Source organism: Panthera leo, chromosome C1 (assembly GCF_018350215.1).
Source record: "Panthera leo isolate Ple1 chromosome C1, P.leo_Ple1_pat1.1, whole genome shotgun sequence".
In the NCBI taxonomy this organism is placed as follows: domain Eukaryota; kingdom Metazoa; phylum Chordata; class Mammalia; order Carnivora; family Felidae; genus Panthera; species Panthera leo.
In genome coordinates this window covers 116,570,297-116,712,301 of record NC_056686.1, presented here as the reverse complement: position 1 = coordinate 116,712,301, position 142,005 = coordinate 116,570,297, and the positions used below count along the sequence as shown (strand labels likewise).

General features: G+C 52.6%; 1 protein-coding gene across 1 annotated transcript; it reads left to right on the top strand.

Annotated features, from left to right (window-relative positions):
- The first annotated feature begins 44,499 nt into the window (after positions 1-44,499).
- Positions 44,500-108,134, top strand: GLI2 (GLI family zinc finger 2). The gene is made up of 12 exons (XM_042954176.1): positions 44,500-44,661; positions 68,984-69,186; positions 72,794-72,979; positions 83,291-83,492; positions 85,067-85,280; positions 86,513-86,635; positions 90,275-90,409; positions 93,954-94,103; positions 99,008-99,172; positions 100,411-100,692; positions 102,280-102,616; positions 103,883-108,134. The coding sequence occupies exons 1-12, from the start codon at positions 44,603-44,605 to the stop codon at positions 106,300-106,302; spliced, it is 4,476 nt and encodes a 1,491-aa protein (XP_042810110.1). The 5' UTR covers positions 44,500-44,602; the 3' UTR covers positions 106,303-108,134.
- Positions 108,135-142,005: the final 33,871 nt, after the last annotated feature.

Sequence of the window (142,005 nt, the reverse complement as noted above, 5' to 3'; positions counted from 1 at the left end):
GAGACCGGAGGGGCTGTGTACCCATCCTGGGAGCATGACCTTGGCCGTGAATGGGTGTGGTCAGGTTTGCATAGTAGAATTCTTGAGCTGGTGGGGACGGAGAGAGAAGCCCGTTAAGACCCTGTTGCAGGCTCTGTCCAGGTGGGAGATCCCCGGGGATCCTGGGAGAGCATGGTTCCAAACCAGTGGTGTGGGGCGGGGGGGAGCTGGCATCAGTAGGCTGGCAGGAGGAGGTCTGTGTAGACCAGGGACGGCACCCCAGGCAGGCCGCTCTCTTAGGACGCACGCATCCACTAGCTGGCCTCTTGCTGCCGTCCTGCTGCTGGCTAGACCTCTAGAAGATTATCAGGCTGCAGTCTCTTAACAGCCCGGGGCTGTCACCCTACAGTAACCCATAATTACTATTTAGGAGTTTGTGGACGAAAACCAGTAGATTCCGATTCAGTGTGTTAAACTCTGTTTGCACGCGCCCGCGCTAATGAGGAGCTTTTAACCCACCAGAGCCACCCGGCCACGGGAGGGGGACCCTTCAGCCAGCAGAGCAAAGCAATCATTTTGTTCAGCATCTAGCTGAGCTTCCACAGCCCGCTGTATTTCAGCATTTAGGATCTTAAAAACCGGCTAAAATGCCCATATGGAGAAATGTGTGTGCATTTTCATATGTCGGCAGATCGTGCTGGAGATGGGGGATAGGAATAAATTAGCACATCCAGAGATCCTGCTCCAGCTCCCTGCACCCCCCTCTGCGTGCACAGTATTGCGCAGGCTGAACAGGCGGGATGAGCCTGACTTTTCGACCTTCATGCCGACCTTCACGTCTTGGGGGCTCTTGAGGGGAAGGGGAAGGGGTTTGCTTTAAGGATGCTGAGTGGGAGGGGTGAGAAAGCAGAATATGTTTCTGTCTGCGAACAGGCAGCGCTGAGTGGACACCACTTCTGAGTCCACTGCCCGCACACTTATTACCATCACTGTGTTTTACGTGAATCTCCAAGAGCCCGGCCGTGGGGGCTTTGCTAGTTGAGAATTTTAGTTAGAGACTTGGACAAACTTAATTACTTTCCATGCAGATTTAAAGCAAGAGGCCTCTTTCTTGGAGCACCTGGGTGGCTCAGTCGGTGAAGCATCCGACTTCGGCTCAGGTCGTGATCTCATGGTTTGTGAGTTTGAGCTCCGCATCAGGCTCTGTGCTAACAGCACAGAGCCTGGAACTCCTTCGGATTCTGTCTCCCTCTCTCTCTCTGCCCCTCCCTTGCTCACCCTCTGTCTCTCTCTCTCTTTCTCTCTCTCTCTCTCAAAAATAAATAAGCATTAAAAAAAATTAAAGGGGCTCCTGGATGGCTCAGTCAGTTAAGTATCCAACTTCAGCTTGGGTCATGATCTCATGGTCTGTGAGTTCAAGCCCCGCGTCGGGCTCTGTGCTGACAGCTCAGAGCCTAGAGCCTGCTTTGGATTCTGTGTCCCCCCCTGTCTCTGCCCTTCCCCCACTCATGCTCGCTCTCTCTCTCTCTCGCTCTCATAAATAAATAAACTTAAAAAAAAAAAAAAAAGCAAAGGGTCTCTTTTTTCTCCCATCTTTTCCAGCCTGTGACTAGCCTCACATCCCTTCTTACCACCTGGCATCCTCTGCCCCTCCTTACTGCCCCTCCTACACTCAAGCCCTCTTTTCTCCTCTGCCCTGGACCCCCCAGTTCTGCCCTCAGGAGGGGAAACCAGGTCATATATGTGGTTAGTCACAAACAAACACAAACCTTGTTTTGCCCCACTACAAGGCAAAGCCTTTGGTTTTTCTCTCCATGCCGTGGAACACCTCAGACAGCAGGAATAAGCCAGGAAAAAAGCAGGTAGGACCTGGGTTGGGACAACTAAGATATCTGCAGATGAGCGAAATTGTAAATGGCTAAGTTATGTCTTTCTCAAGCTGAAATTGATTTGTACTGATTTCAAAAAGTAAAATTTTGGTACTTGAAGTGAAGTTGAACCTAATTTGGTGTTAAATCTCTGTTTTTAGCTGTCACGGTTGCACAAAACGCTTCCAGTTGGCTATATGGACTGAAATATAGATATTTCTTACTCCAAGGAGCAAAATATGAGATTGGCCTTTTTTTTTTTTAGCCATCCTTAAAAGGCAACACCTGATAATGGAAAAAACTACTTGTGTTACCACAATAACACGATCTCTCTGAGCCTCAGTTTCTGCATCTGTAAAGTGGGGCTGAGGCACTGACTGTGCAGGATATTTAGTAGGATTATCTGAGCAAGTGCACGCATTGGGTGTCCTGGTATGGTCACTGCCTCACTCAGAAGACCTTGAATGTGGTGCTCTCAGGGAAGGCAGCCCAGATTCAGAGCTTCTGGGCCCTACTACCTAGTGCCCTGTCAGAGTTACCCAGGCCTCACCCAGAAGGCTGGGACTGTGTCTCGCTTGGGGAAGTCCCACCCCACCCTGGGTGTGAGAGGGCAGGGGGGAGGAGGGGAGAGGGTGGAGAGAGGGCAGATGTAGCTGGCGGCAGGGCAATGTGTAGTCTCCAGGGAGAGCACGGAGCTCCCAATGACCTAGCATCCAAAGACAGTTTGCTCAAATGCTCTGTTTCTTCCTGCTTCAGTTCTGGGAGATTATATGTTTCTAGGATCTTACCCATTTCTTTTTTTTTTTTTTTTTTTTTTCACGTTTATTTTTTTGAGACAGAGAGAGACAGAGCATGAACAGGGGAGGGTCAGAGAGAAAGGGAGACACAGAACCCGAAACAGGCTCCAGGCTCTGAGCTGTCAGCACAGAGCCCGATGTGGGGCTCGAACTCACAGACTGCAAGATCACGACCTGAGCCGGAGTTGGACGCTCAACCGACTGAGCCACCCAGGCGCCCCTGGTCTTATCCATTTCTTCTAGGTTGTCCGATTTGTTGGCATGGAGTTTATCATAATGTTCTTACAACTGCTTATATTTCTGTAGTGTTGGTCATTTCTCCTCTTTCATTAGTGATTTTGTTTGAGACCTTTCTCCTTTTATTTATTTTATTTTATTTTATTTTATTTTATTTTATTTATTTATTTATTTGAGTTTGGCTAGAGGTTTATCGACACTGTTGATATTTTCAGAGAACCAGCTCCTGGTTTCATTGATCTGTTCTATTGGTTTTTTTAGTTTCTATGTCTTTCATTTCTGTCCTAATCTTGATTATTTCCTTTTTTCTGTTGGTACGGGATTTTGTTCTTTCTTTTTATTTATTTATTTTGAGACAGAGACAGAGTGCAAGCAGGGGAGGGGCAGGGAGAGAGGGAGACAGAGAATCCCAAGCAGGCTTCATACTGTCAGCACACGCCCCGACTCAGGGCTCGAACTCATGAACCATGAGATCATGACCTAAGCTGAAATCAGAAGTTGGATGCTTCACCGACTGAGCCACCCAGGCACCCCTGTTCTTCTTCTAGCTCCTTTAGATATATGGTTAGATAGTTTAAGATTTTTCTTGCTTCTTGAGATAGGCCTGTATTGCTCCCTCTTAGAATCACTTTTGCTGCCTCCCAAAGGTTTTTGGTCTGTTGTGTTCTCATTTTTGTTTGCTTCCATGTATTTTTTTTTTTTAAGTAGGCACCATACCCGACATAGGGCTTGAACTCATGACCCTGAGATTAAGAGTTTCATGCTCTACAAACTGAACCAGCCAGGTACCCCTATTTCCGTGTACTTTTTGATTTCTTCTTTGATTTCTTGGTTGACCCATTCATTGTTTATTATTATGTTACTTAACCTCCATTTATTTGACTCTTTCCAGATTTTCTCTTGTGGTTGACTTCTAGAAGCCCAAGTGTCTAGATGAATGGATAAAGAAGGTGTGACACACACACACACACACACACACACACACACACACGAATATTATTCAGCTATAAAAGAGAATGAAATGTTGCCCTTTGCAACAATGTGGCTGGAACTAGAGAATATTATGCTAAGTAAAATAAGTCAGAAAACCACAAATACCGTATAATTTCACATATGTGGAATTTAAGAAACAAAGCAAAGGAAAAAAGAGAGAGAGAGAGCGTGCCAAACCAAGAAACAGACTCTTACCTATAGAAAACAAACTGATAGTTACCAGAAGGGAGGTCAGTGGAGGGATTGGCGAAAGAGGTGTTGAAGATTAAGGAGGCCACTTGTTGTGATAAGCAGTGGGTGACATAGGGAAGCGCTGAATCACTGTATCGTCCCCCTGAAACTAAGATAACGCTTATGTTAGCTATACTGGAACCACAATGAAATGAAACAAAAAATAAAAAAGCTTGCAGGGGGTCAGGTCCTTGGGGATAGAAGGTAATAAGGGACCAGGAGAGCCCTACAGGTTGATTCCAGAATACACTACTGTTCATATACAGAGTGGGAGAGATATAGCTTGGAAATAAAATAATTCAGCTTATTTCAGGGGTTCCACTGGACCGTGAGTTTAGAGCCAGTCTCTGGCTGGATGTGGCTGCCCACAGTGAGTTTGACCCTGGGGACCACTCACCTCTGGAAGAAGGAAGGTGGGGCAGCCCCAGATTTCATTTCAGGAGTCACACCCTTCGAGCCCAGGGCTGGGGTGCGGGGAGGGTGAGCAGGGCCAGGCCTAAAAGGATGGGAGCCCCCAGTAGGCCTCAAGACACCTCCCCCACGGAGAAGGGGTGCAGGCAGCAAAGGAGGAAGCAAGGAGAAGGGTGTTCAGGTGGAAGGCACCTGGCTGGGGATGGGGTGGGGCCCGGGTTCCCCTCCAGTCTCACCTGTGAATGACAGGTGTCTCTGAGAGTCCTTTGGGTGCTCTGTGAACCTGTGACATGCAGCTGGAGGGAAGAAAAGAAAAGAAAGCCCCAGAGAGGGGCCAGGGGCTTCAGTCACAGTGCAGAGCCCCTTCCCCCTAGGAGAGGCCTAGCCCCTCCTGCCTGTCTGTCACCTCCTTTGGGCTTCCAGTCCCTTCGGGAAGATCGGGATCCTACCACCTTTTGAGACATTCCCTTGTGGGTCCTACCGACACGGTCTGCTTCACCCTAGACCCTCTTTCTCACCTCCTGGACCGAGACACCTGGTCTGGCCTCACACCTGGGCTCACATCTGGCCCTAACTGCCTCTTTATTCCTTCTACCTTTTTAAAAGTCAAGGTTATTAAGGTATAATTTATGTATATGAAATTCACCCTTTTGAGTTTATACGGTTCCATACATGTACTCAGTTGTGTGGCCACCACTATCAGTATCTAAAACAGTTCCCTTTCCCCAAAATGTTTGAAGTTTTTTTTAATGTTTATTTATTTTTGAGACAGAGAGAGACAGAGCATGAGTGGGGGAGGGTCAGAGAGAGGGAAACACAGAATCTGAAACAGGCTTCAGGCTCCGAGCTCTCAGCACAGAGCCTGACGCGGGGCTCGAACTCACGGACCGCGAGATCATGACCTGAGCCGAAGTCGGACACGTAACCGACTGAACCCCCCAGGGACCCCTTCCCCAAATGTTTATCCCCTACCTTTGCATTCTGTCTCCCACCTCTTACCCACAGCCCCCCACAACCTCTGTTGTGTCTTCTGTCCCTGAAATTGTGCCTTTTCTAGGATATTATGCCTACAAAGTTTGTTGCTTCATAAAGTTTGTTGAGTCGGGGCTTCTGAGGGAGAAAGAACAGGGTCGCTTCAATCCCTGCGAGGGTTTAGCCTTCTGCTGTCTGCACCTGCTGTCATGACAGGGGTCACAATCTTGAACTAGAAGAAGATAAGCTTGAACGTCAGCCTGTAAAGGAAGTTGTGACGTTTGCAGATAACTGTTGAGCATTTGCTACATTTACTCCTGAAATCCCCACAATGGTGATAAGAGGATAGGTATCATTATGATCCCATGTAACAGATCTGGGACACAGCGGCCCAGAGAGGTTCAGTAACTCACTAAGGTTGCACAGCTGAGATTTGAGCCCTGATCTGTCACCTTCACTGTTTGTGTGGTTCTTGAGCCATGTCTTGGACAGATGTTACTTACTAGTGACAGGTCAGGCTCTGGCACCTGGTGGATGGTGGGGGTAGAAGGAGGCTCTCCAGTCCCTTTCTCTCGGCGGTAGTGGGTTGGGGTTGGGGGGGCGGTGTTGCTTCCAGGTAAAATAGTCAGTGCCTCAGGCCCTCCGTAGGAGACGGACGTGCTTCTGTAGGCCACCCTGTGTTCCGTGTTGCACATTTGCAAGGCCCGCCACCTGAGGTCTGGAGTTGGGGGCACTCCAGGGAACATGGGTAGCTCACAGCAGGCAGCCAGCACTGGCTCACAGCCACACAGCATGGGTTTTTCTGACTTGGACCACACTCCCCCTCTGTCCCCAGCCCAGGCCCAGCCAAGTCCCACTGCTCCAAGGAAAGAGGCAGGGGCCGGGGCTTTGGGAGGAGCGAGGCCGTCCACACAGATGGTGGAGCGGACAGAGAGGCCAGCAGGGCGGAATGCCACACATCCTGGCCAAGGGGAAGGCTCAGGTAAAGGACAATATCGCAGTCCTGGGCCCAAGTGCCACTAAACCTTATGGGTAATGGTCTTTTCATCCCCTGGGTAATAGGAGACACCAAAAAATGAGGACATTACTTAGTGAGTCCCTCACCTCCCTGGCCCCATTCAGCAGACTCGGAGGAAGGACATTGCCCAGCATCGAGCCGTGTGTGGATTTAATGGGGTTTCCAGCTAAACCTTCCATCAAATTTACGGCTGTGCCTGTCTCCTGACCTTCCCCCTCTCGCACATTCTTTTCGGAAATGAAGCTGTGTGCAGGCTGTGAGGTGTCACTTCCCCCACGTTGGAGATATACAGCTATGGGCTGGGTTGAGGTGGTGGATTTAATCAGGCCAGGTCCCTGCCGTTCACCTGCCCCGAAGCCGAGTGACATGAGAATAGCCATCCGGGTCCATCTGGAGTGCACAGCACAGAGTCAGTAGGTCCGTATCCCTCCAGCCCCACGCCCATGACCTCGCCTGTCCCACCACCCTGTTGGGGCGAGGCCCAATGTCTGCTCACCCCGCCGGGCCAGAAAGAGGAGTTACTGACCCCCTTCTTTCCATCTTCCTCCGCCGCCCTGTTGCTGCCGACAGCCCAGGCTCACTTCACTTTTCTCAGGCTTCCCTGCTGCTCCTCGCTCCCTCTCTGCCCATTTCTGGCTCTCCTCCTTGGAGGAAAACCTCTTCGCCTAAATATCCCTTCCCAACTCTGCGCATCCACATCCAACTGCCCTTCAAGGTGCAGCTTAAACACCACCGCCTCCAGGGAGCCTTCCCGGATTCCCCTCCCCCTAGCAGGAAAGATCTTCCTGGGTACGGTGAGGGCACCAGAGGTAAAAGCCACAGGTGCTGCCCCCGTGGAGCCTGTTGCCTGTTAGAGACTGTGGCCCCGAGCGGACTGTGGGCCTCAAGGGCAAGCCTGTGTCTGCTTATCCAGTTGCGGCTGGGCCTGGTCCACAGAAGGTACCCGTTATTGTGGACCATGCCATTGTTGTTGCCATAGTGCCGTGTTGTCAGACCCCTGCCCCAAACGCTGCCTGTCCCACTGGGCTTTGCGAATGCCCCCCATTGCAAAGGGGGCGGGCTCGAGCCTCACGGACAGCCCCTCCTCACAGCCGGTAAGCCAGTGCCGGCCTCGGCATGTCTGGGTTCTGGAATAAGTGCCCAGCAGGCAACACCCCCTACGCTGGCCGCCCCGGCCTCGGAACCCCGCCCAGACCTTCCGACCGCTCCTCTCGGCTCTCTCCGGTGTAGCATGTGTTTTCCTGGCCCCCGCCCCTGTTCTGACCTCGTGTTTGTCTGACTGGCTGCTCAGAGGGCTGCGGTGAAGGCCGTAGCGACAGGCAGCATATGCAGTGCCCGCCTGAACAAACAGAGCACGCGAGGTGGGTGCTGGCACAGGAAGGCGTCTAGCAGGTGGGCAGAGTGACTCAGGCTTGAGGCCTCGGGGGAAGATTAAAAATAACATCGTCTCCGCTCCCTGGAAGCCAAGGGCCTCTGCTTTCCACTGGAGGAGGAGCCTGGTGGCACCGAACTCCATTGGTCATGTCAGGGAGGGAGGGGGGCTTCGAACGAGGGCCACTGTCATTAGTGTTCAGGTCGTCGCTATCGTCACATAGGACTTTGAGCTGAAACTGTACTGTTCTCACTCTGTGACTCTAAGACGATGAAAATGGGAACCGCTTCTGTTTATGGAGCACCTGTTATACAACAGATCTTTTCTTTTCTTTTTTTTTTTTAATTTTTTTTTAATGTTTATTTATTTCTGAGACAGAGAGAGACAGAGCATGAGTGGGGGAGGGACAGAGAGAGAGGGAGACACGGAATCAGAAGCAGACTCCAGGCTCCGAGCTGTCGGCACAGAGCCCGACGTGGGGCTCGAACTCACAAACCGCGAGATCATGACCTGAGCCGAAGTCGGATGCTTAACCGACCGAGCCACCCAGGCACCCCACGACAGATCTTTTCAATACCCATCAGTATGTCCTCCTCAAACCGACCCCGTGAGGCAAGAATTCCTCATCCCATCTTGTCAGAGTTTATGAAGGGGAGGGACGCGGTCACAGCTGAAGTTCAGAGCGCTCCCGCTGGCCTTCCTGAGGGGATCGGAAGGGCGGGGACGGATGCGGCGGGGCAAAGACACTGCTCAGGAGGCAGCTGGGTCTTAGACAAGAGATTCGGAGGCCAGAGCCTCGTCTGCTGTGTGTACTTGAGGCTGGGGAGGAATCCGGGAGGACCCCAGCTGAGTGGACAGTGGTGCCTTCCCCGACGTGGGGGGTCTTGCAAAAGAAGGAGTGTGAGGAGGAAATGCCGAGCTCTGTGTCTGTTGGACGTGTCTCCTCCCAGAGGCTTGGGGCTTGAACGGCGCTCAGAAGAGAGGGCGGGGCCAAAACACAGCTCCAGAAACCTAGAGAAATATGTGCGCCGACACACCCGTGTTTTTTTGTCTGTAGGCACCAGTGACACTCTAGGAAGAGGTCTGGCTCCTCAAACAAACCTCAGAAGCTGGCCCTAATGGATTCCTGCGGTCACTGAAAACAGGTGGCTGGATCCCGTCTGAAAACTCCCGCGTCGCGAACGGTAGACAGTGCGAGCCACAGAGACCTGACGCTCCCTGAGCGTGAGGGGACATTCCGTTCTGTGACTGTACAGCTCCAGGGCGACCCAGGACCGCTCCCCAACAGTGACCCTGAACTGGTGCTCACCAGATTCCAGCCGGAGCATTTAGCCTGTGATCATCACCCTCTCGGAGTGCTCTTTTCCCCGCCGGGCTGGGTGTGGGATTTCCAAAAGGCTTGTAATCAGCAGCAGCAGGAGCCGTGCGTAGCCAGCTCTCCGCGCTGACGAAACCCCGGGAAGGCCGCTGTTTGAGGTTAGCCTTGAGTCAACTTGTGCCATGTACTTGGGAGCCTTTCAAAGGAGGCGGGTGCACACACAAATCATTACGAGCCTAATCAGAAGTTTGGGTATTTAGCGGGCTGTGTACACAGCCATCATTGTTGCAAGGGCCCTTCTCCCACAGAGGCCATTATTCCGGAGCGGGGTGCTGTTTGCCTGGTTTTGTCTGGGCCACAATTTGCATTCACTTGATGGATTGTCAGGGTCGGGGGTCTCCTCCTTGGGAAGCAGTGGAGTGGCTGCTGAGCAGACCCTTCAGAGGAAGAAGAGTGCTAATACCAGCGTTTGCCCAGGTCCTTGAGAGGGCCGGGATCTTAGCGCGGTGCTAGATCAGTATGACAGGCGGCTAAGAAGCTTTGGATATGCATTCACAGACCCCTTTTATTGCTCACTCAGACGGGGACCCGGGAGGTCCGCTCCAAGGCGGGGAGAAGCCCGGTGGCGGCGGCAGCTTAGACACCGTTAGGAGGACCTGGCCCGCAGGCTCTTGGTTTTTTGCCAGCTACCGTGGCCTGCCCTCTGTTCAAGTTTGCCAAAGTGATTTGGAGTGGCCTTCCTCCGGTCCCGCCCCGCACAGGCTCCCTTAAGCCCCTGCCCTGGCACCTGCCTTCGTTCTGGCTGGCTGGATGCTGAGGAGAACATCCAAAGGAAGAGAGTAGAGCGAGGGGGGCAGGGAGGAGGGTGTCCGTTCACTGCAGGGAAAGGCCCCCCCACCCGTCGCCGGGGTAAACACTTGGAGCTGCCAGAGTGCCCTGCGATCCGGTGCTGTTGCTGTCTTTTTTGGCAAGGCCGGAGATGTTTTTGGTTTTATCTTTGGTGTTTTTCTGGGACATCGGTAGTGCCTGGTGACTGCATTTGCTCTCTTAATGGGATGTCATTACCGAGCCCTCAGAACTAGACCCAAGGCTCTGAATTCTCTGTTTGGAACAGCGTTGCCATCACTTTTCTCTTCATATTTTCCATTGCTTTTTTCCTCTTCGGACACAGACGACCCTGTGCTGTGTTTCAAAGGAGGGTGGGGTGGCAGTTAGAGACACACAGACCACGGAGCTGTGCTCCCCTAAGAAGCCCACTGGTCAGTGTAGACATGAGCCTGCAGTTGGGGTTTGGTTTGGGTGCAGAGGGGGGTGCGATTTTTTTAAATTAAAGTCTGTATTCCAAACCCTCAGGGATTTCCTTTTGTTACCGTCAGAACCATGGCGTACGGGTTGACGACCATCAGTGATACCCGTTTTTCGCAGGTGGGCCTCCGTTCAGAATTGCCGCCTGGAAGAGTCTAGTACAGGGCCAGGTGTCCCACATGGCCTCCACTGAGACGTGCTTGAGGTGACCCAGACCAGCCAGCGTTGGCTGAGACCGCAGCAGCAAATCCTTTTCTCGACGAGAACCCAACAGTTCACAGGCTTGTCGGTTAGCAAGTGACTTAACATTCCTCCTTCTCTCTATTCACAGTTAAAATGGACGTAAAGGATGCCAGCCCGGCACCAGATGGGTACCAAGGCTCCCTTCTCCCCGGGTTGGGGAAGGTACAGTGAAGAGGGTCCATGCTAGGTGCCTGGGAAGACTTGGTCCCAAAAGGGGACGCTTCCTGGATGAAGTCGGTAGGTCAGTTGCCGTGGGACCTCAGGGGAACAGAACCTCCATTTCATACCTGGTCCTCAGGGAGCAGGAAAGCAGAGGCCGTGGAGAAAACGTATCTTTTCCTTTAGTGATTTTCTAGTCCTGTTCATCAAAAAAGGCTGCTGAGAAAAGGTCGGAAGACCTGTGAGGCTAGTTTAGCATATTCATATGTTCTAAGGAAGCTTAAATAGCTGTCTTTTCATTGTAAGCCACCTGGAACCAGTCTTTGCGAGGGGGAGGCCGTCTGGAGTTGCACACCTGGGCAGGCAAAGCTGGAGAAGGAATGCCTCTCCCTCAGAGAGCGCAAGCTCCTTCACCCTAGGAAGGAAGGAGAAATCACAACACGATGTGACGTAAAACATAAAAGGACAAAACTTTTAGAAAGTAAACAGTCTCCGCGATCCAGGGCCAGGCACAGGATCCTGACACCAAAGAAAAAAGAAAAAGGAAAAATAAACCCTTGTTATTAAGAGGCTGAAGCGAGAAACGACAGGCTGGGAGAAAACGTTTGCAAACCGCATATCTGACAAAGGACGAGCACCGAGAATACAGAGAGCTCTCGACACGTAACAGTAAAAAAACAGAATCAGTCCAGTTAGAAAGTGAGCAACAGACAAGGAAAGAATGTCATCCAAGAGAAGGTGTCCAGATGGCAGACAAGCACGTGAAAAGATGTCCAACTTCCCGGCCATTCCGGGAACGCAGGCCAAGACCTCGGAGAGATGCCGCTACACGGTTAAAATACAACGTTAGCAACAACACCAAATGCTGGGGTGGATGGGGGGCCGCTGGGTTACTCACATGGCTGGCGGGAGCAGAAAATGGTGTGGCCACTTTAGAATAGTCTGGCCGTTCCTTATCAAATGAAACATGCAAATACCATATATATGATCCAATAGGTGTTCTCCTGGGCATTGGTCCCAGAGAAGTGAAAAATTTAGGTTCACGCAGAAACCTGTATGGGGAGGTGTATATTTGTAATAACCGCAAACCAGAAACAATGCAAATGTCCTTCAGTGGGTGAATGGTTAAGCAGACTGTGGCCCGTCCTCACCATGGAATACTAGTCGGCAATAAAAAGGAACAGACTCTTCGTATATGCCCCCTTGGCTGAATCTCGAGGAAGTTAGGCTGAGTTAAAAAGCCAGTCCCGGGGCGCCTGGGTGGCGCAGTCGGTTAAGCGTCCGACTTCAGCCAGGTCACGATCTCACGGTCCGTGAGTTCGAGCCCCGCATCGGGCTCTGGGCTGATGGCTCGGAGCCTGGAGCCTGTTTCTGATTCTGTGTCTCCCTCTCTCTCTGTCCCTCCCCCGTTCATGCTCTGTCTCTCTCTGTCCCAAAAATAAAATAAACGTTGAAAAAAAAAAAATTAAAAAAAAAAAAAAAAAAAAAAGCCAGTCCCGAAGGTTACAAACTGCCGGATTCCACTTGGGTACAATTTTTGAAATGACAGACTTTTAGAAACAGAGAACAAATGATTGGTTGGCAAAGGCAAAGGCAGTGAGGGGAGGGGCAGGAGGGAGGCAAATATGGTTACCAAAGGGCACACCAAGGATCCTTGTCCTCGGTGCCCTCACTGAGGTAGAGCGGAAAAATCAGACCAAGGTGGAGGGGTTGTAGCAATGTCAGTATCTTGGTTTGATGCTGCATTATAGTTTTGCAAGACCCCACTGGGGAAATCTGGCAGAAGGGTACCCAAATCGGTATAATTTCTTGGAGCTGCATTTGAATCTAAAATTTATCTCCAGGGGCGTCCAGGTGGCTCAGTCAGCTGAGCGTCCCAACTCTTGATTGCGGCTCAGGTCATGATCCCAGGGTTGTGGGATCAAGCCCTGCATCGGACTCTGAGCTGAGTGTGGAGCCTGCTTGGGATTCTTTCTCTCTTCATTCTCTCTCTCTCCCTCTGCCCCTCTCCTATTTGCACTCTCTCTCTCAAGAAAATAAACACAATTTTTTAATTAAAAAATAAAATGAGACTGTCTCCAAATAGCAAATTTAGTTCACTTGCAATGTGGATTAAGTCGTGTGTCTTCAGTAGCTCCTCCCCAAGTCAGCTAGCGGTGCGTTGCATGACGGGTCAGGCCTCTCTTGGGTCATCTTGCACATCTGGGAGTCCGGTGAGCTCTAGAGCTGGAGCCAGAAGTCCCCAGAGACTTGGTTGCCTCAAGCTGGCGGCCAGGGAGTGGGTGAAGCAAGGTCTGGCCACTTTCACCCCGTGGTGTTTGCTCGTTGACGGGTGGCTTTCTTCTACTCTTTTCTCAGGATTGTGTCCATTTGTTCATTCACTGAGTAATCCATTTGTCAGCAGAGATTTCTGGAAGGCCCACTGGACATCAGGCAGCTGATGGGGTGGCGGAGGAGTGGGTGGGAGGTGCTCTGAGATGAACAGGTGGCCCCAAGTGGGAGCCGGTGCGGGAGCGAGGTCCAGATGAGAAGGAGGAAACAAGGAAAGGTCCTTCTAGAGGGGGCGACGCTTGAGCTGCCGTTGGAAGAACTCGTGGGCCGCAGGCAGAGAAGGAGCTCCCGGAGAGGTGTAACCTCATGCTTCCGGAGTTGGCTCTCTGGGTTCGAATTGGGACTCCTTTAACTGCTCTTCTTCTGGTTATTTTTCTCTGGAACAAGGACGTATGGGGATCGTTCTGAGGATCGCGTGAATTGCCTTTTGTAAATGCCTGGTCTCCAGCAAGGGCTGTGTAAGTGTTTGATAAGTAACGGAGAGCAGGAGGTGAAGAGACCTGTGGCATGCCCTTGAAGCCCATGCCAGGGGGCGGGGCAAATCAGGACTGCCCAGGAGAGAGCAGGTCCCTCCCGATGGCATGGCTTTGCGGCGAGGGGCAGAGCTCAGCTGCCGCCCAATGGGGAGCTGGCTCGAATCCCTGGAGTTCAGGGCCACACCTGCTGTCCTGACCAGGAGAGCACTGCTCCTTTCTCTCTCCTTGTGACCGGCCCCTCCCCCGTGCACCCCGACTCCACTTGGAAGGTAGCAGAAAGCAGCTTTCCCCATGAGGCTGTCCGCACGTGCTGAGGATGGAGACCTGGGGCATTTGGGGGAAACTGGACTGTCAAGTGTCCTGGAATAGAGAGCCCTCTTTCCACCGCACCCCTGCCCCCCATGTGTGACCAGCAGCAGCCCCTACGGAAGCATGGTGGGTGAAGCCCCCTCCCCTCCTGACCCTGCATTAGTGTTTGCTGTGTCACCTCCTTGGGCTACTTAACAGAACACTGAATCAATGTTCACTTAAAGTCGTGTCCTGTTAGGGCGCCTGGGTGGCTCAGTCAGTGAAGCGTCTGATTTGGCTCAGGTCGTGATCTCACAGTGCTTGCGCTCAAGCCCCGCATCAGGCTCTCTGCTGTCAGCGCAGAGCCCCCTTTGGATCCTCTGTCTCCTTCTCTTTCTGTGCCTCCCCTGCTCTCGCTCTCTCTCTCTCTCTGTCTCAAAAAAAAAAAATGGATAAAAGTATTGTCCTGTTGTCCCCTTCCCACCCCCACCCCCATGTGAGAGTTAAAAGAAAGGGAGGGAAGGGAAGATTTGGTCTCTTTGCTCAAGTCACAAGGGTGCCTTTTCCTTGTTTTGACCTTCTTCCTGGGTCACCAGGGAGAAGTTTATTTCAGGAGACGTTTCTGAAGATGGTGGGCTAGAGCCACCACCCACCCACCCCCTCGCCGGGTCTGGAAGGGCTGAGGTCTGGGCTGTGGAACCACATGGTCCATTCAGCATTGGTTTTGCTGGGCAGGGGAATCCGGAAAGCCTTGGGGGACTGTAGGCAGAGTACAGGCCTCTATTTGCCCCTCAGGAATGTGGGTGCATAAAGCTTGGTCTATGCCACACAATTAGAAAGGGGCCCTAGCAAGGGGAGAGTTCTGGTGCTGGTCTGCCAGCTAGGTGCCATCAGTGTTTGCTGCAGAAGACCATGTGCCCTGTGCCCACTGCCACCTCCCGACCACCTCAGTGGGTCCTGGCACCCTCATGTCTGTGCATGAGGCCTTTCTTTTGCTGTTGCCCCGGCGGCAGGCCAGGGTCCCAGGAAGTTAACACCCCAAATTGACAACCCTGCTTAACAAATGGCTATTGCAGAATTGGTGTATTAATATCCCAGCTCCCTCGCCCCTCGGTTGGGTGTGCAGTGGCTCCCAGAGTGTCCCTGCAGTGTTAAGCCCACTTACCCAAAGTGGTAGGGAGTGTGCTGATGGCCCTGGCTAGCCTCCTTCCCTTGCTTGTCCCTGGTGCCCTACAGGTGGCCTGTCACCTCCAAAATAACCCCCTTGCACTCACATCCTTGTCTCCCAGTCTGCTTCTGGAACACCCAGACCAGTGGGGGTTGATGCCACTTCCCTGGCAGAAACCATGAACTTGAAGTCAGATGAGATAGACCACCACTGACAGTGGAGCAGACCTACCTCCCGTGCCTCAGTCTCCTCATGTGCAAAGTGAGGACAATGACCCCCTGCCTAGCCAAGACGCTGCCCCCCAACACACGTAGTCACTAGTTTTCTAACAAAGATGTCTTGGAGTGGTAATTTGAGAGATTTCGGTAGCCCAGGCTCTCCCTGAGTTGTTTGGAGGAAGGCTGAGTGGCTCTAGCTGGTGGGGGCTTCTATTTCCTGGTTCTTTTCTAGTTTCTGTTCTTGCTAATGGACAGGAAGAGGGGGGCAAGGGTGGGCTCCAGGTGAGTAACCAAACCCAGCTCCCCAAGAGAGGGGGAGTTGTTTTCAAAATCCAGGAGGCCCTGCCCCTTGGCTCCCCTCCCCCACCTGGGGCATGTGTGTGGCGCTGGGACAATTAGGATTCTTGCTGGGCGCCCACAGCCCACCCCACCCCCGCCTCCAAGCCTGTCTTGAAGGATCTTCTGAGAACTGGTTCCTTTCTGGGAGCGTTTATAAGAGATTTCTCATGGCTCAGTTCCCCTATAGAAAAGTGGGAATTGTAAGTCTTACGTAGCTTAAGAAAGTAAAGGGAGTGAGTCAGAGCCAGACAAGAATAAGTTAACAGTATTCATGGCAGTGTCTTGGGAGGAATTGCCAAAACAGAAAGAAAAGCTAAACACAAAACCAACCAAACAGAAAAAAAGGAAAGCTTGAAGCAGACTAAGAAAAGACGGACAGGAGACAGCCAAACTCCCTGGCCGGGCCGTTGAACAAGGAGGCAGACGGTTTTCTGGGTCTGTGGGTGCATTCTGCCTCCTTAGCCCGGGCCTTTGTGGGACCCGTCTGGGGGAATATTTAGCAAAGCTGTTTATTTTGCATAAACCCGAGTAATGGCCGAGCCTGAGGGAAGAGGAATTGTGTGGGCTGACAGCAGTGTGATTTAACGATGAGCCACCTGACCCCCTGCACCTCTCAGCCTCCCCTGCCGAATACATTCACATTCCTCTGCAGCCCGCTGCATGTTAATCACCCGGGAAGGCTGAGGCCCGAAGGAGGCCCATTGTGGGGACAGAAGTCTTGAAAGCCGTGGCTGGGGTCCTCCCCAGGCTTTGTGGTGGCTTGCGTTGAGTTTGGGGTACTCATTCGTGTTTCCTTTCTTTTTATACCACTCATCTGAAAACCCAACTTGCTGGAAAAGGCGTGAGTTTTATGCTCGAGCCTTCCTGATTTTTCCCAAGCATTTGCCTGTCTCCCAAATCTGGGCCCCTTTCGAATGCAAAATTCACTGGTTTTATTTTTTACTGCAGTATTGGTGGCAGGTGCCGGCCCCCTTTCGAAAGGAGAGTTTCCAGGGGCCCTCATGACTGCCGCGTTGACACAGAGGCTGGGTTTTAACTGTGCCCTGCAGGACTCCAACCTCTAGCTCTCAGAAGCTCCTACTCTGTTCCCTCTCGTGCATTCTGATCCCTTCTGGTGCCTCAACGGGCACTGCCCTGAGGACGTGGCCGACAGTGAGGGAAGGGGCTCCCTAGCTTCAGCTTTGGCCATAAGCCCATGAACTCCCACCCCCACCCCATGCTGGCCTGAGCTCCCTCTGCTGTGATGCTCACAGTTCTTAACCCCTGGGAAACAAGGGGAAAAAAACCAACAAAGACCAAAAACAAAAAAACAAAAAAACAAAAAAACCCAACAACAACAACAACAACAAAACAAACAAACAAAAAACAGAAAAAGAAAATTGCAGACTTGGTTGTAAATGTGGAGCAGAGAAGTTTTTGCTTGGACTGGGCTCTGAATGAATATATGCAAGGAACAGTGCAGTGTTAGGAGGGATAATGGGGAGATTAAGCATTTTCTTTTCAGAATTGGGGTGAGCACATGACCAATAAGAATACGAAGCCCCCCAAGTTCCATGAGAGAGGACGGGCCTCATGGAAGCGGGTGGGTCTGGGAGATGGGGACCTGCTTCTACCAGGAATCTTCCCCAGTCACCCCTTCCTTTCCTCTTTTTAAAGGGAGGGTCAGGGGGCGGCACCTGACTAGCTCAGTTGGAAGATCATGTGACTCGGTCTCAGGGTTCAAGCCCCATGTTGGATGTAGAGATTTCTTAAAAATAAAATCTTTCCATAAATAGATAAAATGAGAGATTTGCTCCCCCGCTGGCTGCTTACGTTTTCTGACTCTGACTCTCAATATTGGCAAAGGGCTCTGAAATCCTTATCACTCATTCTCTCTTGTCACCTCCCCGTGGGACAGATGCCACTCTTCTGTCCCTTTGTACAGATGAGGAGGCAGCGATCAGGGAGTGCACACAAGCGAATGCCAGGAGGGTGAACTGTGTGCAGCTTTCAGGGGTGTGGTTCCTAGCAAGCTAAGAGTGACGGTGTTTAATTTTTCCTGTCCCCATCTCTCCTTCCCCAAGTCTAGATGAAGTGGTTCTTGCCTGCCTCGTTGGTCAGTGCACCTCTCAGCACTGGGTGTGGCTAAGATTTCTCCCTCCCTGGCTGCCTTCCTCCTCCCCACCCTCCCTTTCTGTCCCCTGCTGAGGACTGCCTGGAGGCAGCCTCCACCGCCATGCCAGATGCAGTCCTAGACCTCAGGGAGCTGAGGTTCATGGGGAGAGTCTATAGGAAGCCACAGGGCCATGGCGTCAGAGGCTGTCGGGGTCCAGAGGGAACCCAGAGGGGGCATGCCTTCCCTACCTGAGATGGGTTAGGTCCGGCAGGGCACAGGGAGAGGAGGAGAGTCTTGACACGTAAACGTTAGCCACGCAAACGGTAGCCAGGGCAACCACAATGTATATTTAGAGAGACACAAGGGCGGTGGCCTTTCTTCCAAAGACCAAGAGTAAAACTCTAAAGGCAGGTGATGCCAGTGCCGTGGTTTCAGCAGTCCAAGTTTGCAGGGAAAAACTGTACCACCAACAATTGGCATTCTGTTGTACAGATGGCAGTGTTAACGGGTTTCTGCTTCCTTTGAGATTCATAACGGCACACCTCCTTTGAAGCCTCGTTCCTCTTTCTCTCTTTCTTAAGGAGTCTCCAGCTTGGGTATCAATGACTCAAGAGTCACCAAGAATGAACCCTTGGTGAGGTTTCTTTATTCATTTTTATCCTATGTGGTTCTAGAGGCAGGCTCCAAAAATGCATGCAGTTTAATAGGAGATCAGAGTAAAATAAAAGGGGATCATAACATAAAAATTAACAAGTCAAAGTGGGGGGCAGTGTTTGTAGGGGGCAGGGGCTGGGGAGGAAGGTGCACGGCCTTCTGTCCCAGGAGCCTGTGTGAGTGATTGAGGGGAGGGGGGACAGGAGGTGGGAGAGAGCTTCCTATGGGCAGAGGCCCCAGAAATGCTCTGGGAGAATAGGACTCTCCCCTTTAGGTTACCCCAAATATGGGTGCTCTCCCCACGAACCCCTCTCCCATTGATACACCCCACTGTGTGTCAATACAATGCAAATACCTCCAGACTTCCTGACCTTGTCTATGCCAGCCTCAGAGGGGGAAACTCCCTGAGTTTATTCCCTGGGAGGGGAAATAGGGCTTCACCTTTTGGGTCCAGAATCTGTTTCTCTGTCCAGAAGTGGTGTGGGCTCTGTGCCTTTGAAGATTCTGTCCAGGTTCCTCATGGGTTTAGGGGACCACGTCTTCTCTCAGCTTTGCCTTCTCCATGCTGAGAAACCCGAATGCTTCCACGTTTCCTCATAAGAGGTAACAGTACCGTTTAAAAATATAATAACGTTGGGGCACCTGGGTGGCTCAGTCGGTTAAGCATCTGACTTCGGCTCAGGTCATGATCTCGTGGTTTGTGAGTTTGAGCCTGCGTCGGGCTCTGTGCTGACAGCTCAGAGCCTGGAGCCTGCTTTAGGTTTTGTTTCTCTCTCTATGCCCCTCCCTTGCTCACGCTCTGTCTTTCTGTCTCTCTCAAAAGTAAATAAACATTAAACATTTTTTAAATAAAAATAAAAGTATAATAAAGCCAGTCAAAATACTATTTTTGTTAGGAGGCATCCAAACTGTGGGCACAGGATTTCAGGAGGGAGAGTTTCTGTTGGGTTTCCAGTCTTCTTGTAGAAGACACCCGCTTGGGATTTTGTGAGCCTTTCTTGATCAAAAGGTGCTGGCTTCCCTTGTCTGCGGAAAGTCTTCCCTGGCCTAAAATCCTAAGGACTCTGTATATCACCTGTTCAGACACTCAAACGTTGCATAACTCTCTCCATGTGGGAAAAAACAAACAAAACAAAGAACAAGGGGGAATTTGCTATCTTAGGCTTTGCCATTAACAGCTGTGATCTCAGTTAGGCAGATGGCATCTGGGAGCCTCAGTACTCAGCCCCCGTGCTGACAGGGGTCAGTACCATGAGTGGGTTTGACTGATAATCTTTTGGGTTGAACTGTTAATATCTTTGTTCCTATACATATATAACTCGGTCATCTCTTTAGGGTCTAAAATTGAGACTTTTTTCACTTTTTTCATTTCATGAAATCATCCAACAATTTCCACCCCAATTTCAGCTGGCAGTAGGGGCGGCATTTTGTTTTGCGATTGGCTTCATGGTCATGTCCAGTGGGACTGGTTTCGGTCCTAGGCTTTGGGAAATTCCCCTTTGCAGCTTCCACCATTCAGAGGAGTAAATGCACTATTGTTTTCCCAGGGAGGATCCCTTTACCTGCTGTCTTGTCTTACTGTTGTTGTGTGATGTGGTTCCCGTCCACGCTCCCCCCTTTCCAAATTACAGTAAAACGCAGTGCCATTATGCACCGCTATGGTAGATTTAAACAAACAAAATGGGGGCGCCTGAGTGGCTCGGTTGGTTAAGCGTCCGACTTCGGCTCAGGTCATGATCTCACGGTCCGTGAGTTCGAGCCCTGCGTCGGGCTCTGTGCTGACAGCTCGGAGCCTGGAGCCTGTTTCAGATTCTGTGTCTCCCTCTCTCTCTGCTCCTCCCCTGTGCATGCTCTGTCTCTCTCTGTCTCAAAAATAAATAAACGTTAAAAAAAAAAATTTAAACAAACAAAATGATTGTCATAAAAAAAAAATCATTCCAGCCCTGTGAGTTTGGGATTCTGTTTTCCCCAGACATTTGCTGTGTGTGCAGAGAAAAATAAATATCTCTGTAAACATATGTTGCATTTACAGTGAAAAATAAATATCTAAATAAATATCAAGCTTTGAAAATTGGAGCACTCGCAGAAGTCAATGCAAATGGTGTGAGCAAGGGCTGCCCTAACTCGGGGGTGTACATTCGCCTATTTGCTCTTAACTGTGCTGTGTTTGTCTTTCTCTCCCCAGCGTGGAGCCCAGAGCCCGGCTTTAGGGAAGGGAAATGAACATTTATGGGGCATCCACTATGGGCTCCACACTTTACATAGAGAGCTTCGTTTTATCACCACCCACCCCTGGCCTGGGTGATAGGAATTGTTCCTACCAGTTTTAGGTGAGGAAACTGAGGCTCAGAGAGGTAAAGTCATTTGGGTCAGACGACACAGCTACCGGTTCCCATAGCTGGGTCTTTCCCTAGCCTGCGATGAAGGAGGAAGCCAGCGGGCCAATGCACGCAGGTATGCCCGTGCGGCGTTTTTTTAAACCCAGAGCCAGACCGTCGTCAGCTCCTGGCGCCTCCAGACACAGGATGAACTGAAGGGTCTGCGTGAGAAGGTCCAGGGCTGCTCTCTTCCCTCCCGCAGGCACAGGATGCCTGGCCGCTCTCACATTTACACCTCTCCGCCAAACCCAGGGGCCTTAGCTGGGACCCCTTCCAGACGGCAGGCCTCCTGCACCCTGCCAGGACAGCTCCCTTCTTGGGCTCACGGGGAGCAGGACTGCAGCTGGGCCTCATTTGTGCATTGGAGTTTTACAAGCCGGCGTCTCGGTGGGAGATGGGTTTTGCAGATCCCTGTAATATAGAAGCAAACCCCGTAGGAGAGGAGGGAGAACACGCTTCTCACTTTAGGCCTTTGCTCCTGAGGGTTTCCTTTTTTGGACATGTGTTCTGTGTCTGTGTGTGTGTGTCTCACACACACACACACACACACACACACATCTCACCAGGCTGCAGCTGTGGAAGGACAGCCCCCCGAGCGTGCCTCTGGCTGGGCCAGCGCGGGATCATCTCCCCTGCCCGGGGCCTGGAAGGCCTGGAAGGCCTCACTGGCTGTGGGAACCTCTTGCTGTTGAACTGAGAGCGATTGTGTGAGCTGGGCGGCTGGGTGCTTGCAGCCCGAGGACTCGCTTAATGCTCAGGCCGGGCCTAGACCCATCAGGCCTCCCATCTGGCCTCTCTCTTGTGGCTGCTGGGAGGGTTACATGAGGTACTGGATGAAAATATGCTTTAGAGACGAGGTCTGCACAGTGAGTACAAATGAAGGCTGTTTTTCTTACTGGTGTCCAGCCCAGGTGTGGGCCTGCAGTAAATTGTAAGTGGCTCTGTGAGGGGACAGTGGCCCTTTGTGGGAGCGTGTGCCGTGGCTCTCCAGCACCTTAGCGTCTGTCACTGGGAAGCCTGTTCTCATTCCTTCTTTAACAGAATATATCCCTTCAACTAGGGCTTCTCAAACTAATCGCCCCAGGATCTGGCTTAAATCCAGCTTCTGAATCTATAAGTTGGAGCGGGCCCAGGACGCTTCGTTCTAAACACGCACCAGGTGATGCCAAGGCCGCTGGTGCTTGGGCAGCCCTTTGAGTAGCAAAACCCAGGACAGGCAATCTCCAGATCTGAAAGTCACTTCTGTTTGGTGAACCTAGTTGTCATGTTCTCATGAACTCTAAAAGCAACTTACCAACTACCTGGGTGACCTTGGGCTCAGGAACTGAGCACTCGCTGCCTCAGTTTCCCCTCTGTGCAGTAAGAACAATAAACCTGGCCCCATGAGGGTTGCGTGGCTTAAACAAGATGGGGGACAAAGCCTGTTTCCTTCGAGGCTCTGGATAAACATTATTTGCTGTCCTTCCTCCGACTGCCTTTTACTCTCACAGCCCCCCAGGGGCGAAATAGCCAAGGGACATGTGTGACAACAGTTGCTGTTTCAAAAACGTGGAAGTCGGCCCCATGGGGCGGTTTGCTCAGGCTGGTGGAGGAGGTCCCCACGTCTGCTGCTCCCCAGTTCAGGTTCAGCATCGTGCCTTCCCTCAGTGGGATAAGGAAAGACGCAGCAGCCTTTGGACTTTTCACAAATTCAAAATTATTTGTATTTTTTTTTTTTTTTTAGGTTAAAAGGGATCACATAGCCTTTTTGCCTGATGGGTACAAACCTTAGCTTTGGGGCTTTGTACCAGCACGATTTCTTTCTCACACACCCACACACTTTTTACCCTCACCCCCCACTCAAATCTGTAAACATTTTTTAAATGTGTATTTTCTTTCAAAATAAAGCCACTTGACGCTTTACCAAAATGAGCTGCTGACATGAAATTCGCATTTGGCAAAGCTCTGTCATCCGTGTTTTACTGAGTGTGGACTATTGTAAATTAAGTGAAGTCAGTGGTTTTTTTTTTCTTTCCCCCAAATGGTTATAGAAGGAGAGCTGCTGCTAAGTAAAAGATAAATTACGGCCGGATGTAAAGAGGCATCATTTAAAAAGTGTCAGGATACAATTGGGTTCTTAAAAACCATGCAGAGCTGCTAAATTCACATGAAAATTGAATGGTGCGGGATTGCCCAGGGTGACAGCGTCCTTGGCATTGATTTATCCCATCTGTTTGGCCAACCCATTATTTCAGGCCTCTGGTGGAGAGGCCGCGTCCACTGGGGAGGGTCCCCACGTCCTCAGTGTCCAGCGAGACCCCAGGTGAGCACGAGGAGAGCAGAGCCTGCACGTAGAAAGACAGTGCGTGTGGGACCCGACCTCAGAAAGGCGGCATCCATAGCGAGCAAGCCCTTTTCTTATCAGTTCTGATAAAATCCTTGCAGTATCCTCTTGAAGGTTGACCTTAGACTTAACATAACCACTTCTCCCTTGTTGAACTTTTAGATTGCCTCTCGTCATTTCTGCCTACAAGTTCTGTTGTGATTACACCTCAGCACCAGTGTTCTTTACCAGTAGGTGTTTACCCTGGAATAGATCAAAAAGTTAGATCACAGAGTCCAAGGGGGATTCGTGAGGTGCATAACCAAATTATCTCTAACAGTTATTTCCAACAGGGTGCCTCGCAATGCCCCTTCTGGCAATGTGTGTTCTCTTGCTAATTTTTTTAGATGGAAAATGGTATAATTTAACTTTCAGGAAATCAAGACTTTTTGTCCTTCCCCCCCCCCCAAAAAAAAAAGAATCCCCATGCTTAAGGAAGCACCGGGGATTGTGGAGGCCCAATCTGGCAGTTTCTGGCCAGAATCTGCTCACTCCAGCTCTTGGGAGCCATTCTCCACATCTCCCAGAGCCAGGTTCAGTGATCGCTCATTGGTAGCTTGAAATCAGCTGCAGTGAGAGCATTTACACCATGGAAATTGGCAAATGCTATAAGCCAGGACTCTGGCCTCCGCCCAAGACTTGGTGGCCAACATTTATCAGCATACCACTGCAGTCTTTTAAACTTGGTTATGGAGCGCTTGCTGAGAAAACACGTGATATATAAGAAAAGCCCACGGTCTGGTTAGGAGTAGCAGTGGTTAATCACAGTTGTCACTGTGTGATCGAGGGCTGTATCTCTGCAGGACTGCCGAGTCCCTAAGTGGGAGAGGACATGGTTCCATCAGGCTTGAGTATTCGAGGAAGGCTTTGAGGAAGAATTAGAGCTTACACCGGCCTTTAGAGGGTATGCAAAATCAGGAAGGAGTGACGGCTAGAAGGCACGATGTGTTTCTTGGGCTGTCAGGAGGCCCTCATTTCTTGTCCCAGGCGATGGCTAGAATGGAAATTCGAGCTGGTGCCATGAACCCGGGCTATGACATTAGCCAGAGCCCCCCACCCCCACGCCCTAGGGTCTGTGCCACCCACCCCCCGTCTCTCTTGGCGAAGGGCAGGGGCGGTGGGATGCTGTGCACTTCCAGTTCCTGGCATCTGGTTCCCACCTCATCGGAGGTTGGAGTTCACCCTCAGCAATCTATGGCACGCATGCATTTCAGAGGAAATGCCTCATTGGTCCCCAGTGCTGGGTGGGCCTTGTTTGTATTTGTGCTTTGTCTTTTTGCCTCTCTCAGGGAGAAATGTGTCTTGTTGTCTGGATGGATGGGGGAAGACAGGTGGAGCTTGTTGAGTATATTTGGAAGCGGCTGAAGTGGTTCATTTCTTTCCTTTTTTTAAAGTCTATTTATTTATTTTGAGAAAAACAGAGAGAGTGAACAGGGGAGGGGCAGAGAGAGAGGGGGATAGGGAGAATCCAAAGGCAGCTCTGAACTGTCAGCACAGAGCCCCATGTGGGGCTCGAACTCGGAAACCGCGGGATCATGACCTGAGCAGAAGTCAGATGCACAACCAACTGAGCCACCCAGGCGCCCCAGAGGTTATTCATTTTGAGACTCTGTGTGTAATGAATGGTTCAAGCTGAGGCATGGGAGGCAATGGCATTCAAAAAAAAATGGGTTCAGAGGAAGGATTTATTGAAGCCCGTTCTTCATGGCAGAATCTGAGGCCAGACAGCCACAGGGGAACTATTCAGGGTTGGGTTGGGTTTAAAAAGGCAATCCAGATAGTTTGTTTCAACTGTTCACCGGGCTCTTGGTAGTGGGTGCTGAGTGCTGGTGACCTGCTCCCTCCGGGCCTCCCTGAGACAGCTGGGACCTCGCTTCTGACACACTGTCCCCAGAGCCTTCCGCCCTAGAACCTGTGACTTTGGCACAACCCAAAAAGACAGGTTGGCTGAGGATATGTGAGAAGAGAAGAATGAAGCCAGCCTCAGGGTCGGACTTGGCCCTTGGTGGTCCTTTGTTTCGTGCCTGGTCTCCTTGACTGCAGCAGGCACTGTAAGGGGTATGACAGAGTCTCTGTCCACACTCGAGGTGCACAGAAACCTGCCCCCCACACTCGGACAGAGCTGGCAGTAATGGCCAAATGAAGATGAGCCTTCCAGGACCCCACGACCCTCAGCACTCCCTGCCTCTGGCTGCTCTGCCCATCGATCCCACGCTTCCTTGTCCCAAAGGACCCAGAGGGCTTATGACAAAAGACTCTGTGAGAGAGGCCTCGTGGGGGATGCTCCTGGGGAAACAGAAGTCTGACTGGGGACTCTCCAGGGGGCCAGGGAAGTCAGGGACCCCCGAGGCAGGTGCGTGTGCAGGGCTGCTGGCAGGTGAGGTTGGGGAGAGCACTGGTGGGGGAAAGCCGCCCTCTTCAGCTCCCCTCGGTCCTAGAGGCAAGTTCATCCTGTGAGGACAGCCGCGGACAGTGGGCTCAGCTCTGCTAGTGGTGCCACAAGTGACCAGGAGGACGGATGGAGGCCCCGCTTGACTTGAGCTCTGGAATGTGCTAGGATCTTCTGGAAAGTGAGCGTTTCAGGGACACCAAACAGCATCCTTGCCTGTAGGACACTGAGGTGGTGGGACGCGTTTCCTGTAGGTAGAAGCCATTTGTTCCTTCGTTCATTTATTCGTTCTTCTTCATCCCTCGAACACTAACCTCTGCCTGCTGCGTGCCAGCCCCGGACCATTCTTCCGTCCAGATGGCCATTCAAACAGGACTCACTCAGATGGAAAGGGCGGGACCTGGGCTCCGAGGGCATGTGGGTTCCTGGCCCTGTGTGGGTCCTCATGACTTCTGGGTTGGGTTCTTTGACCATCCAATAGACGCACGTCTGCCTGGGTCCTCCTGGGTGCAGGACCTGGTGTCTGTGGGAGCGTGCGCGAGCAGTGGGGTGGCTGCCGAGGGAAGATTGGGCTGTGACCCAGGACCCGTCTTCCCGGAGGAAGTGCAGCTGTTATCCACACCCCCTTCCCAGTGGAACCCCCGGGAGGGGGGGGCTTTTAAAAACGCTAATGTCCTGGAGCCCACCTCAGAGATTCTGTCTCCGATGGTCAGAGCTGGGCTGGGCATTGGCCTTTTAATTCCCTGCCGTTTCTAATATGCTTCCGAGGCCTGTGATCCTCTGAGGTTAAGGAACAGGGGGTTTGGGGAGTGGGGGTCATGCACCCCCTGCATCTGGCTTCTGCCCGGACCTCTGGCCCCATGGGGAGAGGAGAGAGGTCAGCTGGCGGCCCGGGGCAGGGAGGTAGAAGGACGGGAGCGTCTGGGCTGCAGACTTTCCCTCAGCCATTAAAGTTTATCGTTGCCATGGACAGTGATTGAAAAAGGCTTTTTGCAGGACAGAAATGTGAGTAATGAAACTTGCCAGCTGATACCGACACAGGGCACTTATCTCATAAAAATATCCCCCGTGTCAAAAGGTTTCAGTAAATGTGCCTGGAAGTATTAGCAGTCGTTTCTGCCAGCCTCGGGCTCCCCCGGGGCCTGCATGAGGGGCTGTAAAAGGGGGCTCTTAGTTCCTGCAGAGGAGGAGGGAGGAGGGAAGGAAAGAAGAAGGGGAGGGGAATCTCAAACCCGGCCTGCTGCCGGTGGGGAAAGTGCGGGTTCTCCCGGCGGCACCCCACCCCCAGTTTAAGCAGTGGGGGCCTGTCCCTTGTGCATCCTCTAGCCGCCAACTTGGAGGGTGGGAGTGCAGCTTACGTGAAGGCAGGGGTGCTGACAGCGAGCCAGGGCACGAAGTTACGTTTGTGTGATCTCACTGGCTGCTCCCATGACCCTATGAGGGAAGGAGGTTACATAGAAGGAAACTGAGGCTCAGAGAGGTTGTCTGACTTCCCCAGGGTCACACGGCTAGTAAGGGGCAGAATCAGGATTAGGAGCCCAGAACTGTCCTCTTTCAGGACACCCAGAGTCTGGAATGAGTTCTCACTCCGGGAGCGGGATCGCTGCCCGAGGTCGAGGCTAATCTGGGCAGGCCTCTGTCTTTCGCACTGTGGCTGCTCGTACACCTGGGCTTGGGTTCAGGCCACAGAAAAGGTTTCCTGCCTGCTTCTGGAAGGCTCTATGGTAGGAACACAGGTTTTCAGGTTAGGCCCAGGCTTCTGTGGCCCCTCTTATTCCACTTGAGACCCAACAGAGAGCTGAACACACTGGATGCTTGTGAATTAGGTGCTGGCTGCCTCACTGAGGTCCCCAGGGACTTGATGAGGGAGGGGGCGGCACCCCTGTACTGGTCCAAGTTTCTACCCAAGTGGTGAGTACCCAGCTCCTCCTGCCCGCTGCCCTCTCCTGGGCTCTGGTCACCTACCGAGCTCACCGTCGGCCTGGACGGGGCCGTATCCAGAGGAGGGCTGCTGCTTCTCTCTGAGAAGGCACCCTGTGCTCACCACGGGCAGAGCTGCCTGCCTGCTCAGCCCCCCGCAGCGGGAGCTAGGTCAGGGCTTTGGGGCTCCCGCTGTTTCTCTTTTTTAATTGAAGTACAGTTGACATACAATATTACATTAGTTTCAGGCATACAACATGGTGATTGGACCATTACATACATCGTGACTCTCCACAGTAAGTGTCGTGTCGCCATACATTGTGACCGTATTATTGACTGTGTCCCCTAGGCTGTACTTTTCGTCCCTGTGACTTATTTATTTTATAACCTTTTGATCCCCTTCACTTAGTTGGCCAATCACCCAATCCTGGTCCCGTCCGGAAACCTATGCATTCCTGGTCCTCCCCTGTTGACCTGTGCGTCTCCTGGTGGCTGAGAGATCCTTGAGACCAGGAACGGGGTATTTTCCTTCCTGCATCTCCAGAGCAGAACCTGGGCCCAGTCCCTGAAGGCATGGGCTCTCCGCTGGAGAAGACAGAACTGGGAGCCTGGTGACCCCTAACACCTCCGAGCAGAAGTGGCCTCTCTTGGGTGGGAGTGCAACTTATGTAGAACCACGGGGAATGGCACTGACTTATGTAGAACCACGGGGAATGTGTTTTCTGCGGCCAGGGACTTCTGGGTCCCACTTTTCCAGCCAGCTACACTGTAATAAGAAAGCAGTCGTCACGGATAGGCAGGCCGGGAAAGCGGTTAAGCCTCAGACTCTAGAATCACAGGCAAGGGTTCAAAGCCTTTCTTGCCAGGTACTCGCTGTGGGATCTTGAACGAGTTGCATACACTTCGAGTGCCAGTTTTCTTATCTGTAGAGTGGTGTAGGGATGGTGTCCCCCACCCCCGACACACACACACACACATATGGTTGATATGAAGAATAAATAAGCATGAATATCAAGTGCACAGAGTTAGGCCTGACATAAGCACTCAAAAAATGCCTGTCATCTTATGTCCGTCCATAGTTACTCTTGGGGCACCTAGGTGGCTCAGTCCGACTCAGTTTCGGCTCAGGTCATGATCCCAGGGTCGTGGGATCGAGGTCCATGTCAGGCTTGCCCCGAGCATGGAGCCTGCATAGGGTTCATTCTCTCTCTCTCTCTCTCTCTCTCTCTCTCTCTCTCTCTCTCTCTCCAGTTCTCCCCCCGGCCCCCTACCTCTAAAATTAAAAAAAAAAAAAAAAAAAGATACTGTTTGAGTTTTTACCACTGGAATGTTGAGCACAGTATTATTACTATGGGAACAATACAGACGTAGAGGTTGGCGCCCTCGTGGGCATTTATTGTTCTTCCTTTGTGCTCTCGGGTTGGGGGCAGCTAGACGGCTGGCTTGGACAGCAAGCTCGTATTCCCATGGGACCCCACACAGGTCATTACATCCGCCCCAATGGCACTGTGAGGTGAGCAGAGGCTGATCATACCGGGACATCGGTCAGCGATGAGGGTGGCCCTTCAGGCTCTGGTCTCGTGGCCTGTTCTCTCGGTTTCTGCTTGGCTTCAGCCTGAGCGGGGCTGGGCATGGGAGCAGGGGTGCCCAGGACCAGCCTGAACACGGAGCACGGACGTGGGTTTCGGGGCGACTCGTCCATGCGCACTTGGGTAGAACAAGGAAGTGATGTTCCAACGTCCTTCCAGTTGGCAGTGCTGTGGGAACACCTTCCAGAGTCCCTGCGTGTCAGGGCCCTTATCTTTGAAGCATTTGGTCTGCTCCATCCTGCATGCGTGTGTTCCGTACGTTGTTCACTGAGGGTCCCTCCCAGAACCTGGAAAAGGGAAAATAAGCCAGGGCCCTGGGTTCAGACTCCACATGTTCCAGAACTGTGGGGCAGGAGGGCCCTGTGGCCCATCTAGAAGGCGAAAGAAGGCACCGTGTCTGCTTTCAGGGAGGGAAGGCTCCCCCACCCAGATCTGGCCCCATACCCCTCCCCACTCACAGGCCATGCTTGGCATCTGCCCTGAAGCCGTGGTTTGGGGGAAACCAATGTTATGGGAACAGCTCCTGGCTCTGGCTAGTGCCACTCCAGCCCGGAGGCAGATTCAGGGTGGGTGGCTTGGTTTGGGAATCTTATTTTGCCCGGAAAGGAAGGGGAATCAGTTACTGGGTAGGGCACTGCGTGGCTTATGGCTGGTGGGACAGACTGTCTGCAGAAGCGAGATGCAGGCAGATGAAAGTTTCAGATGTGTGCCAAAGTTACCCTCCTCCTCTGCCCTTAAGGTGCGTCTCTGGCCCGTTGCAGGAAACGAGGGTGCACTGTTGTCCGTGGCTTGAGCTGAAGGTCTAACCCCCAACCGAGTGGCTGCGAGGGTCCCCCAGCTCTGGTCCCCTGAGTCACCAGAAGCCAGAGGATTGCGGCACGATCGATGTCATTCTTTCTTGGGAATAAATGCACCCTCCACCTTTTGACGGGCTTGGTGATGAGGGTGCCACACGGAGATCCCCTGGGAGGCACCTCCCAGACTCAGGGAGCCCACCTGATGCTCCCAGACTGGCTGGGCCCTACTGGCCCCTTCCCAAATGTGGCCCTAGCAGCCCCTACTTTAAGTTCTGCTCTCCCTCCCCAGCGGCCCTTCCAGTGGTCACTATGCCGGCCAGCCCGCCTCTGTAGGCTCCGTCTGCACAAGGCTCTGTCCGTTTCTGTGAATTGTCTCTTTCAAAGTGCCATGTGGAAGGAAAGAGTATGAAACATTCAAGAGCCCTGGAGAAGGCACATGGATTTCATGGCCCCAAATCTGGGGACCTGATGCTCAGGGGCACACAAATACACACATCCATATGTGGCGGGGCTGCTGTTAGCTTGTGCGCATGGGGATCCCAGCTCGTCCCAGGCCACCGGCTGGTCCCATACCCCCGTGAGCAGCAAAGCTTTATGCAATCGCTCGTGATTTAATGACAGCAACAGCTTCTCCACATGGGGTGTGCACAAGGACCAGTCTAGTCGTACATGGGTCTGTCCATCCCGTTCCCTCAGGGGGGTCCTCGGGATGACCTCTGCAGCTTTCCTGCACTGGGGTTTTTGCATCCAGCTCCCCCGTCCCGACCTCAGCCCCCAAGGGGCATCTGGTCACCCTTGGCCAGGCCTCTCTGCCCCTCCCAGAAGTTTGTCATGCTAACACACAGTTTGGGGTCTCCCGGTGGCCAGAGGCCTGAGGCAGGGTGATTGTAGGACCCTCAGCCACCCCATCCCTTGGCAGGGTTTGCCGAGGTTTGCTGGGGCTTCTCGTCCTAATCAAGGGCTGCGTTTTAATTTATGCAAATGGGGGAGGGATGGTGGCAGGGAGTCACAGACATCCATCACCCCATTTCCCGGCACCAGTCATTCATCAGCGGGGCCTTAAAGATAATACACTTTTTGTTTAAGGCAATTACTTAATCTTGACAAACTCGTGTGTTAAGCAGGGCTATTAGTGGGGCCCGTCATTAATCAGTACAAAACCAGGTGGGTGCTTTTTCTGAACTGCAATCGCTCTTGGGGACCCAGGGTGGGCCCTTTGCCATCGTGACGGCCCTAATTACACCTGCAGCATGCTAACAATGAGCATCCGGCATGTGCTGTGGGGGCGCTGAGCCACGGGCAGGAAAGGGGCCCATTTTTAACGCCAGTCAGCACGTTTTCCAAGCCAGGCAGGATGATCCATGGGGGTTATTAGCAGGCACCAGGAACACAGCTGGGGAAAACAGATAACCCCCCCCCCTCCCGCGGGGCCCTCCCCCACTTGCCTCCAACTTTACGGATCCCCGGGCGGCACTTAAAAGCTGCTGCGTGAAATACCCCTCCTGCCTTGGGGGTTGCATCCGTGTTTGGAAAGGTCGCCAACGAAGTGGAAATACGGCCCTGTGTCTCCCAGAGTTTGTCGGCTCTGGAACTCCTCCTTACCAGGTCCCATGTGCTCGTCCCTCGTCCGTCACACACCTGTGGCTCCGATCTCTCTCTCCAGGCAGGGCGAGCGCCAGTAATGCTCTAGGGCTGCAAGGCCATCCGTCTGACCCAGGGGGGCAATGCGTGGGGCAGGATCAGGAGAGTGTTAGGGCTAGGCTTGGCTTTGCACTCCACTCTGCAGGCTGCGGCGGAGCCTGGGGGCTGCCTGTCAGGCAGTCACATCCCTCCTCTGGGTCCCCGTTGCTGGGATGGCACTGGACACACAGAGCAGGGCCATTGCCCCACAGCACCTTGCATGGGACGAATGAGCCCGCCTTGGGTTTGTGGAAGGGCAGCTCTGGTTTCCCCGTCCCGGAGACACATTGCGTGTGGGAGTTGGCCCCTAGATTTTAAACCCTGTTTATTTTAAAGGAAGTAGACTCCATCTGCTTTTAATTCACACACTTAGCTCATCAAAATATTGTTTTGTAAGAGGGTTTTTTTTTGATGTCCAGGAAGCCTTTGGAGTTTCCCCTCTCTCTCTCTCTCTCTCTCTCCCCCTTGTCTTACATAGTCTTACTCTAGGAAACAAGATTCTGGGTCCTGTCATGAGATCATGTTTTCTGCACCTCAGTTTCTCCACCAGCGAAATAAGGGGAAGCGGATTTTCCCAGGGTTTGTGTGCACTGGCCTCTAGTCCTGCCGGGTGGGTCTCCAGTGTCCCCAGTTCAGGGAACTACTGTTTCCAGCAGAGGCAGTGGGCAGCCATGGGCTGGAGTGTGAGGAGGGGTGGGGGAGGTGGCTTGTGCCGGAACCACTGTTGAGTCAGTTGGGTCCAGAACTGCATGGAGCCAGTGCTGCCCAGGGAGCCAGGCTTCTGGAAGTCTTCTACGGTTGGTCCTGCCCCGCCTGACACCCTGCATGGGCTTTGCTTTCTGGGGGACTCTCTTATTTGTTAGGTCTTGGGAGTCCACACACCCACTGGCTTGTTTGAGAATGCCTGCCCAAGCCTGCAGAGAAGGCATTGGGGTAGCGATCCAGGGCAGAATTCAGCGTGGGCCTGCTGCCCTGCTCTGTTCTGTCCTGATGGGTCAGGGGTGTGGAAGGACAACCCTGGGATCAGTTAAATGGATAGAAGGAAGGAGGGAAGGAGGGTGAAAGGAAGGAAAGGAAGGAAGGAGGGGAAGGAATGAGAAAGGGAAGGAAGGAAGGAAGGAAGGAAGGAAGGAAGGAAGGAAGGAAGGAAAAGAGGAAGGGAAGGAATGAGAAAGGGAAGGAAGGAAGGGAGGAAGGGAGGGAAGGAGGGAGGGAGGGAAAGAGGAAAGGAAGGAAGGGAAGGAACGAGAAAAGGAAGGAAGGAAGGAAGGAAGGAAGGAAGGAAGGAAGGAAAAGAGGAAAGGAAGGAAGGAGGGGAAGGAATGAGAAAGGGAAGGAAGGAAGGAAGGAAGGAAGGAAGGAAGGAAGGAAGGAAAAGAGGAAGGGAAGGAATGAGAAAGGGAAGGAAGGAAGGGAGGAAGGGAGGGAGGGAGGGAGGGAGGGAAAGAGGAAAGGAAGGAAGGGAAGGAACGAGAAAGGGAAGGAAGGAAGGAAGGAAGGAAGGAAGGAAGGAAGGAAGGAAAAGAGGAAGGGAAGGAATGAGAAAGGGAAGGAAGGAAGGGAGGAAGGGAGGGAAGGAGGGAGGGAGGGAAAGAGGAAAGGAAGGAAGGGAAGGAACGAGAAAGGGAAGGAAGGAAGGAAGGAAGGAAGGAAGGAAGGAAGGAAAAGAGGAAAGGAAGGAAGGAGGGGAAGGAATGAGAAAGGGAAGGAAGCAAGGAAGGAAGGGAAGGAGGGAGGAAGGGAGGGAGGGAGGAAGGGAAAGAGGAAAGGAAGGAAGGGAAGGAATGAGAAAGGGAAGGAAGGAAGGAAGGAAGGAAGGAAGGGAGAATAACTGTTAATTGGTTGCTAAGATTCAGAAATGAGGAAGGACTTTTGGAAAGCCACTCTTCACCATATTTTATATATCAGTAAGACTTCTATTTAACCTAGATTAGAATTCTGTATAAACAGAGTTTAACAGTGATAAGGCAGCTGCTATCCACACATGTCAAATGTAGCTGGCTCGAACTGAGATTGCTGTAAATGTAAACCCCACAACCAATTTTGAGGAAGCAGTACAAAATAAAGGAATATCAAACATCCTGTTCATAATTTTCATATTGGTTATATATTGACACGATAACATTTTGGATATACTGAGGTCAATGACGTTGTATTATTAAACGTCATCAACTGTATCTTTTTAGAGTTTTTTTTTTCCACGTGGCTACTATGAAAATTTAAAATAACATACGTGCCCTGCTGCCTATGTCTATTGACCTGAACTGCATTTGAAGGGCACTTAGAGAAGAAACCAGTGGTAAGGATTGTCTTAAAGGAAAGAATCCCTTTGAGTAACAAAGGGGCCATACTGACAGGGGGCTCCCGAGAAGTGGTCCTTAAGAGACCTGCTTCGGGAAGGAACGAAAGCATTTTGTAATTAGCTGTCAAATGCAACAGGAAGGAAGTGTAGAGCCCCAGTTCTCCGAGGTGATTGACCACTCTTCTCAATGCAAATTCTGCCGCCTGGTTTTGAATCTCATTGACTGGCTTTAGCAGGCTCTGCCTGAGAGCACTCAGAAAGGAGTGCCTCAGCCAGCCTGGGAAAGCGCCATGCCAGTGCCCGGTGGAGACTGAGTCAGGGTCCGTTGAGAACCACAGCGGAGTGACCACAGGCTCTGTCGATGCTCCCGGGAGGACCAGAAGCAGCAGCGAAACACTGGGCTGGGGAAATCTTTTGCAAGAGCTCTGCACAAGAGGAACCAGATGGTGGGGAAGGAAGCAAGGTGGCAGGTGACACCTTGGGGACCCCTGGGGATCAGGCAGAGGAGTGGTGCAGACACCCTCCTGGAAGGCTAAATGCCACCCCCACCCCCACCCCCGCCATAACAAGTGGGCTTTTCAGGCAGTGACAGGACAACACAGAAGCTGCCAGCCCATGGTTGCTGGTGCTCGTTGGCAGGTGAGTCTGTGAAGGGTGACAAGACCCAGGGGGATGTCTGTGCAGGTGAACCTGAGAAGCAGCGTTGGGTCCACACTGAAGTGCTGACATCTGTCCTGGGGCACAGGCACCAGCTTGTGGGTCACTCTCTTCCCCAACCCCCCGGGCTGGATCCGAGCTTTCTGGAGGGTCCCTCAGAGGTCTTCAGGGAAGACTTTCTGAGCCATGGTCTCCCGGGCCTCAAATCTAATGTAGATCTTAGGGGGTTGCATACTACTTGCTTTGGAACAGATTCTGTGGCCGGGACAGTTTTCAAACTTGATCAGGCTCAACCTTCTCTGAGGTCTCTTTTGGTTCTGAGAGTCTCTAATGTGGGACCCCACTCGTGTACCTCAACAGGTGGGCGATCCGTCCCAACCCCCGCGATGGCAGGGCTCTTCCCCAGGGACCTCTGGAGCACCCCAACCCCCCACCGCTTACTGAAGGCACAGGAGGTCTGTGGAGATGGCCACGCGGGCACTCCCGGGGACCTGCTGGGTGCCCAGCCCGGCACATACCCTGGACACGTGTTAGCCTGTTTCTGCTTCCCAGCCTTCCTCTGATGTGGGTCCTGTCACTGCCCTCGTTGTACAGATGGGGAAACTGAGGAGGTTAAGTGAATCAAAGGTGGGATCAGGCTTGGCCACGGTGTGGGCTGTGGCCTGTGGCTCAGGTTCTGTCTGCCTCATGTGGCCTGTTCTCTCATTTTGCCGCCACCCTCTGGGGTGTCTCCGTCAGTGCAAGCAGCTCTAACAAGAATGCCAGGGACCTGGGGACTTAAACAACATACCTTTCCTTCTCACAGTTCTGGAGACTTCCCGTGCCCCTCCCCCACTCCCCCACTCCCACGCGCTCACACTCTCTCTCAAAAATAAGTCAACATTGAAAAAAAAAATTAAGGGCACTAATCCCATTCCTGAGGGGTCCACCCTCACGACCTAATCACCTCCCCCAGGCCCCACCTCCAAACCATCAACCTCAGGCGTTAGGATTTCCACATATGAATTTGGGGGTGAGGGGGATAAACATTCAGTCTGTTGCAGGGGGGGCCAGATCCCATGACAGCCCGGGCTCCCGTGCCATGAGGGCCCCATGGCATTTGGTCAAGCACACCTCCAGCCCTTGGAGTGTGCCTCTCCCCTAGCACCTGCCCACCCCGCCCTTGAGAGCGGCCTCCGGGCACTGCCCTGCGTGGGGTGGCCTGGCCTGGCCCTGGCCCAGCACTTTCCCTCTTGCCAGCAGCTATTTTGTCACATTCTGTCAAGCAACACCTTCTTGGAAAGGCCAGCCCGCGGCTCGGGGGTGGGCGGTGTGCACCGGTGGGTCCGGCCTGGGCCCGGATCCTGTCAAGCTCTGTGTGGGGGCAGGTCTGACTGCGTGAGCGGTGGGGCCTCAGCCTGCCGGACACCAGCCAGCTTGTGGTGTTGGAATTTCCTGTCTCATTTTAACTCTTCCCCCCCACCCCTTCCCCCTCAGTGAGACAGAACCGCTTTTTAATTGCATGCTGTGGACTGCCATTCAGGATATTATTATTCTTATTAAGTGCTTCCTGTAGGGTGGTGCCTGGGCATCAGGAGGGGCCCCTGCAAGTAGCCTGTCCCGGCTCTTATTATTGGGAATAACAGCGCCGTTTGCATACGTCCCGGAAGTGGACTTGCCCGGCCGCTGAGAATGAGGCTTCACCCTGGACTCCGCTACGGTTTCAGGCCCCCTACCTCCGCGGCTTTGGCCGCTACCTCGTTCCCGCTGGGAGAGGACTTGGCCATCTGAGTCCACACGTCTGAAGGGTTGGCCTTCGAAACTGTGCAAGTTTCCAAGTGACCTGAGGCCACCCCAAGCGAAGACCGGGATGTACGCGTGCCAGGTCCCGTGGCTCCTCCCAGCCCCCCATGTACCTTCACTGTCTCAGCGTGGAAAAGCAGACGCCGGGCTGCCTCCCTCGTGATGCTTGGGCCCTTTGCAGCCGCTGCTGGTAAATGGGACAGCATGGGGGTCACTGGGGTTTGCCCATCACATGCAGGGCCGTCTCAGTCGTCGGTCATGCTAGGCCTCTGCACATGCGGACGTTCACCAGCTGGTACAATGCATAGCAGGCACGGATACGAGAAATAACTTCTTACTTGCCGGTGCAAGTGGGAACTCTGGAGGTGTAAAAGGTAAACATAGGCCAGTGGTTTTTCAAGCGCGGTCCCCGACGAGCTTTGTGAGCCGCACCTGGGCACTTGTTATAAATGCAGATTCTCCGGCCCTCCCAGCCCCTCTGAGGCCGGAGCTCTGGGGATGAAGCCCCCCCAACGGTATTTGAACAAACCCTACAGGTGATTCTTGGGTCTGAGAAGCACTCATGTTGGTTCCTGGTAGCTCTATAGCGTGCCTCTTGTTCTGTGTAACGCATCATTTAGTCCCCGGGAGGACCTCAGAAAGAGGCGTTCCTAATCCTGTATACACAGGAGAGGTCGCATGGCTTGGCTAAGATTCGCGTTTGGCACAGCTCTGTGCCCTGGTATGATTGAGTCCTCTGGACTCTGTCCACACTGCCTCCGAGCCTGGGAAACCCATCTTCCTCGCCCTTCCTCCCAGCTCCCCCAGTCTTGGCCGCTAGGGCCCAGCTCCAAAACCTCCTCCTCCAGGGAGGCGTCCTGGCTGCTCTGGGTGTCACAGAAATCTCCTGTCCCCGGCTCCGAGGACACACATGGAGCCTGCTGCACCACGTGGGGTCAAGCTCCCAGCTTTGCAGATGGCCCCCACAGAGTACCTTGGGTGCATTCCCTATAGCAGGAATTGTGCTTGTTCTCTGGGGTCTCCGGAACACTCCTGCAGGGTCCTCCTACACTGCCTTTGTGGGGCGGACCTTAGGTGGGCTGGTGGGTCACCAGCGTAACTTTTGTCTCCATCCTCTGGGCTATGTAAGCTCGGGACTGAGAGCCTGCCCTGGGCGGTGGGCAGCTTCCCTAGGGATTCTGGAGAAGGCTGAAGAGCTGCACCTGCTGGGGCTCGAAACCTGTGCAGGTCAAGGCCATATCAGAGGGGTCTGAACAGAGGGGTCTGAACTGCAACCCTAGGCCAAACACACGCCGCTAAGAGAAGGAACATTCCATCTCTTCTCCGGAGTTGGTGCCATCATTTCTGGTATCTTCTGGGAAGACTTTGGCTCCAGCATCCCTGAGAAGTGGGCCTGGGGTCTCCACAGGAGCGGGAGAGAACACAGAGGCCTTGCGATGAGCCCAGCTTCACTGGCTAAAATGTAGATCATACCCGGACAGGCAGCGAGCTAGTGCCCAGCATCTGCTGAAGGGCTGGCCAGTCTTCCGGAGCCATCTGCACAGAAAATAAAGGTGCTGAACACCGTCCCTTCCCCACACAATTTATCTGTTTTCATTTGGTAGAGCGTCTTTCCCATTCCTGTTCGCTGAAGGGTTAAACAATTCAACTGACCAAGATTGGCCTTCAGAGTGGAATCACGAATAGCATCCTCCCTCTATTGCGATGCGAGGGACCTCCCCGAAGGCTCGCTTGTCCAGGCCATCAATGCCCCCCCCACCCCGGCTTCCCAGAGGGGAGAGGTGGGTTTGGTTTACGAAAATTGCATCATCAAAGGGGTCCCGTCCTTGGAAACGCCGCCCTTCAGCACATGGGAGATGTCACCTGCCTGGGACGCAATCACACCATCCTCTGCTTTGGGCTTCCCAGGAGCTGCGTTACCGCTGCCGCACAGGGCGATGCAGCCAAAGGCACATTTCCCAGTGATGTTCGCTGAACGTGTCAGCCCACGTGCAAGTCCCCTCACCTGTTGTTTTGGTTTGGGTTTGGGTTTTCGTTTTGCCAGCACAGGCACAGACACTAGGGACAGCATCGGTGGGGCACAGTGCAGTTTGGAGTAGCCACTGTGAGGCTCGTACAGATGGACCGTGTGGGAATGGGGTGCAGTCAGCAGGGATCCACATGTGGGACGCCTTTCCTGCTCCGAAGTCCATGACCCATCCTTTCTGCCCGGCCCCCCTGCATAACGCAGTGAGTCAGGGAGCACCAAGTTGCCTGAAATGCACGTGGAGCAGTGGATGCCGCTTCTGAGTTCCTGCCTCGTGCATCTCAGTGTCCCTTACAGCAAGGATCGGGGCCCTTGCTCACATCTCCACTGAGACTCACAGTGATGAGGGAGGGCACGGCCGCTTACTGAGTTTTGGCAGTGTGCCAGACTCCGCAGACGTGCTGTGCAACAGCCGGGGTGGGTGCCGTTCCCGCTTTACAGGTGAAGACACTGAGGCCCAGGGTGCCTGTCACTTGCTAGCAAATGACAAAACCGGGCCTCACACCCAAGACCGTCTGGATCTATGGCTCATGTGCCTCTTGCCCTAGTATCCCAAGCTCCTTAGGCCACAGGGACATTTCACCCCACCCCCCCCCACCCCCCCTTGAGACTGTCATTTGACTGACGTGCAGCTCTGGAGCGATCCGGCTTTCAATCTGAGTGTTAAGTGCACTGTGCTGGACTTCAAGCCTGCTCGTCTGCCGATTTCGCTTTCCTCCACATGAGCACCTTCCTGCTCCAAAGACACGGGGTGTCTCTTCCTGCCTGGCTCCTTCTGTTAAGGGGAAAGTGACCTGGTAAATCATCTGCACATTAGTGTGAGTTTGTTTCCGTGACTTTCCCAAGGTCTGTGTGCTTTTAAGAAAAGTAGTGAAACCGTTCCAGTGGGTATTACTCAAGATTCGAGGAATTGTAAGGAGAAGGAACATGATCTGTTAGTCTTTCCCAGGGAATCCCAAGCAGAGTCCCCCATAGGGCAAGAGAAATTTGGAGGCCAGGAAGCCCTTTCTCGGCCCCCTAGAGCCATGCCAAATTGGAATGCTTCCATTTCGGCTTATTAGAGGCCACCTGGGACCCATCAAGTGTCTGTGATGCAGCCACAGCCCTGGCCAGCACGGCGACCTTGGGGCATGGGCCAGCTGCCCAAGCAAGATATGGGGACTCACACCCTGCCTTGGCCCCTGGCCTCCCGCTCAGGGCCCCAGGGACCGCACTGAGATGCATTTCTCCCTCATTGTAACTCAGACCTGCATTGTGCTAGGACCAGGCCTCCTTCCAGAGACACCTGCTGGCTCCTCCCCTCGGTCAGTGCCAGGGCAATGCAGCTCCTCTCACAGAAACCCTTTGCTTCCCTGGTCCCAGGCCCAGGGTAGCCCAGCCCACATTCTCCGAGCTAATTGCCTCCGTGGTCTTAATGGAAATGACCACAGTAAGTGAAGACCGTGCTAATCCCTAGGGAGTGGACAGTCCAGGGAGCTGGGGGCCCCTAACACATCCAATCTGTTCTGGAAGATGGCTGCTTTCTCCTCTCCAGCCCCTCCAGCTCTGGGCCAGCCTCTCTGGCCCTCTCTGAGCTCAGTCCTCAGGGCAGCACCTCCGTGATATAGCAACAGATGACTTCATCCGAGGAGAATTCCTCCAGCTGCTGGTGCAGCTGCCCGGTCATGTTTCGATGACCCAGTTTTCCTGATTCTGTGTCTGAACCCTCTGCTGACCTGCCCCGTCCTCGCTGGCAGAAATGCACCAGAGTCACAACTAATGGGGCTTCAACTAGAGCTGGGCTCGCAGAGGAGGGTCCTCTTTGCCCCCTTGCATTAGACCAAGGACACTGCCGACGCAAGACAACCTTCACCCCCAGGACCACCGGCCAAGCAGCACTTGGCTTTTAGACCTCAGCACAGAAAAATTCTGGGTTTCGGTATAAAAGCCCTCACACCACCGTCGTAGCTTCCCAGATTGGCCATCTTTCCGTGTAGGATCAAAAACAAATGTGCGTTTTCTTCAGACAGGGTGGGGTGAGCCGTAGAAAATTCAATCTTCGAGTTTCTTCCCCAGAAACTTAAAAAGAGAGCCATGTCTTTGAAATGACATATGGTGTGGTGTGTGTGTGTGTGTGTGTGTGTGTGTGTGTGTGTGTGTGTCTCCCCACCGGAAGGACATGGTTTAGTTTGGATTTTTTTTTTTAAGTTAAAAAAAGTGCCCACAATGAAAACAATGTGGAAGGATCTCGTTCAGTATGTCCCTCGGAGGCAGCTCTCACTCTCTGCGTGTGTCTTCGTGTTCCTTGGGTGCTGCTCACGGCCTCTGGCCCGAGTGATTTCTCCTGAGTCCAGAATGGAATTTCTCCTGCAGCCCGGCTGAGGGGCTCTGAGCAAAGCCTTCACTTCTGAATGAGGGGCGCATGGGGACAGTCCATGCCAGTCTGAAAGGGTCCTGAGACCTCAGATGGGCTGGATCAGCGTTCATCCCGTGGGTTGCCTCGTGTGCACAGCTGGCCCCAGAGACAGCTGGCTGGGCCAGTGGTCCTACCCGTGGGCTCAGGTGACTGGACCCGGGGCTGGTGGGCTGAGTGCCTCTCGAAGGGTTACTGGTCCCTAATAGTGAGTTGTATGGATAGGGCCACAGCAATGAAGCAGTGTCTGTACCCCGAGCTCCTTCTGTGTCCTGCTCAGGGATCCCTCCTCAAGCCTCAATGTGTCACTGGTTGGGACAAGCATGGCTCTTACGCTGGGTTCACAAACAGCAGGATTGTCCTGGTAGGAAGGAACTTAACCCATCTAATTCCTACTGTACAAATGGGAACCGTAATGCCCAGAGAGGAGACACGATTTCCCCAATGTCCCATGGCCTGGCCCGCAGTCCCGATTTAAGAGAAAGCCACGTCCCGCCGTAAACCTCCACAGCCTGCACCCCAGTGATCGGGCAGAAAGAGAGCAGCCCCAGCTGCAGCAGAGCTCTGTGTCTTATGTCTCTTCCCAGAAGCCCCAGGGTCCTCCTTCCCATCACACACACACACACACACACACACACACACACACACACACACAGCAGCTGGCTTCAGCCTTGGCCCCACCTCCATTTCATGTTCACCTGGTAAACTACTATGAGCACTTCATTTCTGCAGATTTTATAGCTCTTTAGACCCGGGTGAAGTTGCATTAACCCTGAGCAGAACACTCCTAGATGGTGAGGTGGAGGGGAAGGTCTGGGCTCTGAGAGCATTAGGGGACCGCCTTCTGCTTCTGCAGGTGGCAGGATGAGGGAGGAAAGGAGCACACCCGGGTTTTGCAGGGTGGGGGTGGAGGGGGTGGCCGGTGGGAAGACTGGAGATTCTGGGGTAAATACAGCCTGGGGTACAGTGAAGACCAGGAATTGGTATCTGCAAAGTACTGAGAGCAGGGCCCAGTGCTGCATGAGCATTTGTTAAATATAATATGTACTCAAGGTGGGACCAGGAGAAGCCCCGGGATCACCCTCCCACCCAGCAACTGCCTCTGGCCATTCATTGTGTCTGAGCAGAGGGAAAAGCCCTCGACCAGCTGTCCAGCTGCCTTGGATTCTTTTCCGGGTTCTGTTGTTTACTATCCTTGTGACTTTGAGCGGAAGTGACCCCTTGCCTCCCATTTCCACATCTGTGAAATGGGCATAGCAGCCTATCCTGGCTGCCTCAGGGGGCTTTTGGGTATGCAGGGAAACATTCAGAAACACACAGGAGCAAAGTACTTTTATTTTATTACCAATACTATACTCTGGTCTGCCTGGCCACATTTAAAATAAAGAAACTTACAAAAAGCAAAAGGCCCTTTCCTGAACATCCGGGGAAGCGAACACGGCTTCCGTGTTCCGGGTCCCTGGGGGTTCAGGGAAGGCCGTCTGATCTCCCAGTCTGTAAGCAGGCCGGCACTGACCCCTCCGCCCTCCCCAGGTTTGCGGGGAGCTCTGAGCAACCTGTCCGACGCTGCACAGCTAGTAAAATAGTGTGTTCATAGTGGATCAGGGACTGTGGGGCTCCAAATGTTAGTGAGAATTGTCATCGGCAGTAGTATCATTTATGGAGTGTTTCCTGTATGCACAGGCACAGGGCTAAGCACTGCCCCTGCAGGAACCTTTTATGTTCATAGCAACCATAAAGGAGGTTACTGTTACCCATTCTCAGATGAACAAATGGTGACTCAGAGAAGGAGAGAAGCTCGCTTGATATCACGCAGCTGGTGAGCACCTGGTTTGCGCTCTGGATCTCTGACTCCCAGGGGCTCTGGCATCCTGTTACTGCCACCAGAGTCACACCCGGGGTCCAGCCTCACCTCTCAGGGGACATGGACTGGCCTAAGGGAACAGCATGGTCGCTCCAGCAATCTCCAGCCCCGGAAGTGAGGGCCCGACCCAGAGGGATGGGACCCCACGTCTGGTGTCCTGTCTGATGGCCATGTCCCCTCTGAGGCCAAGATTTGTGGAGTCTGTGTTTGGCAAATTGATTTAATCAGGGTGAGAAGATTTGCTTTCTTTGTTCCCAGTCCCCATGAAAGGTGTCAGGATTGGGGGATGATGAGGATAAATTTGATTATGTAAAAATTCAGGTTAAAATTTCAGGAGAGAAGTTTTCTTTTAGGAATTCATGGTGTTCGTGGGGTGCCTGGCTGGCTTAGGCGGTAGAGCACACAACTCTTGATCTCACGGTTGTGAGTTCGAGCCCCAACACTGGGTGTAGAGATTACTTAAAAATTAAAAGAAAATCTTAAAGAAAAGAATTCATGGTGTTCAACCCAACATCCATCAACAAATGAATGACAACCACATGGGGTACATCCATGCGATGGAATAGCATTCAGCCCTGAAAAAGGAAATCCTGACACCTGCTACACCAGAGGAACCTTGAGGACATTATACTAAGTGACCTAAGCCAGACAGAAAAGGACACATGCTGTAGGATTCCTTCTACTCCTATGAGGCATGTGGAGTAGTCAGATCATAGAGACGGGAAGGAGAAGATGGCTGCCAGGGGCTGGCGGGGAGGGAGAATGGTGAGTTAGTCTTTAATGGGAACAGGGTCTCCGCTGGGGAAGATGGAAATGTTCTGGAAATGGATGGTGGGCGTCCAACAATTTGAATGTATGAATGCCACTGAGCTGGACACGTAAAAATGGGTCAAAGGGTAAATATTATGTTACATATGCTTGACCACCACGAAAAGAGAACTCATAGCGCTTATAGTACAGTACCAGAATGCATTTGCACAGAAACTGTTAGCAGAGTTATGCATATATATTCATTACCGTGGGCTGGGCAGTCATCTGGCTTGTACGCGTATAAAACAAACCTGTCCCCATTTCTTGCATAGATTCGGCGATCCAGACTCAACACTCTCACTAGCCCATGGCCTTCAGCCTAAGAACTGACTGAGAAATCTCCCCTTCTTAGCCCTTTTCCCGGTCTACCTACTTTTTAAAGAGGCTTGTTTTCCTAAAGCCTATAATTATGTTTGCCTCCAGGGTACCCAGGAATTTTTTTTTTTTTAAGTAAGCAAAGAGCATCCTACAATTATCATGATGATTTGTTGAGGGCAGGCCAAGTGCAGACACAACCCTGGAAGCGATGTTCACGTGTTGGTGTTTGCGTCTTGGAGGCACCCACCAGCTCACTTGGGGTCAGTAATTAATACGAAGAGCTGGAGAATTTACAGGCCCACGTAGGTGTCCACTCTTTGCCGCCAGCAGGACGGGGGAGGCGGCTCGGTGGGATTGCGCCTTCCTGAGGCTGGCCGCAGCCAGGAGCGGGGCCCCGGCTTCACAGATGGTTCTAGGTAAACATTTCCAGCCAGGGTGACTGCAGCATCCGGATGCCGTCACCCGGGGCTGCCGGAGCCACACGCAGCCGAGGCCGAGATGGGCAGCAGCCCGTCGGCTCTGTCAGCCCTGATTTGTGGCTGAGCCTTAATCTCCCCGAGTTCAAAGAGCGCTTAGCTGCTTGTCTTTGTCAAGAGCGCGGTTGGGGATCTTTTATGTGAAAGATGTAGGATTCTCGGGCTGACTTTGATTATTTATTCATCCCCCTCCGTGGGTGTGTGATAGCCAGGGCACCGCGGAGCCCCCTGTCCTGGCTACTCTTGCTCTGAAATTCATTGAGCTTTAAAGCCCTTTGAAAATTGCTGTTTGAGGGAGGGGAAAAGTTTTTGAAGGACTGTTTCTCTCTCCCACTCCACAGTGCCACAACACCTTTTGCCACCGTTTCATGCTCCCTTACCGATTGACATGAGACACCAGGAGGGAAGGTACCATTATGAGCCCCACTCTGTCCACGGCGTGCACGGGTAAGTTCTGCCCTCCACCCTCCACCCCAGCATGTTGTCACCTGTCACCCGGGAGGCCAGCAGCCTCAGCCACCTGTCATGCCTCCGTCTGTCTTTCTGGATTTCCTGATCTGCACTGTCCTGAGCTGATGGCCACCTCTGCCACCCGGGAGGGCGATGAGCCGGGACCCTGCGCACATGTGTTGGTGGGATCCCTCTGGTTCCCTGAGAAGGAAGCCCTGCTTGGCTCACATGTCACCACCTCCAAGGCTGCAGGCTGTCCCGGTGTACCCATAGCACCTTGAGGCTCTGTGTGCACCCGCGCAGTGGGAACCCCCTCCAGGCCAGAGGTCCTTCATAAGTACCAGGACCTTAGTTATATGTTGTCGTAGGATAATACTTCATAGCACCCTTTTTTACACGTCTCAGTTTAGAATATTATAGAGTCACCCTGATGATAAGGACAAGCTCCGTGTTATATTTTGGGGCCTGTTCCCTCTCCCTGTTCTGAGATCCCCGGTAGAAGGGGCCTCACCCAGTGCCATCTCGCTAAACCTAATCCTGCCCCTCTTTATTCCTACCTGAGTCTTCGAAGCCACCAAGTTTTCTTGGTCTTTGTGACTCAAAGACTCAGCCCGGTGCTGCCGCATCCATTCTGCTTTCAGAGGAGAGGCTGGAACCTTCTCCCTACCCCCACATCTCTGCTGCTCCTCACACCTGTCTTGGAGGGAGCCTATTGCAAAGGGCCAACTGGTCCCGGGGCCCCTCTAGACCCAGCTACCTCACCCATCCATGCCAAGTCGATGTTCACAGTCCTAGGACACACAGCCCTGCCACAGTTCCCCATGCCCGGAATGCGCCCTCCTCCTGGGGCTCTGGGATCCCCCACACCGAGTGGGGGCCCTTCCCCCGGGATCATCTGTTTTCACACCTACCCCTGCCCCCAGCAGGCTCTGAGCTTCTGTCTCATTGTCCCATTGCCAGTGGCCTATACATAACAGGTGCTTGATCAATGTTTGCTGAGTGAGAGCACTCCCCACCCACCCACCCACCCACCCGCTGAAGACAAACCCTACTTCCTGCCTCTCCCAGCTCCTGTCTGAGTGAAGTCAGTGAACTCTTGCTGAGCCCGCCCCACCTTCAAAGCAAGCACTGTACCTGATCAGGAGGCTGGAGACTAAGAAGGTCCCAGCCCTCAGGCAGCTCCTGTTTCTGGGCACCCACTGTTGCCTCCCCAAGGCAGAGCCAATCTGGGACTTTTCTTTTCTTTAATGTATCTTTTACTTTGAAATAATTTCAAACATGTGAAAACAGTTGCAAAAATAGTACAAAGATTTCCATTATCCCCTCCACTGTTCACATCTTACGTGACCAAAAAGACTGATACAGTGTCATTGACTAACTTGTAAATCTTACCCACATTTCCTCAGTTTCCCTACTAATTTCTTTTTTTTTTTTTTCCTGTTCAGGATCCAGCCTTTGCATTTAGCAGTCAAACCTCCTTCAATCTGAGATAGTGGCTTAGTTTCTCTTGTCTTTCATGACCTTGACCCTCTCGAAGAGGACAGGCCAGTACAAAATGCGCAGATGTCCTCAATTTGGGACACTTGCGTGAAAGTTGCCTCATGATTAAATTCAGAATAGGGGCACTTGGGTGGCTCAGTCGGTTAAGCATCCGACTCTTGGTTTCAGCTCAGGTCATGATCTCACGGTTCCGTGAGTTCGAGCTGGGCATCAGGCTTTGTGATGACATTGTAGAGCCTGCTTGGGATTCTCTCTCTCCCTCTCTCTCTCTGCCCCTCCTGAGCTCATGCTTTCTTTGTCTCTCTCAAAAATGAATAAATAAACTTAAAAAAAAATCCAGAATAAGCATTTTGGGGTATAATACCTTAAAAGTGGTTCGGTGCTCCTTCCTAGTACATCATGCCATGCACATGATGGCAATACTTCTCGTCACGGGAGATGTTAATTTTTCTCATCACGGGAGATCACTTAGTTAACGTGAGGTCTGCTGGGTTTCTCTACTTTAAAGCTGGTCCTTTTGTAAGTAATAAGTATCTTGGGCGGGTGATGCTTGGATAATATGTAAATATCCTGTGTCTCATCATATCTTCACCCACTAACTTTAACATCCATGGACAGTTCTCAACAGAAACTAATTACTAGTGTTTGCCAAATGGTGATTTTCTATTTCCATCATTCCTTCCACATTTATCACCTGGAATTCTCCTGTAAGAAATAGTCCCTTCTCCCCTGTGTCTTTCTTTCTTTGGCTATTTACTTACACCAAATAAATGCCTGGATAGTCGTGTTACTCTGAGGTATATTCTGTTGTGGTCACTATTTTTGTGTGGTTGCAGCGACCACAGATTTGGACTTTGGGAGTCCCCTAGAGTCGTCTCCCGGGTCTTTCAAATACTGGAAATTTCTCATTTCGTGGCAGCGCGTGTCGCCGGTTCTCACTTGACTAGGGCCTGCTGCTGGTCCAGCTGGTAGGTGATGGGGCCCTTGCGGCCCTCTGCCCACCTCCCAGCCCCTCCAGCCGCAGGGGCTGAGACTACAGCTCTGGCGGCTAGCTTGTGGGGGATGCACACATTTGGAGCTAGTGAATCACCTGAAAATTGCTCAGTCGATAGCATCTGAGAACCGAAGGAGAATCAAGGAAGCTGAGTCCCTATTTGGGAGGGGATTGGAGTTGCTGACTTTCTGCTCTTGAGAAATACTGGGGCTCGTTCAGTGACATAGATCCTCGGAAAGCAGACCCACAGGGAAGTGTCCCCTGCAAGGGACCCGGTGCTGGTCAGAGACATGGGTGGTGCCGGTGGCTCCTTAGAGGCACAGCCCACGCAGGATTGCAGCACCGTGAGGTGACTATCTTGGCTCACATGTCCGCACAAACCTGGCGACCACAGCAGAGCTATAATAAGACCCCACCATTGACAACTGGCATTTCTCATAATAATTCCGACCTACTAAACAGGCTCTGTTATAAATATTTCATGTTCTCATCTCTCTTAATCCTCTCAACAGCCCTGTAAGACAGGCATTTCATACCATCCCATTTTACAGAAGAAACTGAGGCAGCACAGAGAGGTTAAATAACTAATCACCAGGGTCACCCACTTAGGGAGTGGGAGAGTTAGAAATCTAATTACAACCTCCTGACCCCAGGCCCTCAGCTGCACGCTGGGCTCTCTCCTGGGAGCACATAGATAAGCACTGGTCTCCTGGACAGGCCCAGCAGATTCCTTCTTGAAAGCACATAGAGCCCTTTGTTAGGGCACCACCCCCTCAGTCAGTGGTTCCCCAAACCTCTGGACCCGCAACATCAGCATCCTCTGTTAGGGATACGGATTCTCAGGCCCTAGGCCAGACTGCTGAGTCAGAGACTGGGGTAGGGCTCATGTTTGGGTTTAACATGCCCCCAAGCGATGCTTCTATGGGCCTCCGTCACTGAATGAGGGAGCCCTGAGGGAGCCCTCAGTGCTGTCCCCCTGGGGCTGATGGAGATCTAAGAGATGGTCCCTGAGTCTTCTCCAGGCTTTGTCATTCACCAGCCTTGGGTTGGACACAAGTCCTGTCCCCTCTCTGGGCCTGCTTCCTTCCCCGCCAGTGAAGGGCGCGGCATGGGCAGAACACCGGTAGAAGCAGAAAGCCTTAGTGGCAGGCAGCTGGGGAGGTCTGGCCAGGTCAGTGGGCCTGTGGAAATGGCCTTGTCACTCACTGGCCCAGATGACTCTTTCACCAGACTTGATACCTGAGGGGCAGTGAATTAGTCTCCTGTTGCTGCTATAACAGTTTACCCAGTGGCACAACACGATACTTATTCTCAGATAGTTCTGGAGGCCAGAAGTCTAAAGTAAATCAAGGTATTGGTAGGGCTGGTTCCTTCTGGAGACTCCAGAGGAGAATCTAGCTTCTTGACTTTCATAGTTTCTGAAGGCTCCCCGTGATCCTTAGCCGGTGACCCTTGCCTCTTGTCACATTGCCTTTTCTCCCCTGCTTCTGTCCTCACATTCTCTTCCTCTTCTATAATACTCTTCTCTCTCTGCCTCTCATAAAGATGCCAGTGAGGGCTTTTAGGGTCCCCCCCCCCCCCAGGTAATCCAAGATAATCTTCCTGTCTCAAGATCCTTAATTCTATAACATCTGCAAAGTCCTTTTTTCCCCTAGAAGGTCACAGTCACAGATGCCAGGGATTAGGGCCTGAATGTCTCTTGGGCTTATTTGGATCCCCAAACCCCCGTGGCCAGTATGGCATCACCCAGGAGAATATAACAAAAGGCGTCAGCCGTGTGTGCAGGGCCTCCGGGAGGCCAGGGTCTGCCAGGGAGGGAGTCAGGTATGCTATATCGGTTTCACCTTCCCCACTGCCCTGTGAGATGCAGCTGGTGAGCTTCAGAGGGGGGCATCGACTTCTTGCCAGTCGGCCCTGCGAGGTGGGCATGCTGTCCCCCTTCCCCAGCTAGGGAGGGGCTCTCCTGGTTACCACCCCAGTGACGGGCAGAAGCGCTGTGTTCCCAAAGCCCCGTGCCCTGCCAGGATGCGCTTTCGAGGGCTCCACATAATCCTCGGGACGGTCGGTCCCCACCCGGCCACACGGGGACACTGGCCAGTACTTTAGGGCTGGCCTGGGGCCCTGGGAAGTCCACCCCTTCCCTCTCCCCCACCGGTGCCTCAGGTGGGAAACAGGACGAAGCCTACACGAAAAAAATGGCCCCGGTGGCTCTGGCTTCTGTGATTAATGCGGTTGGAGCCTGGGGGAGCGCCCGATCCATCAAGCCCCTGCGGTAGCCCACGCCGCCTCTGCGGTGCTAAATGTGTCTAATTACACAAACGTTGCGCAGCAAATGAGGTGCGGTGTCGTCTCTTGTCTGCTGGGTGGGGGCCTCCGCCTACGGCTCCGCGCCGGGGCCGCTGCCCATTGGCTGTCCTGGGCCCCACAGTCCGGTGATTGGGCGCCTCGGGCGCACGCGCCCCGGGGACAGTGCTCCACCGCGCGTGCGCCGAACGTCCTCCCGCTAGACCAGGGAAGTGCTCTGCCACCGACCCTGCCAGCCCACCTGGCCTTGAACCCCAGCGCTGAACTCAGCCGACCAATCCGAATGGATTAACCTGAGTTTCTCCTTCTGTAATAGGCCATAATAATAGCACTTGCCCCACCTGAGGAGTTGTTTTGAGAATGAAATGGGGTCATATAAGTGAAACAGGCATTCAGTGGATGTTAACGGTGAATATTCTCACAGTTGCTATGTCCGTTTGCTTATTGAAGGGTGGGGGGTGTCATTGCAGGCCGAGGGACCTTGTGGCGGAGGTAGGCCATGACATGACCTTCAAAGAGGATTCTGTCTGGTGGCCGTGACATAAGAAGGTGGAAAATAGGACTGAAGAAGTACCACTGGGGATGGGGAGGCGTGGGGCCTTTTTTTCTCCCAGTTGAAAGTCTTTGGACTTTATCCCCTTGGCAACCAGGAGTGAGAGGGAAGGGTCAGATTTATTTCCAGGGTGCCTGTAGGAGCAGCTAGGGGATGGAGAGGAGAAGTGGGGGAACCCAGCAAAGGGACCTGCCAGAGCCTGTCATCGTGTCCCAGGCAGATGAGGAGCAGGGTCCAGGCTGACTGTCCTCCACTCCAACAGGCGGCTACAGAGGGGAGAGTGGGGTATAGGGTTCAGTGTGTGGAAACCCAGCCCGCACAGCCCAGCTGGACGGCCTCCTCCTCGATGCCTGCCCCCCACCCTGACACAGCCAACGTTCCCTGTCCCCTGGAGGTGCAAACCCACAGCAGGACTTGCACAGCTCCCTAATGCTCAAGTGGTTCTAGAAGAGTACCTGGCACTGTCAGTGGACTCTGTGGGCAGCATTTCTTTTCTTTTCTTCTTTTTATGTTTATTTACTCTTGAGACAGAGACAGAGCATGAGTGGGGGAGGGGCAAAGAGAGAGGGAGACACAGCATCTGAAGCAGGCTCCAGGCTCTGAGCTGTCAGCACAGAGCCCAAAGCAGGGCTCGAATTCACAAACTGTGAGATCAGGACTTGAGCCTAAGTTGAAAGCTTAACGGACTGAGCCACCCAGGTGCCCCTTGGGGCAACATGTCTTATCTGTATAAACCACAAGTGGTGCGGAGATAAATGGGCAGGGGGGTTGTTTCTGCTGGTCAGGTGGGGTTCTCTTGTGACCTCCCCTGACTTCCCCTTGGGAATATGATCCTGAGTGCCTGAGAGTCCATTCTCGAGAGCAAGAAGAAAAGGCCGGCCAATCAGTGGGGGCAAACATTGCCTGTAGACTTTCCATAGCCTTGTGACTGCTGGTGGGAAACGGGGGGGGGGGGGGGGGCTCTTTGGATCCCCTCCTGGCCCTTGCCCTTGGAAACAGGCTTGCTAGGCGTAGTGGGGACAGAGGCTGAGGCATGGCATGCAGGGCCCCCAGCTGGAGCTCCCCATTTGCCCCGTGTAAGCAGTCACACAAGCAGGAGTGTGGGAATCAGTGGGCCAGGATCAACCCGTGCCCTGTCGTGGAAGGGGTCAACCTTCCACTCCCCGTGTGGCTTATGGGGTCTTTCTCATCCCAGCCCAGCCATGGGGCGTCAGAGAGGACCGATTCCAGCTGCTTCCAGCCCAGGAGGGTACGCAGAGACCATCTCATCCCGCAGTTCTCAAACCTGGCTGCGAATCTGAACTCGGGTCTGTCTTAAAGATGCACATTCTTAGGCCCAAGCCTAGAAGTTCTGGTTCTTTTGGGCTAAAATGGGGACCGGGAATCTGTTTACAGACACCCACAGGCCAGCACTTGGGGACCGCCGCGAGCCACTCTGCTTATTTTATACCCAAGAAAACAGGCCCAGGGCTGTGTGTTGGCTTTCCAGAGTCCTAGAATCAGCAGGCTGTAGGCCTTTCCCTCTCAGTGATAACGGGTCCAAAGTACGAGGTGTTAAAAATCCCCCGGTTCCTTTTTATCGCCCATTCACAGATGCAGTCCCCATAAGTTGACCTAAATCTGTCCACGTTCTCGGCTTGCAGAAGGGGGTGAGCTTCTGGAACGAGGGCAGCTACATCTTCCCAACCATGAGAAGGACGGTCCCTTTCTCTCTCCTCGTGCCTGATTCCATACCTGACCTTTGACATCCGTGGTGATGGCTGAACCTGCAGCACCGGCCTAGGTTCTAGAGCTGACCACCACTAGTCACTGCCATCAGGGCCACTTGATCCTGAGCTGTAGTTGGTGAGCAGGGTTCCAGCGGTCACGGCCCAAGGCCACCCGTATAGATAAGGAGAGAGGAGGGGGGCGGTCTTGCTAGGGACAGATGGCTCTGGGGCTTTAGCTATCAATTCATGTGAAGTCAGCATGAGGGCCCAGGTAGTTTGAGAAAAGAGGAAACGCCAGCTGGTGGGTGCAAGGGCCTGTGCCTTCCACCATCATCTGCACACTTTGTCACACGTGCAAATTATCCAGAGACCCCCTGAGAGAGCTGTTAAGGATGTCTGAACCCACCTCGTCCTGGTGCCTGCATATTAATGGGGATGTTTAAGCCCCTCTGTTGGTGTACTTCACAACGTAGTTGCTTTGCTGTTGTTGGCCGAGCTCCTGAACTTTCTATTCTGGAGGGATTTGAAGATGGCTTTTTCCAAGGTCAGTGTTCCATAAAGACTGCACCAGCTCGTCGTGAGATTAATAAACATGCACACCTGCTTTGTTTGGGGCCCCTGACAGCCCTGTCCTCAGCCCGCCTCGAGGCAGTAATATTTTCTGGTTGGTTCACGGTTCACCAGGTTCACGGTTCACAGAGGACTGGCTTTGTGTTTCGCAAGGAACGTTCTCTTCCCTCAGCAAATGTGCGCACTTCTTTTCAGAGATTCGTGGAAGCAAGGAAGAGACTTTGGGAGGGCATATCTGCCTGGCTTCCGGGCTGAGATGCTGGGTGCGTCCACAGTTGCCCACCAGAGGCCTCGTCCTCCTCTTCACTGGGGTCCAAGTTGTCCTTTTATCTCTAGGGAGCACTCCTTAAAACCCGCTGTAACCAACCACTTCCTCCTCAGAGCAATGGGATGGCAGGTAGACGCAGAGCCCAGACAACTGTGGAGCTGGCCTCCCCTCATGGCTATCTGAGGGCCGAGTGGCTAATAAGTGTGGAGCCTTGGCTCAAGGTGATGTGAGTGACCCTTAGAGACCCCTCTGAGCAGCAGGTCACTGGGGGCAGGCTGACTGAGGTGCAGGGTCCAGCCCTCTGGATTTAACTGTCACCTGCTCCCTACAAGGAAAGCAACATTGTCACATTTGCTTGCTAAGTGGAGAAACTGAGGCACAGTGAGGTTGACCACTTTCTCTAGTGACATCCTCCTAGTAAGTAGCAAAGCTAGGACTGGAACCCGGGCAGTTTGACCCTAGAGGCCCCCTCTCTGCATGGACCTTTCTGCTAAAGACTCTCCCGGCTCTGAGAGCTTCAGATTCCCAGCTCCAGGAACGGGCTCTGCGGTGTGGGACAGACAGCTCATTTATAATGGAATCTGGCCTGTAAAAGTTTAATGAGGAGCGTGTCTGATAAGCCAGCCTGCTCTTTGATCTTTGCTGAACGCTGGCCCCTCGCAGAAGAGGAGCTGCCTGGCTCTGGGCTTTGGAGAGAGCCTGTGCGGTCAGCCCAGGGCAGGAGGGGCCCGGGAGTGAAAGGCATCTTGATGTGCAGAAAGGAGGCGGGTCTGCACTGGGGGAGGGCATATGCAAAGCAGGCATAGGGAAGGGCTTCCTGGTGGGAAAGTCCTGCAGGGTTGAGAGGTGGTCTTTCTGGTTCTCCTGTCCCACTGGGCCACCATCCTCTTGAGCATTGCGCACCCTACACCCCCAGGATTTGCGCAGGATGGGGTGGGGCCAGGGTTCAAATCCTGCCTATGCCACTTATACCCTTTATGTTTTTGGTCTGGCTGTTTAACTCTGTGAGCCTTGGTTTCCCCATCTCTAAAGTGGGGATCCAGGGACCCCTGGATGGTTCAGTCTGTTAAGCCTCCGACTTCGGCTTAGGTCATGATCTCACAGCTCGTGAGAGCCCCACGTCGGGCCCTGTGCTAACAGCCTAGAGCTTGCTTCGGTTTCTGTCTCCTTCTGTCTCTGCCCCTCCCCCACGCTCACTCCGTCTCGATAAATAAATAAATAAGTAAGTAAGTAAATAAATAAATAAATAAATAAAATGGGGATACAACAGCATCCCATGGGGTGGGCTTGAGGATTAGGTGGGTGGGTGTACGTAAAGCACATAGAACAGCCCCTGGTACATCGTGAGCTCCGGACAATGATTTGCCCTTTTCACCCTCGTGCTGATGCCGGAAGTAAAGCCACATTTCATCCCAGGTATTCTACTGGGTGCTGGGCAGATGTTATCATATCCAGTACCCCCAACACCTTGTAAGGTGAGTGATAGTCTCCCCATTTGGTGGAGCAGAAAAACAGATCCCAGAATGTAAGAGCTCCCCAAGATCATTCAGCTGGTATGTGAGATCTGACTCTCCATCCTGAGCCTTTCTCTATGCCAGGATTGTCCTTGGAGAGGAAGTAACATCTCGTTGCAGGTCTTAGGGCTACGGTGGGTTATCCCTGCTGGCAAAGATGGGAACAGAACAATAGTCAACCCAAAGGAATTAATCAGTAGGAATAAAAAATTTTTGTAATTTTTTTTTTTTTTTTTTTTTTGAGAGGGAGAGCACGCGCTCACAGGGAAGAGGCAGAGAGAGAGGGAGACACAGAATCTGAAGCAGCCTCCAAGCTCCAGGCTCTGAGCTGTCAGCACAGAGCCCGACTCAGGGCTCGAAACCACAAATTGTGAGATCACCACCTGAGCCGAAGTCGGACACTTAACTGATTGAGCCACCCGGGTGCCCCACTAGGAGTAAAATTTCAGTTTGTGGGATAGATTGGCCTTTGAGGTGGGATCCTCTCCCAGGGCACATGGTCGGGTTGCCCACTCTGGGTGGAAGCTGATGCCAGTACCCAGAATGCATTCATTCAGCCTAGCTCATTGCTGCTGGCTTTCCTGGAGGTCACTCCTGCTGGCCTTGGTCAACCACAGTTGGGGGGACTCGTGAGCAGTGCCCTGCCCCTGAGTCCCACTGCTCTCTGAGCGTCCAGCACTGTGGCCAGCATTGCTGTGTCACTTACTCGTCCTGGTGCCCATGGAGAAGAAGAGGTACACTGGGCACGGTGGGAGCCTTTTCTCCCATTCTCTCCTGCCAGGAGCTGCATTTCTGAGATGTGAACTTGACCCGCCCTGCCCAAGCAAGTAGAGTTTAGCTGTTGCCTAACTCAGGGGGGCGGGAAGGTCTGAGCGCTCATTCATCTGATGTCACCCACCCAAGGCTAGGATGTGCCAGCCTTGTGCCAGGTGTTGGGGATACAGGCCCAAGGAGACCCACTCTTGCTGCCCATATGCATCTCATGGTCTTGGAGGGGAAGGAGGAGAAATGGGGCAGTTACAGAGTCATGTACTAGAAAGGGGGTGGGAGCCCAGAACACTAAGAAACCAGGAATGGAAAGCATTTACCAGAAGGAAGGCATGGGCAGCCTGTCTGTCCGCAGCTCAGCCCTAGCCCCAGCCTGCCATGGGGCTCCAGGGCCTTCTTGGGGTTGCCCCTGTACCAATGAGGGCCTCCACTCCCAGGCAGACACAGATCCCAGTATGAAAGAGGTGGCCTTTTCAATGCACACACTAATGGACTCAAAATTGGGTAAAAATCAGCAGCACACCCACCTCTAAGAAGACTTTTTATCTAAACTATTTGGAATTATCCATCTAGTTTTGACAGGCATCCAGGAAAGGAAATTCCACACACCACTTTGGCAGGCCAGACCAGAGTTGAAGAATTCTCACTGTGGAGGAGGTTCCCTGCGTGTGAGCCACCCGCCATCAGGGACTTTTCTCGTGGCCTAAACCTAGACCCCTAGGGCAGTGTGATGAAACCCTCTTGCCCTCCACCCACGGCTCCCCTTCTAGCCCCCTGGCATTTGCCCTGTGGTATGACAGTCCCCATAAAGCCGTGACGTTCTGGAAGATTCCGCTCAGACTGCGCTCAGTCTGGCTGTTCTTACAGACAAAGGCCTCACATACGCAGAGGTTAACCAGCACAGGTCACCTGGAGAGGACCTAATCCGGGCCTCTTCCCGGGGGCCAGCTGTGTTCCTGCCCCACCCCCATCCCCCACACATGGCTCAAATCCAAGGCCTCTCCCGCCACCCCCTCCCCAGCTCTGTCTAAGTCATCACTTGGCTACGAAAAGTCTCCTTGATACTTGCCTCTTGTCTTTTATCTTTTTGGTGTTTAAGTTTGAAAAAGCTGATAACCTTCCTATCCTTCTGTTCCAAGGGAGCGGGGGGGAATGTGATAAAGGGTGGGCAATCGAATTAACCCCTGTTGCCTGCGTGGCTAGATCTTAACCAAGTCCATGTGTATGGCCTCCTTTGTCGGTGCAGTTTTATAACCTAATTTCCCTACCAAAACATCAGTGTTTACTTAGTAAGAAATCTGCTCTTTGTCAGCTGAAAACAGTGATTTCTTTATTACAGCTCTGTGTAGGGAGTGACAGCTGAAAGCCGGCGGCTTGGCTAGGTCTGGTGGAGTGTGCGGGTCTGGGAACGGGGTGAGTGGAGGGTTGAACGGATCGCATGCGTATGAAGACGTATGTCGGCCGCAGAGCAGGCCTGTCGGACGGGCTGGGGCGGGCCAGGAGGGAGCCTGGGCAGTAGACAGACGGAGCAGCCAAGATGAGCCCACTGGGTGACAGGGAGACAACCACCGGGCCCCCAGAGGCTTCCCAGCAGCCCACACAAGTTCACGACCAGCCCTGCGGTCTCTCAGCTCCCCACCACAGAGCCCCCGTCCACTCAGCCAACTTCTAACCAGAAGCCAACCATCCTCTTTAAGATTTAAGCTTATTAAATATTGAAGACATACAAAAGGACAAGCAAAAGCATGGTTAAGATATAAAAGAGTAGGGGTGCCTGGGTGGTTCAGTCGGTCGAGTGTCTGACTCTTGATTTCAGCTCAGGTCATGATTCCAGGGTCGTGGGAGGGAGCCTTGTGTCGGGCTCCACACTGAGCATGGAGCCTGCTTAACATTCTGTCTCTCTCTCTCTCTCTCTCTCTCTCTCTCTCTCTCTCTTTCTGTCTCTTTCTGTCTCTCTCTCTCCCTCTGCCCTTCCGGCCCCCAGCTCTCTCTGTGGGAAAAAAAAAAAAGATACAAAGAGTAGGAATATCATACATGTCGTTCCCTGCCCAGGCGAGGGACTGGGGACACGCCAGCACCTTTAAGGTCCTTATGTGCCCCTCCGCTGCCCTGACCCAGGCACCCTCACTTCCACCACTCAGATTTATCATCCCCTTGCATCCATGATGGTTCCACTCTATGTCTGATTCCCCTAACAACACATCGTTTAGTTTTGCTTTGCATGCTTGATGTAAACAGAATCATTGCAAGTGTATTCGCTGGGAACCTACTTTCACGGGTCAAATTATGTTCCAGAGATTCACCCGTTAATGCATGGAGCTCTTGGGTGGTGAATTCTCATGACTCTGAAGCAGTCTGTATTGACAGGCATCCGGGATGTGTCTTTGTTTTTGCAACTTCAAACATCATCGCGGTGAACGCGCCTGTACCATCCTCTGGGCCCCATGTATGGCTGGCTGTTCTTTAGAATAAATGTGTGTCTGGGAATGAAATTGCTGAGTCATGGGGTGTTCACGTGTTAACGCTGGATGTTGCCAGACTTTTTCTGGGAGGTTTCGCCTCCAACAGGGTTTGAGAGCTCGGCTTGCTCCACATCCTTGTTAGCAGGGTAATGTCAGCAACATTTAATTTTTTTGCCACAATTTTGGTGTCTCCTGTGATTTGGATTTTCTATTTTCCTTATTACTGGTGAAGCTGAGCATCCTTTCGTCTGTTTATCGGCCAATAACGTTTCCTTCTTGTGAAGTGCCTGTTGAGCTGTTTTGCTCATTTCTGTATGGAGGTGCCTTTTTTCATATTGATGTGAATAAGCATTGTATATAGTAAGGCCACTCATTGCATAATTAGTTATCGGTGTTGCAAATATCCTCTCTCAGTTTGTGCTTGTTCTTTTCAATCCCATGATGAGGTGTCTGCACGAAGGGAAGTTCCTTTTATAACCCAAGTCAGGTGATTGACTTGGGAACCCAACTCAGGTTCCCAACGACCACACTTCCTGGTTCCCCACACATTCTCCTCCCACCCAGCTGTGTGGTCTGACTTTCAGCTCCGGGTCTCTGGTAGCTATTTCCCGATACGACCTGCTCTTTGTTCAGTTATTCTCCTGCCTCGGAACCCCAGGTCTGCGCCACTCACTGCCTCCTTTCCGTTTCTCTGTAAGAATTGAGGCCCAGTTTCAGGTGCCACCTCCTGCAGGAAGCCATCTCAGATGGCCCCAGCAGAATGAGTAAATTCTTTCCCTCCCACCCCCTTTCTGTTCCAGTACTTTGTATACTGTTGGTAGGCTACAGTTAGTGTCCACTCTCCTCTGCGACCCCAGAGGTCCCAGTGTGGTGATTCTGTCAAGGCGCTGAAGTAGACTGCAGGCTTAGGGGGCTGTAATTTCCCAAACTCATGGCTGGATCCCCAGGTTCATCACCCTAACGGCTGGTCATCAACATAGCCTCATGGGGACTCACACTTCTCTGCTGAGATCTGTGCAAGCATGGGTTCAAGGTGAACCTTGGGAATGTCAGAGTTGACCAGACACCCCTGGTGCAGCACTTGTCAGGCAAGTTTCTTGTTTCCTCGGTGTGGGATGCTGGCCGAGTCTTCCTCGGTTCCCCCAGCTCCCCAGCCAGTGCCCTCAGAGGCCCACACTCAGCGAACATCGGCCGACAGAGGGACTAACGCATGAACCCACGAACAAATCACTGAATGGCTGGATGCTGTGGTCCCAGGCCCTGTTTACAGTTATCCTTTCTGCTGATTTATAGAGCTTCCCCACATGGGCAGAGGGCAGCCCAGGTGCAGGGGAACATGCAGATTTTCACAGAAAATGAACTGGGCTCTGATTTGGAGAGGGGCAGTTCCCCAGGGCTTTCCCAAAGAATGTCAGTTTGCATCTCTTTACCCTTGCAAACCCCCTGGGTATATATTCTGAATGGGACCTGATTTCTGGAACTTTTAAAATTCCTATATGGAAAGCGCCAGAAGCAAGCTTGCCAGTGTGCACTCTCACATACCCCGAATGAACCAAACAAACAGAAGACCAAGAAACAACAAAAACCCTTGCAGGAGAGATTGAAGTCCACCCAGAGGAGCTCATCGGCCATCTATCTGCTATCAGGCATAGGGCCGTGAGCCTTGACACATGCCTGCCCTCCTCACCCAGTCCTGGTGCTAAGGAGCCCTGGCTCGAGGAGGCTCAGAGCAGGAAGACCAGCTTTGGGGTATTCGTTGGCCTTCTAGCAGATCAGTGGGCCCAAGGCCAGCTGCCTAGTGTTTCCCAGAAAGTGGGTGCCTGGCCCTGAGCGGCTCGGCAACGGCAGAGGGGTCACAGCCTCCCTACCCTGAGCCCTCTGACTCCACCCATGGCCCTGTGATCCTGGTGGGTGGCAGCCTCTTAGCCCAAAGGCGGGATGAGTACATTCGAGCCAGCGGTCTCCGGGGCGGGAGGGGCTGGCATGTCAGGGCTACGTGCAGGGCGCGTTCAGCTATGGGGAGCCAGTGACCGTGTAATCCGGGTGGCAGGCAGGAAGGCACGCTGCGGAGCCCTGTGAGCGTGCTCAGATGCCCTCCCAGCGTGGAGGGGAGTTTCCCCTTCCTCCCCAGCTTGCTGCCAACAGAGCGCCCACGGGGGGCCAGGCCACTCCAGCCCTCTCTGAGGGCTGAACAGTCTCGGAAGACAGGTGACGGTAATAGTGACGGTGATGTCAGGACCTCCCATGGGCCTACTCCACACCAGCACAATATGCTTTACATACTGTCTTGGCTCCCAGCAAGCTGCCGCAAACTCAGTGGCTTAAAACAACAGAAATGGATTCCCTCGCGGTTTTGGAGATCAAGAGTCCAAAGTCATTATCACTGGGCTGAAATCAAGGCGTTGGCAGGGCCGTGCTGCCTCCGTAGGCTCTAGGGGAGGATTTATCCTTGCCTCCTCCAGCCTCTGCAAGGCCACCAGTGTTCCTTGGCTTGTGGCCGCATCCCTCCAGCCTGTGCCCCCCGTGATTACACTGCCTCCTTCTCTTCTGCGTCCCTCTGCCTCTCTCTATTCTAAGGACACTTGCTCTGGCATTTAGGACCCCCCTGATAATCCATAATGTCCCCTTACCTTAATCACACCTGCCAAGCCTTTTTTTGTTGCCAATACAGTGATATTAGCAAGGGATGAGGAAGGACATAGATGCATCTTTGAGAGACAAGGTCAGCCCCCCATGCTCACCTGCCCTCTGCTTCCCACCACGTATTTGTAAGAGTGCCATTGCGGTCGCTGTTTATAGATGAGCACACAGGTTCAGAGAGGTGCCTGAACTGCTCCAAGCCACACAGCTAGGAGTGAGCTGAGCTGGAATCCGGGCCTTCTGCCTCAATGCCTATGCCATTCACTGGACACACTCACTCTCTGCTTCATTCATTCATTCATTCATTCACGCAGCAGCCACATGTTAAGCATGCTGTCCGAACCCCGGTGGGCACGGGAAGGGGTGCTGGGGAAGCAAGTGAGCAGGAGTGGACCTGAGCTTGCTCCCTGGCTGCCCATCCAAGGCAGGGGACAGGCCCTGAGGGGCTCACTGCAGGTGCCCAGTACTCGGCCAGGATGGACGTACTCAGGGTCCGGGGAAGGAGCTGTCCTCCACAGGAGTGTCTCATGAGGGCCCTGACCTCCATGTGGAGCTAGGAGGCTTCTTGAACAAGGGGGCCCTGAGCTGGACCCTTGGAGGGAGAGGTTGGAGGTTAGCTGGGGACAGAGGCAGGGCACGACTGGAGTAGCAGGTGTGACACGGGCCCAGAACCAGAGCGGAAGCACAGGGAGGGTGGACAGAAGAGGCAGGTGCGTGACCACACAGGATCTCTCCTGCTGCTACCACAGCTTTCAGTCACCCTGAGAAGCAGGCCAGAGCTGAGGTTCGTAGGCCTGCAGCCCCAAGTGACCAGACCTCTCCTTCCTCAACCTCAGCAAAGGCCCCTAGAGTGGGCTGTGGCTGTGACCCCTAACACCGGGTCCCGGGGTTCCAGTCCAGCTGTGCCGCTGACCTCACCATAGCTGTGCCACTGCTGCTTTGGGTCTCAGTAGCGCTGTCGGTGAAATGGGACACAAAGCGTCCATCCCTGCCTGTTTCTGGCCCGACTGACCTGCCACAGGGAAAGGTCCATCAGGAGCCTCTCTGGGTTGCCAAGGGTCCTTCCTGCTGGCTCCTGGCCCCCACATGAGAGAGTTTGCCCCAGTGGCTCCTGCTGAGTCTGAGTGAGTCAGCATCCCTCAGCTCTGCATTGTTCTGCTTCTCCAAACAGCACCGTGGGTGGGGTACGGGTGCCCCATCCCTGCACTTCTGCCCCTCCTCCCACCGCAGTAAGGAGCGCGTTGGTACCTGCCCCTGCACCCTGGCTCAGGCTGTGCTGTGGGTCAGATGCCCTCCCTATCCCTGCCATCAAACAGAGTCCTACTCACCCCTGCAGCCCCACGGGAGCCATATACCCTTCGGGGGCACATCCCCATCCTACCAGCTCCCAGGGATGGTGCCCATACCCAAGCATGCAGGCATGCTGACTCGGGCCCAGCCACTTTGGTGCTGAGCCGTGTGTGGCTGTGTGGGGGTCTCATCGCCTTGGCCTTGCCTTCTCTCTCCCTCCAAAATTCTTGAGCCAGCACATGGGGAGGGGCCCAGGACTTGTTGGAAGATGGCACTGGGTCCACTCCGTTCTCTGAGCGTCTTCCCTTTGCTCATCTGTTAAATCTGTAAAAACATGTGGTGAGCACGGGGTGGGCATCTCCGAGGCACGCGGGGATGCACTGCACACTTCGCTTACGGAGCTCATTCCACGCCACAGCCGCCCTCGGGCAGGCCCCAGTGCCCCATTCCCTACAGGCAAGGTTGTGGAGGCTCGGGGCAGAGGGCACAGCCAAGGTCCGCAGTAAGCGGCAGGGCTATAATTCAGACCCAGAAAGCCCAGGTCCCACCTGCAAGTGTGGGCCACTCCCCTCAGCCTGCACCCCACCCCAGCTGGGGTCGGCTCGAGGACCAGCTGAGGCAATGTCTGCAAAGAGACACCAAGCTGAACTTGTCGAGGGCGGACGGCTGAGGCGGAAGCTTGCCTTTGGGTGGACCTCCGGGCAACGCGCCAAGCCTGACCTCGCAGAGTCAGAAAGGCCTAGTTTCCACTCCGCTCGGCCACTTAGAGTTCTGCAGCCTCGGGCAAGTCTGGTTAACCCCCCTTGGTCCTTGGTTGCCTTCTGTTTAAAATGGAGGTAATACAAGCTGCCTTGCAGAGTTGCCGGATGTATTGCGTGCAGCCGGTGTTCCGCCAAGGCTGACCCCCCCGTCTGCCGCGACTTCCCCACAGCAGCGGCAGGTTAGGGCCACGACGGCAGCCGTCCAGCTAGGTCTCCGCTTCCTTTCCCCGTTCTTATTCCTCTTCACGCCCGGCCACCACTCTGGTCTTTGGACCTGACCCAGAAGCCTTGTCCAGCGGCATCACCAGGCCCCCTCCTGGTAGAGGGGGAAGGGAAGAGGGTGGAGGAGAGACCCTGCTCAGGAGACGCCCTGTCCCGGTCCTCCCTGCAGCTTCCAGGAGGAGCCAGGCCGGCCGTCCTGACCAGCGCCGACACTGGGAGGGCAGGAGTCAACTGCCATAGGATAGGCCCCCCCAGAGGCTGGGCCCCACTGCAGGCCACTGCCACCCATCGCCAACAGGTGCCCACACACCCACATACACGCACACGCATGCACGTGGAGGCAGGGAGGCAGTTACTGTTCCTCTTACCCAGAGTCCCCTGTTTGTGCCTCATGCCCACACGTCAGCACCCCCCATGCTCACCTGCCCTCTGCTTCCCACCACGTATTTGTAAGAGCGCCATTGCGATCGCTGTTTATAGATGAGCACACAGGTTCAGAGAGGTGCCTGAACTGCTCCAAGCCACACAGCTAGGAGTGAGCCTCAGCGGCCCTGGGCGGGACACCTACCACCCTGTCCTTCAGTCCTGCAGGCGGGAGGGTGGACAGGCCCGAGGAATTAGGGCTCCGATCTGCGTTGCAGGATGCTGGGCCCAGGATCACTCTGGGCCAGGAGAGGCAGTGTTAGTCAAAGCTGGCCTTGGCTGTTGCCTATGATAGAAAAACTTAGCTCAAACTGGCTTAAACGAACAAACAAGCGCATAGGGTGAGGTAACTGAAAAGGCCAACGCTACTAACTTCTGGCGAGGCTGGATCTGCACCAGGAGCTCCGTTCAAGAACCTGGTACCACATCTTCCAGCTCTGACACTCGGTGTATCGTCTTCATGTTTGGCCTCTCCCCTCACGGTCCCTGGCAGTTCCGTGCTTGCACCCTACCTGCAGAGCCACGCTTGTGGACAGAGAACCCTTATCCCCAAAGATTCCGGCCACCACTTCTAGCTTAAGCTTCTGCCCGTCTCTGAAACGATCACCGTACATGGGAATGTGGAATGCTCTGATCAGCTGAGCTCAGGTCACATGGCCCCCGCCCCCAGGAGAAAAAGCAGAGTGGGTCCAGTGGGTCCAGTACAGATCCAGCCCAAAGTGCTCTGTTCCTCCATCAAGGCGTAGCCTTCGCTCACACAGATCCTTATACTCTAGCCTTTCTTTGCACGTGCTGCTTCCTTTATTTGTAATGCACTTCCTCACGAATTCCTACTGACCCTTCAGAACCCCTCGCAAATGTCACCTCCTCTGAGAAGCCTTCCCTTACGCTTACGTGCAGAGTTAGATAATGTTTTCCTCTGCTGGAGCCTTTATCAGATTGCCTGATGCTTACCCGATTTGGGGGTCTGCCTCTTCCACTTGGGTTCCTGGCTCCCTATAGGTCCTGGGCACAGAGCGAGTGCCCAGGTCCATTTTGTCGGGGATGTGAGCAAATGCACAAAGGAACAAATGGTAGAATCAGGCTCAGGTGAGCTCAGAGTTGGACTGCAGGGGACAAGGCAATGCTTAAGAGCAGTGTCCAAACTGAGCAACTTACAGTCCAGTTGATGTCGGCCTGCAAGGCCACCTCCTTGAGTCTCTGCCCAGTTGCCAGAATTCAAGGCCTGGACAGGCCATCACTGAGACCTGGGTTGGGCCCCCATGGCCAATGGCATAGAAATGGAAGAAGAAAGGGAAGTTGTGGCTGGGGGTCAGCCTTAAGTGCTGGGTCAGATTTCATCAACAGACGTCTGTCCTGGTGTCAGCTCACAAATGCTGGTAAGCACCCGGCAGGCATGGAACCTTCAGTTGGGCCCCGGGACGGGACCAAGAGACCCCGGGTCCCTGAAGGACCTGCCTAGAAAGTTGGTGGTATTGATGTGGTTTCGGAAGCTCCCTGCTCCCCCACACGCATTAATAATGTTTGGAATTCTGCCATTTGAGATTCGTTCCCTTGGCTTTATTTGGTCTGTCAAAATGGCAATCTTTTGGAACCTTTGTGCCCCTGGATCCTTATCGGTCATTCACAACACAGTGCAAGGGAGAGGTTCTGGCTCCTTCCTGAGAGCTGGATTGGATTGTGCATGGTGATGGAGTGGAAACAAAGACAGAAAAAGAAGCTGACGCAGAGTGGGGAGGAAGATGTCCTGCTCTCGTGTTGCCCCTCTCTGATCCTGCACCCACCTGAGCCCTGCTCACAAGAAACCACAGTCATCAAGAGCACCCGTTTCTCTCCCGAGGGGATGGGCACAGCACAAGCGTGGGCCCAGCGCACCTCGGTTGGTTGTGGTTCTACTATCTGCAATCTGAGTGACCTTGGGCAAGAGACCTTGCCTTCCTGGGTGTTTCTCATCTGTAAAATGGGCATGAAGTGCCTTCTTGGTGAATTTTTTACTGGGATTAAAAAAGGAACTACGTGCACGATGTCCTTTGACAGCTGGCATGCAGTCACCCCTATCTTGAGGAGCTGTCAGGTGAGGGCACAGCAAAGTGTCACCGTACAGAGGGGACATCTGGGGAGCCTTCCCAGAGGAGGCGTCTGGACAGTCATCCACAGCTGTGTTGGCTGATGGGCCTCTTGTTCTGGATTCTGGGTGCCCAGGTCAGTAGTTGCTCCCTACCCCAAGAGGACTTGTTGCAGAGAAGGGAAGGGTAGAGAGTTAATGCCTGCTAACCCCCTGCCATGCACCTAGCACTGGTCTTTGTGTGCCATTCTGGGAGGCACCGGGAAGGGGCGGCATGCTGGCTGAGGCCCCCCAGCTAGGTGGGAAAGGTCAAGGTTAGCAAGAGAAAACCAGTGCTTTGGAAGGCCCAAGCAGTGCCCAGGTGCCGGTCCTGCCCCACTGCTTCCTGGCCCCTCGGTCCCCTCAAACAGCTTCCAGAATCCAGCCCTGCTCCTCATGTAAAGGAAGAACATTTGGTTGTGCCTGCGCTAGAGCTCTGCTGGCCTAGATCCCACGGCCTCCAGGCCAAGAGTGACAGCACTCCCGGCACTGGGAAGAGCACAGGGTTGTTCTGTGTGCCCTTGAATCAGCCCTCTGAGCTGACCTGTCTCACGAGCACACCCTGTGAAAACTGCATTGTGGGGGGGGGGGGGGCGGGGAGCGGGGAGGAGGGTGGGCAGTGGCCTCTCTCAGCTCCCCTCCCTGTCACACCAGAAAAATGGGTCCTTGACAGTGTTCTCTGTGGGCGTGGGCGGCCCCTGGGATGAGGGGAGCACTATCCTGGGAGCGAGGAGGACTTGGTAGAGTCTTAGCCTGCATCTCTCTGGCCACACAGCATGGAGGGTGACTTCCCCTCTGGGCCCAGAGTCCTCATGAGCTCCCTGTTCCCTTGAGGGCCGCAGAGGTCACTGTCCCCTGAGGGGTGGTACAGAGGTGTGAAGACATGTCCCTGTTCCAGGGGGGGACTCAGGCCCCACCCACCACCTCCAAGCCCAACTGCTAGGTTGGGTTGGATTCCAGCCCCTGCCAGGGCAGGGTAGCCCCCCAGGGGTGCGCTTGTTACCATGACAACACCTCTCTCCAGCCTCTTGCTTGGGAGACACTCATCTGGTCAGTGGAATGGGGTCACCTCGGACAGACTGGGGCTGCCGTGTGCCCTAAACGTGTTCCTTTAAATCCCCATGTAGTCACTGGTTTGTCTCTTGAGGCCTCAGCTGTTGTCACTATGCCCTACAAGGAGACCCTGGTGCCAGGGAGGCTTGGACAGGCCACTAAGGCCACCGGCTTCCATGACATAGGCTGCTGTGACCTCAACCCTGGCCAGCGTCCTGCAGACCTTGGGAAACTCGTGTGTTTCGGGGGTAGGGGGCGGGGAGGAAGGACAAAGGGGTCTGAGGACAAGAGGTGCCTCACACTGTTCTCCAGAACACCCTGCGTTGACTGAAGTGGGCTCAGCCTTCCAGAATGTTTACCCTTCAATCCCAGATCTGTGCTCAGGAGTCAGAGGTCTCCTCCCTGCCCCGCAGGCCCAGCCCACAGGTGTTATTCTCCGAGTATGGTCTTCATAGGACACCTGTCCTGTCGCGGGAGTGTGAGTGTCCATCCTGCCCCGGTCACCATGCCTGAGGCAGCAAGACTGGCCCTTAGCAAGAGGACGAATTAAGTCTGGTTCTCTTTCCTCCCCACCCTTGGACACATAGCACCCCTGCCTAGAGCAAAGACGTCTCTTAAGCTCCTTGTTCTTAATGCAGGTCACTCACAGGTGGACTGGGCTGGGCAGGCAGCCTGTGAGGGAGAGCAGCTTGAGGCCGTGACTCGTGACTTATCCCGGAGACTCCCTTCTGCCGAGCTCAGGGCCTGGCAGTCATACTTGTAGCCGTGACTGAAATGCCTCTGGGATGCTAGTTCCCTGCCTGGTGCTAGTGTATAGAGGGACCTCAGATGGAACCCCGTTACCTGGGAGATGGGCCCGTTAACCCAAGACCAGCAGCAGGCACCCCAGGGGTAGCAGGGAGGAAGGAGCAGAGAGCTCACGCCTGGGTGAGGGGCTTTAGGGAAGGTGTCCCCGAAGCAGTTCCCTCCCCTGGGCTTACAAGGTAGAGAAGGGATTTGCCTTATAAGGTGCAGGAGGGCATCGGAGGCCAAGAATCGGTGTGGGCAGAAGCACACCAGTGTGAATGTGGCCTGGCAGGTTCGTCGGGTCTGCGAGTCCAGTGCAATCACATCTGCAAAAGCTAGAAAACGATGTAGCAGAATGCTTAGGTCCTCCCAGCGGGGAGTTTGTGAAACCCAGATGTTAAGACATCTGGATGTCACCTGCTTGGGTCCCGGTGTGCACGGTGTCGCAGGCACGGTTTTCGGGCACTGTTAAACACAAGCAGTAATTATCTGTGGTTCGCTGCAGCCAGTGGACAGACCATCCCCGCTCTGAAGTAACCAATCCTAACAATGCCCTTGCCCACATCCAAGGCCAATCCCATGGGGGAGGTTTTTACAGCCTCCGGGGCACACCTGGGTTTTGCCCTCCAAGTGTGGCACTGATGCTGTGACAACAGCTCTCGTTTACCAGCTGACGGCTGTGTCTCAGGGACCGTTTGGGGGACTTTCATCCTTAGGGCAGCCTCATGAAAAAGGCATTATTATCTCCGTATTCCAGTGGAGGAAATTGAGGCTTGCAGAGGTTAAATCGCTTGCTCGTGTGACTGAGCTGATAATGGCTGAGATCCTAACGCGGGTTCGTCTGCTGCTAACACATATTCTTTTCTTTGCGCTGTGTCGGATCACAGGGAGACCCCACGTTCTGAAAAAGTGGAAATTGTATCTTGGTAAATTTGGTCACCCGTGACTCAGCTGTGGTTTCATAGCTACTTCTCTTCTAAAGCCTGATTTTTCTTTAATGGGCAAGTCTTGGGGTAGATGACCTCAGATCACCCCTGCAGCCAGCATGCGAACAACCGCCTAGAAACTCCAAGTGAGCAGCAGGCCTAGTGGAAAGACCCCGTCCTTGTGTCGAGTGGAGTCAGTGCCCCCTGGAGGACTGAGCAGGGGACATGGAGGTGGCCTTGGCCATGCCAGCCGGGCCACAGGGACCAGGCCAAGTGCATGCCTCACCTTTGGTGGGCACCCAAGAAGTGAGGCTGTTAGCATTAAAAGGAATTCCAAAAGGGGCACCTGGGTGGCTCAGTTGGCTAAACATCCAGCTCTTGATTTCAGCTCAAGTCACCATCTCACAGTTCATGGGTTCAAGCCCCACGTCGGGTTGCATGCTGAGAGTGCAAAGCCTGTTTGGATCTTCTCTCTCTCCCTCTCTTCCTGTCCCTCTACCCCCTCCCAAAATAAATAAATAAACATTAAAAAAAATCCGTGTAAGGAGAACTAAAAGGATATTGCAGAATTTTAGTTGCAGCTCAACATTCCAGAACTCTTCTTGAACCCTGCTCTGCTCCTTCGCAATTAATCCTGTGGCTGGGTGCTCCACAGCAGCAACTACCCCTCTAAACCAAAGTTCTCTACTTTCAGGGCATCTCCCGATTCCTCCCTTTCTCTCAATTCTGTTAGGAACGTGAGCTCTTTGGGGCGCCTGGCTGGCTCTTGATCGTGCAAGTCTTGATCTCGGGGTTGTGAGTGTGAACCCCATGTTGGATGTAGAGATTCCTTAAAACTAAAATCTTTAGGGGCGCCTGGGTGGCTCAGTGGGCTAAGCATCCCTTGACTTCGGCTCCGATCATGATCTCATGGTTTGTGGGATTGAGCCCTGAGTCAGGCTCTGCACAGTGCAGAGCCTGCTTGGGATTCTTTCTCCTTCTCTCTCTGCCCCGCCCCCTGCTTGCATGCACGCTCTAAACAAACAAACAAACAAACAAACTTTTGAAAAATAAAAAATATATATATTTAAAAACAAAAAGGGAATGAGCTCTTTGCATCTTGCCCCTGGTATTAGAGTTCTCATGTTCTGTTTTTCATTCATGTAGAACGCATGCATCCAGTCATTTAATAAAGAGTTGTGTTATTTCTGTTTGTCCAGCTTTGAGCAGGTACTGGGGAAGCAGTGGGACAGTGTGGCCCATTGAGCCTGTGGTCCCGCAAATCCAAATGTGTGTATGACGAATTTCATCGCCAACACCGGATCGGCCGGTGGGCGGCCGCACCAGCACACAGGAGTTTTCAGCCCACATGTGCCAGCCAATGTGTGCGACTTCAGACTACTACGCGGACCGAGCCTGCGTCTCAGCCGGGTCCCCCACACGTCCTACTACGACTGGCCATGCCTTCTTACACTGCTCCTTTCTCTTTGCAGGCCTCCTTCCCTGAGTGGCAGCCCCATTATCTCCGACATCTCGTTGATCCGGCTTTCCCCACACCCCGCCGGCCCCGGGGAGTCCCCCTTCAACGCCCCCCACCCCTACGTGAGCCCCCACATGGAGCATTACCTCCGTGCCATGCACAGCAGCCCCACACTCCCCACGATCTCTGCGGCCCGGGGCCTTAGCCCCGCTGACGGTGAGTAGGGCCTGGGGGACGGGGGGACAGGGCCACTAACCCTAACAGTGTTGATTCCCCAGCCCCAGTCCTCTGGGACAACAGTGAGCAGGCTGACATTCCTCCCCACCACCCTGAACAACAGGTGTTCAGTAAGTGGTGAGAGCCAACAGGGTCTGGGGACCATTGTTCTTGAGAGCTGTTCTGTAAACACCTTTTTGCATGCAAATTATGTACAACAATGGCCGGGTGTGTTTGTTCTTGTAGATCTTACCAGAGGTGAGAACTGTTTGGTTGCAATAAACCAAACTCTGCTTCTGGTTAAGTAGAGGGGGCGTTGGATCCCGTCTCATGGGCCTCCAGAGCAGAAGGAGGACAGCTCCGGGCTGGCTTCTGCCCCTTGCAGGTCAACACGTGGCCTCCAAACGACACCCCAAGCCTCCACATGTGAGCACTGATGGCCTGGTGTGTCTCAGGTCAGATGCTTGAGAGAGAATTGCCTGGTCCAGCTGGGAGATCAGATGCCCCTCCCCCCCCCCCAATCCAGTTAATTTGAGACACGTCACGGGACGCGAATAGGGTTTTCAGATCTAAAATGTAGTACTTCCAAAAACAATGTGCTACTTCCAGCCCCATCGCCACCTCACCGATGCACCCGTGCAAACACATACACGCACACGCATGCACCTACACACGCTGGACGCTAGTAAGCACATTTGGGAGCTAGCCCCACCCATCCTGTCATCCCGGAAGTGCTCCCACCCCACCCCTAGCTTGGAGGGCTGTCCCCATGGTACCCGGTGGCCACTTATTGCTGCCATTTTTGTCAAAAAACAACCGGGTTGCATCTTCTCAGAATCTGCCCACTGAAACTATCGGGCAGAGGGACGTTCCAGAGGACAGACATTTCTAAGGACTTTGCACTCAGGAGCCCGTGGGCAGAGGCTCCGGGAAACACGATCCCAGCGGGTCCCTCCTAACCACATCCCGTCCTCACCAGGGGGGATGTGCCCTCTCCCACTTTGTGGATATGACTGGAAGCTGGAGCTGAGTCCCGGACCTGAGAGGCTCAGGTTGGAGTTTCACAAGGAAAAGGCCTCCAAACACACAGAAAGGCTCCCTGGACTATCTGGCTCGTTGCTCTAGCCACGTGATTTGCACTTCGCCTCGTCTTTACCACCAAGAAACCAGACGAGGCAACTGCCAGCAACTACAGGATGTGAAAGTGGCTGGCCGCAGGGTGGCCGTTCTGAAGTGACTCCCAAGGGGTCGGACCCCAGCCCTGAAATCTCCACGGCGAAGCGTTTCGCTGCCTCCACATTGAGCCGCCGACTCCAGAACGTGGGCCTGTGCTTCTTTCTCCACGCCTCTGCTGATGACCCAGCCATCGATGCGCTGGCGCGGAGCATGAGGATGCTGCCCTGACCTTGAACCTCGAACGCGGTGCAGTGCGCTGAACCGTGCCTGCCCCCGGGAAGATGCGTCCACACCCCACTCCCCGAACCTGAGAGTGTTGCCTCATTTGGAAAAAAGGCCTTTGCAGATGTGATTTAGTTGGGGATTTTGAATGAGGAGATCATCCTGGAATGTCCGTGTGGGCCTTAAATACAACGATAAGTGTCCTCACAAGAGACATGTGAGAGAACAACGCATAGATGGGAGAGATGTGGCCACCGGCCAAGGAAACTGGGAACCCCCAGAAACTGGAGGAAGAAGCACAGAACAGATTATCCCCTCGAGCCTCTGGAGGGAGTGTGACCCTGCTGACACCTTCACGTCAGACTTCTGGCCTCCAGGACTGTGAGAGAAGGAAATGGTGTTGTTCAAAGTTAGCGCTGAGTCTGTACTTACGAACCTGTTACGGCAGCTGTAGGAGATTAAGACACGTGGCTCGTGGGTCAGAGGCCCTGAGAGATGTCTCTAGAAGAGACAAGGACACAGGAGTTTCAGTGGATAACGGTGTAGCCCATCCCTTGAAGGAGGGACTTAGAGTTGTGGAGCACTGATTCGATGCCTGATTTCCATATAAACGTCGCCGTGGCTCCTGTCACGCCCACTTATCCTCCGCCCCAGTCCCTTGAGAAAGCAGGCATGGGGCCAGCTCCAGAGGGCACTTGGCTAATTTGCAGACTGAAACCCTGAGACCTCGCTGGCCCTGAACCAAGCTCCCAAGTGAGTAGAGACAGCACGACAGGCTCACACCGCCGGTGTGTCAGCCCCAGCACTTGCCTACATGAGGCCCAGAAAGTTCATCAGCTATGAGAGGCAGCGTCTGCCAGACCGCATGTGCTCTGAGGACAAACGGGCCCTCCAGGGAAGGCTTCAGGGAGGAGGCGGACATCCAGAAGGAAGGGGGACGGGAGGGTGTTTCAGGCATGGACAGGGTAGGCAGAGGCCGTGGGGCATCATCCTGGCTGCAGGCCAGGGCTCTCTCTAGTGGATATGGCAGAAGTTGAGGAAGAGGAAGAGGGTGACTGTTTCCATTGACTGGCTTCTCTCTGCCCAGGGCATACGGATGAGATCTTTGCTTTTTGCCAAGCCAAAGAGCAGAGACTGCCAGAGTCCCCATCTGCCAGTGGGGGGTGGTAATGGTGGCCCTGAGGTCATAGCACATGGGGATGGTGACACTGAGAATGAACGTGAGTCCCTCAGCACTGCCCGCACAGGCCCAGCAAGCACTCAGCACGATGCCGGCCATCACTGACATTTCGAATAGTAACTTGAGTCGTGAGTATTAGTGCCCCCGTGTTACGGATGGAAAACTGAGGCAGCTGAGAAAGGAGGCCCCTTCCCAGTTTTGCACACCTGGTGAAAGGCAGGACTCTCAATGGGTATGTGTGGCTCCAAGCTCCGCGCAGGAGTGCCAGGCCCCCTCGAAGATGCTCCGAAGTTCATCCTCCCTGCCTCTTGGCTGAGCCCCCGGAGGGGCTGAGTGCAGGGCTGGAGGCAGACAGCTCGGGGTCCCGCGGTCACAGGCCAGGCCGGGAGCTTGATCTGGCCGGGTCCGGGTGATCTCGCCGTGACTGTTCAGGCCAGGCCGACCCCCACAGCGTCTTCGTTTCCGTCTTCGTTTCCCGGGGCGCCTGGGTGGCTCAGTCGGTCAAGCGTCCGACTTTGGCTCGGGTCATGATCTCACAGCTCGTGAGTTCGAGCCCCGCGTCGGGCTCTGTGCTGACAGCTCTGTCTCCCTCTCTCTCTGCCCCTCTCCCATACGCACTCTGTCTCTCCCTGCCTCTCAAAAATAAAGAAAACTAATAAAAAAAGTTTACATCTTCGTTTCCCTTTGAAGGCTCTGCTGGACGGTGGACAGGGGATGCTGTCAGCCTGGGGCTCTTGTCTCCTGTGGGGCCTGCACGGGAAGGAAGGGGCGGTTGTTTACAGCTCTGCGGACCGGAGGCATGCGGGATCTGGGTCCCCATCGGCAGGAACACGCCCCACCCACCTCGTCTGCTCAGTTGGGGGAGGGGACCCAGGGGCAGAGGAAAGACTGGCGGGCACTAGGGGGAGCTCGCCAAGCCGTGTGTGTGTGTGTGTGTGTGTGTGTGTGTGTGTGTGTGTGTGTGTGTGTTTCTCTATTTGGTGCCATGTCCTGATGGCTTCTTTCTCTCTCCCTCCCTCCTGCCCACAGTGGCCCACGAGCACCTCAAGGAGAGGGGACTGTTTGGCCTCCCCCCTCCGGGCACCAACCCCTCAGACTATTACCACCAGATGACTCTCATGGCGGGCCACCCTGCACCATACGGGGACCTGCTGGTGCAGAGTGGGGGTGCCGCCAGTGCACCCCACCTCCACGACTACCTCAATCCGGTGGATGGTGAGTGCTGGGCGGGGGCGGGGAGCGGGAGAGGGGACGCCGCTCCTTCTGTGGGTGAGGAGCCCTAAGGAGTGGTCTGGGATCCTTGCCATGACTGCTGTCCGCAGGGGACCGAGTCTGAGCAACTCCCACAAACACTTAGTGAGTCGCCGCAAGCCAGGACATGTTTTAGCAATTGCAGACTGGGGAACAAAACACACTCGTTTCTGCTTTCATGGAACTTAGAACGTGATAGGGAGAGACAAAGCCAAGAATGGAATAGGAAGCACTGGGGTGAAGTGGGGGGCGGGGTATAGTCTTGAATGAGGAAATTGAGAAATCCTCCCTGGGAAAATGATATTCAAGCAAGAATTAAAGGAGGTGAGCAGTACACAAATATGTGGAAAGAATGATCCAGGCAGGGAAACAGCAAGTGCAAAGGGCCTGAGGCAGCAGCATGCCCTCTGAGTTCAAGAAAAAGCCAGGAGGCCAGCATGCCTGGCACCCAGTGAGTGGGCAGGGCAGGAGTAGGGTGAGGCCAGATTTCTGGGGCTGGCTGGTCAGGGCTTGGTAAGACTTTGTCTGGCTTAAGCATCATGGGACCCTTGGAGGGGGATTGGACAGAGGACTAATGAGACCTGACTTTTTTTTTTTTTTAATATTTTATTTATTTTTGAAAGAGAGAGAGAGAGAGCATGACCAGGAAAGGGGCAGAGAGAGAGGGAGACACAGAATCTGAAGCAGGCTCCAGGCTCTGAGCTGTCAGCACAGAGCCCGACACGGGGCTTGAACTCAAGAACCACAAGATCATGACCTGAGCCAAAGTCGGACTCAACTGACTGAGCCAGCCAGGTGCCCTGAGACCAGACTTATTCTTAAAAGGAGTTCCATTGCGGCTGCTGATCTGAGAAGGCTTAAGGGCAAGGTGGAAGCGGAAGGTCCAGGTAGTGGAGGTGTGGAGAAGCGACCACATTTTAGATAGAGTCACAAGATTTGTCCCCAGACCAGATGAGGAGTTAGGAAGAAAGAAGGGCATCAAGGACAACAGCAGGGTCTTGGGCCTGAGCAATTGGACAGTTAGTGACTGAGCTGGAGGCTGCAGGCAGGGCACGTCTGGCAGGCAGGATATTCAGTGTTCTGGGTAGGTAATGCTCTGGGTGTCCCTAAAATACCAAGTCTTTCCTTCCCACCAAATACTATCCTGATTTCACAGAGGAGCCTGTGGCCTGGCCCCCCGACCACGAGCCCCTGGGATCAGCATGGAGCCCCCGCCTCTTGGAGGAGAGAGGAAGGGGGAAAGGCTAAGTGCCCGCCTCCCCCAGTTAATGCCACTCTACCTGCTGCTCTTGGAGCCTAGCCCAGAGATACCCAGGGATCCACACCAGGCAGTGGAGCTAGAAACCACAGCGGCAGGGGGCAGTGGGGGCAGGCGGCTTCTGCAGATTTATCCTCCTCCAGCTCTGTCTGGGATGGCTTTTGCAGTCCCCGATGGCAGGGAGCACGCAGGCCCACGGGGAGACCTGCCAGAGAGGGATGGCCTGGTACCTACCGGGCCGCGTGACTCAGGGTGGGTCCCTGCACCCCTCAGCCCCCTCCTGTCCCCCAGTACTTCCTGTCCGCACCAGCCACTGCAGCTCCCCCTTATTGCCTGGGGCAAAGCTGAGCCCCTCACTTCCTAAGACCTGGCTGAGCTCTTGCCTCCTCCAGGACACACGCCTTCTCCCTCCTCTCCCCTCTTCAGGATCCTTGTCTCTCTCTGCCCTTCTCGCCTCACACTTACAAGAGCGACCTCGTGTGGCTCCTGAACCCCCCCCCCCCCCCCCCCGGGCACTACCTGTTTCCCCACAAGAGTGTTGCTGGGGAAGAGCCCTGGAGCCTCTCCCAACACTGGCTCTCACGGCCCCATCACCCTTGACATGGCCTGAGGGATGCCATCAGAATGTGATCCCTGGGTCTGTCCCGCCCCTGTGCCTCTCCATAGCCCTCTGGTGCTCCCCACAGGGAGGTGGGCGGCGTGTCAGCAGGTGGCGAGGGTGGGACTCAAGTAAAGCTGTGTGTACAGGCCACTTGTCAAAATTAGAAACCAGACAACAGGTACAATGCAACTAGTCCTCAAATAGCCACGTCCGAACGTCACATCCCCCCACGCAGGGCCTCCCAAAGCCTCAGGGTGGCCGGCACCAGGCCAGCTGGACAGCGGGCAGACACAGACAAACCACGGCAGAGGGTCTGGTCAGGCAGGTGTCCCCAGAGGGCAGGAGAGGCCGAGTCAGCCAACATGAGCACCTGCCATGTGCCTGTGTGACCGCCACCTCCATCCTGTGCCTTTCCATACACTCTCCCCTGTGACTGCCCTCAGCCGTCTTCTGAGGCTGGAATTGTCATCTCTACTTCAAGATGAGCACACTGGGGTCGTGTGACTTGCCTAGGCTGTGAGTTGGGGTTTCAAGCCCCGCTGTTTATCACCAACACATTGGCTCTTCCCTTGGGCACACTGCCTCCAGGCAGCACCACACATCTGTCACCCCAAGAGCCATGGCCTCAGGGAGGGCCTGCTGGGCCAGACGTGTTCCAGCTCGGCCTAGAGCAGCCAGGCCAGAGTGGGTGCTGCCCTTCGGGGTGGCCTTGGGAAGGGAGTTGGGGCAGTGAGCTGCAGACACATCTAAGCCAGCACTGCCTGTGCGCGTCCCCACCGTGGGAGATGACCCAAGGGAGCCGGGGGCACCGGATGGGGTCCGGACAGTGATTCCTAGCCCCACATGCCAGTTGGACTAAACACACTACTGAGTAAGGTCGTGCATGTGAACTTGGCCAGTGCCTGGCGTGCAGGAGCGACTCCATCAACACTACTTCCTGTGTCTTTCTAGCCTTTTCCCTCGTTCACATCTTCCCCTCCTGTGGGAGTTTTGTCTATCGATTGCCTGTGTCGCTGTCCACCGCGTGCTTAGCCTAGTGCCACAACTCCTCGTGGCCACCGCCCCATGCCTCCCATCCGTCCCAGCCCCAGGCCTGCCACGTCTGAGTCGTCAACCCCCCGCAGCCGTCCTGTTATTTGCCACCTTCCCAGCACTGCCGTTCAGCTCGGGCTCCCTCGGCCTCACGGCTGCCTCACAGTAATTTCTCATCCCCTCCGTCATTCTGCACCCCTGTGGCTTTCGTCACCCTCAGGGCAAGATTCAGGCTTTATAACCCGGCTTGAGTGGCCTTCCCCTGCAGCCTAGTCTTCCCCGCCCCTCCCCCGCCTTGCACACTGCCTCCCACCACCCCGCTCCAAATGAAGCCTCCCAGACAATTGCTCTGCTCCCTCTGCCTGCAATGCCCTTCCCTACGGGCTTGCCCAGCTCGCTTCTGCTCCGTGTGTTCGGACCCCAGTCAGCCGCCACTTCTGAGACACCACCCGGATCCAGCCCCAGCTCAACCGTGTCAGCTCGGCTCGCGCTCCCTCCCTCCCACCTGCGGGGCTGTAACTGGCTGCTGCTTCTCCGTTGACAAACTGGGGGGTTCCCCAGGTCCGGGAGCATGGCGGCCAAGGAGCAGGCCTCTGTGTTTGCAGAGTGACTGAGTGAGTGAGTGGTGGTCACCAAAAAACCTAGGATAGAAAGATGCAAACTAATTGGGGAACTACCCGGGGTCAAGCAGCTGTCGGTTCTTTGCAGGGACCTGGGGAGGTGGCTGGGAACGCGGCAGCTTTGTTCTCAGGGGCTCTCAGCGTTTGGCAGCATCTGGGGCTGAGCAGGAGCAAGGGAGGTGAGCTCATCAGTGGGCGTGAGAGCGCTGCGCTCGCGTTGGACTCATCACACCCACCCACCATCCTTTCTCCACCTCTCCTCTCGGGAACGTGATTGTCTTCAGGGTATAGAGGGAAGTTTCCATCCCGGACCTGGGCAGGCATATCAGTTTCTCACCCCAGATCTGCTGAGGCTGGGGGTGTGGCTTGGCAGGGGGTGGGGGGGCGCGGTTCTGAACCCTAAAGGATTTCAGGAACAGATGACTCTTTTCCTTTGGTCCCAACCCCTTACGATCCAAGGAAATTAAGAGTAGGCCGACACAATATCCTGTATCTGTCATTACTTAATACAGTTCTTTTTTTTTTTTTTTCAAGCCAGTTTGAACTACAACCGGAACATTTGCTTCTGCTTCTAAAAATGTTTTAGGCATTTCTGGGGCGCCTGGGTGGCTCAGTCAGTTAAACGTCCGACTTCGGCTCAGGTCATGATCTCACGGCCTGTGAGTTCGAGCCTGCTTCAGATTCTGTGTCTCCCGCTCTCTGACCTTCTCCCGCTCACGCTCTGTCTCTCTTTCTCAAAAATAAATAAACATCAAAAATTTTTTTTAATGTTTTAGCCGTTTCTGTTCAGCTCTGATGCCCAAGTGGATGTGTTGTTCACATGCATCTATTAGACCCCAGTGTGCACAGCTCAGGTCAGCCTCTGGAGTATCCCCAGCCTCTCCTTTCCTATAAACTGGGGAGCAGGGAAAACCCACCAGCTCCTGCTGGTCCCAGCTGCATGGGTGTGGGGAGAGACCTTCCCAGGAAGCTTTAGTCCACCCAGTGAAGTGTAGACCTTCTTTTTGCTCAGACTGTCACAGAATTGTGCAGGCTCAGAGGCCACCTGTGGAAGGGTCCTGAGACTCTCCGAGAATACGTGTGTTCATGTTAGAAAGCCTCCTATAAACATGACCATGGCAGGTAAGCTCTGTTCAGGTGCAGGGGGCCTCATGACTTTGTGGGAAGTTCAGGAAACTGAGCCTTCTCTCTTTCTCTCTCTCTCTCTCTCTCTCTCTCTCTCTCTCTCTCTCTCTCCTCTCTCTCTCTCATTCATTCATTCTGGGGGTATTTCTTAAGCACCTCCTATGTGCCAGGCATACACAATGGTGCATAGCATGCCAAGTCATGCCCTCGTGGTGCTTGATAAGTTCCACAGGTGGCTCTGTGTAATAATCCTTGCATTTTTCATACATTCACCTTTTGGGGTTAAATAAATAGACCTTAAAATAGAACCTTGTATTTTTTCTCATATGGGAAACCAGATATGCTCTGAGGAAGACGTCCATGTCCTTGCCTCCATCAAGCCCAAAATAACCTCATCTGGGTTGAGCGTAGGTCGAGGAGATCCCCACGGTGGTGTGGGGCAGGCAGGAAGGCAGAGGGGGCCTCTGCCGGCGCTCTCGCTGCAGCGAAAATCCAAGCCCTGCCCTGCTCCCGGGTCCCAGGACCAGGCTGCAGGCTGGACAAAGGGCATCTCCCGCGTCCCTCCCTGGCCAGGGGCCTCTCAGCCTCCTGGTGGTCGATGGAGGCCCGTTGCCTCTTGTTCTTAAAGGAGGCTGATTTATAGCAGGAAGAGTGGAAAGTGATACTGTGCTGGGAGGTAATAGATCAGCGGTCAGGGAGTCCAAGGCTATCGCTCTGCCTACTGGTTCTCCGGAGGGCGGGGAATTCACCAGTTGTCACCGGGGCCTTAAAATGGAATGTTCTTGTTTTATGCTGTTGAATATTGGTGATTGCACAGCAGTGTGGGAGCCGCCACAACCCACCCCCTCCTCCCACCACACTGAGAAGATTGAAATGTTCCCGATTGAAATGTTGTCTGTTTACAGCCCATATTTCCTCCGAGCTGTATATTTTATTGTCATATTGACACTAATTTGACTTGGATGTCACCTCCGTTCTGACGCCCGTTCTTTATGCTGCCTGCGGGTCCAAGGGGGTTTTCAGAGACCAATTACATTGATCACACCACAGAGAGGCAGGAGGAGCCGCTGGAGGGACTGCCGGAGGCCCCAGTTGGGCCGGGAGTCCGTGCCCAGCCTGCAGACAGGAGGGAGACTGAGGCAGAGGAGAGCAGGCCACAGGTTCCCTGAGGGGCAGGACTGCTGTGTGCAGACCCGGGCTAGGTGGCGTATGTGGGTCACCCGGTGAACTGGCACAGACACGAAGTCACTTTGCAGGCGAGGAAGCCGAGGCCCTGAGCCCGAGCCCTAAATTTGTCTACATCACAGAACTAGGAAATGGTGCCGGCCAGTCTCAACCCCAAGCCTCTGGGCTCCAAAGCCGAGGTGTTTTCAATCCCCCCATAAGAGGGGGTGAGGGGGCTGCGGACGGCTAAGTGTGGGGCAGGTTGAGGTCCTCCAGTTGGGTTTCCTTAGAGCATTTACTCAGTGAGTCCAGAAGGTATGTGGGCAGGGCTGGGCTGTGCAGGGATGCTCCCTAACCGGTGAGGACCCAGGACCCACGAGCCAGGCCACGAGGCTGTGTCCTGCCACTGCCAGGGGAGGCGTGTCCCAGTCCCACGCTCAGGACAGCATCTGGCACAGAAAGGCCTCCTGGGAGGTGGTGCTGGGACACAGCTCTCTCCACTGCTGGTGCCCTGCCTGCCCCGCCCACGTCCTGGGGAGCCAGCCCCTGCTTCCTCCTGCCGCCTTCATTCCAGGTTCCTGGGTCCTCGGGACACCCCCCGCCCCAGAGCTCGGGTGACATGCTGGTCACAAGCCCATAGCAACCCAGAGGTGGATACTGTTGGCCCATCTTCCAGGTGAGGAAGCAGCTCAGGGAGGTTCAGAGCCTCGCCCAAAGTCACCCTGATCAGAGCAGTCAAGCAGGGTCAGAACATGGTCTGCCTGCACCAGGGGCCCCTTCTCAACCCTCCTGCCCTTCCCGGCTGCCCCCAGGGAAAGCAGCGATGTCCCCAAGCACTCTGGAGTTACCTAGTAATCCCAGGAGCCCTGCCCAGTGCTCTGGGCACCATTTTCTTCTCTCACCTGGACAGTGAGCTTCACAGGAGGGCAGGGCCAAGGGTCCCCCCCCTTGCTTGCAATCCCCGAAAGCGTCTAGCCCGATGCCATCACCACAAGGCTCTGATGGGTGAATGAACTAACACATGAATGAGCAAAAGAAAGACGTAGTGGCTGAAACAGGATCCAGATGCAAGCGGCAGCAGGAGTGGGTAGCATGGGGCGTCTGCCCGGGTGAGGGCAGGCTGGTGTCCGGTACCCCCCACCCCGGCAGCTGACGGAAATCGGCGCAGGCTCATCCACAGATGAATGGACGCAACAGCTCTGCCAGTCCCCGGTCATAAATCACAGGAGAAGCCACAGGAAATGAGTGCCAGGATTTTCTTTCTATTTAGTAATTTATCAAGGGAAGAGGCACATTAATAAACATATTTCCCTCGAGGGGTGGGAATAACAGAGATGAATATCACTGTCAGATTTGCCCTGTTTCCTCTTGTTAGGGGCACGTGAGAGGGTGGGAATCCAAATATTAGCAGCACAGTCTTTTTTTAGAACATGCATTAGAAGGATGAGTGTATTTCTTAGTCTACAGGATGTTGGATTGTCCCTCCCACCTCGTGTCTCTCCATTTGCCACTCGGTTCGTAAGCGACAGGACTCTTTGGGAGGATTCACGTTTGCATCTTTGATTTTCCTTGGAAGTGAGGACGGACCGGGAGTGAACTCAGTAAATAAGAACAAAGAAGCCTAGAGGAGCCCGGATGAATGGACAGATGAGTGAATGCTGTAGTGACAGACGTACTGCTGTGTGGCCCGACTGTGTTTTCTAGACTTGCTGTCCCTCACTCCAGTATTAGCTTTAGGCTCATCCTGCCCATCAAAGCCGTCCTCCTCGCCCCTGAAGAAGCGACGTTAATTCTCAGTTTTGTTTTAGAAGGTCTGCTGGGCTTTCAGCACTCCGGTGGTTTGCTGGTGTCCTCGAGATTACTCTGCAAGCCAAGCTGTACCGCCCCCATTGTACAGATGGGCAAAGAGAGGCTCAGGAGGCTGAGTGATGTGCTCCAAGACAAGCACTAAGTGTTGGGTTTGGAGTGGCCCAGCTGAGTGTTCCCACATGGTGTGTATGTGCGTCTGACCGCCCCAGCCCCCACCTCCAAGCACATCCTTCCCCGCAAGGTGCGTCTTCTGTCTACCCTGGGCGGAGGCGGTGTGCTGAGTGCTTTGGTGGCCATCTGCCCGACTTCCAAGTCTACTTCTGCACTTCCCCTGGCTGCATGGCCCTCTGTCATTCGTAAAACGACAGTAGTAATAGTTCCTTCCTTCTAGGGCAGTTGACGCTGTTGAATACTTTAAAGATTAAACAACTTAATACCTTGGAGTGCTCAGAACAGTACCCAGCACCTTCAGGGCAGTGCATAAATATTGACTTGCCCTGGCTGTGATTCTGCTGTCCCTCACCTGTGCCCACGCTCAACATTTGCCATCTTCCACTTGGGCTCACCACCGAATGGATGCATATGTGTATGTGTATGCATATAACGGTGGGGGGAAAGGACCCAAGTCCCTGATGCATAAAGGTGGGAGGGGCAGAAGCAATCAGATAACCACCACCGGTGCATGCGGACTTGACAGCGTGACCCCCCCCCCCCCCCGTTTGGGATGGGGGTAACTTCTTAATCGGAGGATGTCAGGGTGCTCTCCCTGGGAGAGTGATAACCCGTGGAGGTCTGAGCACAGAAAGGAAGGGAGAGCACTTCAGGCAGAGGAATGGGCATATGCAAAGGCCCTGTGCCAGAAGACAGGTGACAGGGTGTAGGGAGCTGGGAGGTGGCTGGAGCAGAGCCTGGGAGGTGGGCAGGATGAAGCTGGAGAGGTGGGCAGGGGGCACCCACAGGGCCTCCAAGCAAAAGCCACCCTGAGCATTTGGGCTTTTTTCCTAATAGTACTGGGAGCTTTGGAAAGGTTAGGGCAGGGGGGCACAGGGACATGATTCAATTTACACATTAAAAAGCTCTCTTGGGCTGCAGTGAGGAATGTGGATGGGACAGCAATTAGCTAAGGGCCCTGGGATGACCCAGGCTAGCAGTGGGCTGGGGGGAATAGGAGGAGGGGGAAAGGAAGGGAACCTGCAGGGGGCTTTGAGGGCAGACTCAGTCATGAAGGAGGTAACAATGGAAAGGCATCAGGCGAACTCCTGTCAGAGGCTGTTTATCCCAGTGGCCCAGGAAGAAAGGGGCTTCCCGGGTTTGCCAAGGGCGAGGGGTCAGAGGAGCACCGGGCATGGGTGCCCCCAGGGCCCAGCAGGGGACCTGGGGGCATGAGGTCATGGGCAGGGGCTCTGCTGAGGCTTCTGAAGTTGGTAGCTGGAGGGCTCTATGCACTCACACAGGCCAAATAGGCCCCGAACCTTCTCAGGGGCTGGCCAGCACTGGGGATGGGGGCTCAGAGATCCCCAGGCCATCAGCCCTGCCCTTAGTGCCCCCACACCTGTGGGGACAAGGCACCAACACACCAACCCTGCAGCCAGGGCAACCTGCCGCCTCCCTGGAGGAGGAGCACCTGTGGGGTCTAAGCAGCTCTGAGCGGACAGAAGGGAAGAAGGCAGGCATCACGAGCCCAGGAACGGCCGAGCACAGGCATGGAGGCAGGCTGCGTGTAGCAGAGGTATGCACCAATAGCCTCTGGAGTTGTCTACAGGCAACCCCTCCAGCCCAAAGGGGCACAGAAAGAGGTGTCGGTGCCGATATCCAGAAATGCAGGGGCATGGCAAAGCGTTTAGGTGCCCCTGCTGTGTAATGTACTCCTCACCACAGCCCCAGGGGTCAGATCCAGGAGACCCTTGCACAGAGAGGAACCCAGGGCTCAGGGAGGGTCTGGAAAGGGCAGACACAGAGCATGTGGGAGTTGCCCGGTGACACTGGCAGGTCGTTTATTCTAGACCATTGTTTGTCCAGAGGAGAGAGCCAGAACCCTGACTGGGGAGCGGGGACGCAGTCTGGAGCCAGGCGGGAGAGTGTGACCCCAGGGTCAAGGAGCCCCCCCTCTGGTTCAGGCTGTCTTCCTTCCCGCAGTTGCTTACCGGTGAGGGGTGAGAGCTTATGCGAGGGGCCATCAGAGAGAGCGGTGGGGTGGTGGCTGGGGTGCGTGCCTGTGCATGAAGAGTGTTTAAGGTGACAGGTTCTCGAAGCCTCGGGCAACTCCGGAAGCCAGGATAGTGGCTGCCCTTGGGGTGGGTCTGGAAGGACGCTGGCCATGCCTGTTTCTCTACCTCGCGCTAGCTTCACAGGTGGGTTCAACTCGTGGCCACCAAGCTGTTCAACACTTAGCTGCTACGCCTTAAATGTTCAGCGAACATATTCTCTCCCCCAAGCATCTGACCTGTGTTTCTCACACCCCCACGTCATGCATGGATCCATCCCATTCTATAGATAAGCAAACTGAGTTGGAGAGAGGCCAGGACCCTTGCGCAAGAGCCCCCAGCTGTGGTTCTCATTACACCGTCCTCAAAGGCTCTTCCCGCTGTCCCCCCCCCCACCAGTCCCCCTTCCCCAATTCTACCCCCTACAAGCACAGTGATGCCTGGGGTTGGCTGTCCCCACAGTGTCGCGTTTCTCCAGCCCACGGGTGACGCCCCGCCTGAGCCGCAAGCGGGCACTGTCCATCTCCCCGCTGTCAGACGCCAGCCTGGATCTGCAGCGGATGATCCGGACGTCACCCAACTCGCTGGTGGCCTACATCAACAACTCCCGCAGCAGCTCGGCGGCCAGCGGCTCCTACGGCCACCTGTCAGCAGGCACCCTCAGGTGAGCCCAGCCGGCATGTGGGCGGCCGAGCCCCAGAAGGTGGGCTGGAGGCCAGGTGGGGGAGGGCCCATGCTTTCGACCCGTGGAGAAAGACAGGACACGTTGCATTTGTGAGTCGTTGTTCTTGCAACGGCTCCCTGAATTCCACACCGACCACGATGATGCCGCAACGTGCCAACATTCGAGTACGTCTTCCTGTGTCCGCTCTTCCCCCAAACCCACTCTCTGATGTGAAAGGTATGTTTACTGGGCCTGGCACGAAAGAGTCAACCATAAAACCCAAGGTTTTATGGCAGCCACAGCCACTGGTGGCACACGTTGTGACACCGACTTGGGTCATGCCAGGTCTCCGAGCAGGCAGCCAGCTTCCCGCTGTGGTCACAGCACGGCACACCCAGACCTCACTGACACCATTCGCCCTTGTCCCCACCCCGCCCCCACTCCACCGTGCAGCCCATGGCTGTTCTAAGGACTCAGACCCAACCACCTTGACTCAACTCATTTCCTCCCCGCAACCCTCCTCAGGGAGGCCAGGAGGTGTGAGGAATGTCAAGAGAGCCTGGCCCTGGGACGTGCAGAGATCGAAGTGGTAACAAGGATGTTGGCTGTCTTTTTTTACAAAACAAATTACTCCGAACCTTAGCTGTTTAAAGCAACAACGAGGATTTGCCATCTCGAACTGTTTCTTGGGGTCAAGAAAATGAGACTGGCTTGGCGCTGGGTCTCACGAGCCTGCGCTGAAGGTGTCAGCCAGGGCTGTAAGGCACCTGAAGACTTGCCTTTATTTCACGTTATGGGAGTCTCTCTATAAGGCTGCTTGAGCTTCCTCACGGCATGGCGGCTGGCTCCCCCACCCCCACCCCAAGTGACTGATGCAGGAGAGAGCAAGGAGGAAGCCACATGTCTTTTTTTTTTTAAGCTATGTACTTATTTTGAGAGAGAGAGAGAGAGAGAGAGAGAATCTCAAGCCCCAATGAGGGGCTCCATACCATGAACCTTGAGATCATGACCTGAGCTGAGATCGAGAGTTGGACGTTCAACTGACCGAGCCACCCAAGCCACATTCTTATATGGCTTAGCCTTGGAGGTCACCATTATTTCCGCAGTATCGTGTTCTGGAGAGAGGGCTCATATGCAGATGGCATAAAAGAACCTAGAGGTGCAGCAGAAGTGAAAGAAGAGAGGGGGTGATGCGAGCTGCAGGGCCCAGGGCACATGTCCTGGACAAGCGGGCATCAGAAGCGGCCTCAGGGCCCAGTGGGGCTCAGATGGTCGGGGATGCCTCTCAGGCATCAGAGAGGTGAAGGGCTGGGGTGTAGGCCTGAGATGGCGCCTGGCCCCTCCCTGGGGTGAAGGCTGGGTCATGGGGCGGGGCCTGCAGGTGAGCACAGCCCATGAGGCCTGAGATGGCAGACAGTGGTGGCTCTTGAGCCAGGTAAAGCCATGCTGACCGCAAGATAAGCAACACAGCCTTCCCGATCCCTGGCAGGGTCCTCTCTGCGCAGGAAGTCCTGACCAAACAGCCTCCGCCCCCCCGCAACTCCGTTCCGTGACTTGCCTGCTCTCCTTTGCAGCCCAGCCTTCACCTTCCCCCACCCCATCAACCCGGTGGCCTACCAGCAGATCCTGAGCCAGCAGAGGGGCCTGGGCTCAGCCTTCGGACACACCCCGCCTTTGATCCAGCCCTCGCCCACCTTCCTGGCCCAGCAGCCCATGGCCCTCGCCTCCATCAATGCCACACCCACCCAGCTCAGCGGCAGCGCCACCTGTCTGAGCGACGCCACCCAGGTAGGTGGGTCTCCGGGTTCCCGGGGCCCCACGAGAGCTGATCATTGCCGTCTCATGCCGGGAACTTGTGGAAGGACTCCCCGCTCGGGTCTGGCTGGTGGGATGCCTTTTGGCGATAGGCCACGGGATCAGAAGGTCTGGATGCTGGATCAGGAGACCTGGGTGGGGTCCTGACACCCTCACTTTCGCTGGCAAGTGCCTGGCCTATAAATTCTGTGGTCGCCTGTCCTATCAACGTAATGAGTAGACGGAGCAACCCTAGAATTCCGGCTCTGGCAGACAGAGTACAATGTACTCGGTACTTAGAGCCTAGGTTGACCAAAGGCCATCTTATTTGAGCTCTCCAGCAGGCCTTCGATGTGGCAGGGCGTGCTGGTACAGTGCCAGGCACACAGTAAGCGCCATTATTTTTTGCTGAATGAAGCCCCATTTTGCACATGAGGAAATGGTTTTAGAGGCAGTATCGGGGCGTGGAAGGACACGGTTGTGGATTCCGCCAGACTGCGTTTTGGACCCCAACTCGCTGGAAGCATCTTTCAGCCTGGGCTAACGCATGCGCGGAGTGGGGCCTGCCGCCTAATCGGGTCATTGTGCGCATATCTGAGCTTGGGTGCACAGAGCCCCGTGGGGACCCGGATCGTGGCTAACGTTCACGATGACAGTTCTCGAGGTTGCACCACTTCCCAGGCCAGCCACCTGGCAGGGCGGAGCCCAGAGGTGAGCATGTGCTGGACGAAGGCAAGACCCCACCCTGTCTGGAGCAGCCCCTCTTCCAGGACTCCCTCCCTCTCCACCCCAGGGCTCCAGGTGTCCATCTGGCACCTCCCTCCAGACAGTAGCTATCAGCTCTTGTGACCAGGCTCTTCTTTCCTGCTCCCCGGGCTGGCCCGGCCCTGTTCTCCTGCTCTCATGCTTCAAGACCCCCTGCTCCAGAGGGCTGAGAAGCTGAGGCTGTTGGAACAGGAGTGAAGGTGTCCTGCATTTCGCAAAGAGAGGGTTTCTTTTCCATTCCCAGGGAGGTGGGGGGGTGGGGTTGGAAGGCCGAGCTCTGGGCTCTCTCGTGGCTGTGCCCCCCAGCCAGAGGACCACGTCGGGAGACTCAGCTTCTGAAACTTCAAACAGAAGTGCTGGCCCAACCTATGTGGGGAGGATCCCTGAGGTAAAGCCCAAACAGAACTTGGGATGTCCCCACCCTGCCTCTGCATGACGGACTCCCCTGCTCCCTCCCTCAGAACAAGCAGAACAGCGAATCGGCTGTGAGCAGCACCGTGAACCCCATCGTAATTCATAAGCGCAGCAAGGTCAAGACAGAGGCAGAGGGCCTGCGGCCAGCCTCCCCGCTGACCCTGACGCAGGTAACCTACTGGCTGTCCTGGCCGTCCTCCAGCTGGGTGAGCGGACCTGGGACCTTGGCCCTGGTGGTGAATGGACGAACGGACAGCTGCCTGCATGAATGAGTGAACCAGAGAGGGTGGGGACACCGTGAGCTCAGGGAGGACCAGAGCTGTGTCCCCAGCACCCTGCATGTTACATGCTCATCAAACACGTTCTGAATGAAAGAGCAGATGGGCGGATGGATGGATGGATGGATGGATGATGGAGGGAGGATGGAGAGATGGATGGATAGATGGATGGATGGATGAGTGGATGGATGGATGGATGGATGGATGGATGAGTGGATAGATGGATGGATGAGTGGTTGGATGGATGGATGGATGGATGGATGGATGGATGGATAGACAGACGGATGGATAGATGGATGGATGGATGAGTGGATGGATGGATGGATGGACGGATGGATAGATGGATGGATGGATGGATGGATGGATGGATAGACAGACGGATGGATGGATGGATGGATGGATGGATGGATGGATGATGGAGGGAGGATGGAGAGATGGATGGATAGATGGATGGATAGATGGATGGATGGATGAGTGGATGGATGGATGGATGGATGGATGGATGAGTGGATAGATGGATGGATGAGTGGATGGATGGATGGATGGATGGATGGATGGATGGATGGATAGACAGACAGATGGATGGATAGATGGATGGATGGATGAGTGGATGGATGGATGGATGGATGGATGGATGGATGGATAGACAGACGGATGGATGGATGGATGGATGGATGGATGGATGGATGGATGGATATCTAGGGCTGCAGCCATCCCCACCCCAGCCCCTCACACAAGCCCCAGTCACACTCAGTCACTCCTGTCCCCTGAATGGCTGTGGCCCCTGTCCAGTTGCTCCCCGTCCCTAGAACTCCACCCCCCACCTCGCCCCTTTCACTGCCACTTCCACCTTTCCTGACTCTCCTGGCTAGTAGGACTCGCATGTGCCCAGACGCCCATCCTAGCTCCTAGCTCATGTTGCCTGTAGCCTGCACTGCTCTGAAAGCTTTGGAGAGGCTGCACTTGGGAGACGAGGCTGATTCGGCCCCACATCGGTAGGGTTTGCACAGGGCCTGATGCAAAGTCACTATGACGTAGGAATTTCTAATGACTCGATGCACATCTGAGGGAGCGAGAAGCACGGTACAGAGGGGAGGCAAGGAAGATGATTGTTGGCAGGAAGGTGAGGGAGGGAGCAAATCAGAGCCCAGGTCTGTTGCGGGACTGAAACCCCTGTGCCAGTCCCTTTGAGATCCTGCCACTTATTCAGATGCTCCGAGACGGCAGGCTGATGGTCCCAGTTCTTGCAGCGAAGGCCTGTCATGGAAAGGAAGGGCTTGGTGTGAGTGCTGACCCCGCGGGCGAGCCTCCCGCCCCCCCTCCTCGGGCCTCTGAGAATGGCATGGTCTCCATCTGTTACTACAGCATCACCAGCTTTGACACCGAGGATGCAAGGGACCTCCTGTCCCCCGTCTTCCCTACATCTGTCAGACCATCCTTTATCAAACCTGTAAACCATCGGGCATGCTCTGGGCACTTAATTTTTATGAAATATTGGGTCCTGTTATTGTCAGGCAAACAGAGGAGTTGGTGACAAATTCTTCTCCCCTCGCTGACGCCAAAGCATCTCCGCATGATGCATGGTTTCCACGAGGTCGGCCATCATCGGGGGCCGTTGAAATTGATGAGGACGGCACATATCCAGGGGAGATAAACATGCTGGAGCTGTGAGGACAGACGCAGAGCCCCGGGGAGCCCCTGCCCCGCCCCTCCAACCCAGAAAGGCAGCCCAGGGCCCTCCTTCCCACCTGGCCTGGCTCCTCCAACGTGTCCGTGGAAGGAAAGCTGTTTATCACAAGAGGTTGTCACTATGTCACTCAGGGTCCTGATTCAGTGACCTGTCTCATTTGCAGGGTGGATGGGCGTGCTTTCCCTTGGCAGGCATGCGGCATAATGAATCCCCGCTCTGTTTAAGCCCTCAAAACCGTGGGCTAGGATGATGCCCAGCCCCATCTGGAGGCCCCGAGCGCACCCCCTGCCCCCGCGCCGTCTTCCGCTCACATGTCCACCTGGCAGCTCCTTCAGGTCTTCTTTCAAATAAGCGGGACGTACAGAAATAATAAGTCTGTTTGCAGTTTTTCTGACAGTGCAGAGCAGGGGTAGGGGGCCACAGCCCCACCGACCCCCCCATTGCTAAAGGTTCAGGGCAGGGGCGCACCTGCACTTCCTTTTAATGTGGACCCAGCGCTGCCCGTGGACTTAGGATACTGCACATCATCGTTTGCCTTTTCAGGGCAAGTGCGTTCACTGGAAAGTACTCTGAGAAGCAACCAGAAGCTTTGCAGCTCCAGTGGAAAGTCGGTCAGGGGCGTGAGTCTGCGGCCAGCCCGGGGAGCCACGAGGCAGATTTCCCCACTCGCAGAAATGGACTCGGCATCAGTAATGAGGCTCACGGGCGAGCTACAGCCTCCGCTTTGTGGTCTCTAGAGCCCGTAGGGGTTGGGGCTCCTGACTGTGGGGGAGGTCAGCCCCCTTAATCTGGCCTATAAATGTTTCCCCCGGAGGCTCTTGGGAAAAACAGAATAGTCCTGCTGTTTTGTAGATAGTGTGAAATGGAAAGCATTCCATCGTTCTAACATCTGCCGCTTTGCCTGGCTTTGCTCTGAGCCTGCCCCAGCCAGCCAGTGCGATATCGGGGAATCCTTGACATCCTGTGGCTTTTGTCCCAGCCTGGCACGTCTGTGCCTCCCCCTTCGCTCCCACTCCCAGCCTTTCCTTTGCCCCTGTGTCCCCTGCTTTTCTTTTGCCACCTTGAACAGGGCACACGTGGGCCCTGTCCTGATGAGGAGACGCCAGTGCAGATGGGGGCTGTCACTCACTGAGTGCCCTGCAGAGAGCAAGGTGGCCTCTCCCTGAACCCATTTTCCTGGCGGTGATGCAAGAACACGTATGCCCACGTCTTAGGACTGTGGCGGGGAGGACAGGATGGGCACTGGGAGACCATGCCAGTAACCCTGGGCACGAATCGGGGAGTGCTCTGTGTCCTGGAGGGAGGGGACAGTGTGAGAGTGAGTCGTCTGAAGGGCCAGGCCAGATGCCTGTTGGCTGTTCTCTTGCCTCCAGGCAGGAGCAGACCCCGTGCAGACTATAAATGAAAACGCCCCCACCGCGATCGCACGCGGGTCCACCCTGGCTCTCCCGGAGGAAACCAAACCAAATAAGCGAAAGTCACTGCCCTCCTTTCTCCCGTTCTCCTCGCCAAGTCGGTTGACCCAGGATGTGGCGGGACACTTTGGTGATGACAAGCCAGCATTAGAGAGGAAGGAGGGGCCCCAGGACAGCTGTGCAACAGGAGAAGGATGGGTGGGAGCTAGCTGAGGAAAGTGGCTGAGCACATACATGTACGTATGCACGCGTGTGTGTACAAGTGTATGCATGTGTGCTCACGTGTGCGTGCATGTGCATCCATGTGTCTCCACACCCATACCAGCTCAGGGTCCTTGGCATAGACCGCCCGGGGCCACTAGTGACCTTCTGTCAGGGCCCGGTGGCTGAACGTGGCTCACGTGGGTTGCTCTGCTCCTCCCCCAGGAGCAGCTGGCTGACCTCAAGGAAGACCTGGACAGGGACGACTGTAAGCAGGAGGCCGAAGTGATCATCTACGAGACCAACTGCCACTGGGAAGACTGCACCAAGGAGTACGACACCCAGGAGCAGCTGGTGCACGTGAGCCTCTAAGCCCCAGCAGCCCGCCCAGCGGACAGAACTTCAGGCCCTCTGTGGGGGAGAAGGGGCTGGGGGAGGCGGCTCTAGGAGATGCCGGGGCCACATCCTCTGCAAGTGGGAGACCTAATTGTTTATCTGGGCCGTGCCTGCTTCTAAAAGGAGACCTACCAACACATACATAGTATAAGAGATTAAAACAAAAATAAGTAAATGAGAAAATTAAGGAGAAAGGAACAATAAATGAAGCCAGGTGTGGAATGGATTAAAAAAAAAAGGCTATGTGCTCTGAGCTATAATTCACATATCTTTTTTTTTCCCTGAGCTTCCTAGCAGCCAGTGCAAAGAGGGAAATAAGATTAGTTAAACCAGCGAGCATCTATAAACACGGACCCTGAAACCTGAAAGAAGGTCCTCCCATGGAGGAAGGAATTAGTAACTTCCTCTTGGAGACCATTCACAGAGACCCAATGTACACAAGAACAGATGGGGTGTTGATACCATTATCAAGAGGGGGCTGCTTAGAAATACCTGGTACTGTCTGCTCAGGACACCAGAGAGGCCATGGGACCTAGGTGCCCCCTCATGTCATGGCCCTTGGTCCCCACTCTAAACTGTTCTACAGCAGCATCCATATGATGGCAGTCGAGAGGTAACCTGTGAGGTTTGGAGAGCAGAGGCTGGCTGCACCACACCTCACCGAGTGGTTCCAAACAAGTGACTTAAGCTCCATGAGCCCCAGTTTTTTTCCTCCCGTAATGGGGGTGAAGCCTACCCAACAAAGTTGTGAAGGTTAAATGTGATACCCACATAAGCACTTAGCAGATGGCATTTCATGCATGGTAGCTAGCCTCCCGCCCCCTCCTCCCTGTTCCCCACAGCAGCCCTGAGCGGGTGTCTCTCCTCTCCATCCAGAAGAGAGCTTAATTTCAAGAATCACCCTCCCAACACTGCTCCCCCGCGAACCCACACACTCCTTGGCGAATGAGAGTCTGTACCGATGAGCCCCACACCAGCCTGCCGGTCAGATTGCTGGATGGGGTTGATTCACACTGTTCACATCCTGAAGCCATCCCAAAGGGGTTTGCTTCTCCGCAGTTCTGTGGGCTCCGCATTTAGGACACTGCCTTCTCCCTCTGCTTCCTCCTGTCATGCCAGTTGCTTTCAAATACCCAGGGTTTCTTTTCTTTGGGGTGCCCTCCCCCCCCCAAAGTGTGAGGACACAGGAGATCAGAATTTCCCAGCAAACCTGTCGCGGCTGACATAGCACCTGTGAAATGGGGCTGCCCTAAGCCCTTCTGGAACTCGAACATAATTTTTCCACCTGTTCCACGTCTTTGGGTAAACCATTCCGAGATGGAGAAGGGGCCACTGGGGCTGTGAGTTGTAGGACAGAGGAGATTAGATGAAAGAGAGAGAGGACTGCATGTGGGACCACGAGGGGCCGGGTGGGGCGGCGGGGGGGTGGTGGGCAGAGGGGGAACAGAGATGCAGACATAAGAGGTGTGTACAGTGGTGAGCAAGCCAGCCCCCAAGAGCAGAAAGGGAGTTCCTCAGATACAGGCAGTCGGGGGGAAGGAGGGCTTCAGCTGCAGCCTTCTGCCTGTGCCCAGGACTGTCCCTGTGGACAGAGGTGATCACCTCTGCCTGGCCCTGGAAAGAGAAGCCCCCTATGAAAAGAGAGCCAGCCCCTCTGCCGGCTGTGACTCTCTCCCCGCTCCCTGGGAAGATGGATGGTGGCAGGCACACGGGCGAGCTGGAGCCCCCAGTCGATTATTAACAATTTGTTGCTAAGTAAACCAATAAGAAAAAAATGAAAGGCATTGTCAGGAAGCATTTTTATCATTTGAGAGGCTTTAAAAATGGAAAGTGAGGCTAATATGATAAGATTTCCCTGGAAGTTCAAAGCGCTGTAGATTTTACTTGTTCCAACATGGGCATTTGTATGCATGATGGTTGGGCCTGTTTCTCGGGGGCGTGTGGGCCCGGCGCTTTTCTGTCTTCTCCGGGTCAGGTGCTGCCAGGGCCCGCATGCTCAGTTCTCGGACAGCCCCAGAGGTTGCAAAGACCTGCAGCAGCACGGTCCGGCAGAAAGACGCTGCCAACCACAAGTGTCCACCACGCACATAATTTTATGTGAACCTGGGAGCACACTGTTTAAAAAGGGTAGAAGGAAACAGGTGAAGTTCATTTGAATAATATATTTTACTTAACCCAATATATCTGAAAGATTATCATTTTGATGTGTCATCAATATAAACAAAAATTAGTGGGATATTTTATTTACATCCTTATTATTATTTTTTTATTCTCCATCTTTGAAACAGCCCATCCCCGGTGGGACCGGCCACATTTGAAGGGCTCAAGAGCCATAGGTGGCTAATGGCTGCTGCATTGGAGGTTGTGGTGTGTGGGAGGCAGTGACGGCTGGAAGACGAGCCAAGAAAAGAGAGGGGAAAGGCACTGGGGCTAGAGAGAACAGGCCCCCGAGATCTGAGTGTCTCACCCTCCCCGTCCCCCTTGGGGGAAGCAAGCCCAGCCCTATCCACACACAGACAGGACATGACCTTGATGGGGGGTGCAAGGAGGCTCCCCAGTGGCCTTTAGAGAAAAGCCCTAGAGCAAGAGGAAGCACGCAAGGTCCAGTACACTTTTTCAGACTACTGTGTGAGTGACTTATACCACCTTTTTTCACTCCCCAAGATAAATAAGCCACCTCAAAGATTAAGGACATAAAAGTCTGGAGGCCCCACACATATCCACACATCCTAAGCCGAGAGGCAGTAATACCCCTGCTCCAGTGAGTCCTGCAGCCTTCAGTTAAATAATCAAAGCAAACCACTAAAATCCAAAGGGTCAACTCAGGGCAGCTTGCTGGCTCCGCCTACCCTGGGATGCAGGGCTCCCCCTTGCCATACCTCCAGATCAGTCGTGCTGTCCGTGCATTTTGTCCCAGGGGCAGCATCACACAGTGCCCAGAGCCCACCGTCAGGGTCCCCATCAAGCTCCACCCACCCTTGCTGCCTGGGCCCTGCAGAGGCCACAGAACCATCTGGGCCTTGGCCAAAAGGGGCAGAGCCATCATCTCACAGGTTACTGTCAAAGGCAGAGGTGAGGATGCATTGATGTTTTCCATTGGAATAAAAAAGCGTATTTAAAAATTCCTGGGACAATAGGCGCAAGCTTGGGAGAAGCATCTCGTGCACCAACCACAGTGCACGACTGCCTCACTACAGTTATTTAGTGCTACTGTTTGCAGCCCAGGAGCATCATCATAACCACCGGAGCCTAGAGTCCAGCCTGGGGTGAGCGGGATTACTTTGCCCGTCATAGGTGGTCACTTTGAGGACAGAGAATTGGGAAATGCAGCGAGACAAGGAGATCACCCAGTGGATCTTGGGTTAATGGCAGCTAGTGAGAACTCCTGAGGAGGCGTGGCCTGGCGCCTAGGGGGTGGTCTTGCTGGGTGGGGCGTCTGCACCTTGTAGGTGGGGTCCGCAGGGGTGGGTGGCTGGGCTCACCCCTCCCTATGGGCTTGCTCCCGCAGCACATCAACAACGAGCACATCCATGGGGAGAAGAAGGAGTTCGTGTGCCGCTGGCAGGCCTGCACGCGGGAGCAGAAGCCCTTCAAGGCCCAGTACATGCTGGTGGTGCACATGCGCCGGCACACGGGCGAGAAGCCCCACAAGTGCACGGTGAGTGGCCCCTCCTCCCTGCCGCCTCTCGCGCGTGATGGCGCTGCATTGGACGTGGCTGACCACAGGTGTACTTGGGTTGAACAGGCCACGGGCAGCATCACAGGGACCCAGCCTTCCAGCATGTTGTCTGTCCTGTGCGCTCCTGCTCTGCGCCTTCCGGCGGGCTGGGGTTCTTGAGGCCCCGCCCCTGTGTGCCATCCCAGATCTCTGATTTACCCTCTGGGTGTGTGCCTGGCAGTGGGGGCGGGGGGTGTGTGCCGGTGTTCCCTACCTGTGTCCGTGTGCCCCTGGGCCCCGGGGTACGGCTGCACCCCCACAGTTCACGCGGCTGGCAGACCCCAGACACAGGAGCCCCCTTAGCAGCACCCTGGGGTCTGACCCCCCACCCCCACCCCCACCCCCCACGCCCGCACAGAGAAAAGTTTCACTGGTGGTTTCACAGCTTGAGCAAAATCACTTTGGGTGAATTTCTTTTTTTTTTTTTTTTTTGAATTTCTTTTAAGTGAACAAAATGAACACAGATTTAAGACCTTTTAGACAGTTTCCCTTATGGAGTGAACAGAATTTGTGACTATGATTGGTGAGACCTTTTTTTACCACACACAGTTGCTCCCTCTTTAAAAGAGCCAGTGGGGGACGCCTGGGGGGCTCAGTCCGTTAAGCCTCTGACTTCGGCTCAGGTCATGATCTTGCACTCTGTGAGTTCGAGCCCTGCATTGGGCTCAGTGCTGACAGCTCAGAACCTGGAGCCTGCTTGGGATTTTGTGTCTCTCGCTCTCTCTGCCTCTCTCTCTCTCTCTCTCCCAAAGCTAAACATTAAAAAACATGTTTTAAATAAATAAAAAATAAAAGGGCCGTTGGTCCAGTGATGTACTGATGTGGTTGCAACTGAAGCCTCTGGGAACTCCTCTCTGTGAATCACCGTATTTCATAATTCTGAGATAGACATTTAATATTATATTAATATAATATCATATATTTTAATATCCCTGAAATCAGGCTGTCTTAAAATAGGTGGTAGCCAGGATTCAATGAAATATGCTATCTTTGTTGCTAACTTCTTTTTTTAATTGGGATAAAAATTCACATGCCGTAAAGTTCACCCTTTTAAAAAAATAATACAATTCAGGGGCGCCTGGGTGGTTCACTTGGTTCAGTGGTCAGGTCATGATCTTGCACGGTCCATGGGTTCGAACCCCACATCGGGCTCTGTGCTGACAGCTCAGAGCCTGAAGCCTGCTTTGGATTCTGTGTCTCCCTCTCTTTGCTCTCTGCCCCGCCCCCACTCACACTCTGTCTCTGTCTCTCTATCTCTCAAAAATAAACATTAAAAACAATTTTTAAATAAAAAATATATATATAGATTTTTAGTATGTTCACAAAGTTGTACGGCCATCACCACTAGCTGATTTCAGAACATCGTCATCACCCCCAAAAAGAAACCCCATGCCTGTTTGCAGTCACTCCCCATTCTCTTCCCCACCCCTCCCCCCTTCCCTGACAAGCACTAATCTACTTCCCCATCTCTGTGAATTGCCTGTTTCAGACAGTTCATAAAAATGGAATCATACAATGGGTAGTGTTTGTGTCTGGCTTTGCTCACTCAGCATGTTTTCAGGATTCATCCGTGTTGTAGCATGTTCAATACCTCATTCTTTTTTTTTTTTTTTTAGCTTATTTATTTATTTTGAGAGAGAGCGTGGGAGAGGGGCAGAGAGAGAGGGAAAGAGACAGAATCCCAAGCAGGCTCCACACCAGCAGTGCGGAGCCCAACGTGGGGCTAGAACCCAAGAACCGTGAGATCATGACCTGAGCCAAAACCAAGAGTTGAAAGCTTAACGGACTGAGCCACCCAGGCGCCCCAATACCTCATTCCTTTTATGGCTAAACGACTGTCCATTGTATGGATAGATCCTAGTATTTTGATCCATTCATCACTTGATGGATATTTGCAGTGTTTTCACTTTTCGGCTGTTAGCACAAGTACGAACGTTAGTGTACAGGTTTTTGTGCGGACCTGTGTTTTTAATTCTCCTGTGTATGTACCTAGAGTAGAATTGCTGGATTTGAGGACCAGCCAGACCCATTTCCAAAAAGGCTGCACTGTTTTACATTCCCACCAGCAATATGTGAAGGTGCTTATTTCTTCACGTCGTTCCCAACACTTGCTAACCTGTCTTTTAATGACAGTCATCTTGGCGGATATGAAAGGGCATCTCACTGTGGTTTTGATTAGCATTTCCTTAATGATTGATGATGTTGAGCATCTCTTCATGTGCTTAGTGATCATTTGCATATCATCTCTGGAGAAATGTCTACTCACATGTTTTGCCCATTTTCAAGCTGGGTTATTTGTCTCTACTGTTGAGTTGCAGTAGTTCTAAACCCTCATCAGATATATGATTTGTCAGCATTTTCTCCCCCTGGGGGTTTTTCTTCTCATTTTCTTGATCGTTTCCTTTGAAGCACCAAAGTTTTTAATTTTGATGAAGTCCACTTTTTTAACTGCTTGAGCTTTTGGTGTCATATCAAAGAAACCATTGCCTAATCCAAGGTCACAAAGATTTACCCCTATGTTTTCTTCTGTGAGTTATTGTTTATAAATGCATAGTCTTATTTATATAAATCTGTATATAGTTTTATAGGGAACCTCTACCCTTTAGGTCTTTAATGTATTTTGAGTCTGGGTATATGGTATGAGGTAGGGGTCCAACTTCATTCTTTTTGCACGTGGCTGTCCAGTTGTCCTGATCCCGTTTGTTGAAGACACTCTTCTTTCCCCATTGAATGGCCCTTTGTCGAAAATCACCTGATGCTAATATATGAGTTTATTTCTAAACTCTCGTTTCTTCTATTACGTTGATCCTTCTGTCTGCCCTTATGATAGTAATGCAGTGAATTTTGACATTGGGAAGTGTCAGTCCTCCAGATTTGTCCTCCTTTTGCAAAATTATTTTTGCTCTTTCCGGCCCTCTGCAGCAAGTTGTTTTCGTAACATGCTAAGTGGTAGCACGCCATAGCCCTGTGGTACGAGCTGTGAGTTGTAGAAACAGATCAAAGGCATTTGGAGCCCAATGTACTCAGTCAGACCGGTCAGGAATAAAGGCAAGGATGTGAAGCGTGTGACAGTTCCCGCTGGGGTTTCCGTGTCATGCTGAGGGCAGTTTTCACAGGCACAGTAGATGCTGTTGCAGTATCTTGGGAATAGGTGCAGAACCCCCCACGATGATCCGTCCCTCCTTCCTCCTTCCCTCGCTCCCTCCGTCTCAGTCACACTCTCGTGCTCCCTCCTTCCTTCCTTTTCAAAAATGTTTCTTGGGGCGCCTGGGTGGTTCAGTCGGTTGAGCGTCCAACTTCGGCTCGGGTCATGATCTCGCAGTTCGTGAGTTCAAGCCCCGCGTCGGGCTCTGTGCTGACACCTCAGAACCTGGAGCCTGCTTCCGATTCTGTGTGTGTCTCTCTCTGCCGCTTCCCTGCTCATGCTCTGTCGCTCTCTGTCTCTCAAAGATGAATAAATGAGTACAAAAAAAATTTTTTAATGTTTCTTGAGTGCCGAAAATGGATTTTTTCATAGACACTAAATACTAGGAACACAAAAATGAACAAGATCTAGATGATACCTGCTCTCTTCCAGCTTGCATCCTGGTGGGAAGGCCAGATAATAAAATGGTGAAGATCATTATAAATTGTGGTAGGCAGTATAAACGGAAAACAGTAGTGTTACGATTAAGAATATCAGAGAAATGCTCTCAGAGGAAATGACCTAAGAGATTGAGAGGGAGTGAGCCAGGCCAGGGCCGGGGTGAGGTTCCAGCCAGAGGGGGACAGTGTGTGCAAAGGCCCCGTGCTGGGAAGAACTTGGTGGGGTCAAGGAACTGAATGGGGACCAGCATGGCCATAGCAAGTGTGAGGGCGGCCAGCTCACTCAAGGACACGGAGAAAACTGGATTTCATTCTCAGCACATTTTAATGCACACCAAAGTTCTGACCGGGGGTTAGAGCTTTGGTACCCCTGGAAACAGTTTAAAATAACATTTTCAAAGAGTTTTTAATGATATGGGATGATTCTCACCATGTGTCGTTGATTTTGACAAATGGAGTATGTAACTAAATACTTGATATGTTCCCAGTTTGGCTTTAAAACGTGGGGATGAGGGCTGCCTGGGTGGCTCAGTCAGTTAAGCATTCAACTCGATTTCGGCTCAGGTCATAATCTCATGGTTCATGAGACTGAGCCCTGCACTGGGCTTTGCACTGACATCATAGAACCTGCTTGGGATTCTCTCTCTCTGACCCTCTCCCATTCTCTCTCTCTCTCTCTCTCTCAAAATAAAAATAAAAATAATAATAATAAATAAATAAATAAATAAATAAAACATGGGGATGGGGGCGCCTGGGTGGCTCAGTTGGTTAAACATCCAACTCTTGACTTCCGCTCGGGTCATGATCTCACAGTTAGTGAGTTGGAGCCCCTCACTGGACTCTGTGCTGACAGTGTGGAGTCTGCTTCCGATTCTCTCTCTTTCTCCCTCCCCTCCCCCACTCTCTCACTCTCTCCCACTCTCTCTCTCTCAAAATAAATAAATAAACTTAAAAACAAAAACCGGGGATGAGCCACAAAGTCCCCAGAAAGAGACTTATTTCCATGTTGCCAGTGGTTGTCCTCGGGCATGTCCTTTCCTTTCTCTTTTTGCACTTTTCCGTCTTTTCCGGGTTTTCTACAGTGGCCCGATGTCATTTTAGAATCTGAAAGCAAGGTGGACATTTCTGTTAAAATGCATACTCCTGGGTGCCCCGGGGGGGCGGGGTACAGCAGATGAGGGGGCCTGGGGAGGAGGCAGTGGGCCAGCCCTACGTTGGATCTGGGGCACCCCTCGCTGATCCAACCCACCTCTTCCCAGTTCGAGGGCTGCTCAAAGGCCTACTCCCGCCTGGAGAACCTGAAGACGCACCTGCGGTCCCACACTGGGGAGAAACCATATGTGTGTGAGCACGAGGGTTGCAACAAGGCCTTCTCCAACGCCTCAGACCGCGCCAAGCACCAGAACCGCACCCACTCCAACGAGGTACGCCGGCCAGGGTGTGCACGGCACGTGTGTGTGGGGCCCCGCTGACACTCGAGTAGATGTGTGCCTTCTAGACTTCTGTAGGCCATCAGGTGGCCAGGTGCCTGATGCCCCTCCCCTCCTCCCCGACCTTCGGTCTGAGCTCAGCACACGTCGGCAGGCCCTTGGGCAGCTGGCACCGACGTGCTGTCGCGGCTAATGCCTCTGACCTGCCGTAGCTCTCAGCCCCCTACGGATGGGGCACAGGGCGGCCTTTGTCTCCCCAGCTAGCCAGAGCCCCTGGCAGGGCTGAGAGAGCCCAGGGAGAGCAGTCTGCCGTACTGCCTCCCGGTCCGAGCCCAGCCGCCCAACTGCTTTTGCTCAGGTAGACTCGGGAAGGAACATTTCTAAAAGCTTAGATACATTTTGGACCCCAAAGGGATTTCCTCCAACGCTTGCAAGAAATCAGAGGAATTCCCAAAGGAATCTAAACCCCGTAGGGCCTCTGCAGACAACAGCTCGCCTCGGCGAGGGGTGTGTGTGTGTGTGTGTGTGTGTGTGTGTGTGTATTATGTGGGTCTTTTGTGGACGTGGATTTGTAGGATGTGTGTGCATGTGGATGTACATGTGCATATGTGTGTGCGTGTGTGTTTGAGTGTGTGTCTGCACGCACATGTGTGAGCACGTATGAACGTGTGCGTGTGGGTATGGGGGAGTGTCTACACGCAGGTGTGGGGTATATAGGTGTGCGTGTGTGTGAGCTCAGGACTGAGGTTCAGAAACCCTGGGTTTTCGTCCTGTTCCTAAGTGACTTCAAGCCCGTTTCTTTGCCTCTGTGAACCTGACTTTCCTCACCAGAGAGACCGGGTGTTAAATGCTGTCTCACAGGTGTAACAGACCAACACGAAAACATCCCAGTGCCCTGATGACAGGGGAGGCAGCAGTCCCACCATGCTCTGTGTCCCCACTCCTTCCGTTGTCTCTGATCTGGGTCCCTAGCTAGTGATGAGGGCTTCCTCAACCATGTGCTTACCTGCATGAAAAGACGGCAGATGAGACCAGAGGGGCCAGGCTCCTGTAGGCCCAGGGCTGGCTTGGCTCCCTCCGGGCACACTGGCTGTAGATTAGCTTGAGCACCTTCCGACTGCCGGCCGGGCTCTGCCGAAGGACATCACATGGCTTCGGGAGACTGGGGAGCGCTCCCTCTCACAGTCTGTCTTTACGTCCCATGCATAACACAGGCCTCCTTCTCTTCCCAGAAACCCTACATCTGCAAGATCCCAGGCTGCACCAAGCGATACACGGACCCCAGCTCTCTCCGGAAGCATGTGAAGACGGTACACGGCCCAGATGCTCACGTCACCAAGAAGCAGCGTAACGACGTGCACCTCCGCGCCCCGCTGCTCAAGGAGAACGGGGACCACGAGGCCAGTGCCGAGCCCGGGGGCCGGGGCTCGGAGGAGAGTGCCGAGGCCAGCAGCACCAGCCAGGCCGTGGAAGACTGCCTGCACATCAAAGCCATCAAGACCGAGAGCTCCGGGGTAAGCAGAGCTGGGCAGTGGAGGCCCCAGTCCATGCCTCCCACCCACCCCCAGGAGGTCCGGCCCAGCAGCACGAGGGCTCAGAGCCCCAGCTGCCGCGTGGGGTCTGCGTCGGGGTCCCCCGCTCTAAGTGCACGATGACGTACATCCTCCTCTCTCCAGCTCAACTTTTCCTCCCTTCACTACCTTGGGCCTCTCGTAGAACCTGTCTTGTGCCACGTCCCATGCTGCTGGGCAGGGCCACGGGCAGCAGGGATGCCTGCCCCCAAGTGGTCAGTCTGCGGGCGGTTCCTGGGGTCTGCCTTGCCGACCGGCACCATTGCGCCACGGTCGGTCCCCTCCCTTCTGTCCTGTCTCTGTGTCCTTGCCCCCGTGGCCTCCACTCCTTTTGTTCTAACCACCTGTTCTTTGTCTCCACCTCTTTTTCTCGACTGTACCTCCCCTAAGGATAGACGGTACTGAGGTGAGCAGAGAAGCCCGGTGGGGGTGCGGGCGGGCTGGCGTGATGCGGGCGGGCTGGGGTGCTTGTCCAGGGCTGATGCCTAGGCACGGACTGACTTGTCGGTCCAGGCCCCTCAGGAGCCTAGCAAGGTGGGTTTGGACAGGTAGACACCAAACACTGCAGGTGGAACCCTGGGGACAGATAGGGGCTGGCAGCAGGGGTCAAGCTGGCAGGTATAGGAGCAAACCGTGGGGCCCACCCTCCAGGAGGGACAGGGCCGAGTGGAGGTGTGAGTTCAGGCCACAGAGGAGGGAGGGACCAGCTGACAATGGATCTTGAATGCCAACATGAAAAATGTGGGTCGTGCTGTGGGCAGAAGGGAGCACTGTAGCTTCCCAAGGAAAAATCTGGAATTTGGGGGCTGTTGGCCTAGGAATGAGCCCAGAGGTGCTACATCTGAAGTGAGCCTCTGCTGGGCTCAGATCCCAAGTCCCAGTGAAGGTAGCTCAGGCTCTATGGAGTCCTGCATTGTACACGTGGGCTATGAGCTCTCTGCCCCACTCCGCATCGGCCCAGCGGGACGGCTAGTTTGGGGTGGCCGTTCGGGCAAGGGCCTGGATCCAGGAGGTCCACCTTCCCTGGTCTTCCTTGCCCTTTCCAACAACCTGCGTCTGGCCTGTTGAGAAAGCAGCAGGTCAGCGGGCCTCCGCCTTTCCTTGCTACATCATACGGCACCTCCCTGTCGTTGGGCACATTAAGTACCCCCCTTGAGGTCATCTTCATGCAGCCGTGGCAGCCTCTGTGGGGGACAGCTTCCAAGTGCCCATACGTTGAAAGCCCCACATGCAGAGGTCTGGCCCGGACGCTGGCTAGGAGAACAGAGGAGCACGAGGTAGGGGAACGTGGAGCTGTCCATTACTGGTGCCTTCTGCGAACCGGATGCTTGCTGTCCAGCCACTGACCCTGTCCCAGAGGCAGCACAGGTCCATCTTACAGCTGGGGAAGCTGAGGTTCAGAGAAGTGAGGTGGCCAAACAGAATGATGCTTGGAAGCTCCTCCACGTGGCAGCTTCCTTCCTGGGTGTGTAAGGGCCCAGCGGGCTCTCGCACCCTCTGAGCCTGTGCCCTCTCGCCACGCCCCTGTAGCTGTGTCAGTCCAGCCCCGGGGCCCAGTCGTCCTGCAGCAGCGAGCCCTCTCCCCTGGGCAGTGCCCCCAACAACGACAGCGGCGTGGAGATGCCGGGGACTGGGCCCGGGAGCCTGGGAGACCTGACAGCTCTGGATGACACGCCCCCGGGGGCCGACGCCTCAGCCCTGGCCGCTCCCTCTGCTGGTGGCCTGCAGCTGCGCAAACACATGACCGCCATGCACCGGTTCGAGCAGCTCAAGAAGGAGAAGCTCAAGTCACTGAAGGATTCCTGCTCCTGGGCCGGGCCGGCTCCACACACCCGGAACACCAAGCTGCCTCCCCTCCCGGGAAGTGGTGAGTGGAGGCCCCGGGTGCACGGGCAGGGGCGGGGGAGAGCCTGGGGCGAGCACCCACTAGGTTAACCTCCATCGAATGCCACCTGCCATGGCACCAGCTGCCCACAATAGGATGGCTCTTACCAGCCCATTGCACAGATGAGGAAGGTGAGGCTCAGAGAGGTGAAAGTGCCCTAAACAGACCATCGGCAGAGCTGAGACACCCCGGGCCATGCATCTGCCGAGAGCACCACGGCAAAGGCTCTAGGGAGGGGAGCAATACACCCCCAGTCCCTGTGGTCAGAAGGAGCCTGTGGTCAGAGGGCCATGCCATGAGATGCACACTTGACGGGGAAGGAGCCAGGAAGCAACGACAGAGCTCAGGGTGGAACTGTGCAGAGGAGGGAGACAGCAGGTCAGCTGAGGAAGCGCAGAGAGGACTTCATGGAGAAGACAGCCTCAGGAGGCATTGACGAAGATGTGCAAAGCGTCTTCGGGGGCATTTCCTGAGCGCTGACTCTGTGCCAGGCAGTGTGCCCTCCCAGGGACCGACAGCCAGTGTGGTGGACACTGAGAGGCGCCAGCTTTCGCTTGCAAGGAGGATTTGTTGCCCCAGCTGTTGAGGGACCTGCTGGTGAAAGGCCTTCAACTGTCAGCCTCATACAGAAATCGCCTGGGTGGCAGACAGCTGCCTTACCCAAGGTCACCCCTTCCTGGGGTGGCCCCCATCCAGTGACTGATCCCTGCAGGAGTGTCAGGCCGTTCAAGGCTCAGAGCTCCCTGTGACATCAGCTGTCATTGGGCCTGCGTCACCACACACTTCTCCCTGCGCGCTCTGGGGCCTTTGCTGTCTTCCATGGGTGTGGATCTCAGGGGGGTGGCTAAGCAGCCTGCCCAGTAAACCCAGCCCCTGGGGAGCCCACCTGGCTACACCCAAACACAGAAGGTGAAGGGGCAGCCAGGCTGTGGCCAGGGCCTTCGGGGCTCCCCCCACACACACACACATACACACACACACACACACACACACACACACACACTCCTCTCAATAACCTCCTCCTATGGAGAGGCAGGTTCTGTCTACAGGTGGAGAAACTAAGGATCAGACATCAGAATCCAGGGCCAGCCAGCCGGTGGTAGCTAAGATCCCAATCCAGCCTCATTGGTTGAGCTCCTGCTGTGTGGCCGGGCACACTCGGCTGGGGCAAAGCAGGAGAGGCCCCGCGCCCCCACCCCCACCCCCACCCCCGCCTCCCTGGGCACTGACCAATCTCCTTTCCCGCAGGCTCCATCCTGGAAAACCTCGGCGGCGGCGGGCCGAGCGGGCTGCTGCCCAACCCGCGGCTGTCCGAACTGTCCGCGGGCGAGGTGACCATGCTGAGCCACCTGCAGGAGCGCCGCGACAGCTCCACCAGCACGGTCAGCTCCGCCTACACCGTGAGCCGCCGCTCCTCCGGCATCTCCCCCTACTTTTCCAGCCGCCGCTCCAGCGAGGCCTCGCCCCTGGGCGCCGGCCGCCCGCACAACGCCAGCTCGGCCGACTCCTACGACCCGATCTCCACCGACGCGTCGCGGCGCTCCAGCGAGGCCAGCCAGTGCAGCGGCGGCGGCTCGGGACCGCTCAGCCTCACGCCCGCGCAGCAGTACAGCCTGCGCGCCAAGTACGCCGCGGCCACGGGCGGGCCGCCGCCCACCCCGCTGCCCGGCCTGGAGCGCGCGGGCCTCCGGACCAGGCTGGCGCCGCCCGGCCCCTGCGCGCGCCCGCTGGGGCCGCGGCGGGGCAGCGACGGGCCGGCGCACGGCCACGCGGGGCCCGCGCCCGCCTTCCCCCACGAGGCGCCGGGCGGCGGGGCGCGGCGGGCCAGCGACCCGGTGAGGCGACCCGACGCCCTGGCTGCGCCGCGGGTGCAGCGCTTCCACAGCGCCCACGACGTGAACCCGGCCCCGCTGCCGCCCTGCGCCGACAGGCGAGGTCTCCGCCTGCCCGGCCACGCCAGCGCCGACGGCGGCCTGGCCCGAGGCGCCTACTCGCCGCGGCCGCCCAGCATCAGCGAGCACGTGGCCACGGAGGCCTTGGCGGTGGGGGCGGACAGCGCCGGGCCCGAGGTGGGCCTCATGCTGCCCGAGGACGACCTCGTGCTGCCGGACGACGTGGTACAGTACATCAAGGCGCACGCGGGCGGTGCCCTGGACGACAGCCCCTCACAGGCCTATCCCCCCGAAAGCACCTGCTTCTCTGAGAACCCCAAACTGCCCAGCCCCGGGCTGCACGGCCCCCGCAGGATGGTGGCTGCGGACTCCAACGTGGGCCCCTCTGCCCCTGTGCTGGGAGGCTGCCAGCTGGGCTACGGGCCCCCCTCCAGCCTGAACAAAAACAACATGCCTGTGCAGTGGAATGAGGTGAGCTCCGGCACCATGGACGCCCTGGCCAGCCAGGCGAAGCCTTCGCCCTTCTCGCAGGGCAACCTGGCTGTGGTGCAGCAGAAGCCAGCCTTCAGCCAGTACCCGGGCTATAGTCCACAAGGCCTGCAGCTGAGCCCGGGAGCCCTGGACAGCGGGCAGGGACACTTTCAGCCCTGCGGGGGAGGCCCCTCGGTGCCTAGGATAAATTACATGCAGCAGCTGCGGCAGCCAGGGACAGGTGGTCAGTGTTCCAATATGACCACCACCGTGAGCCCCCACACCAATTACGGCCAGGCCCACCCCCAGCTGAGTCCCAGTGCCATGGGTGGGACCTTGAGCCAGTACCCCCCGTCCTGTAACAACATGGCAGCCAAGCCAGTCCACTTGGGGCTCCCCCAGCAAATGGAAATCGCTCCCGAAGCCGCCATGATGGGCAGCAGCCGCAGGGAACTCGGAATCACCAATTCAGCCCTGGCCGGGATGCCTCCGCTTCACTCAACCCAGAGCTACCCACAGCAGAGCCATCACCTGGCGAACCCCATAAGCCAGGAGAGCTACCGCCAGGGCCCCAACCTTCTACCTGCCCAGCAACCTGGCTTCATGGAGCCCCAGCAGGGCACCGCGGGGGTAGCTGGATCCAGCTTTGGCCTAGTTCAACCCCGGCCTCCCGCCGAGCCCAGCCCCGCCGGCTGCCACCGGGGGGTGCGTGCCGGGGTGCAGCTGGCCTACGCCAGAGCCACTGGCCACGCCATGGCTGCTGTGTCGACCCATCAGGAGATGGCAGATGTGCCCAAGGGAGCAATGGGCGGCGTGGTGTCCCGGCCTCCCCAGCCCCCCCCGCAGGACACGGGTGGGGTCCCGGACCACAGCATGCTGTACTACTATGGCCAGATCCACATGTATGAACAGAACGGAGGCCTGGAGAACCACGCAGGCTGCCAGGTCATGCGGCCCCAGCCACCGCCGCCACAGGCCTGCCCCGACAGCATCCAGCCCCAGCCCTTGCCCTCTCCAGGGGTCAACCAGGTGTCCAGCACTGTGGACTCCCAGCTACTGGAGGCTCCCCAGATTGATTTTGATGCCATCATGGATGAGGGCGATCACTCGAGCTTGCTCTCAGGCACCCTGAGTCCCAGCCTCCTCCACAGCCTCTCCCAGAACTCCTCCTGCCTCACCACCCCCCGGAACTCCCTGACTCTGCCCTCCATCCCCACGGGCATCAGCAACATGGCGGTTGGGGACATGAGCTCCATGCTCACCAGCCTGGCAGAGGAGAGCAAGTTCCTGAACATGATGACCTAAGTTCCCAGCCCCCGACGCTCCGTGGAGTCGGAGGAACCTTCATTTCCCAGAGCACGGGAGTTCTAGTTTGTCTTTTTCCAAAAAAAAGTATTAAATAGGTCTGAGGGAGTTTTGCCAATGGCCGGTCCAGACCACAAATGCTTTAAGGGCAGCTTCGTGTGCAACCTGTCTGGTCGTCTTCGGGATGGCTTTTCAGAACACTTTTAAAAAGTCTCAACAAGAAAGGCAAGGCAGGAGCGAAAAACTCGTTTGCACAGTGCTTCCCAGCCTTTGGTGTTTATAGGACCAAATTGTTCTGGCTTCTTCACCTCTGTCATTTGGCTAATGAGGGATTACACTGGCCAAAGGCTTTCCAAGTACATGAGGAAAGAGGGTAGAGGGAACCACATTTGGGTTTGAATCCGAAAGCCATACTGGATATTCTAATCCAGGAAGAGAAGTTTCTCGTTCCCGTACCTGCAAGGTAATGGAATTCCTGGCCCACTGGAATTCTTCTACGAAGCTTACTTCTTGAGGCCTCTCGCGTCCCTGTGCCACAGAGGAAGAAAACAGATTTTTACCTGGATGATTTGGAAGCATGTCCTGACTCTAGGTCTGGTAGAGCTGGCATCTCTACCCCGCGAAGCCAAGTTTGCGACGGGCAGGCTGTTCAAGTGTATATGAGTGACTAAAGAATGGAAGTATTGCCAGAAAAAAAGAAAAATTGTAGTGCTTGGGGCAAGCCCAGAAGCTGCCCTGGCCTCTCCAGACCGTGTTTACAGTGTTCATGCATGTAGAATGTAGCCCTTCCTGGAAAGAACACTTCTAAATACCTCGGGGTGGCTGGAGCTGCTGTGGGCTAGGGATGGACCCAGGTGAGCCGACGCCTGGCACGGGACCTCCAGAAAGTGAGAGAGCGCCAGGGACCCGGCCTCAGGCCACCCTGGAGATCTCCCATAGGAAGAGGAAGTCGTATGTTTACCCAATCCTGTTTCTCCGATGCACTGTCCGCCCACTTTGCCACGGAAAACCCCAGGACTTTGATGGCGGCCTCTGCCCAGCCTCCCCCAGGCTGTGTTGTCCGCTTACCTGCAGCCCAGTGGTCTGTGCCGAGGTACAACATGACGTCCCGGGGTCTTCTGGGTCCCCTCCCCTCTGTCCTGTTCATTCCGCAGAGCACGATGACCTGCATGGTGTTTTTGGTGGGGCTGAGTGGGTGAAGGGGTTGTTTCCTGGGACTCTGAGGGACCATCACTGAATTTTCCTGTTCGCTGTGAACAAGCCCCCTGGAAGTGGAACTTGGGACTGGTATCAGAAGACATCGTTCCTGAACATACTGTAGGGCGAATGGATGCCTCCCCCCTCCCCCCACCACACACACATACACCCGCCCCACACACACACCTTTCCCACGCTGAATTCGTGGCGACCTGGCCAAAAGCAACCACACCACTGTGAGCCTGATGATAACCGTGACCCTGGCCTCGGCCACGGCAGGGCCAAGATTTTCCCTGGGCCCTCTGCATCCCAGAACATCAGACGCTTTTTTAGGGTCCAGAGACAAAGCCAAGTCCAAATAACAGCCCTGGGACCCCTCCGAGGGCGTGGGCTCCGTGGCGGTGTTCGTTCACTCCCTGAGCTAGGATTTCACTAGCCGTCCCCAGCCTGTGTATAACCTGTACAGAAGGCGTCGTCCCTGAAAATACTGTAGGTGAATCATCCAGCCAAATTTATATCTCCAAAATATTTAGCTTTTTCTACATGCTATGAATTGAGATGACACACTCAACTTGTAAATAAGTCTTTTTGTACATTAAAAAAGTAATTTTTTCATAATTTATTTTGTCTATCTGCTTTGCCTTGACAGTAGTTAATGAGAACCCGGGCAGTAAATTTGGTGCATTTGAACAGAAACTAGGCTGTATTTTTTTCACAACAGTGTCAAAATTGACTGTCCCGCCTTCACCAAGAAATGTTTAATGCTGAGGCATTTACTGGCTGTTTGTTGGTTGTCTCCGGGGGCGAGGGGTGGGCAGGGTTTGACGATTTACAGTGCCTCTCTGGCTTTTCTTCCAGCGAGCTGATCTGAACATCTAGGTTGGTTTGCTGAGAACCATGTTCCAGGCACATTTCCAAGCACTCGCCCCAAGCAGTCCTCACGTCAGGATTTCCTCCTTGACAGGCAATCTGATGAGCACATTTGAGTCAGGGTGGGGGTCAGGGGAAAAGATCAGCACCCCCCTGTGCTCTGGTGCAGGCACAAGGAGAAAGGACAGGCAGGTGGAGCCCCATACACCCAGCAACCAGCCTTGGGCGATGGGCCCTGTGGGCAGCAGTCATGAACAGGAACTCAGCCCAGGAAGTGACCCTGACAGGTGCACAGGGAGCACTCTGATCTAGCAAGCCAGCAGTCAACCATTAAGCGGTGGCCAGGCCACTACAGGGAACCTCAGGGGGCCAGTGAGTAAGGCATGCGGTCTGAGATGATTTCTGGGACAGAAGAATGGAGAGGAGGGCCTAAGGCTGGGTTGGAGAGAGTAAAAGGCACCTTCTGTAGGGCTGGGTGCTCTGGGCCTCTGAACTTCCTTCTCTCTATGAGAAAAACCTTGACACCCAGCTCAGAGAGTCCAGAGCCAAAGCCATGTGGAGGGCATTCAGCTCTGCGGCTTGGAACCGAGTGGACTAAAGAAAGGCTGGCTGGTAAAGAAGGTAGGAAGCCCCCAAGGAAAATAGAATTTAGCAGGCTGCCTTTCTACGGGGCACCCCAAAGTCTTCCCTGTGTGTCTGGCCAGAGTTTCCTGATGGAAGAGTCACACTCCCGGCCTCACTCCTCCCCAGGGAAGACTCACTTAGCTGACTGCACCCTCGGGAAGAGGAGCCAAGCACGCCTGGCTGGGCCCTAACTCTGCCTCCTTCAGAGCTTATCTTGTACCTTCTCTGCTTCACCACATGGGAAGTCTCTGGAAGCAGCTCTGCCCTGCTCTGGGGAGGTGGGGGGGGAGGGGTCCAAAGTTATTCAGTGCTGCCTGAGACTTGATGAGTTGCAGCACTAAGAAGTGCATCTTGGCCATTCAATGAGCCCCATGTCCCCATCAGTCCACTATGGCCGGAAGCATGCTGTATACCGATACCCGCAAAGTTTCTGCACAATAAGCCTCTGGGCCAACTGAGGGTTGGCTGATCCAGGTTGGGCCGGGCCAGGCACTTCTGTGCATCAGCTGCGGGGAGCTAATCCAGTCTTCTTGGCTGAGGAAGCACGTATCTGCCTCACATGGCTCTAACTCTTCTTCTAGGGCCAGGATGTGGCCTGGCCATTGCCTTCTTGTAGCAACAGCAGGTGCACAAGAAAATAAGCAGGAAAGTGACAGTCTTCTTTCGGCCTCTGCTCACAGTGCACCATGGACCACCTCATTCTTCTGGCCAAAGCAAGTCACGTGGCCAAACCCATCATCAGTGACATCGGCAGGTGCTCTCCTGCAGAAGGGAGAGAGAGAGCAAATATTTCTCAACAATACGTAATTCAGGGGCACCTGGGTGGCTCAGTCGGTTAAGCCCCAACTCTTGGTTTTGGCTCAGGTCATGATCTCACGGTTCGTGAGTTCGAGCCCCACATCAGTCTCCACGTGGACAGTGTGGAGCCTGCTTGGGATTCTCTTCCTCTCTCTCCATCCCTCCCCTGCTCTCTCTCTGTCACTCTCTCTCTCTCTCAAAATAAATAAATAAACTTAAAAAAAAACAATATATAATTCACCGCAGTCTACCTTCATCAAGACTGTGATCCATACCTCTCCCACATGTAGAATATACTCATCCCAGACCCCCCAAAGTCTATCCAATCAATCGTCAGGCTCAAAGTCAGGGATCTTGTGATCTACACCTGTTTTGGATGTGGCTTTTGACCCAGAGACTTAGGAACTAAGAAGAAGCTCTCAGGCCACACCACACATACACCCTCCCAGCATACGGCGGTGGCCCAGACCTAGATTCACTGCAGTTACCACTCCCTCATTGGTCCACAGTATCTGACACCTGCTGGGCAAGTGTTGCCAGTGCCCCCACCAGGTGGAATGTTCCCCGAATGGCTCCCCAGTCCATTGTGTACCACAGCTCTGGCTTCCACCATTGGGGTGTTCTTCCTTTTGCATCAACCCTCAGCTTCTGAAGAGGCCATTGGGAAGCATGCCTTCTGGGAGAGCAGAGGGACCCTTCAACCTCTTCCTGTGTGAAGTAAGTTGAGGAGCCTGAGATCCTTTACATTTCCAACACCTTCTTTATTTATTCCTCACATTTGCCCATTCAGCTCTGTCTTGTGGGTTTTCTGCATACTTGATTCCAGGCCACTCTCTGCCAAAAGCCATGCCTGCATCCCTTTGGTGACGTGCCTCACCCTTCGTTTGATGACTGGTACCTCATGTCATGCTATGTGGGGCCATGCCCCGAAGGTTTCTAGGCACCCTGTTGTCACCCTAGAAAGGTATTCTAGAGCCATCTCATTCCTTCCAAGGACCATAAGACAAAGGGCATTAAAATCAAAGGACACATCCCTGACTTCATCTTTATTCCAATGCCATATTTCACTTGGAACTGCCCTGGATTCGGTATCTGCCCCCATCCCAAACCAAATCTTAATTTGAAGATCTTAGGGGCTGAAGAGACTGGAGGTGAGAAGTAATTTCATTTTCTAAATTCCGCTTTTAATTGGCCGGGTCCTTTCTGAACTCCTGTCTTACTTGTAGTACCTTATCATTTACAGCTCAAAAAAGCTCATGTTTACAGCCTTCTGCCTGGAAACCAGCCTGCCAAATTCCACAAATTCCTAGGAAGGCTTTCTCCCTCCCAAATTACCATAGGCAATAATTTTACCAAATATTTCTTCACCACATTGCACACAGGTCACCATTTTTCTGGCCATTTTTCCAACCTCTTCTGAATTTCCTCACTGTCCAGTTCCAAACCTATGCTACATATTTTTGGACTTTGTTATAGCCATCTCCAATTTAGGTACCAATTTCTGAAGAGGATAACTATAGCCCCAAACTGCTGTCTAACAAAACCCACAAGATCCCCCAAGCATACAACAAGCATTTATTTCTCTTAGAAGTCCGCACATCAGCTGAGGGGGGCTTGCCTAGGCTGGGATCACTGACGCAGCTCAGCTCCCGCTCATATGCCTCGTCCCCTGGAACAGGAGCATTGCTTGAACATCTACTGACAGAGGCACAATTACCCAAGGGCAAGCAAAACCCCAGAAGGCTTCTTAAGGTCTAGGTTTGGAACAGGATGTACCAAAGCCAGCTCCTGAGCCTGTCAATGCCCATCTCTTCCCAACTCTGTATTCAGAGACTTCACACTGATGATTTGAAATTGGCTGTGTGGGGAAAATTTACACCATGGAAATCGTCTCCCCTAGAGAGTTGTCAGACATTTGCCAGTACTCATGCGTACTCAAGCACTGTGAGTTGCCAATAACCTGATATGCCCAGAGGCCCTTTCCGAGTATATATGGCCACACAACCCATTTTGTGGAGACTGCGTGAGTCCAGAGTGCCATGAGCGTGGATGGCTACCTTGATCATCTAGTTTAGTGGCTTTCAAACCTTAAAAGTCCTGCAAACATCGTTCAAATGAAATTGGCTATATAAGGAAAAAGCACAGTTAAAAGTGGAGCTCGTTTGGCCAAAGTTGGGAGCAGGAGACCCTGAATTCTCACACGTTCTACATCCCCTCCCCTTGCCCATTTCCCCCTGCACTCAACCGGAAGCAGCAAGGGCCTAGGTCCGCAGAGCGGAGCTTGAAAACCAAATCCTGTATCTAGTTCGGGACCAAACAACTGAGGCCCAGAAAAGTTGTGAACAAGTTATAAAAGAATTAAAACTCCTGTTTCTAGAATCCCAGAAGCCAGCTGGGTCCCCAGGCACTCTGATAAACTCAGGGCACAGCCCGGGTGTACTACTCAATCCTTCACTGCTCTCTGCCCTTGGCCGTCTATGAGCTCTTTGAGGGCAGGAGCTATGCCTGACCTACCCAGTCTCCCGTGTCCAGCACTTGCATTCTGCCGAGTTTGTTTCCAAACTAGATGGTTCTAGAAAGCTTCGTGGAGGAAGGGTAAGTGAGCAAAGGCTTTGAGAGGTGGGAGTTGGGTCTTGAGTGGCCCTTTCATACTGTATTTCAACATAAGGCCACGTCCACAGATGTCTACAAAGAATGCCAAACACAAAGATTAAACTGTGGAAAATGAGGCTGTCATTAAGAGGTTTTAGGTTTTGTTTTTTTATTTTCTGGGGTAGCGGTGGCAGGGAGAGGAAGGAAGAGACAGAAAAGGAAGAGGAAGGAGGCTGTGATCTGGCAGGCTGGAGGCTAAGCAGACACCAAAGATTTGGGGGCAGTCTCGTGGTGGAACCAATGGCTGCCCTGTCATTGTGAGCTGAAGGTCCCTGATCAGCCCTTCCAACTCCAAAATGTACTCCACTCCTCCACTCACCTTCCAGAAAATGTGTCCATCACTAAAGTATGTTTCCTTTGGGGGCAAGCCTTGAAGTCCACTGAAAAAGATGCAATGTTATGTGGGATTTTCAAATGTAATGAATGAAGGGATGAGCCCACAGAAGCATCCTAAGCCCTTACCAACTGTCTCCTGAACCACCTGGGAATTTCCTACAACTGGGTGGCCACAGAGGACCCACATATATGGTTGCACACTGGCTTTCTTCCATACACACGACCCTCATTTCCTAGCTAGTCCAATTCCAGAAATATCTCTGATCTCAGAGGTCATCTGATATCCTGAAAGGTGATTGTTCTTCTAAATCATCTCCTCATCCTCCTCTCTGCCTGCCTCCCCATCTTCCTCCTCCTTCTTCGTTCTCCCTTTCTTTCTCTCTGTCTGTCTCCCCTCTGTCTCTCTCTCCACCAGTGGACTTGACAAAGAACAAGCAGGTGAGCGAGCATGTGGTTGTATCACCAATATGAACAGCGTGTGTGCAGTGAGGTCATGCAGAGGAAGGAGTGACAAACTTCTCCGGCGGGGGGGGGGGGGGGGGCATGGAAAGTCAGCATGGTTTGAATGGAAAATAAGACTTGATCCAGATGTTGAAGATGAATAGGAGGTTGTCTGAGGGGATTGGAGCTTTCTCATCAGAAACCATGGGTCAGAAGAAGTAAATGGGGTATTTCTTAAACACTGAAAGAAAAGAATTGTCAACCCAGAAAACTGTATCCATGAAAACAGCCTTCAGGATGAAGGTAGGAATAGACACTCTCAGATAAATGGACACTCTCAGATGAAGAAAAACAAAGAGAATTCATGGCCAGCGCTCTGTTCTAAAGGCAGACAGGAAACAATACCAGAAAAAAACTTGAAGCATCAGGAATGAAGAAAGAGCAGCAGACAGGGTAAGTATCTGGGCAAATATCGTAGACTACTCTTCCCCCTTGAGTTCTTTAAACCTGTTTAACAGGTGATGGGGCACCTGGGTGGCTCAGTAGGTTGAGCCTCCGTCTTAGGCTCAGGTCATGATCTCATGGGCTCAAGCCCACGTTGGGCTCTGTGCTGACAGCAGGGAACCTTCGGTCTGCTTTGGATTCTGTGTCTCCCTCTCCCTCTGCCCCTCCCCCATGCGTGCTGTGTCTCTCTTGCTCTCAAAAATAAATAAACGTGTATCTATATGTATATATAAAGTGTTTAACAGTTGAAAGCGGAGAGTGTAACATTATCTGATGGGATTTTCAATGTATGTAGATGTCATAAGACAAATGTGTCACAAAGCAAGAGGCTGGTTAAGGGATCTGCGTGCAGTTAGGTAACATTCCCCTCCAAGTGCTGAAGTGCTGAGTCTAAGTACTGAGAAAAGTTCAGCACGTGTCTTGTAATTCTTCATGAGGTCAGCAAACAGACGAACTGTATACAAAGGGCGGTATGCAAAGCCATAATAGAGAAATTGAAATGGAATACTAGAAAGAAGCCTCAAGAAACTCAAGGGAATCGGGAAGGGGAAAACAAGAACAGTAACGACCCTGCGCGTGTGTGTGCAGACAGAGAAAACAGAATAAAATGGTAGAACTAAGTCCAAACGCATTAATAATTCCGTAAAATGAAAATGGCCTGAAGGCGTCGATTAAAAGCATACAGTTGGAGCACTCATGCCACCTGATTTTAAGACTTACTACAAAGCTACCACGATCAAGGCAGTGTGGTATTCGCGACAAGGAAGACACCAATCAATGAAATGCGACAGAGTAGGCGTCGGCAAAGTGGGGCCTGAAGACCAAATCTGGCCTGTGGTCTAGTTTTGTAAGACCCACAAGCTAAGAATCGTTTTTACGTTTTGGAAGAGTTGTTTTTTAAAAAGGGATATGAAACAGAGAGTGTATGGCCCACAAATCCTAAGATATTTACTATGTGGCCCTTTGCAGAAAACGCGTGCCAATCCCTGGCACAGAGAATCCAGAAGTAAACCCACATAAGTATGACCAGCTGATTTGTGACAAAGGTCAAAAGCAATTCAATGAAGAGAGTAACCTTTTCAACCAATGGTGTTGGGACAACTGGATAGCCACAGACAAAAAGATCCTAAAAACACCCCCACCTAAACCTCATGCTTCAGAGATTTGCATCAAAATAGACCGTATATCTAATATATAATATAAAACCATAAAATATTTAGGATAAAATCTTGTGACCTGAGCTTAGTCAAAGAGTACATATGCACATGAAAACGATGACCCATAAAAGAAAAACCTGGTAAACTGTATTCATCAGAATGAAAGCTGTGGCCTCTGCAAAAGAGCCTGGGTGGTTCAGTCGGTTGAGTCTCCAACTTCGGTTCAGGTCATGATCTCGTAGTTCACGAGTTCAAGCTCCGCATCAGGCTCTGTGCTGACAGCTCAGACCCTGGAGCCTGCTTCGGATTCTGTGTCTCCCTCTCTCTCTGCCCCTCTCTTGCTTGCTCTCTCTCTCTCCCTCTCTCTCTCTCTCTCTCTCAAAAATAAATAAAAACTTTTTTTTTTAATTGTAAAGAAGGAGATGACAAGGCTAACCTAACACACTGGGAGAATAAGTTTTCATCATGTATCAAAGGACTTGTAGCCAGAATATATAAAGCATGCCCAAAAGTCAACACTAAGAAAACAAACAACCCAATTTAAAAATGAGGCAAAGGCTTAAACAGGTGCTTCACTAAAAAGATACATGGATGGCAAATAGGCCTACGGAAACACGTTCAACGTCATTATCCATTAGGGCAGTACAAATGTAAACACCACTAGATACAACCATGCGACTATTAGAATGGCTAAAGCATTAACACAGCCAAGTTCTGGCAAAGACACCGTGCACCCGGAACTCATGCGCTGCTGGTGTGAATGCAGAATGGTACAGCCTCTCTGAGAAACAGCCTGGCCGTCTATTATGAAGCTAAGCATACAGTTACCCAGCAAGCCTTCTGGATAATTACCCTCGAGAAGTGAAAACGGAGGTTCACCCAAAACCCTACACACAAATATTTACAGCAGCTCTACTCATAATTACCAAAAGCTGGAAGCAACCCAAATGCCCATGAGCAGATTAATGGATAAACAAACTGGGGTATATCCAGACAATAGAATCAGTCGGTAGTGCAAAGGTAAGAACGACGGGTACATGCACCAACTTGAGTGAATCTCAAGGGCATTCTGCTGAGTCCCAGAAGGTTACATACGGAATAATCCCTTTTATATGACATTCCTGAAAGAACAAAGCTATCATGATGGAGAACGGACCAGGAGTTGCCGGGGGGGGGGGGGGGGGGGGAGGTAGCAGAAGGGTGTCATTACAAAGGGTAGCGAAGGGGGGGTTTTTCGAGTCAGGAAGCTATTTTGATTGTGGTGGTGACGACATAAGTATATACAGGTGTTAAATTTCACATAACTGTACACTGGAAGAAAATGAGGGAGGAGGAAGGGAGCAGACATAGGGAGGGAAGGAAGGAAGGAAGGAAGGAAGGAAGGAAGGAAGGAAGGAAGGGGAGGGAGGAGAGGAAGGAAGGAAGGAGGGAGGGAGAAAGTAGAAGGATGGAGGGAGGAAGGAGGGGTAGGAATGGAGACAGAGATAGAGAGGGAGAGAGGGAGGGAGGAAAGAGAAAGGAAGAGAGGGAAGGGGAGAGAGTGAGGAGAGGGAGGAAGGAAGGAAGGAAGGAAGGAAGGAAGGAAGGAAGGAAGAGGGAGGGAAGGAAGGAGGAAGTTAACTTCACTCTTCAAAAAGTTGGGAGCCCTTACTTTACATTTCATTCCCAAGACTAGATCAGAAGAGGTTGGTTAGACCTCTTCTAGAGGTTGGTTAGCCAGAGGCCAACTGGGAGCCTATCATCTAGGAGACAGAACAGGGAAGGTGGGACAGAGGGTAGAAAACAGAGGTGTAAGAGAGAGGCCTTGCCCTCAAAACGCTGGTGACTCTGTGTGGAGATCTGTCCAGTTGGGAGAAGCAGTGCACGCATAAATAATGATCAAGACAACAATTCTGGCAGCCCATCCGGGTCCCAAACAGGAACCCCAGACGGTAAGTGCTATGAGACCCTCCAGGGCCGGGGGACGCACACGTCCATCCTTACAGGGATGGACAAAGGCCAGTCTCTTCCCCTGGTTCCTCCCCTGGAGGGCTTCGGGGCCTCCTTCCAGATGACGACCCAGCCAGCCATCTGTTCTTCTCTATACAGTGAAGACGAATCTTCTCTTCCCTTCGGACCTCCAGCCTGCCTTGGGGAAGACATAAGAGGCCAGGAGCCCCAATGGCCTCATCTGTTAGACGGGCTTGATAAATTCCCCACCTTCAAAATTGTTTTGAGTGTTCGATGAGACAGGCGTGTAAAACACCCGACCCGTAGCGGGTGTTCGGCGAGCATCATCTCTTTCACCACACCCACGTGATGTCAGCATCACAGAAATAGTCCTTTGGCTAATCCCACCTTTGTGAGAACCCGTTTAATCAGTGACTTGTGTCCTAAGAATCAGCTTGAGGGAGGGCCCCTGGGTGGCTCAGACAGTTAAGCATCTGACTTCACTCAGGTCATGATCTCACCGTTTGTGTGTTCAAGTCCCACGTTGGGTGATCCCGTGCCCCGCTTAGGGTGAGCATGAGCCCCACTTCAGGTGAACCCCACTTCTCTCTCTCTCTCTCTCTCTCTCTCAAAAAGAGAGAAAGAAAAGAGTAAGTCTGAGGGGTACTTATGAGCTATAGTGGCTTTGATGTCCTGGCTAGGCTGGGCTTAACCATGCTTCCCAGGATTCCTTTTTCTGAGCGTTCCTGGTTAAGATGGGTCCCAAGAGAGATTGGGGTGGGAGGTCTGGCAGGTGGAAGGGTAGGGAAGCAGCAGGCTTTCCGTGGCACGTTCGTGTTGTTAGCCACCCGCCGGTGCAGTCAGGTGTTGTGGGACAACATTGGCTGCAACCACTCACCTACCGTGGACCTTCTTCAGCCTCCCCAACGCCAGGACCAGGCGGGTGAATTCAGTCCCATGATGAGGGGCCCTGGTTTCCGAAAGCCACTTGTGCCATCGGGGCCAAGGCGACAGGAACTGACATAGATCTTGTCCTTGTGGGCTCCAGCTTGTCCTCGCCGTCCCCACTTTATATCCACCGTCCCTTCCTGCCCACGTGCCCCAGGGGCTTCCAGCCCCAGCGTCAGACGTGAGACAAGGGCCTTACAGAGCTCGCTTGACCATCTCTTGACAGCTGTGTGAGGCCAGATCCCCACAACAGATCCGCCTGTCTATGTCTGTCTGTCTGTCTGTCTGTCTCTCTCTCTCTGTCAAAGCAGTTCTGCATCTCTGGCTGAGCCCTGGCTGTTACATGACACGTGAAGGGCAGATGGCTCTGAAGGCCTCGATGGCCTTCAAGAGCCAGACTGGGGACATGCCCGTGTGGACAGGGAGCTATCATAAATGTCTCCTCTGTCACAGGCACTGTCCCAAGCTCATTACACTTACCGGCCCAGATTATCCACTGCCACCAAATGCTGGGAACAAACCATACCAAAAGTCATAAGCTTAGACCGATGGTCGCTTACTGTCACAGGCCAGCCAGGCGTCGGTGGGTCCAGGCAGGCTTTTGGCCAAGAGAGCCTGCTGCGTGGGGGGTCGGGAGGGTAGGCTGAGGGGACAGCAGGGACCCAAGGAGAGTCTTCCTGAGGCAACGGCAGAAGCGAGGAGGACAGATGGGCCTTTGCAAGGTCTCTGAAGGCCTAGACTCAGAACTGGCATGCTGTCCCTGGAGCCCCATCCCAGGGGCCTCAGCAGATCACGCGGCCAGACCCAAAGTGAAAAGGGCGAGGAGATTCACTTTGCCCACAAGGAGGCCGAGGCCGGGGCACAGATGCCAGGCAGGATGAAGACGGGCCTGCAGCAATGATTCTACCCACCCCACACACGGTGTTTTCCTCCCTGGCAGGTGCCATGATAGGCACTTCCGGCTGGCTGAGCCCTGTAATTCTCACAACGATCCTACAGGACATGTTCACTACCGCCTCTAGTTAAGTGAAATCACTTATCCGGGAGTGCGCTGCCCCTGCGTGGCAGACGAGGATTCAGGTGCAGACAGTAGCTCCGGTGCCCTCGCTTCATCGTGGCAAGACAGCGGTGGGCAACATCCAGGCAAGGGGGGGGAGGGGGAACCGGCACGATCAACGAACTGCTCAAACAGAGGAACAGCTGTAGCTATCCGTGTCGTGAAGGAGGGGAACGTGGTGCTGGGAGACAGCTCAGCAGGCAGATCTGACCAGAGACGTCTCCGAGAAGACAGCGGCTGAGCCTCCTTAAAGTGCAAGGAAAAGTACTCCAGGCAAAGGGAAGAGCGTGTGTAAAGGCCCTGAGGTAGGAAGGAGGGAGCATGGGGCAGAGTGGAGGAAGGCTGGTGTGGCTGGTTGAGGGTGAGGGCACTGTGTGACAGGCCTGAAGAGGTCAGGAGGGAGGCCGATCGATGGTGCCAGGCCGCGAGACCAGGGCGAGACCTCACTTTTGTCCTGAGACCTGAGGCCGCATGAGAGAGGCCTTTGCAAGGGCATGACTTGAGAGTCTTGCATGTGGGAAAGCTTACCCAGCAGCACGATGGGAAAAGGTCTAGCAGGGTGTCCAAGGGGACACCAGGAGCCCAGGCACCAGGATGGTGACAGAAATCACAGTGGTGAGTGGGTTCAAGAGTGACCTAGGGGGTGAAACCCGCAGGACTTGGCAAAGGGTCCCAAGGGAGCAGCGAGGAGGGGGGGGGGAGGTGTCAGGAAGCAGTCCCAGGTTTCTGATTGCCTGACCCCGACATAGGGAAATTCGGGCAAGAGCAGGTGTGACGGGGTGGGGACGGTGTGGGGCAGGGTGGGGTGGGGTCATCGTGAGCTCAAATTTGCAAAGGTTGATCTTGACATGTTTTTGAAGAGACACCTCGGGAGCCCCAGGGGAAGCTGGGGCCGTGACACTGGCTTGTAGGCCGGCTGCACGGAGGAGGTTGCGAGAGCCATGAGGGAGGTCACCTGGGGCACAGCAGGGCCTCAGAAAGGAGAGGGCCTGCAAAGGAGTCTCGAGAAATCCCAGGAATCAGAGGCCAGAGCCAGGAGGCTGCCAGGGACTCCAGAAGAACCAGCAAGAGACAGAGAAGGAGCAGAGTGGGGGAGTGCCCCGCGTCCCAGGAAAGCACGTTTCCAGGAGTGGTGGCCCCAGTCCCGAATGCTCCTGGTTGCCGTTAGACTGGGCCATCCTCGCAGGCCCCCGCCGTTCTCTCCAGATCCTCTTCCAGCCTGTCGGGAAGTCCTTTGACTGTACCGTCAGAGAATATCCAGAATCAGCTCACTTCCCCATGAACCCTCAGGGCCCCTGCGGCGTGCTGGGGCCCCCTAGCACCAGCTGGCAGGAAATTTGCCAGCTTGTCAGACCACTGGAGGTGCGACTCCGCCACACAGGAGCCAGGAGCGTTTCTCAGTGAAATGATCTCACCCCGGGCTTTCTTTCCTTCCTGCAGAGAACTCGTTTCCCAGCTCTCTGTGCCCCTGCGATATTGCCGTCCATCCCAAGCCTTTCTGCTGGTCTACCGGCCCCCACCCCACCCTTGTCTCCGATAGCCTCTTCTCATTCCCCAGTTGGAGCAAACTTTCAGATCATGTCACTAGAGGTGCCTGGGTGGCTCAGTCCGTTAAGTTTCTCTGACTCTTGATTTTGGCTCGGGTCATGATCCCACAGTTCGTGAGATCGAGCCCCGGGTCAGGCTCTGTGCTGACAGGGTGGAGCCTGCTTAAGATTCTTTCTCTCTCTCTCTCTCTCTCTCTCTCTCTGTCTCTGCCCCTTCCTGGCTCTCTCTCTCTCTCTCTCTCTCTCAAAATAAATAAACATTAAAAAAATCACGTCACTTCTCTGTGTAGCACTGACCCCATGCCTCTCCTAGCCAGCCCAAGACCTATGGCATCCAAGGCTGTCTCAGGCCTCATGGTCTTTCCTTCCCCACCACCTATCTACCCTGACTCCCTTGCTGTCCCATGTATACGCCTGGCACACTCTGCCTCGGGGCCTTTGCACTGGCTGTTCCCACTGCTGAAATGTTCTTCCCAATATATTAACATGACTCACGATTCACACCTTGCCTCCTCCAGCTCCTTGCCTTCCTAACTACCCTATTTAAAATGACACAGCCACCTCCCTACCTGCTTTGTTCTTTTCCTCTAGGGCACCTGTGAGCTTGAACTCACTGGGTGATTGACACTTGCAGAATGAGCTCATTGGTGACAGGAGCAGAAGCCGGGTGGGCTGGGCGGTGGGCAAAGGGAGTGGGAGGTGGGAAATGACAAAAGCAGTTAGAGACAACTCTTTGAAGAAGTTTGCCAGGGGAGGGAAAAGGAACGAGACAACAGTAGCTGGAGAGGGTTTGTTTGTGGTTTTTTTCTCAGCAGACGGAGCTAGGCTTGCGGGCTTGGGACTGGGGAGAATGAAGGCCCGTCCTCTCCGTCGCCCTAGGCGTTGGGCAGTCTTTTGGGAGAAGCGTGATCAGAGGCTCGAGAAAAGTGCGGAAGGTTTGAGATAACAGTCACCGGGGAGGGAGATGATCCTGAAGACCCCTGAAGGTTGGGGAACCGTCTGCCCCAGGGAGTCTTGTCCCAGCAGGGGGCCGTGCTGCCCGCGGGTCTGGACAGAGAGAGCTGGGCATCAGTCATCCCCTGCGGCACCGGCTGAGAACGTCTGACGATGGGGCCAAGGGACAGGGGAGGAATTGTGTGTAACTGTAATGCTTTACAAGGCGGTGGGGGCGGGGGACCCATTAGGCCCGCTGCCGTGGTCCCCGCGGTGCGGCCAGCTGCCGGAGCGCGAGGTAATTCCCCCGTGCCCTTTATTGCCTCCGCTCGGTGGGAGTGACACCAGGCCCTGCTTTACGAGCTGGCAGCACGGCTTCTACGAGCAGACCCGCTGTCAATAAGGGCTGTGTTTTATATTACGGGTGGGACGATTTATGGGCCGCCCCAGCACTCGGCAGACAGCCATTTGGCCAGGGAGGAAAATGACCTAACACTTAAGAAATTTGGAAACCAGAAAACAGTGGGGGGGGGGGGGGGTTTGCACACGTGTGTGTGTGTGTGTGTGTGTGTGTGTGTGGTGTATACAGGCACGTGTGGAGCTACGTCAGCCTCTGCTTAACTTCATCTGCCCGACTTGCCAGGTACTGGAACACAGAAACAACTCTGTTCCCTACGTTGGTTGTAAAAATGAACTGAAATAAAATGACTCATTTCCTTCCGGTTGTGCCCTCTGCATCACACGCTGACGGTGAAGTTTTGGGGGAGCGAGAGAGAGGCAGGGGAGCGGAGGGTGGTCAGTTCCTGCAAAGCAACCTTCCTCCCTCCCTAGGTAGGTCTGGCTCTCAGTAGAGCGTATGATAGAGTCTCCCAGGAAAGAATTGGCCGTATTTTAAAATGGGAGATATCGGGGCGCCTGGGTGGCTCGGTCGGTTAAGCGGCCGACTTCGGCTCAGGTCATGATCTCGCGGTCCGTGAGTTCGAGCCCCGCATCGGGCTCTGTGCTGACAGCTCAGAGCCTGGAGCCTGTTTCCGATTCTGTGTCTCCCTCTCTCTGACCCTCGCCCGCTCATGCTCTGTCTCTCTCTGTCTCAAAAATAAATAAACGTTAAAAAAAAATTTTTTTTTTAAATAAGTAAATAAATAAATAAATAAAATGTGAGATATCTGTTTGAGGTCCGTGTTCTCACTAGACTGTAAGATCCTAGAAAGCAGGCCATGCGTGTCTCCTCTGGTTTTGCATTCTTAGTTCTTTCAGTTGTACCTGACTCTACAGTAGGGGTTCGATCAATGGATTACTCCTTGAATAAGTGACAGTTATCTCCCTGGGCACTGATGCGTTCTGCCAACAGTCAATTTCCCCATTAGACAATGAGCCTCTTGCTGGCAGGTGCCATGTCTTTGTCACATAGGAGGCACTCAGCAATGTGTATTGGGCTGGGATGGACTTAGCAAACGGTGGGGCGGGGGGGGGAGGTCAGCCAGAGAACTGGGGGCAGTGGGGGGTCAGATGCTTGTCTGGTTACACGGATTTGCAACTGATACACCCCCATGTCAGCCAACGTTGAAAACAGAACAGTGATGGCCGCAGGGCCATTCCTTCACCATCTTGCCACTGGTTCCTCAACCCACTGAGCTTTGAATGGTAGAGGACCCCAGGCTCATTGCCCAGCCCTTTCCTCTGCTTCCCTCCCTTGGTGCGCTCAACGCCATCTCAAGGCTTTAAATTCCATCTATGCACCAATGGCTCTAAATGCATACCTTACTCGTGAACTCTGGATTCTTATAGTCAACTGCCTGCTTGACAGTCCCTTGGGGGTCTCACAGGCATCTCTAACATTCGTCTCCAAACTTCCCTCTCCTCCAGTCTTCCTCATCTCCACCATTTACCAGTTGTCTTTAGGCGAGAACCCAAGAACCAGCTAAGATGGTTAATTTTATCCATCAACTTGACTGAGCCACAAGATGCCCAGATATTTGATTAAACATTGGTTTAGCGCATCTGTGAGGGTGTTTCTGGATTAGATTAACTTTTGAATCAGTAGAGTGAGCACAACATTGTACTCCCCGATGCGGTGGGCCTCGTCTAATCAACTGAAGACTTCAGTAGAGTGAAAAGTTGGTGTAAGGGAGATTTTGATCTCTGCCTGCCTGTCTTTGAACTGGAACATCGGTTGTCCCTGCCTTCCAGCTCAGACTCGGATTCTAACTACACCATTGTCTCTAATGCATCTCCAGCTTGCTGACTGTAGATGTTGGGACTTCATATACACATGAAAATATATATTTCTCTCTTTTCTCCTACATTTATTAATAGAATTCAATTGTAATGAAGAGCTGCCTCTGTTTACCATTTATTCATTTATTTGATTACTTATATCAATATGGACATGTGGATTTTATTTTGTTCTTTGGGTTAAGATCGAATACCATAATTTAGTTTCTCTCTCAGATTGTTCTAGCTTTGATCACTGTGGGCTCCTGAATATTGGATCCTATCGATCTTTTTTTTCAGGTTTATTGAGACACAATTGACATATAATATTGTATCAGTTTTAGGTATAACACATAATGATTTGGTATATATACACATTATTAAATGATTACCACAATAAGTTTAGTTAACATCTGTCATTTCACAAAGTTGTAAGTTGTTTTCTTTTGATGAGAATTTTATGATCTACTGTCTTAGCAACTTTTTTTCTTTTTTCTTTTTTCTTTTTTTTTAAGTAAGCTCTGTGCCCATCATGGAGCCCAACCTGGGGTTTGAACTCACAACCCTGAGATCAAGACCTGAGCTGAGATCAAGAGTCAGATGCTTAACCGAGTGAGCCACCAGGCACCCCTCTCTTGGCAACTTTCTTTTTTTTTTTTTTTAATTTTTTTTTTAACTTTTATTTATTTTTGAGACAGAGAGAGACAGAGCATGAACGGGGGAGGGGCAGAGAGAGAGGGAGACACAGAATCAGAAGCAGGCTCCAGGCTCTGAGCCATCGGCCCAGAGCCCAACGCAGGGCTCGAACTCACGGACTGTGAGATCGTGACCTGAGCTGAAGTCGGATGCTTAACCGACTGAGCCACCCAGGCGCCCCTTGGCAACTTTCAAATATACAATACGGTATTGCTAATTATAGATACCATGCTGGTATATATCTCACAGTTTCTCTATTCCTTTATCCATTGATGGACACTTAGGATTTTTTCATGTCTTAGCTATTGTGAATAAAGCTGCAATGAAGATTTGGGTGCAAGAGATCTTTTTGAGACAGTGATTTCATTTCCTGTGAATACATATCCAGAAGTGAATTACTGGGTCATGTGGTATTTCTATTTTTCTTTTCTTTTTTTTTTTTTTAATTTTTTGAAGATCTGCCATGATGTTTTCCACAGTGGCTGCACCAATTTATATTCCCACCAACAGTGCACAAGAGTTCCTTTTTCTCCATATCCTCACCAAACACTTGTTATGATTCTTCTCTTTTTAATTATAGTCATTTTTAGAAACGTGAGGTGCTCTCTCATTATCAGTTTGATTTGCATTTTATTAAGGCTTGTTTGTGGCCTAACGTATAATCTCTCTTAGAGAGCAATCCTTGTGCACTTGAGAAGACTGTGTATTCTATTGCTTCTGGATGGAATGTTCTGTGAGTGTTTGTTAAATCCTTCTGATCTAATGTGTGGCCTAAGTTCAATGTTTCCTTATGATTTTTCTGTCTAGATAATTGGTCCATTGTTGAAAGTGGGGTATTGAGGGCTCCTACTATTATTATACTATCTCTTCAGGTCTGCGTATATGTGCTTATATATTTAGGCCCTTCTACATTAGGCGTATTAATACTTACAAATGTTATATAGTCTTGTTGGAATGACCCCATTTACCATTATATAATGACTGTTTTTATCTCTTATTACAGTCTTTATCCTAAAGTCCATTTTGGTTGATATAAGTATAGCTACCCCTGCTTTCTTTTTTGTTTCCATTTGCATAAGTATCTTTTACCATTTCTTCACTTTCAATGTGTGTGTGTGTGTGTGTGTGTGTGTCCTTAAAGCTAAAGTGAGGCTCTTATAGTCAGCATATATTTGGGTCTTGTTTTTATTATCCACTCAAACTATTCTATGTTTTTTGATTGGAGAATTTCATCCATTTACATTTAAAGTAATTATCAATAGGTATGAACTTACTATTACAATTTTGTTAACTGTTTTCTGGTTGTCTTGTAATTCCTTTGTTTCTTTCTTCTGCTGTCTTCCTTTGTGACTTGATGATTTTCTGTAGTGGTATGCTTAAATTCCTTTCTCTATCATTTGTGTTATCTATGATAGGTTTTTGCTTTGTGGTCACCATGAGGTTTATAAAAAACACCTTACATTTACAACAGTTTCTTTTAAGTTGGTAACAACTTATGCACATTAAAGCTCTACATTTTTACTCTCCCCTTCCCACATTTTATGTTTTTGATGTCACAATTTACATCTTTTGTCCTATATATCCATTAACAAACTACTGCAGTTATTTTTACTACTTTTGTCTTTTAACCTTTATACTAGATTTATAAGTGATTACCCATCACCATTACAGCATTAGAGTGTTCTGACATTAACCATATATTTACCATTACAAATGACATTTCTACTTTCATATCTTTCCCTGTTGCTAATTAGTGGTCTTTCATATTAGCTTAAAGCTTACCATTTTTTGTAAGATTGGCCAAATGGTGATAAACTCCTTCAGCTTTTGCTTGTCTGGAAAATTCTTTATCTCTCCTTCAATAGTGAAGGAGGACTTTGCCAAGTAGATTATTCTTGGTTGGCAGAATGCCAAGAAGATCACACGTATGACCAGGGCTGGATGTTGGCTCAGAAAAGATCTGAGGGACGCCTGGGTGGCTCAGTTGGTTAAGTGTCCAACTTCAGCTCAGGTCGTGATCTCACAGTTCATAGATTCGAGCCCCATGTCAGGCTCTGTGCTGACAGCTCAGAGCCTGGAACCTGCTTCAGATTCTGTGTCTCCCTCTCTCTCCGCCTCTCTCTCTCTCTCTCTCTCAAAAATAAATAAACATTAAAAAAAAAAAAAAAAAGATCTGAGAAGACCCTAAGCTTTCACCTCTGGCTTACCTTCAGTCTCCATACAAGCAGGAAGTGGAGGCTAAGACAGAATGATAAATGGCAGGCTAAGCATTGAAGAAATGTCCCTATACAGAGGCAATCTTCAAAGACTGGGAAAGCAGTTTTTTCTTCTTCTTTTTCTCTGTTTTTTTTTTTTTTTTTTAGTCCCAAGCATTAAAACAAAACAGACAAATAAAAACTCTTCAAAACACTAGTTGACCACTAAGTTAATGGAACACAGACTTCAGTGGTCACAGATGACAAACAATACAGACTTAACAAAAATAGGTTAGGAAAGTCACCAAACAAGCACACAACAACCTAACAAGCAACAGCAAACCCTGGGGAGGGAAGGAGAATCTGACTTCCAGAGTTGCCAACAAATCTTTAGTTTCTGACAAAGACTTATGAGGCATGCAAATAGTAAGAAAATATGGTACGTTCACAGAAGAAAAAAAATTATTAGAAACTGTCAATTAGGAGGCTCACGCATTGGATTCATTAGACAAAGATTTCAAATAAATTGTTTTAAACATGTTGAAAGAACTAAAGGAAACCAGGGGAATCATATCTTACCAAACAGAGAATGTAGATAAGGAGAAAAACATAACAGAAATCAAATAGAAATTTAGTAGTGGAAAAGTACAAAACTGACATGAAAAATTCACTTCAACAGCAGATTTGAGCAGGCAAAAGAAAGAATCAATGAACTGAATGATAGGTCAGTTGAGATTATCCCAGTGAAGAGCAGAATACGAGTGAGGAGAAATAAACAGAGCCTAGGAAACCTGTGGGGTACCATCAATTATACAAATATATGTACAATGGGAGTCCCAAAGGGAGAGAAAAGAAAGAATGGGGAAGAAAGCATATTTGAATGAATAAATAATGGCCCAAACCTTTTCAGATCTGATAAAAGATATGAGTCTACACATCCAAAAAGCTCAACAAATTCTAAGCCGAGTAAATTCAAAAAGACCCACATTGAAAGACAGTGTAGTCAAATTGTTGAAAGACAAATACAAAGAAAGCATCTTGAAAGCAGTAAGAGACAACTAATCATCACCAACAAGGGATCCATTAAAAAATTAACAAGTTTCCTCATCAGAAACTTGCGTTGGTCAGAATATGACATAAAGTGCTGAGAGAGAGAAAACAAAGCAGCCAAGAATTCTATATCCAGGAAAACTGACTTTAAAGAATGACTACAATGGAGTGAAACTAGAAATAAATAAAGAAGAAAAATGGAAAGTTCATGAGAATGTGGAAATTAAACACACTCTTAAACAACCATGAGTCAAAAAAAGAAATTACAAGTGAAATAAGAAAATACTTTGAGATGAAAATTAAAACAAAACAAAACAAAACAAAACAAAATAGGGGCACCTGGGTGGCTCAGTTGATTGAGCGTCCAACTTCAGCTCAGGTCATGATCTCACGATTCGTGGGTTCAAGCCCGGCATCAGGTTCTGTGCTGACAGCTCAGGGCCTGCAGCCTGCTTCAGATTCTGTGTCCCCCTCTCTCTCTGTCCCTCCACTGCTGGTGCTCTGTCTCTCAAAAACAAACAGTAAAAAATGAAAAAACAAACAAACACATACCAACCCATGTTAGATGCATGAAAGCAGTGAGGAGGCAGATTTATAACTATAAATTCATACATTTAAAAAGAAAAATTATCCCAAACCAATAAGCTAAATTCACACCTCAAGGGACTATAGAAAGAAGCAAGGCTAAATTCAAAACCACTAGAAAGAATCAAAGAATGAAGATTAAAGCATAGATAAATGAAATAGAGAAGAGTAAAACAATAGAGAAAATTAAGGAAACCAAAAGTTGGTTCATTAAAAAGATGTACAAAATTTAAAAACCTTTCCTTAGGCTGACTATGGAAAAAAGAAAGAAAACTCAAATTACTTAAATTTAGAGTGAGGGGGGGGTGTGTGTGGAAAATCTGATCCTATAATTCATATGGAATTTCAAGGGTCTCTAAATAGGCAAAACAATCTTGAAAAAGAAAAGCAAAGTTGGAAAACTCACGTTTCCTGATACTGAAACTTATTACAAAGCTGAAGTCATCAAACCACTGCAGAACTAACAAAGGATCATATAGAAGACATATAGATCAATAGAAGAGAATTGCAAGTCCAGAAATAAACTCATATGTCTATGGTCAATTGATTTCTGATAAGGGTGCAAGACTATTCAATAAGGAAGGAAGAGTCTTTTCAACACAGGGCGGTGGGACACCTGGATAGCCACGTACAGAAGAATAAAATTGGACTCCCACCTCACAACACACACAAAACTTGATTCAAAACGAATCAGACCCAGATAGGAAAGCTAAAATGGTAGAATTCTTAGAAGAACATGTAGAGATGAATCTTCATGACCTTGAATTAGTCAATGGGTTCTTAGATACGGCACCGAAAACACACACAGCAACAACAAAAATAGATACATTGAACTTCATCAAAATTTAAAAATTTATGCTTCAAAAGACAGTTTTAAGAAAGTTGAAAGACAATCCACAAAATGGGAGGAAATATTTGCATATATGAGAAGTCCGTTATGCATGAAGAACTCCTACAACTCAACAAAAGGACAAGAACCCATTTTCCCCCCCATGGGCAAATAACTTGAAAAGACATTGTCCTAAAGAAGATCTACAAATGGCCAACAAGCACCTGAAAAGATATTCAGCGTCATGAAACAAGCCAAATGTCCATCTACTGGGGAATGTGTAAGAAAAATTGGTATATCCACACGAAAGAATTTTATTCAACCATACAGAGGAAGGAAGAACGGATATAGGCCCCAACACGGATGAACTCTGGAATCGTGATGCTGTGTGAAAGAAACCAGGCATAAAAGGTCACATATTATACATTTCTATTCATATAAAGTGCTCAGAACAGGTAAGCCCAGGGACAGAAAGATTATTAGTTGGTTGCCAGGTGTTAGCAGGAGGGAGGATAGAATGTGATTGCTTATATCGTTTCCTCTTCTGGGTGATGAAAATATTTGCAACTACAGCTGTGATTGCATGAAACTGTGGACTCAGTAAATGACGCCGAAGAGTATACTCGAAAATAGTGCAAAATGGGTGGCTCAGTCAGTTAAGTGTCTGACTTCAGCCCAGGTTGTGATCTCGCTGTTCCCAAGTTCGAGCCCTGCGTCGGACTCTGTGCTGACAGCTCAGAGCCTGGAGCCTGTTTCGAATTCTGTGCCTCCCCCTCTCTCTCTGCCCCTTCCCCGCTCGTTCTCTCTCTCTCTCTCCTTGCCTCTCAAAAATAAATAAACTTCAAACACTTTTTTAAATAGTTAATTTTATGTTCTGTGAATTTTACCTCAATTTAAAAAAGACTCATATTTCCCAACTCATACCTGTGGAATCTAAGTCATTAGGGGTGGAGCCCAGGAGTCTGGATTATGTGACAGCTGCCAAGGTGATTCTGATGACAGCCGGGTCTGGGCTGGTCTTCCCTGGAGGGCGCGGGGGCCTGGAGCCCCGTGGGAAGAACAGGAGGGAAATCTGGGAAGGCCAGTGCGGTCAGCATGTGGAGCGAGCTGGATTGCCCTCTTCCTGCCCTGGATCGGATCCTCCTCCTTCCTGGTACCCCTGCTGCCCTCCAGAGGCTCCCGTCACTCCTCAAGAGGCTACTTCTCCCCCCAGGTTGTGGTTATAGAAACCACTTTCTCTCGACGGCACACCTGCCATGAGCCCAGGGCCGGGCCAGGCTGCTGTGTGTGCTATTTCACGTATCTCCCCCCCTCCCCGCCCCCAGAGACTTCAAAGAGAACAGTTACCATCTCTTCTTACAGCTGAGAAACAGCTGCTCAGGAAGGGCTGGTGTTCACCGACAGTCACCCGGGTGGAGTGGAGAAGCCCAGTCTGCCTTCTGCCAAAACGCGAGCCTGCGGGCTCCCCCGTCAGGCCTTGACCCTCTGCTCCTTTCTCACACCTCAGCCAGCAGGGGTTTGGAGCCTGACTGCCTGGGGGCCCCCAGTAGCCATGTGAGAGTGGCTATCTCCATTCCCAGGCTGAGAAACTGAGGCACAAGAAGGTCCCCTGGCTTTCACCAGGCCGCACTGTGAGCACAGGCTGCCTGCAGGGTGTGGGGAGTGCAGAGTGCTGGCTTCTAAAAGCCTCCGTGTGACTTGCCAAGCGGTTTGACACCCAGGAGCTCATCTATGACCCCCTCGCCCCCGTCTCTTACGATGAACCTACTTCCTGTATAATCATGTAATGGGAAAGTATTAATGACCAGAGGAGAACACCGATAGTGAAACTTCTCTCTTACTGAAAATCACATACGCACGTCCACACACACGCACACATGCACACGACCATTCAGGTAAAGAAATTTTTTTTAATGCTCATTTATTTTTGAGAGAATGAGAGTGCAAGCAGGGAAGAGGCAGAGAGAGAAGGGGACTAGAGGATCCAACGTGGGCTCTGCGCTGACAGCACAGAGCCAGATGCGGAGCTTGAGCTCACGAACCCTGAGATCATGACCTGAGCTGAAGTCAGACGTTCAACCGACTGAGCCAGCCAGGCGTCTCCAGGTGAAGAAAAATTTTAAAAACTTGGAAAGAAAAGACTCACAAAAAAGAAATAAAATATTACAATACTTCGCAGAAAAAAATCAACGGTTTATTTAGCATTTTTTAGATCTACCTCGCAGTTTGAACTTTGATCCTTTAGTTACAGGCTGAGGTAATAATATTTTATATAAATAATTGGCCTGTAACTCGTAGGTGGCTTTTAATAAAACTAAAACATCTGCCAAGGGTACGATTCAGATATTTACAGAATCATATGGTGACATAATGTTTTATTTTTCTGATTTATTATTTAGTTCTAGAATAACCATCGGTGGGGCTCAGTCGGTTGAGCACCTGACTTCGACTCAGGTCATGATCTCCCAGTTCGTGGGTTCGAGCCCCGCGACGAGCTCTGTGATGACAGCTCGGAGCCTGGAGCCTGCTTCCGATTCTGTGTGTGTCTCTCTCTCTCTTTGCCACTCCCCCGCTCACGCTCTGTCTCTATCTCTCTCTTTCTCAAAAATAAGTAGACAGGGGCGCCTGGGTGGCTCGTCGGTTAAGCGTCCGACTTCGGCTCAGGTCATGATCTCACGGTCCGTGAGTTCGAGCCCCGCGTCAGGCTCTGTGCTGACAGCTCAGAGCCTGGAGCCTGTTTCCGATTCTGTGTCTCCCTCTCTCTGACCCTCCCCCGTTCATGCTCTGTCTCTCTCTGTCTCAAAAATAAATAAACGTTAAAAAATATATATTTTTTAATTTAAAAAAATAAAAAATAAATAAATAAATAGACATTAAAAAATGTTTCCAAAACGTGTGCTCCTTTAAGGCTTACCCATGTATTATGAAAACCTAAGCAGAACAATTATTTCGAGCTTAAACCAACAAAAGATTTTTTACAGAGGAAAATGTTGTCACTGACGTTTCGAATTGCTGCTGTGGGATGACAATCAGCAAGCATCAACCATTCGTCTGTTTCATTGGCGTTTGGACACTTTTTTTTTTCATAGACCACAAACCCCGGTGCCGCCTGCACCCGGAGGTGACCCCTCCCATTGCCTGCCCTTGGTCCTGAGGAAGCCTCACTTAACGTCTAACCACCTGCTGCCAAGGGCGTAAGATGGAGTCAGGGCCCTTTTCTGGCCTTCGAGAAACACCAGCAAGCCATTCTTGGGACCCCACGGCCCTTAGCCCATCCCTGTGCCTTCCTTATCTTTTAAAGCCACGTTCACTGCCCCCTTTCTCCAAGATACTGGCCTGACCCCATCCTTCTTTACAGTGTGGTTCATGCTGGGCTCTGCACCCGTGGCCAGGCTGGGCTCCACCAGGGCCCTTGCTTGTCCAGCATGGAGCCATCCTGAGGGGCACCTTGGGAGGTGCTCGGTTTCCGGTTCTGTGCCAGCTGTATCCAACACCAACCGTGTGCTCCTGTAGGGCCGCGATGAGAGCGATGTCTAGCCTTAGGGTGGCTAAGGGGGTTGGGATGGCCTGGGGGTGGCCTTCCAATCCTCTCAAGCCTGTAAACCCTGTGGCTCAGCACCCCTGCAGGCAGGCCATGCGGGTGGGAGATAGGCAGGGATTAGCGCCCCGCCCTATTAACTTGCCTAACTACCCTGCTGGATGCGACCTAGCACTGCTTCATTTCAAACTCAACAACCCTCCAGGCAGTGGAGTGGCAGGCCAGCGCCCTTCAGTGTAGAGGTACTCACCTTCCCCCACCTGCCAGCTAACAAAGAGGCCCTTGTAAGGAATAGAGGGTTCTTCAAGGACAAGCGGACGCACCTCGAGGCCCCTGGAACCCACAGCGGCGGTGTTTCGGGAGCCTCTTGGCCTCCTGCCCCCTCTTCAGCCTGTCAGTTTCCTCTCCTGCTTCTCTCTGGGCCTCGTACCCTGCCTGCGACCAGCCAGCTTGTGTCCCTGCATGGCCCCAACATGGCCTTCTCCATCTCAAGGGCCCCTGCTAATAGGCAACTTCTCTTACTTCAAAATCCCAGAGAAAGAATTCACCTGTCAGTTGCCTCTGCTCGGTCCACACCACTGTGGCCAGGCCATTGCCCTGGTAGGGGTTCAGAGGGCCAGGCTGGCACATAACGGTCCCGTCTAATGCAGGAGGTCCTGTTATTACGGAGATATGCAGAGAGGTTCAAAATAACTTGCACGTGGGCCCGCTAAAAGTGCCTCGTGAGCACCGCCCCTCCTGGCCAGCGCCCCTGTGGCCCCCACCTTGGCCTGGAAATGAGGCCCCTGGAGGGTGGCAGCATGTGGCTTCCCTGTGCCCTATGCTGGCTCACGTTGGGTGAGATACTCCCTCATGGTGAGACTTAATAAGCTATTTGAGGCCGTCAAGGGAAACCACCAGGGTGTAAATATTAACTCTGTTTGCCAAAATACCTGGAGTGGGATTCTATCTCTTCTGGACATTATTATGGTATTGATTTGAGAATCTGGAAATTCAATAAAACAGATTAAACCTCCCAAAGCATGAGCGCAGACATCAACCTGTGTCACCGTGAGGCATGAAGGTGTGGTGGGTGGGAATAGACACCAGGGCGACAGGCCAGCAGCCGGAAGGTTTCTGGGGGGGCAGGGGCAGGAGTGGGGTCCACCCTGCCCCCACTCCACTGCCACCGCGGGGCTGCCTCCCAGCTCCTCGGCCCCTTTGCTGCCCAGTCCCACTCCTGCCCTGGGCACTGAGGACACACAGGTGAAGGTAACACCATCCCTCCCTCTCCAGGACTCCTGGCCTTGCTCCACGAGAAGCCAACATCATGGGAAAATGAAAGCTGGAGAGTTTGGGGTTTTAGATGAAAAGAGACCAGAAAGATCCAGCAACTAAAAGTCAACCTTGACTGAATACTGGTTCAGTAGGGGGGAAAAAACACAAACAAAAACACACAGCTATAAAGGTCAGTCTTGGGACAGTCAGTGAAATTTGAATACAGACTGTTTTTGGAAGATATTAGAGGGGCCCCTGGGTGGCTCGGCCTGTTAAGCTTCCAACTTCGGCTCATGTCATGATCTCACAGTTCTTGAGTTCGAGCCCCACGTCAGGCTCTGTATTTATAGCTCCAAGCCTGAAGCCTGCTTCAGATTCTGTCTCTCTCTCTCTCTCTCTCTCTCTCTCAAATAAATAAACATTTTTTTAAAAAAGAAGATGTTAGAGAATTATTCTGAACTCTTTACGTATGATAATGGTTTTGTAGGAAAGTGTCCTCAATTCTTTGGAGACACATGCTAAGGGATGTAAGTAAGAAATGTCATGACGTCTGCAACTTCCTTTCAAACGGTCAGTTAAAAAAACAAACACTACTGATCTGTATGCATATGTTGACAAAGCAAATAGGGCAAATTATGAACAACTACATCTGGGCGGAGGGTTTACAGGTGTCCATCGTACTATTCTTTCCACTTTTTCTGTGGTTGTGATTTTTAATAATAAAATATAGAATCTGTGGCTTCAAGAGGCACACAGTCTAAGAGTTAGGTTAGGTATTTACCTACAGGAGCGACAAGTGAACTCAGGCCTGGGGACACACTGATGAGCAACCTGGAGCCCCTCCCGCGATGATTCTTTATGACCTTTGACACAGCACCCGCCTTTGGAGTACAGAACAGCGGCTTCCACGGGCTGGCTCTTCCCTGTCATGCAACAGGCCAGAAGGGAAGGGAGGAAATTACCGCACGGTACCGAGGCAGGTGCCACAGAACCAAGGAGTGTCCCCAGTATCAGCCTCTCCCCGTTTCCCAGCCGCCTTGGCCCCTGTCCCCAAGGAAACCAGAGGCCCATCAGACGGGCCAAACCGTCCTTGCAGGGGACTGGGGGCCTAGAGCCTGATGGCGTGGCTCCTTGCCCTTCAAACACCAACACCATGAACTCCCGCCAAGATGTCTCAACTGGGAGACCAGTGGCAGTGGAAGGGAGTAGAAAGGGCAGGGCAGGGGCAGGGGCAAACCAGGCGGAGGGATGAGATGAAGTCAGGCACAAGGGAGAGGCCAGGGGCACTTGAACTTCACTGGGTACAGTCTGCAATCCTCAAATTTACATTTAGATACGACTGTGAGAAGACAGCTGTGCCAGGCTCCTGGGAGGAACGGCTGATGCCAGGGCGGGGGCGGGGAACACACAGGCTGAGCCTGGCGCATCCTGTCAAGGCAGAAAGGGAGGAGGTGACTGGAAAGCCAGGAAGGACACAAGACCCATGCTGGAGTTTGCTCCTGGTGGCCGAATACGGGACAATCGAAGCATCAAAATCAATATCAGCCACTAGAACAAACAGGAATCCGTGAATCTCTGTAACTGATTCTCAACCGGGAGTGACTTTATCTCCCAGGACACGGGGCGATGTCCGTAGACGATTTTGGTGGTCACAAGTGGCGTACTACTGGCATCCATCGGGAAGAGGCCCGGGATGCTGCTGAACACCGTTCAACACAAGGGCTGTCCCCACCCCACAGAAAGAATGATCTGGTGCAAAATGTCAACAGCACCAAGGTTGAGAACCCTGGGTTTTACTGATAGTAAAGAATAAACAGAGGAATAAGTAAATGAAGGAGCACGGGCCTCTTGCTTACAGTAGGCCACTGAGGGACCGACAACTGGTAGCTGTAGGGGGTGCATGTGTGGCAGAAAATCATCAGCGTGCAACCCCCTCAGTTATGAAGGGTTCACGTAAGAATCATGGATGGATGTAAATCCACGGGACGGGTGGGGAATTTACATGGTCTGAAGTGCCTCCCCCGGACTGCTTATTGGTTTGCAAGGGGGAAAAAACCGTATAAAGTAGAGACGTCCGGTCACATCTGGGGTTGATCACCATTGAGGTTACCACGAGGGGCAGATGCCCAACGTGGGCCTCCAGACATGACCTCCAGAGAACACAACGTGGAGTCAGAGCTGCGTGATCTGAACCTGACCTCAGATGGGCAGTGTTCTATTTTTTTTGTTAAGGCCTGTATGTTTTGGAAAATGTCAACTCTGTAAAAGACCAATAAAAGCTGAGGACATCCTCCAGATTAAATAAGATAATAAGGGGCGCCTGAGTGGCTCAGTCGGTTGAGCGTCCGACTTCAGCTCAGGTCACGATCTCACGGTTTGTGAGTTCGAGCCCCACGTCGGGCTCTGGGCTGATGGCTCAGAGACCGGAGCCTGCTTCCGATCCTGTGTCTCCCTCTCTCTCTGCCCCTCCCCCATTCATGCTCTGTCTCTCTCTGTCTCAAAAATAAATAAGCATTAAAAAAAAATTTTTTTTTAAATAAATAAGATAACAAGACACGACAACCAAATGTCATCCCAGACTAGGTCCCACACTGAAGGAAGAATAAAGACATTCTTGGGCCAATGAGCAAAATTTGAATATGCCTGCAGATTAAAGTATTGTGTCTATTGAAAACTTCCTGATGTTGCTAATTCTAGGATAGTTGTATAAGAGAAAGTCCTTCTTAGGAACCAGACCTGGAAGCATTTAAGGGTAAAGGGCAACGATGTATGCCATTTACTCTGAAACAGTTCAGAAGAAAAGCCTGTGTATGTTTGTGTATGTGTGTGGACCTACCCACTGCACAAACATGCTGTGGCAGGCTGAAGAATGACCCACCAAAATATCTATGTCCTGATCCTTGAAACGTGTGGGTGTTAAGTTCTATGGTAGAAAAAAGACTTTGCAAATGTGATTCAGTTAAGGACCTTGAGATGGGAAGGTTGCCCTGGATTATCTGGGTGGGCCCTAATGTAATCACGGGTGTCCTTATGGGGGGTGCGTAGAGGTCAGAAGGAGCACTTGGAGATGTGACCATAGGCTCCCGGAGGCTGCCTTGAGGGAGGGGCCTCCAGAAGCCAGTGGAGGCCAGGAAATGCATTTTCCTCTGGAAACTCAAGGAGCCAGCATGGCTGACGCCTTGAATTTCACCCAGTGAAAACGATGTTGGACTTCTGGCCTTCAGAGCTATAAGAGAATAAATTTGTGTTGTTTTAAGCCACCAAGTTTGTGGCAATTTGTTATAGCAGCCATGGGAAAGTAACATATTAGATCTGTCTGTGTGTGTGTGTGTGTGTGTGTGTGTGTGTGTGTGCGCCTGTGTATGTAGTTGACCCTTGAATAACATGGGGGTTGGGGCACCGACTCCCTGCACAGTTTGAAATCTGTGTTTAACTTTTTTTTTAATTTTTAAAGTTTATTCATTTATTTTGAGAGAGAGAAAGGGAGCGTGCGTGAGCGAGCAGGGGAGGGGCAGAGAGAAGAGAGAATCCCAAGCAGGCTTCACGCTGTCAGCTCAAGCCGAGATCAAGAGTCTAATGCTTAACTGACTGAGCCACCCAGGTGCCCCTGTGTTTAACTTTTGGCTCCCCCCCAAACTTAACTGATAGCTTGCTGTGGACTGGAAGCCATACCAATCACGTAAACAGTCGATTAACGCCTATTCTGCATGTTATTAAGTATTATAAACAGTATTCCTACAATGAAGTAAGCTAGAAGAAAGAAAATGTTAAGAAAATTGTAAGGAAAAGAAAATGCTTTTACAGTGGATGGGTGTATTTATTGAAAAAAATCCGCTTGTAAGTGGACCCATGCTGTTCAATCCCATGTCGTTCAAGGTCAACTGTGTAGACACGCACGGTGTCCCCACACAGTCGATCCTCCTTGGTCACAGATTCTGTATTTGTGAATTTGCCTACTCACTAAAATGCGTTTGTACCCCCAAAATCAACACTCACCCGGTTTTTGCCATCCTTTGCAGACATACAGAGAGGGACGGAAAATTTGAGTCGCCAGTGTGCACAGTGTGAGACCCTACTTTCTTGTTTCAACTCTTCTACAATAAACAAGTGACCTTTTCAGGATCTATTTAATGCCATGTTTTTCACATTTTTGTGCTTTTTGTTGGCGATTTTGCTGCTTACAATGGCCTTTAAATATGATGCTGCAGTGCTATCTGCAAGAAAGCTTAAAGGGAAAGGACGTGTGTTAGGTAAGCTGTATCCAGTCGTGGGTGACAGGATAGTTGCCATGAGTTCAGTGTTCATGAATCAAGGATGTATATCAGGTAAGGTATTTTTAAACAGAAACACATACAAGACAAGGTTATGTGTTGATTAGTTGAAGGAAAATATAACCAGAGGCTGGAGGGAAACTAACCCGGTATTTCCCCAGGAGCAACGGTTCAGTATTCACTAATTCAGTGTTCTCGACCACTTTAAAGAAGAATACAACTGTTGGGAATAATGAGAACTGACAATAGATAGATAGATGATAGATAGACAGATAGATAGATAGATAGATAGATAGATAGATAGATAGATAAAGAAAGGAGGAAGGAAGGTGGGAGGAAGGAAGGAAGGAAGGAAGGAAGGAAGGAAGGGGAAAGGGAGGAAGAGAAGAAGGAAGGGAAGGAGGGAGGGAGGGAGGAACACAAGTGATAAAGAAAAGGAACCAAATGTTATCCAAGGCTGAATCTGGTTCAATAGTATATAGGTGCTCCTGTATTATTCTTGCAACTTTTCTGTACATTTGAAATTACTTCTGGATAAAATGTTGAAAAAGAGAGTGATGGTCAAGCATTTGCACCCAAATGTCTCGTGTGAAGTCAGAGGGTCAGCACTTCCTGCTTAGCAAGGCGTTGTGTTAGGGAAAGCCCCATGGAGACACCAGGGCAGGCTCCACAGAGGACCCCACGAGTGGAAAAGGCAGAGTGGCCTCCGTGGCAGCCATATTGTGGGTGGGGCAGCAGCCACAGGTGAGATGTGAAGGTTCCTGATGGAGCAGGCCAGCTGGCCGCCCAGAACCACATCTGTGCTCATAGAAGCCACGAAAGCCAAGCCCTGAGGGGAGGAATAGCCCAGCAGGATCCTTGCCTATTCTTTCCCGGGCCAGGAGACGCCAGCAGATAGCTCAGCCAGCATCACCCTCCTTCTGAAGTCCCATCTAACCAAAGGGCCTCATCGGCCACCCAATCATCCAAGCAGGAAACCTAGACCCGAGCCCTGGGCCCTCTTCTCCCTGCCTCTACACCCAAGCACCAGCCCATCAGTCCCTCTCATTCTCCCATGTGCAGCTGCCTGGCTGACATCTTTGCCTAATCTTATCTCAAACACAACAGGTGCAGAAGCAAATCCTTGGTTTCCTCCTGGATCTGGCTCTCTCCCTGTTTTCCTCATTGATATTAATGCCTAAAAAACGGGAATCATTCTCTGGGTTGTTTTTGTTGTTGTTGTTATATTGCTTTGTTCTATTTCTGATAAAATTTACTTACAATAAAATGCACAGATCATAAGTGTTAAATTTTATATATTTTTTTAAGTTATTTACTTACTTTGAGAGAGTATTTACTTACTTTGAGAGAGGGAGAGCATGAGCAGGGGAGGGGCAGAGAGAGAGGGAGAGAGAATCCCAAGCAGCTCAGAGCAGAGCCTAATGACACAGGGTTCCATCCCATGAATAACCTGAGCCAAAATCAAGAGTTAGATGCTATGGGGCGCCTGGGTGGCTCAGTCGGTTGAGCGTCCGACTTCAGCTCAGGTCATGATCTTGCGGTCTGTGAGTTCGAGCCCTGCGTTGGGCTCTGTGCTGACCGCTCAGAGCCTGGAGCCTGCTTCAGATTCTGTGTCTCCCTCTCTCTGACCCTCCCCCATTCATGCTCTGTCACTCTCTGTCTCAAAAATAAATAAACGTTAAAAAAAAATTTTTTTAAAAGAGTTAGATGCTTAACTGACTAAGCCACCCAAGTGCCTATATATATATATATATATATATATATATATATAGTATTATATAGTATATAATATATAACATTTATTTAATCAATCTCTATACCCAACATGGGTTTCAACTCACAACCCCAAGATCGAGAGTCACTTGCTCTTCTGACTGAGCCAGCCAGGCGCCCCAAATTTAATGTATTTTAATGCCTGCATACACCTGTATAAGCAACATCTCAGTCAAGGAATATTTCCAACACTCCATTAAGATCCCTCATCTTTCATTCCAGTACATCTTTGATTTTCAAATGTTAAACCAGCCTTGAATTCCTGTGGTAAATTATACTTAATCATGATTACATCTTTTTTTATATGATGGGATTCGATTTGCTAATATTTTGTTAAGTATTGTGATAAGTTGAAGAATGGTCCCCAAAGAGGTCCATATTCTAATCCCTGGAACCTGCAAAAGGGACTTTGAAGATATGAGTAAAGTTAAAGATTCTGACCTGGAGAGATCATCCTGGATTGTCTGGGTGGGCTCTAAATGTAATCACAAGGGTCCTTATAAGAGGGAGGCAGAGGGAGATTTCACCCCCACAAGACAGGGAAATGTCACCACAAAGCAAGATGCTGCATGGCTGAGTGGCTTTGAACACGGAAGTAAGGGGCAAGGAAGGTAGTCTAGAAGCTGGAAAAGAAAAACACATAGATTCTCCCCTTGAGCTCAGGGGAGTTTGGCTCTGCTGATACCTCGATTTCAGCCCAGTGAAACTGATTTCCTACTTCTGACTTCCAAGACTGTAAGACAATATGTGTCTTGTTTTAAGCCATCAAGTCTGTGGTGATTTGTTACAGCATGAATAAGAAACAAATACGAGAATATTTCATTTTAAAAAATGTTTTAAAGTAATCTCTACACCCAAGGTGAGGCTCAGACTCATAATCCCAAGACCCAGAGTTGCACACTTTTCCAACTGAACCAGCCAGGACCCCACAAATATAAGAATTTTTATGCCTAAATTCATAAGGAATATTGGTCTATAATTTTCTTTTTCCCTCACACCTTTGTCAGATGTTGTATCCGGGTCATTCTGGCTTCAAGAAACAAGTTAGAAAGTAATTCCTGTTCCTCTGTTTTCTGAGTTTGTATCAAATTAGTTTTGTTTCCTTTCTTAATTGTGTTATGGAATTCACCAGTGAAACCTTCTTGACCCAGAGGGATTTTTTGTATGTGTGAAATAATGTTAAAATTATGAATATAATGTGTGACAGATACAGGGTTGATTTTCTATTTCTTAATGAGTCCATTTGGATAAGGCATATTTTCCAAGGAGTTTGTTCATTTCCTCTGAGTTGTCAAACTTATTGGCACAGCGTTATTTATAATGTTTCCCTTTTTATTCTTTTAATGTCTGTAGGATACACAGTGTTATGTCTTTTGTCCTTTCTCATAGTGATAATTTGCTCTCTTTTTCCCTTGATCATTTTTGTTAGGAGCTTATCAATTTTATTTATGTGGTCAAAGAACTTTTTTTCTTAAGAACTTAGCTTCTTCAGGTGAAAACTTAGGTCATTGATTTTAAAACTTTCTTTTTTCTAATATATGTTTCTAATTTTTTTAAGTTTTTACTTGTTTATTATTTTATTTATTTATTATTTCTCAGGCTCCATGCATGGAGCCTGATGCAGGGCTCAATCTCACAAGCATGCGATCATGACCTGAGCCCAGATCAAGAGTTGGACACTTAATGGACTGAGCCACCCAGGCGCCCCTGAGTTTCTAATGTTTTTAATAGAAATCTCCTTCTAAGTACTGGTTTAGCTTCATCCCACATTTTTTGATGCTTTTTTTCATTATTAAGTCAAAAATGTTGTTGGGTTTCCCTCGCGTTTATTTTTCTTTGACCTATAGGTTATTGGTTATTTACAAGGATGCTATATATCCAACACTTGGGCAATTTTCTAGGGTTTTTCGTTTTGGGGGTTTGGGTTTTTTTTCTTTTCCCTCCTAATTAAATTCTGTTGTTATCAAAAAACATATTCTATAGGATTTCGATCTTTTGAAATCAATTGAGACGTATCTCATGGTCTAGCAAACGCATCTATCTTTGCGAACGTTTCATATGCACTTAGGAAGAACGTATATTACGCACACTGCTCAGGCTGGAATCCAGGTCTGCTACTTACTAGCCGTGTGAGTGAAGCATTTAACTTCTCTGAGCCTCTGTTTCTCCAAAGACAAAATGGGAATACATGATGATATTACCGGTCTAAAAGGGCTGTGGAGAGAATGAGCTAGAAAGCTTTGAGCACACTACTGTTCTCCAACCCCTCCCACCTCTCGCTACTGTTGCGACCATAATCTTT

Excerpts from the sequence above, each read along its gene's own strand:
- GLI2 (XM_042954176.1), top strand. The coding sequence starts at position 44,603 with ATGAGACACCAGGAGGGAAGGTACCATTATGAGCCCCACTCTGTCCAC. Across the intron at positions 86,636-90,274 it reads CCCCGCTGACCCTGACGCAG|GAGCAGCTGGCTGACCTCAA; the intron begins GTAACCTACTGG and ends CTCCTCCCCCAG. Across the intron at positions 99,173-100,410 it reads ACCGCACCCACTCCAACGAG|AAACCCTACATCTGCAAGAT; the intron begins GTACGCCGGCCA and ends TTCTCTTCCCAG.